This window comes from Hippocampus guttulatus, chromosome 18, assembly GCF_054856545.1.
Source record: "Hippocampus guttulatus isolate MCC_2025c chromosome 18, RoL_Hgut_1.0, whole genome shotgun sequence".
Classification (NCBI taxonomy): Eukaryota; Metazoa; Chordata; class Actinopteri; order Syngnathiformes; family Syngnathidae; genus Hippocampus; species Hippocampus guttulatus.
The window spans coordinates 787,051-914,175 of NC_141278.1; the positions used below are offsets into that span (position 1 = coordinate 787,051).

The 127,125-nt window shown below is 46.4% G+C and overlaps 1 protein-coding gene across 21 annotated transcripts; it reads left to right on the forward strand.

Moving 5' to 3' along the window:
- Positions 1-10,608: 10,608 nt before the first annotated feature.
- adgrb2 (adhesion G protein-coupled receptor B2) lies at positions 10,609-110,435 on the forward strand. Of its 21 annotated transcripts, XR_015103643.1 has the most exons (38): positions 10,614-11,667; positions 37,008-37,917; positions 50,174-50,254; positions 51,339-51,527; positions 54,937-55,101; positions 57,254-57,418; positions 57,770-57,934; positions 59,255-59,356; positions 59,516-59,622; positions 60,444-60,638; positions 60,929-60,997; positions 61,615-61,723; positions 62,395-62,541; positions 64,395-64,482; positions 65,100-65,202; positions 67,945-67,988; positions 75,615-75,741; positions 80,058-80,161; positions 80,307-80,409; positions 81,231-81,381; positions 83,715-83,784; positions 84,759-84,825; positions 86,612-86,697; positions 88,689-88,787; positions 90,276-90,375; positions 90,770-90,841; positions 92,533-92,625; positions 93,452-93,658; positions 94,489-94,528; positions 94,912-94,926; positions 95,950-96,122; positions 96,495-97,184; positions 98,668-98,703; positions 99,811-99,924; positions 101,538-101,619; positions 105,757-105,808; positions 107,132-107,185; positions 109,500-109,542. XR_015103643.1 is itself a non-coding variant. In XM_086136095.1 (37 exons), exons 2-36 carry the CDS (start codon positions 37,023-37,025, stop codon positions 107,167-107,169), a joined length of 5,061 nt encoding a protein of 1,686 aa, XP_085992221.1. In that variant the 5' UTR covers positions 10,614-11,667; positions 37,008-37,022; the 3' UTR covers positions 107,170-107,185; positions 109,500-109,649. The 21 variants fall into 21 exon arrangements, 9 of the variants coding, with proteins under 9 accessions (XP_085992221.1, XP_085992220.1, XP_085992219.1 ...); XR_015103639.1 differs by having other exon boundaries at positions 101,538-105,808; positions 109,500-109,551; XM_086136095.1 differs by lacking the exon at positions 101,538-101,619 and having other exon boundaries at positions 109,500-109,649.
- The last annotated feature ends 16,690 nt before the right edge of the window (positions 110,436-127,125 follow it).

The following is a 127,125-nucleotide window of genomic DNA, read 5'->3' on the forward strand; positions in this document are numbered from 1 at the left end:
AGGGGTGGTGGGGGGGGGGGGGGGCAAGTAGGGCAAGCTTCAATGGCATATTTGCCTTTGCAGTGTACGCCCAGAATTTCACCGCAGGCGCATGACGGTAAAAGCGCGGAGTCAAACCGTTGAACACCGATCAAAAACCAAAACCAAAAAACAAAGACACTGCCGTTGGCATGACGGCCCACTCGGCCTGACTTGAGTGCAGACTCTGCACTTTTTTAATTGTATTTCCGCCACCGCTACCCTCGATCTCCGCGAGTCGACGGACATTGAACGCATTGTCGTGGACAAACGCAAAATAGCCTCTGTGGATTCGGCTTTTGGATTCCCTCGAGTCGCCATCTACTCGGAAGTGGAAAAATGAAACGGCCCGCCGAGAAATCGTACGGCTTGGAAGCCGACAGGTGCCCGAGACGGACCGGCTTTTCAGTTGGACGAAACCGAAGAAGAATCCATTTCCGGGCAGCGGTGAGGTATCACATTGTGCAAATGGGAATTAAAGGCTCCCAATTAAAAAAAACAAACAAAACCAGAACCATTTTCGATCCAAAAACTCTCGGCGGATTACTTCTAATGAATCCCTGTGGGACTAATTTAATCCAAATTAATGGCATGGAAAATGAGAGGTTGGCGAAATAGCAGCGCCGAAAAGTCCACGCAGCCCGGTAAGCGACTCCGAGAGGAAAGCAGCCGAAAACGGAGAAGCCTTCGTGTCCCCGGGTTTGGGAGTCAGCCACGTTTTAAATATTGAGGCCGTGTTTTTTTACATTTGCATTTCATGTTTGCGTTGCTGCTTGTGCTTTTGAGCGCGGCGCGAAAGCCATCCAATGTTGCGGCTGGTGAAGACGAAAGGCGGCAGATCGCTTGCGGATCAAAGCCACACGCTTGTGCCGTCGACAACGTCCAACTACAAAATCAAGCCCGCTGCACAAAGACAAACGGCGCACAGTAATGAGGTGGACTCAAGTCGCATCCGTGCGTACTCGCTTCCTCCTTCGCTCGTCTTTCTTGCTCGACGCGCCTGGAGAGCCAGATCTTCGTTTGAATAACGTGGCCTAATTGCCGCCCGATTCGCTCGGCCGCAAACGGGAGTAAAGTGAGCAGTTAACGAGAGTTAGCGACGGCGAGGTTAGAAATGAACACCCCTTTAATTCAACTCGTTAAGTTGTTGAACAACGTATCTAATCGGAGCCAGCGATTCATGACCGGCTGTCCGCAGGTACGTGTGGATGCTCATCATCAGCATGTTTGGAATATGTTGGGGGGGGGGTCGGGTGGGGGGGGGGGGGGGGGGGCTCGTCAGCCTCGTTGCATAGCCAAAAGGGAGCGGAAGAAAAGAAGGCAGCGATGGGTCACCAGCCGCTTGCGTGAAGGATGATGGATGCTTTCAACAATGTCGGTGACAAACTGAGCTTAATGGAAATGCAATTTCCGATTCACCACGTCAGTGTCGCTATCGTGTTTTACAGCAACAACATTTTGGGGCTCTGAAACAGATGCTGCATGGAAGCCATCGTGTGCCGGAATAAAAGACGCTCTCCCACTAGCATGGCAAATTCCAAGCGGGAAACGGTCACAGACACGTTGCCGGCTTCCACCTCTTCTTATTGTGTTGATTTTCTCAATCCAATCCAATCGTATTGCCTGCGCGTTTCATTTCCCACCGCCTTTGCGCTTACTAATTCGATGTGCGAGCCTGCGCCGCAGCAAGGCAAACAATAACAACGACAACAACAAAAAAGCTGCAGGCCACAGATGCAAAATAATGAACAGGAAACACGTCTGACTGCACCCTGCTGCTTAACTGCTGAAAGACGGCCGTGGAATGGAGTGCTGTGTAAAATCGTGGCTTCGGGGGGGGGTCTTTTTTTTGAGGGGGTATGATTGATTGATTTTTTTTTTAATCAGAAACAAGTTTAGTCATTTGTTCAAGAGTAATATCACGCCGCATTGACCGGCTTCAGACATGAGAAGGCCCACCCCAAGATTACGTGGAAGTTAGTTTTCCCCAGAACCAAATGTCAACAACACAAGGAACGGGATGTCTCTCTCTTTTTCATCATTCGGCATGTCCGCGGATCCACTTTGATAGCGTGTTGTTCCATCAGCACTTTAAAAAGGATCTGCTCTCCTTATCTTGCCTCCAGTCAAACACAAGGCATTCAGCAGCCTGCGCACTGCATGTCCTGTCACTCAGTGTGTGTGTGTGAGAAACGCAGCATCCCTACATCCATCTTGAAAACTGCCTGTGGATGCGCTGTACGAGGTGGCTGACGATAGCCCTGCTGCCATTTTGCTGCTCACGTTGATTGGCGTGCACTATGAGAGGCGTCAAAGCAAGATGCGATTGTGACAGGGGGCCAATGGGGAGGAGGGGAGGGGGGGGGGGGGGGGTCATGCAAATTAAATCTCCACCCAGCGCAGGTGCTTTGCCCACGGTCGCAATTGTTTTGTGACTTCGGGATCAATGCAAACGGTGTTTCGATTTGGTGTTGTTTCCTACGGTCAAACCTCGTTCCAACGTACCTCCAGAGACATAACAAATCTGCACGTCACAACGGTCGGCTGTCGTGACCATTCGTCGACGTGAAAACACGAACGTGTAATGCAGTCTCAACGTGTCAATTACAAAATACGTTTATTAGAAACGTATTTTGTTAGGCCTTCAGTGACGTCACATACATGATCACAATACAGAAAAGGCTCGTCAAGCAGCAGGTCATTCCAGGAGCATTTAAAACCATCAACTATGCATTCGCAATTAAGAGCGGGGACCTAAATTTACAGATATTGTCAAAAATAAAAAGATGATTTAAAATACTGAATAAAATGCCACCCAAATGACGCTGTGTGATCCAAAACAAGTCTGTCCAATAAATTGCGCAATGTCGCAGTTTCATAGAAGACACCAACCAAACAATAACAAAACAAACTATTCTTTGAAAAAGTAAACAGATCATTTGCATTTTGAGAATCGGCTTTACAACAGCAAATAACTGAAGATGTTGAGCAGCTGAGCTCGAACGAACTTTAGTGCACGAAGGTGACTACAATGCGCCATTATAAATTGCAGGTGAGCCGATTTATTTGATACATTTTTGTGTGTTTGTCATTTTATTTCGCGACCATTAATACTAACGAAATAAAATATATAAAATCAAATGCATTTACTCACCAATGTCGTGCCTGTTCACTGAGCTGCAGATCTCCGCGAGTGTCCCCAAACGGTAGTTTGTAAGTGGCCAGCCGTGCACTGATGTTTCCTTGCAGCCTTGGTAAAACAGCTTCAATGGGTAAATCCAGTGTTGCTCCAAACACCAAATCGGTCCGTTGCAAGCAATCGGCATTCCCAGCGGTACAATTTGCGGAGGCTGTGAGCCACGGGTACCGTTCATAATTGCTCGTCTGAAAATGACGGGCAAAGCCTTTTCCTTGCTGGGACAGGCTAGCTAGCGCAGGAGTCGGTCGACCTCTTTGCACAATATCCAGCGTTTCGTGGAAGGTCCGTCTTGCAAATTGTTTGGAAAGTAGTTCTGCAAGCAGATCAACGTCTTCTTCTTCGGCCATTTTGGGTCAAAATGCAGCGACAGCTCCCTCTAGCAGGCGCTCATCCAATCAGCGAACGCGCACGTCCAGTCTCGACGGAAGGCATTCTCGCTGGCCCCATAATAAATAAGTTATTTATCGAGTGGCTTTCAATGTAATTTTAAAATAACATTGAAAGCCACTCGACTAAGTGGAAATAATATGACGTAAAGAATACAGAGAATAATTGTGTTGGCATATTTATGAAAATAAAATAACATGAATTAAATTGATATTATCGTATGAATGTTTAGGCCAGCAGAGAAGGCCTTGCTGGCCCCGAGGGTCCGCCACTGCGTTTGTATAAAGGAAAATAATTTGATCGGACGTGAAACAAACAACCATAGCGTTCCTAATTCATCTCTGAAAACATTCAGTGAGCAACACCATGATTCCTTTCTGGCGAAGTCACCAAAAAAAAACTTGGAATTCTATCTTTTCGTTTGTTTCTTAGCAAGCAGGAACTTGCAAAAACGACACTTGAAGACAAGTTACGGATCCGGATGGAAGAGTGCATCCTGTATTTTGCTTTTCATTTGCCTGCACCTTTATTAACATTGCAAAACTCCTCACATTGTCTTTTATCTCACCGCCAATAATTCACGACGCATAAGGACAATTTTCAGGCATATGGCGCTGATCTAAATGAGGATGGTTCTGCCTTTCTGCTTTCTCATTGCAATTCTATTTTTGTCGAGAGTTATCTGGAGAGTTTGTCCTGAATCTCATTTGATCTCGCAAGCTCATCTCACGCTCCGGCGGGGCGATTGTTGAATAGTATTTAAAAACGGCTCTTTAATTCCCAGCCTTACATCTCATCGGCTCGAATGGGGAGATTCTCTCTTCACACGTCGGAATGGAGCGAATGGAGACATCGTCACCGTCTTTGGGGCGGCTGGCTTAAATTTGGACGTTGTCCGTCCGCCTCAACATTTGGAGCAAATCTGACCTATTTTGTCGACCGTTTATCAAATACGAGATACTCCCAATTGTCATTAAAGAGAAACCTGAACGAATTAGCTTCTGTACTGATGAAAAAAAAAACAAAAAAACGCATCACGAAGGTGCCTTAGTGATTCACAAAAGACGGACAGCAGATCTCCCCCCCCAAAACTCCGAGAGGACCCGCATGCTCATATTTGTCAGACTGAGGTCAAATGAATCAAATGCGGGTGGGAAATGTCCCAAGGTCCCCCTCATCCGCCACGCTGGGACACGAGAGCCCCCGATTGAATCTAATCAGGCCTGTCACCGGATCAATGCAAGTTTATTACCCCCGCAAGGAGCACCGGCGATGAAGCGCTGCCCCCTTGGGAAGTGTCGTTTTACCAGGCTTCGTACAACCTGCTAACGTCCCTTAGAGAGCGCCTGGCATGGGGGATTGCAGCTTTTATAACGCGCAGTAAATATCTTTGTTATTCCTCCGAAATGTGTGATGGATTGGCCAGTGATGCGGTTGTGAAATGGAATTGAAACGTGCGCAATAACAGAACAGCGCCGAGAGGACATTTGGGCTTTGTTGAATGCCAAGTGTCAGGATCAGATGCGCATAGACAAAAAAAAAAAAAAAAAAAGAGGAAGGGTAAACGTTTAGTTGGACGGGTGCAACTGTCTGTTTGCCATCTGTCCCTTCCTTCGAGCAGCAACGTTTGAAGTGCGCTGTACGACAAGCCACAGACTCGACCGCTGCTACTGATGCGCCCGTTGACCAACACAACGGCGGGATTAATTGCCTCAGCAGTCATCTCAACAAGGAAAGCCGACATGAGCAAATTTGGCCAGCCCGCGCGACATTTATACACGTCCTCATTTTCTTGGCCTTAAAACAGATTACCAAACAAAAGAGGTTCCTAACGACTACCGTTCCCGTACTTGACTGTTCCTGCGACTGTCCAATGATGTATGTGGTGAACCTAATACCGTTCTCAGCAACCCAATGTCCCGATTACAAACAATTATTCGTTGTTACTTTCGGTATTCGAGGGGGTGATGGGGCCTCGTAAATCCTCTCTTGAAGTGCTGCCGTTCATCCCGGGGGGGGGGGGGCGTTGCCGCTTGGCCAATGAAGAGCGTAAAATGTGTCGATGATGACCGTCACATCTATGTCACGCTGAGCAAAAAGAGAACGGAAGCGCTCACTGTATGCTGCGGTGGAAAAGGAAAATTCACGGAATCGCATGGCAGAGGGGACGGATGGAGCACCGATAAGTTCCGTCAGGTGATACTCGGGTCGTCGTGGAAAGTAGACGCGATGGACGGCATATTCTGTCCTTCAAACGCAGGGGGGGGGGGGGGGCTCCGAATGAGTCGCGGGTGGGGTCGCAAAGGGAGGTCATGATTCGGACTTGCCGAGAGTAAAGACTCGGTAGTGCGATTTGCATCCGCTGTCAAATAGGTCGCTCTCACCTTGTGGCCAAACGCGCTTTCAAATGTATGCCGATACGGCACACGAACGCAGCCATGGAACGACTACCCGGGACTTGCCCGCGCCGACACTCGTCCGTGTCCGCGGAGACGTAGTGCCGCCTTTGGCCGCCCCATTAACCACGTCGACAAGAGAGAGCAAAGTCGGGGGGGGGGGGGGGGGGGCGGCGGAGTGTCTCTTATCCAAACAATCAATCGCACATTAGCTTGATAGCATAGCCACCTGAGTCAGCTCCCAACCAGAAGGGGAGAAGAAAACCTTTTTTGGAAGCAATTGAATCAAATATGCAAAGTGAAATAAATGCTGTACTCGATCACACTTGCCGCATTGGAGAATATTTGGACGCAGCGTGCGCTGTGAAGCGTCCTGCATTCCTTCCAAGGTTTGCCCTGCGGTGTTATTTTCCTTCTTTTATTCATTTTTGAAAGGGACGCGTCAAGTTCCGGTTAAACCTGCCGCATCCCTTCGACTCGCGCGATATCTCGGTCAGCCAAGAGCGCCGCGCGTGTTTTCTTCATGAATAATCCATCAAACTGCTTTAAGAACCACCGCGGCCCGGCGCAAATTCGTTAAGATGCTTTTAGTCTTCTGCGGGAGAAGCCGTCAAGCCGTCACGCCGGGACACGATGTACCCTTCCTGATATTTGGGACCGCTTCCACAAGGGATTGAGAGGATATACAAGATACTGTCCAACACTCGGACATTCCTTTTCGTTTTAAAGTCGAAGCAATGCAACGGGCGGACTGTCTTCGCACTGCACTTAGTGTCACACTTTCGATCCCGGCAAACGGCTCCTCAAACAGTGGACCGCGACGTCTTTTTTCGAGTGTCGAATTGGAGCGATCCGATGTATATCAGCCCCGTTTGAACGGATTTAAAAAGTGCTCCTCGAAGCAGCAGATAGAGAATGTAAATATTTCATCTTCACTGCAGTCGGCCACGACGTGAAGCCGTGTTTCGACTGCTTTCCGTCTTTAGTTTCCTTGTATGTGCGATCTTATGAGAGCGCTACTTATCTTGCAACATTTGCTCACAGATGTCATCTGTCGAACAAACAACAACGTATTTTATCGTTGTGAATATTTCATCGTTTGGTGGTGGCTGTTGCTTTAACAGTGGGTTGTTGTTTTTTTTTGTTTTTTTTTTGTGCGCGTCAGCAAGCAATAGCTGTGATTCTTTGGAGCTCGACTATTAAAAGACACCAAGTGTGTAAATTATGAATGGAGGCTAAAAACTGAGCCAAAATGGGAGTTGCGCACGCATGCTGCGGTTGTTTTGAGTTTTATGCAGCCAAAACGTACACTGGCACAAGCTTGTGTTTTCATAATTCCCCCAGCATGCCATTTATGCCTTTTATTACAGACGTGTGAGGGGCACACAGGGTTGTGTCATCATATTTGTGCAACAAAATGCTTTGGGGGGCATGGAGGAGGGGGGGGGGGGTGACACATCACTGATGATTTCTGCTACATATTTGTCCGGTTTTGTGTACTCTCTCATATGCAAGCAGACGAGGGAATAGCAGCATTGGCCTTGGCCTTTTACTGTTTGCGGTGCTTATTGGAGCATGCCGTCTATGGCATGACCCAGCTCTCAAAGCAAAGATTCCATTTAGTTAAGAGCCTGTACAAGACCTGTCTTGGGGCTAAAACACAATGTGGCAAATACGGAAGGGGGGGGAAGAAAAACCTAAAGGGACAGTTGGAGAGTCATCGAGGAGCTTCAAATGGAGACAAGGGCGGTTAATTGGTTGTGCGCGAGGGCTGGCTTTTTGAAAGGCGGGTAGAACTTTACCACACCGCCCCTAAAACCTTTTTTTCATTCTTGGGCTGTGTACACGCGCTCAACCAATTCCGTCTGGATTGCTCCGGTAGTGTCGCTTGTTTGGTCAAGCGTGGGCGCCACTATCAGGGCCCTGACGCGCGCCAAACTCAATCTAACCAAACGAGTTTTCTCTATCAAGCACTTCAAAAACAACCACAGCTGAAAGAAGGCGCCGTGCATGAATATTAAAATTCAACGTACAATGTGAGACGTGATATCATTCAACGAGAAAGACACTAAAACAAGGGCGGAATGCAATGCAATGAGTCCATTTGCTTTTGAAAGTCCTGCTCGCCGCACGCCACCATGCTAAGCAATCTCATCTTGATTCAATTGTTGTACTATATGATGGTAATCTTCAGCCTTCCTCCGCCGGCGCAGCCCTCGGAGGGCGATGGGTGTTTTCCGCCGCTATGAAATTGCGAACGCGTCTCCTCGAGGGCGAGCTCAAACGTCATCGCTAGTGTCGGGCTTGGATTTAATTCACGGCCTCCCTCTGCCCACCTGGTGGCGGTGGAGTGCGACGGGGCTTCGTAAATCATCCGGCATTAAAGTTCAATTAGGATCTCGCAGCCGAGTATTCCGTCATTTGATTTTATGTTTCTACGACGATTCATTTTTCACCCTGCCTTTTTTTTTTTTTTTTTTTGGTCAAAAGGATTATTAGTGTTCAACGGTTAATTGCGTTCATCTACGGCAGTGATCGGATCAATATGCGAGGAGCCACGGCCGGCTGATAAATCCATAAAACCGAGCTCGCTTTGCGCGCGTTCACGTGGCCTCCGACGAGTCATGACGGATGGCGCGGCACACCGTGGCCTGCGCTCGGCTTCGGATGCTCTTAAACGCGCGGGGGGGCGGGGGGGGGGGGGAGATCTGGAGGGATGCCGTGGAGGCGGCGAGCAAGATATACGAGCGGTGGGCCGGCCCCGGGTGATGGATCCTCACGAAAAGGGGGGCGAGCGCAACGGCACTGATGGACGCAGGAGACCCGTTCGGCGCGCGGCGCCGGCCGCCGGGGGCGCCCGGCGACGCCGCCATCCGTCTGCGTCAGACAAAGGAAATGATTTTCCTCGAAGATCATCGAAAAGTTCAACCCGGAGCTGAAGATAAGGCGGGGTCGGGTCACGCGGCGACGGAGAAGGATCCCTTCTGAGCGGCGAGCGGGAAAAAACAAATGCGCAAAGTCGAAGCGCCGCCTTGCATGCCAGAGTAAAGGGCAGCGGCGGAGTGGATGGAAAGAGAAGGTGGCAGTAAGAAAGAGCACCATGGAATGGATTGGGGAGCCGCGAGGGAGTTCTGTACCCGCCGGCGCCATCGTAATTGTCACATTTGATCAGGGAGGGAAGTGCGCTTAGCTTCGTGGACCGCTGCTTCTTTTTTACAAAACTCCCACCCTAGCCAGGATCCACTAGACCGCGCATTTGTCTCACGCAAATAGCCGCATACGGCCGGAAATTATACTTGGCGGCCACGGACGCAACTGCACACAAGCGCGGCCGTATGTAAGTTCCGTTTAGTTCAAAAAGCAGAACAACACTGAATTTGAAGTCCAAGTCAACATGTTTATCGTGAAGCTTTTTTTTTTTTCTTCTCCACACCATCTGCAAAGGAAAAAAAAATAATAAAACAAACAAAACACGTTTCTGATGAGCATCTTCGCCTTCCACTTTCACCGCGCTTCCTATAGCGTCCGTACAGGAGGAGGAGGAGGAGGAAGCCCCCCTCCGGCTACGGCAGATGTCGGCTAATCGGGTCAAGGGGCTCCTCCGACTTGCGCCGCTGCATGTGACGTGCGTACGCGTGTTGTAGGCGCGTCGCGGCGCGTGGACAATAAGAACGGCCGACCTAGCTGCTTCCTGAAGCATGCGGGGTCAGCGCTGCTTCCTGCGATATATCGCCCAAGTTATTGCCCGGATGTAGAGGGAGAGATTGCTCTCACGGTTTCATCGATTACTTCCCGTTACTTACTTACTTGATGGAACGCAATTGTTTTATCTTGCGCGTAGTCACGCAAACGTCTGAAAGTCAAATTCCTGAGAGCTATCCGTGGTGCTGATATCACGCCACGCGAGTGCAACAACGCGTTCTTATTTTTCCATCGTACCCAATGGAGTGATTTCCACAGCAACTGCAGGGTAGAGCCAGATTGCCATTCATCATAATGAATTGGCACCCCGTGACCTTTTTTTCGCTGGCGTACACTCGACCTCATTCTTTTTCCAAGTGTTATACAACGGAGTCCGCACACCCAAAGTTCATAGTGGGGGAACCTCGGAACACCTTTGACAATGTGATGATTATTTGTCTGTCTGAGGCGAGTGGAAAAACGGTCACTTTGGAAGCACGCGGCAATTCCGCGGCGCCGTTATGCCGACGAGTTGACGCGCGAGGATGCGAACGAGTCGGCTCTGAAGGATGTTTGCGTTCCGCGGGTGAGATGAGCCACGACACGTGCGAGCGTTATCGAGAAGTCGCTTTGCTTTTTGCAATGGAGCGCGCCGCGCCACCTTCAAGTCTTTCGATTGGCCGTTGATCATGTCGACACAGATTGACGATGGGCAAAAAAAAAAAGGTTTTCTGGTGTTGTCACGAATGCCTGCTTTTACATCTTTGCTTCGCGGAAAGAATTTTGAATCGGAATTTTCAGAGCAGAAGGATGCCTTTTGTAAATCGTGCGGGTAGATATCTTCGATGGACAAACCAGCGCCAAGTACTCCTCCCCATGAGATCGTTTGACGTGTTTTGTTGTGAGCAATATTGCATTTGCTGTAGTCGTGACTTTCATTCCGATGCGCATTCTGAAGCAAATCGGGTGTGAGAATGTGCGACCTCGGGTTTGAATGTAGTTCGAGTTGTGATCGTGAGCGCGTTGAGCAATACGTGCGCATTTTGTTCCATGACTGTGGACGGTCTTCTCAGATGCTGTGATTCAGCATTTTTGTAAAGTGCGCCCGCAGACGTGAAGACTCACGCCGCAAGCGGGGACGAGTTGGAGTGGGCGGCATACGAATGGGGGGGGTCTTCCGCGGACGCGCCTGACGCTTTCCCGGTGGTGGGCAGCGGGGCCGCGCATCTTTCCTCCGCTTGAGAAGCGACTGCAGAGGAGGCAGATGCCGACTGAGATCCGCTGCCTGTGGATTGTCTCTCCGAATAGCACCGCGTACGTTATCGCCCCCCCCCCCCCCCACACCCACCCACCCACCCCGGTATGACTGCGTGGATCAAGTCGAGAGGGGACGCGAAGGGGGGGTCGTTCGAATCTTTTTAGGCTTTTTTGGCGTCAGATCTGGAGGTCCCCTGGACTTGGAATACCGGGCACTGGTCGGAAGGAAAAAAAAAAAAAAAGCTCCTACTTGGCTGCTGCACCTTGTCTCTTTGCTTTGGAATATACACGCACCAAACCATGGAGATTATATGACACGGATTTTCTTTTTTTTTCGAACAACCGACGCAACGACGGTGGCCCCTTTCTCCTCTTTTGTTTTTCTTTCCTTTCCCCTTCCGTGTTGATTTCTTTTTTTTTTTGTGTGTGCTTTCCTTTCGACTCATGATTACTTTATGATTTAGCGCCCCGATTCCTTGTTTTTCGCTTTGTTTCCTTTTCATTTCCTGATCATTATTTATGTTATTCTACTTACGGGATGCCGGCCAAGAACATTAGCGTGGAAAAGATTCCGGAGCTGCATTCGGAATGAATGAATGAATGAATGAGTGATCGTCTGTCTCGCTCTCCGCACCTGAGACGTGCCATGGATGAGAAACTTCATTTGGATCCGCGGAACCGATCGGGGATGAGTCGTTACATCAAATAACTACTTCTGACAACGATCAGGTAAACCCATATCGCACTGACATTTTTAAGGACCCCCCCCCCCCCCAAAAAAAAAAATGTCTCTTGACGCATGCTTCTTCGGGCAAATCGATTGATATTATCCTTGACGTGGTGATGACGATGAGCCTGTAAAGTAACCCCCCCCCCCACCCCACCACCCCACCACCCCCACATTGGACGAGATTCTCAGACCTGGAGCCCGAGTGGGCAGCGATGTGCTGCGAGTTCGAAAAGAGAACAATTCATGCGGATTGCGGTGCATTTTTAAGCACACTGCACGCGAGCGGAGTTGGGCGACCGAATGCCGCAGCCACACTGTGACAAACAGCTCCACTCATCGGCCGCTTCTTTAGGCACACATGAGCTCAAAAGCAAAAAAAGCAAAAAAAGCTTCTATTCTCAGATTCGGCCGACACCGTCGACGACGTGGTCGTTTGGCGTCATTTCGAATGTGGCGGTTGGAGTTTGCAGTCGTGCGCAACTGCACGGGCACGTTTCTAATACTTCAGCTCGCCCCCCCCCCCCGCCCCACGCCTTAAAAAAAAAATAAACACATTAAAAAAAGCAGCATATTAAAAACACCTCCCACCGTCATGCAGTGCAATTATGAACACGAATCACCAAATATGCGCTTGTGTAAACGACATCGCTTTGATTTTCGCAGCGACTGCTGTAGCTACAGTGTCAAATGATGCAGCCGTGCCTAATAAAGTGTCCGGTGCCGCTTCATAGCCACTAACTTTGTGCAGTGACTGCAAGACAAATCCAAGACGCGCGCACGCGCGAGCCTCTGTGAATCACATTAAGAAAAGGGAAATGGAAAACAACATCCAGAACTCGATGCAACGGGCTCGCCTGTCAGAGTGATGAAAAATAAGCACCGTGGCTCTCATCTCCACAGCAGCCGCGCAGAATGCTAAACGGACGCTACAATTTTCGCATGTGGATCGATGGGGTGACGGGCGGGTTAAACCACACCGCGGGAAGGCCCTTGGGAGAAAAGGGATCCCTTCACACGAGTACGGAGGTCTGCTTTGCCTTCAGGCGCCTGGTGTCAGTGCTGCAATTTCGCTGTTGCTGATTCTACTGCTCCTTGCCACCATCTCTGCTGCAATTGTTTTCAAAAACTGATTTTGTTTTGAACGGTTACTGAGACACACACACACACACACACACACACACACGCTTAGATCTCCTGGCAAGCAGGTGTTTCGGTGAGGCTGAAGCTGGATGGTGAGCGGCCACTGCAATTGCCCTTCTCTTATCTCTCTGTCATGCAACAGAGGCTGATTCAAATCATCCCAATGAGCCACTTGAGCGTCTTTTTTTCAGCAAGCCAAGGCCATACCTAAAGAACTATATTTCACTCTCAGATCAGCTGCAGGACGTCATGTGCATGCAACAACAGGTGGTGCTATTACCCTGAAATGAATGCATCAGAAAACTGAAGAAAGTCAGCTCTTGGAAAAAAAAAAAAAAAGTTAATCAACAGCATTGGTTCCTTGCGCCAAGTTGTTTTATTTATACAGCGTGGCCGATAGGAAGTTTCGTTTCCGTTTAGAACAAACAATGTTGGTTAACAGGCACATGGTGTCATTGCACCCCAATCCTGTAGGTGGCAATATTGTGGCTCAAGTGGTTGACCACTGCAAAACAACTGAGTGAAAAGTCGTGCACATTTGCTGTGGGCTAAAGTTAAAGTTCAAGGTTTTGTTATTATTATTATTTTCTTGTATTGTTTGTTGAACCACAAATGTCTACACGGGCATGTAAATTTCAACCACCGAAAGCAACTTACTGCAATTGAGTGGGAAAACAAAGAAGAAGAAGAAAAACCAACAACAATCTTGCCTCTATCCCCACTAGGAGCAAACTTTTATTCAAGATAGAGTGAATGATCTCATTTATTTTTATTTCTTTTGGGCTGCCGCTGAGAACTAATGGAGCCGGCGGGGCCGTGTCCCCTTTTAGCGGTGATGAGCAACCCGGGGATGATGGCTGATGACTGCGAGAGGGCTGATTCTTAACCCCGCTGAGTAGAGGACAAACAGCAGTCAGGGACAATGTTTTCGTCACGCCGTTCAGTCAATGTGAACCCACCATTTCCCATCTGTCGCGTGACGTGATTGGAGTTTTGTGAACATATCCCCGGCCGCCATCTTTTGGTGGCTCCGTTTGGGCCTGCCAGGGATGAGTGAGGCATGGTACTGCATTTGTCAGGTGAGGATTTCAGTTTTGACACTCGGGGTGAGGGGGGGGGGGGGGGCGACGACGACTCCCCCCTTTACATCTCGGCTTCATTTCGATTGCGCTGAAGCAGTGGCGGCCAATTGTCTCGGATGAGCCTCCTTATGTGGATCTGTTTGGCTACGGCTTGGACTTCCTGATCCTCACCAGGGCCACTGTCCAAAATGAGATCCATTGGCATCCAACCGCCGCGCATTCGAGCAGGAGCGATTGCATTTCGTACATAGCGTTGCAGTTTTGCATTTCCAATGCGACTTTTGTATTTAATACGGAGCATTGATTCATTTCACGGGAATACTGCGTAAAAGTCAACTCCCTCATGGTCCTTATAGAAGGATTTGCTAGTTATGTGTGTGGCTAGCTGATTTAAGTGTTCCCGTTGACTTTGTACGACTGAAGCCAACAAGGGGCTGCGGTCGGGATAAGTCAACGCGTGAAGTGATTTTCCTTGCGTTGGGGCACAAAGAAGTGTGCTGCAGCTCTTCTGCGCAAGTGACGTCTACAAGCCGGAAAACCAATCTGAGCAATTGTGATGAACAATGTTGCCGCGAGACAGTAAACACCTTTACTTCGGTATTCAAGTTCACTAATGAATTGCAAATGATTTGTTAACGTTTCAATCCATAACATTGCAGTTAACAGCCAGACTGTAGTGCCTTGTTGTTTTTCATGACGTAGGCTCCCTGAGGCGTTTATGCCCCACCATTTTTATTTTTTTGGGTGTCATTTGTTCCTTTTATCTATTGTTTGATGTTATTGCTATTCTGTTTACTCTTGCCTGTAGTCGCCCCTTTGAGAATCATCTGCAAATGTAAAGTGCCTTATAAATAAAATCTATGACTATTTATATAGCGCACGCTCAACTCAGTGTACTTCGGATAATACTCAACTCAATTGTATTTCTAGAGCACTTTAAAACAACCGCTGCTGTATACAAAGTGCCGTGCATGGAGGAAAAATAATTCCTACAACAACCAACAATAAAACGATACATTATGAACAAAGACAGTAGAAAGCACAAAAACAGTCAAATTAAAAATCAAGTCTGGAGCCCAGTCAAAACGTTTTAAGGCGAGTTTTAAAGATGGGCGGCAAGGGGGCTTGCCGAATGTTCAGCGGAACATCATTCCAAAGGGAGGGACCGGCAACGGAAAGGGCTCGATCCCCCCTGAGCCGGCGCTCAGTTCTCGCTATCTCCAATAGTGTCTGGCCCGCAGGCGTGAAGTAACCGGGCAGGTGCGGAGGAACCCGGAGAGAGTTGGGGCGAGACCATTTAAAGATTTGAAAAAACAAAACAAAAGCAATAATAGGATCTCTCCAATATATTGGGAGCCAGGGAAGGGATGCCAGAGTAGTACTGGTGCGCTCCCTCTTACGGGGACCTGTCAAGACGGGAGCAGCAGTATTCTGGACCAACTGGAGTCGCTTCATGGAGGACCGGCTGAACCCAAGGTCAAGTGCATGACAGTAATCCAGCCGAGATGTGACAAAGGCATGAACTGACTGTTTCAAAGTGCTCTTGAGAAAGGAGAGCCTTGACTTTAGCCGGCTGCCGAAGGTGAAAGAAGCCGGATTTAACAACCGCACCAATTTACCGTTCAGACATTTCAAAGCATTGACGGGAAATTACGGTACAGTCGAATAAGTGCAATTCTCGTACCGACGCGACTGTGTGTCAAATGTGGCAGTTCATTTTGAGGAAAGGGACTGAAATGTTACATACCAAGAGCCGGCGATGCAATGCGCAAGGTGAAATTGGATAAAGTGACAACGTGTTATGACATCGCTATCACAGAATCATCGGCGGGCGCGCTGCAGCTTCAGACGCAAACGGCAGCGTGACGCGTATCAGCCCGAGATGTATGAAAACCACCCAATGCTTTGGCGCTTTTATAAGGCCTGTAAATGAGATACTAATAGCATCTTCAATATCCGCCCGCATGTCACAGGCTAATGCCGGCACTCCCCCCTCCTCGAGGCCCCACCAACACCGCTGTCTCATAGGCACATACGATCATCTGTCCGCCCGTTGCACATCTTATTTTTCAACTCCGTAAATGGGAGCGCACTAAAACAGGAAACATTAAATGCGGCGAACGAGCAAAGTCCCACTGCCGGCGTTGAAGCGGGTGCATGAGCTCATTTCCGAGGGGCTTCTCAATGAGCCAGCGGCGCCGCTAAAGCCCGGCTTGATGAATCATTCGGAAAAAGGGCGGACATCTGTGTCAATCTTCGCGGGGAAAGGCGTCTTCTTTATCCTCAGCGGCGCGCACGGCGCTCGCCCACTTTGTATGCTTGCCACGCTCCATTTGGAGTCACAGATGCCTCTGTCGCCGGGGCGGGACCCGTGCGAGGTGGCCTCGGGCGGCCCTGTCGATATTTGCAGGGGGCGCCTGTTTGGGTTTGCGCTCGTCTATCGGCGTGACCGGGCTCGGGTGAGGCTAAGGCTAAAAATCATCCTCCAGAAGCAAAAGCCAGCCTACGGAACCGCTGTCTATAATTCATGAAGGCCTTTTGGCAACGACCGTGACAGGATACGTTTCATTGGGAGTTGGCCGGAAGCAGGACTGGCAAAGACACAAGTCAATGAATTGTCCAGAAACACATTGGTCATTTACTTCTTTAATTCATCAAAGGCAGAGGTGAATCGTTTTTTTTTTCATTTTTCTTTTTGGTTTGTTTGTTTCCCCCGTAAAACAAAAACAGACGAGCTTTATTTTTTTTTTCGCCCTTTTAGCCAAGTAAGGAATTTTCCAAGGCAGTGACTCTGCAATTTGTCTGTGCTCAGTAATTGTCGCAAGCCAAAGATTTCTGCCTGTCACGCTATATTCATCATAGAAGCCCCCAGGGAGGGATTGGAAAAACAAGAGTTGACGCACTCTATTGATCCAAAAAGTTTGAAACTCTGACTTTATAGTGTCGGTTAATTCAGGCGGGCAGTAGCTTCTGCTGTCGTTTTTTTTTTTTTTTTTTTAATCTTCCTCTTCTATGCCACTCCATTGACAAGCTGTGCTTATTTTGAAATTTGAATTTCAGAAGCACTTCAGTGTTATCATCATTTGCAATCTTCTAATGCCGGGCCAAAGCAACAGATGGCGCGCTAATCCTGAACTGTCATTTTTCGATAGAAGCTCAAAGTCGAACCGTCTACAACGCGATGTGTGTTTGTCTCTGCTTAGTATTTGGGCCTAAAATGTTGCCGTTGTCGACGTGAATAAGACACTAACGCAGTATTATATTGGTTTCGTGTCCCAACATATGGCTTGAAGAGACGCTCAGAACATGATATCCTTTGAGTTTGAGTTGTTGGGCCAACATGAGCTTTGTCACTCAAAAGCAAAGTGCATCCATCTGTGCAACTTACGGTACCTTCACAACAGTCTGATTTCTCTTGCAATGATTTCCATACAACTACGCTTGCATAACATTCTTCTCATACCGTACGAGCATCACCCCATCAACTGAACTCCGCAACGGTTCAATCCCCGGGTCGTTTCCCATTTTGTACGAATTAAGCTCGACAATGAAGCCGAACCGCAGGGATCGGCCGTCGCGACGCTCTCCAACCCTCGTGACGCCCCTGAGGACAATTCCAAGGTCATCTGCTGGTTTACGACACGACCCGCACGTGCGCATGACATACAAAAACTTCATTCTCCTGCTCGGAGAATGGCGCGTCGACCTCCATCGCAAAGGAGAGGGTCGATCTGAATGAAGAGCTCCCACACGGAGGTTACTCGTCACGCCCGGAGGTCGAAAATGTCAAGATAGCATCAACGGCCAGCCGCGTCGTTATCCGCGTTCGCTCTTTGTACTTTATTCGTTTAGCGGCGGTATAGTGGATGAGACCGCGTGCGCCTTTGAGGATCTGGCCATTGTGTTGAGTCGCTCTCCATGTCGTCTGGCTCGTCAAAGCTTCTCGCTGTGCGCTTTTTTTTTTGGAATTATTGAGTGTTAACCTGCTGAAGTGGTCTCGCAACACGCCAGGTATGTATGGTCTGACTGTGTGGAGTTGCCATGGAGACCATTTGCGGCCCCTCCGTGGCACGCACCGTTGAGCTCTGTGTGCAGTTCGATACTATGCCACATGACAATCTCAAATTCACATCCTCCTCTCTTTCAGGAATTTGGCTGTTTCATTGTAATAATAATAATAATCCATAATAAGACATTTCATTGATAAGCGCCTTCCAAAACACTCAAGGACACCTTACAATCCGGAGCTCTCGGTTCCCTTACGCGCGTGGTGGTATTTCACGCAGGCGGCACACCGGGGTCATTTCCAGCAATGTTGGCACGACAGCGAGAAGGTTATTGGTTTGTGGGTGGTGGGCAAGACAAAGGTTAATTGGCAACGCTGAGCCGTAGGCGTGAATGAGCGCCCTTGTCTGGTTCCGTGTCAGCCCCGCCATTGATTTTACGTCCGTCCTACGCGTACCCCATCTTCCCCCCCACCCCCCATGCGTCGGCTGAGATGGATCTGGCCAGACCCTGCCGAGGACAGGCGGAAAGTGGAATGGGCCAACGTCGGAGACAACGGCTCGCAACAGCTCGCGAAGCTAACGAGTGGTCTCTTTTGGGGCGGACTCTGAAGCTGCGCAAGGGACAGCGCATGTTTGCGTGATATTCCTCCCAAAAATATCGGCATCGCCACTATTGGCCGTGACATCGTGTGGCTCCTCTGCTACCTTCACATCAATTACGCAGGAGGATGAAATGGGAGAGCCGCTTTGGCCGACGGGGTAATCAACCTTAGCCCCGGACTTCAGGGATGTATTATTTACCACCCCTCGGGTTCAAAGAGTGAGTAGAGACCTTATAACGTAGCGGCGCATGTGGCACATCGCAATACGGTGCCCGCAGCGTACGTGTTGACGTGAATCGTCAGCGTATTACGACGGGGGCCTGCTCTCATGGGCTTAAAATAACGTGCGACAATTGTAGCAATCTGGCTGAGTGGCAACATTTGCCCAGGGAGAATTTGTTTACAGTAAATGAGGGCTGCAAGAGAATCGAATTGTATTTTGGGGCCCGATTCAAAGCTGAATCTTGGTGACGCCCGCTAAATACTTGGCCCAAAGTGCTCCCAGTTATCCAACAGAGCCTAGTTTGAATTGTTAATCGCTCTCATTTTCTCTGCTCAAATAATGATGAGTCCCCTTTGGGTTCTGCAGAATTCCCATTTGCTCAAAAATGTCTTGTCTGGAACTTCAACAACGTGCGGGATAAATACTGGTGCAGCGCCACAAAACGCCGGGCGTCCCATTTAGATCACGTTTCTTCCATCGATTGTCGGCAAAATGCAAAGCTTGCAGAAAATGATCACATAACTCGTATTTTAGCTTTCAGTCATCCCACGCGTTTTCTTAATTTACAGCAAAGCGCAGTCGACAGCAAGAGTGCAGTACTTCAAATGGCTGAACCTTGACACTGAATATCTCCCGAAAGGTCACCATACAAGTACAATCAAGTCGACATGAGAAACCTCACGTATGCTTAGTGATGGGAAAGAAAAATCCTTCGTCAGTCTTACGTTCAGATTTTAGCGCTTGGGGGTGTGAACGCATTTTTTAATTACCCTCGCGGTTCCGCATCTCTTAGGCGTACCCTCTCCTCTCAACAGGGCATCGGCCCCTCTCTCCCGAAACCAATTTCAGGCGCTGATCCGAAATCTGGCATGCTCGGTAGGGACCCCGAAGAGAAGTGCACCTCATGGAAAAGCGGCCGTGCGCCTTCAAGGAATACACCAGCACCCCCCCCCCCCTCCCCTGCCCTCGTGTAATCAGATGCTGTCAATCTCGCGCTCACAAATGGGACTGTCAGCGTTACTCGAGAACCGGGCTAATGGGAACTATCTTGGTGTTCGCGAACCCTTTCAGCGGGAGAGCAAAATGAACTACCCAAGCAAGGAAATTGTACTGATTAAAATGTATTTTCCAATTCAATCGTTGCGACCGGGGCACTTGAGATTCCTTTTTTTTTCATGGCCATCAAGCACTGAAAAAGTCAAGATTTGAGTCATCATTTGCAAATAAAATGTAGCACATTTTCTCCAAAGTAGATTTGAATCAGATTGATGTGAATCATTTGAGCCGGAGATGAAGGGAGGTGATGGCGGTTCACATTTTTTTGAAGCGTAACATGGGTTGGCAATGTTATTTACGGGAATTATGAAAGGCCATGTAAAGCGAAAAATAAATGTCTTGTAAATGTAACACGCCGCAAGGAAGCGTGTCGGTCACGGCCGCCAAATTTGAGCCATGAAAAAGAACCGCGAGCCGGATGGAGCTTCACGAGTAAAAAAAAAATCAGGCAATTGGGTGCGTCCAGTTGGACATGTTGAATCGTGACAATCTATCACGCGTAGAGCTTCCGCTGGCTGGAATATATCCCGGCGGATCGCCACGGGGGCCGTCCATGCCAGGACCAGAGCCACAAACCGCCGGCTAGCTCCCAAGCTCACATAGGCCGAGTTTCAACATTATTTGTGTCGATCGATCAGCACATTATTGTCCTTGACACATTTTCCCCGATACATGGGTAGCACTAAGCATCAGGCAGGAAGATCAATGTTTGTATATCGGTACTAAAAGATATGTCCATCTTGCTACAAATACCGTACCTAAAAATATCGTCATTTGAACTATTTTAAATCATTCTTATCTCACAAATAACCCTTTTTTTTTTGGTTTCGTTCACTCATTTTGTGTTCTCCGTGTCACCCATTTTTGGCCTTAATTGTGAACGCGAGTAATATCATCAGTCTAAACCCCGCAGAAGTTAAATGAGCCTTAACTTGATCCTCGAAAATCTGCCAAAAAGCAACGCTTCCGCTCCCACCCGAGTGCCGTTTACTCACAAACACGGCGCACTCAGCGACTCACGCCCTCTCATGTTCTATTTCGGGGCGTTAGGCCGCTGAGCAAGGCCGACCGGCTCAAATCCATAGCCGTCTTCCTCTCTCGCGTCCTCGATGCTTTGCACTCATTTGCGACAGCAGTTAGGCATGCTAGGATGATTGCGAAAGCCACGCCTACGACAAGCCACCCCGGCCTGTGAGAAATGGACACGGTGGAAAGACACGGAGGCTGGGGGGGGGGGGGGGGGGGGGAGGGGTTTGATCCACCACACATCATGGCGTGACGCCGGATGGGAGGATCTCGACACACCTCTGGCTCGCTTCAGAAAATCAATTCATGGGTGGATGGATGGATAGACGCGGTGGTTTCTTCACATTTTCCGGAGGTGTCAGCGTCTCACGCTTCCTTCTTTAGGGGCCTCGAAGGAACCAGAGTGAGGCGTCTTGTCGCATACGTGAACAAACAACCGCGAGCAGCTTTGTCTCGTTCACAAGTGTCCCCATATAAGTTGCTTCCGTTTTTGGTTCCCACAGATGCCACATTCGGAGTGTGCAAAATCTCCAATGAAACAGGGGAAAAAAACCCAGACCTTTTTAATCCCGCTCATTGATTATATCTTTCACCCCCGCGGCATCAGGGAAAATCCATTAGTATTCGAAGCAAAATGTGCGGCACGCAGAACGATTTGTGTTTGTGGGATGTCAGATGCCTTTGTTTTCCCTCTTTTGTTTCCCTCCAGCTCGCCGCCCTTGCTTTGGCGGTGGTTTTGAATGCGAGTGCGTCGGCTGCGCTGGCATTAATTTCTGGAAATTGTGACGCGAAGCCACAACGTGTTATTAGCAGAGCCAGTGCCATCCCAAACAACGGAACATGTGCAGTCGACCGGGCCAGCGAGCAACCACACAAAGTACACGCATCTTGTTGCTCTGATATGGTCCGTCACTTCTGTCCCGCTCGGCTTTCATTTGAAATGTCCTAATAATCAATGCGTGCTACTTCTCGTCGAGCAGATCCGCTGCTATGGTTACAGGCTGCCTTTTGAAAATGTGTTCAAGTCATTCATGAGCCGACTCCAGCTGACTTTCCGTTTAATTACCAGAAGCTACGATATGTGATGGCTTAACGACACGAGCGAAGCATGGCATCCAATCAAGGCTCAGCTCTCGATACTGTCGACTGAACTCCGATTGGCACGTTCTCTACCGCCCATTGAGTTTGTCCCCTTTGAAGAAGTGGACGTGAAGAGCTTTTCCGGCCTTCATTCACGGCGACCGTGTCTTATTCTCGCCATACGATACCTAATGAATCATGAAACGTCGGTTGCAGTTCTGATCGGAATTGGATTGATGGGGCCTTTTCTTCCCCTTCTGTTGTCAGCCAATTTCACACTTTTTGTGGATCCCTCTAAGGCTCCAATTAGTCTGCGAAATCCCCACCCCCCACCCCCCCTTTGAAAGTATAAACAGAACTATCCATCTAATATGATGCCTATATACACAGACGCACACAGTCAAACCTTCTGACAACACATCTCGAGGGACATAGCGAATCTGTACGTTATAACGCTAGTTCATGGTAAGCATTTCCAACGAGATGGCCGCCAACTATGATGTCAAAATACAGTCTGAAGAATTATAGATGTAAAAACATGAGCATGTAATACAGAATAACTATGTCAATTACGTGAATACCTAATGAAGAATAAAAATGATGACTTGTGTCGATATTGTTGAATCGGCTGTGAAGAGTCCTTGCAAGTAAGCGTACGAGGTAAAGCCGTGGCACTTTTTTGCAGTTTAACCACTGTAATTAGGAAAAAAATAAAAAATAAACGGAAATATCAGAGGGCCAGCTACAAAAATGTATCTTTGGTCCATGCAGCATTAACACGTAACCAGATGCAAAGTGTTTGTCGGCCATTGCGCGCCGTCATGTCACACCCGCCCAGCTCACATGACAGGCGGCGCTTGTTTGTACTTCAACGGCGACGAATCCAAAAGAGCGCGCTTACCGCGCATTGTTGCTCGGTGCGGGTAATGCGGCCGAGCGAATCTTACTTGAGATAGCAATAGACGCATTTTCATTATTTCTGCCGTCGACACTCCAGCGCATATCAGCAGTGCTGTCAGTTGGCTTGGAGACGTATCGCGCATGTTAAAACAAAAACAAAGATTGCGTTTTTCAGATATGCTCTCTGTTGTCTTGCTCTGTGTGACAAGGCTCGAATTTGGGTCTGGAATGATAGCGGGGCTCTGCAGGAGTGAACATACCAATGCGAGTCAGTGCAACTGTCAAGGGCTTAGAGGGGAAAGGAAGTAGCCCCTCCCATTGCCTGTATGCATTTGTGCCGTTATTCGAGATTAACGTTTTTATGAGCCCTGCTGGAATTAGCGTTAGTGACGGTTTTAGTGACAAATTCCAGTGTCAGCTCTGCCAGTCCCCCCCCCCGCCTACAGAATATGAGATGACTTAATATCACAGCGAGCCACCCCGAGGCGCTGCCTGGCTAGCGAATCACCTCGGTGGGTTTAGTACATTGGTCACATTTGGCCTGCTTGCTATTCAGACTAGTTTTGCGCTTCTTGATGTCGATTTTCTATTCCATTAATACAATTGTCCCTTGATTAGGATGTTAGTATGCACAGGACACATTCTTAGAAAACACACACACACACAAACAACCCAAAGGTGTTTTAGTTGAATTGAGCTGGCTGATTATTTTGGAAGCTTATCAGCTAAAGCGCAAATGTCGAACTCAAGGCCCAGAGTGGCAGACCCGGCCTACCACACAAGTTTGGTTTTTTTCCAATATAAATTCCGGTATTAGAGCGCTTTGGTTTATCTCCAGCAAAGAGCCAAGTTGGAGCGACGTCACGACGAAAAGGGCAATAACTCCCCACACCGAAAATGACTTTGAAACCTGTGAATAAACCATACATATAAAACATAAGGATGAATAATATCGCACACTTCTGCATAGTAATTCCCTCTTAATTTACCGACATACGGTTTTGGTCTACCCTGCTGGAAGTGATCCCATTTGCGTGTTCCGTCTGCACTGCACTCAGCAGTACCGGAGATGAAGTTTGGGAGCGCTAGTTATTTACCGTGCAGAATAGATTTCCGACTCTCCATTTAGAGCCATTAGGCTACATACTTGAGTAATATTTTACCCCACTCCGGTTTTTTAGTTTTTTTTTTCTTTCAGATGATCTAATTAATTACCTTTGTTCATCACGAAGGAGCTAAATGTCAGCAAATCTCGCCGTACTTCTCGTGCCTTCAATCATAGGCTCGGGCAGAGACGATCTCCGTGAGAGTATAATAGCCGATGATGAGGCTGGGGCTTATCGCCACCAATGTACAACAATTTAGCCGTCTATTATAAATATAAATGGAGGGCTACTGCGGGATTAATGCGCAAAGCAGCTCCTGTAATCTTCAGACTACAGAGCTGTGCTTTTAGCGGGGAGGTGGGGGGGAACATGTTTTTTTTTTTTCAAGGAATTCAAAGCCTAAACCCAACCTGAATAACTTGTTTGATCACTGGCCCTGAAAACGAATCACAAAGAATTAACAAGCAAATTGCCAGCCCTTCAAAGGTTTCAAGTCTTGTCAGAAACTAATTTTGCTCAGTTACTGCAACAGACACGGTCTTCGTGTTTTTTGTGGCATTGCCTTAGGAGCAAGCTCGGAAAGGAGCGGCAAACCATGTTTAACACGAGGCCGTTTTTAAATGACACAATTTAGGTTCTATACATTTTGGCCTGTTTCTTTTCTGTAACAATATCAGGTTATGGAAAGGCACTGCGGCTAAAATTGCGTAATTCCATCAAACTGCAGTTCATCATATGTAAGAACACTCAATTGAGTCGAACGCCCAATGGCGAACGCCAACCAAAGCGGTGCTCATTCGTCGCGATGTATGTTGCCTTCCGACAAACACAAATACTGGTAATACCTCAACTCTCAACTCAACGGTATTTCGAGAGCACTTGAAAACAACCGCTGTTCCGTACAAAGTGCTGTACAATGAGCAAAGATTATTCAGACAACAACAGACCATAAAACACATTAAAATCGAAGGCAGTAGAAAGCACAAAAAGAGTCAAATTAAAAATCAAAGGATGAGACACAACCCGTTTAATCACGTGTGCAATTCGCATCAGACGCTACGATTTTGAAGGACCCGCAAGCTAACGTGTGCGAAGCAAAAGCAGTATTTTCATGGATGTCCTCTCAAACATGTCCCCCAGCCTAATTGTTCTGTCAGAACTCCGCTTGGCTGTGTTCCACGTCATTGCCGCTCGCCGTTTGTCATTTAATCAATTGTCCTTTGCTCCAATAAAGCGCACATGACTAAATGGCAAGCCGCCGCCCGAGCAAGTCGGAGCCGAGAATTAAAAGGAGTGCGGATGTAATAGACGGCGCAGTTCGGCGTCTCGGCAAACTCCAACCGCCATCAGAATCTGTGATAAGTGAAATCTTTAGTACCTTCAAAAAGGCGGAGTTGAATTTTCTGAAAATATTTTTCTGTAAAATGTCCTCTATTTGTAGTTCCCTTCACGCAGATGCCGGCAGGCTCGTGCGAATACCAGACGACGGGTTGCGCCGGGTTGGGTCCGCGATTAGGCGCAGAGCAACCCGAGCCCCATTCAAGCTATGTCGGTGGATGTCACTTTACAGCTTGTCCTGACTGAGCAAACGGGGCGGTATGAGCGAGATGAGAGGGTAGATATTTGATTAGCCTCTCAAGTGAGGGATGCGCCATTAATCCCTCCTCTAACTAATCCCCTCGCCTCTTGGAGAATGCTCGCTGCCCACGGGCCCAGAGTCTCCTAAGTCTTTAATGCCGAGCCACCGGTCACACTTTGGGGCTTGGTTTTAATTCATCCAGTCCGCCGCTTACGGCTGTACAATCTTAGCATCCGGCTACGCTTCTCCTTTGAATGCTCGAAAAACCAAAATATTTCCACATTCAGGAGACACCCAATTCTCCCAAACGATGCTGATGAAATTTAAATCTGAGCACATCTAAAGGTGGTATATTAAATCTACTTTGAAACGCTTGGCCGCCTTGTGGCCGCTCCGGTTTGATGTATTGGCGATGCCTCCTAAAATATACAATTTTGGTTGATTTAAATTCCCCTCACTTTTCGCAGTATATGAATATGGAGAAATCTGCTTTCGATGTGAATTTGAGAAAGCCAAACTGCAGCCCTCCGTCAAACGTCTACTCATCACTGACGACGGCGATCAATAATCTATAGCAATCCCATAACATTCGCCTGAATTGTATCTAGGAACAGTACCTTTGGTTGAGGAGAAAATAAAGGCTTTACTTTATTGACCAAAAAAAAAAGGGAGAATTCGAGCGCAGTCCTCCCAGAGTCCTGAGCTCCTTAAACAATAAGAAAACGCAGTCGGAGATACGGTGCGGCACTTGCCTTTTTGTGTCTTTATGGCTGTGAGGAACGAACGCTTTAAAGATTTTTTATTTTTATTTTTTAATGGTGCAATATTACAAGCCCATATGACGGTACAGAGTTTCAGTGGTTTGCATGCATACTCGCGGTCTTCCACAGCCTTTGGTAAAAGTGGCAACAGACTGTGCAACATTTCAGCAGATCATTTTTGTGGACTATCCATCATCATTGTTTGCCAATATGGACGGAACCTGTTGCCGTGCAATAGCTGCACCAAATTCCTTCAAACTTCCAAAAAATACTCAAGTTAAAGCAAACAAACAAAAGCAACTATGACCATCATAGTTTTTTTTTTTTGTTTTGGTACATCGCCAAGATGTGTCCATGAGTGGAATGGTGCCAAGAATGTACAGTATCATAAATACAGCGTGTCGGTCACATTTGCACTTTTTACTCCCACTCGCTCTTGTAATCGGATTCTACATATTCGCCTCCTGCATTAGGAAGTACATTTTGGTGTTCATGGATTGCTTTGGTCTTTTTTTTTTTTTCTCTCGCGCATTAGTCGACAATGAGCGAGAGCAAGCGCTTCTTTGGTTGCCAATAAGCTTAAGGTACTTTTTGCTTACTTTTTTTTTTTTTTGGACTCATTTGAATATCTGCAGCTCTGAATTTATGACCTCACCACTCATCTGGCTCGTAACCAGCATCAAATCGATGATTGTGAGAGTCATTGATCGTTTTGCTAATCACACTCAAATTGTGAGCATTTCTCCATCATTGACGGGCAGATCAGCCGTAATGCGAAATGAATGATACCGCTGAATGTGGCGCATGTGTATCAAGCATATGTCAGTGTTGAAAACTGGGAACAAAGCGATCATGGCTGCCGATGACGAGGGTTAAAGGTGGTTTAAAAATGTCTGTTGTTTTAATGAACACGTAGGCCTACGATGCTACTGTATTTGAACGTCGGTGATGAAAATGATCCTCAAAGCGCTGAGTTTCTAACATATGTCCGACGACTCCTTTTACATTTGGCATGGCCACATTTGCCAGACTGCTTTTTTTTCCATCCCGACTGTGTGGTGGAAATTAAAAAAAAGACCTAGTCTTAAATAAATACAATACAGCTGTTGTGGTCCTTGGATTGCCGGGGGACTGTTTGAATGAACACAAGTGTAACGTCCGCTACAGTGAATGTACGTGGTACTTAAGTGGCTCAGCTTTCAGTGCCTGCAGCCCTCTGCATTGACGCGCAGGCAGTGTGTTTACCTACATTTTAACTGCAACTGATCTGACTATATGGCTGCTCAATGTTGTGCCGGATAGCTACTTCCCATCTCCTCTTCTCAGAGAGGAAAAGTTCACCGTATTCATCTTTTGCGACGTCTTGCTTTGAAGTTTGAAGAGGAGAGACAAAGTATCCGACTTTGCAATAGTTTTTCCGCGGCGCTTTTGAAGAATGAAGAATGCGTTTCAAGTTTTATGGCGTGCAAGCTCAGAGAGGCGAAAAACTCACTCGCTTTCCTTGACCTGTGCGCTAGTGAACGCAAAGTTCTGCTGAGCTTTCACTACCTCAACTCCACTTAACTGTATTTACAGAACACTTTCAAATCACCGCCGCCGTACATGGAGCGGAGAATAATTCAAACAACAAAAAACAACAAAACACAAAATTCACAACAAAGACAGTAGAAAGCACAAAGGCAGTCCAACTCCAGGTCTCATGCCGAGTCAAAAGCCAAAGAATAAAAACGAGTTTTAAAGATGGGGAGCGAGCGAGCTTGCCGAACGTTCATTCCAAAGAGAGGGAGCGTCAACGGAAAGGGCTCCATCCCCCTCTGAGCCTCCGCTTAGTTCTCAGTATCTCGAATAGTGTCTGATCCACAAACCCGAGGCACGGAGCTCAGAGAGGTAAGGTCAAGATTGGAAACCAAATGATAGGATCTGCAAAAGAACTCTACAATGTATCGGGAGCCAGTGAAGGGACGCCAGAACAGCAGTTATGCGCTCCCCCTTACGCGTGCCAGTCAAGAGGCGAGCGGCGGCATTCTGGACCAACTGGAGATGCCTGATGGAGGATTGGCCGACTCCAAAATAAAGCGCATAACAGTAAACCTGTACTTTGTGTCAATCGACACTCTGCTTCAATCCTCCCACCTTTTGGATGAGACAAAAAATAATAATTAACTTTTATGGAATGAGGCAGAAACAAACAATCACTACGATGCCTTTTTATGTGCTTGTATGCATTTGTGTGTGTGTGTGTGAGAGAGAGATATATGCCACACGATCCCAATGCCATGGGAGATTATTGACTTTCGAGTGTAGTCTCTCGGAGGGAAGTCGTATATGATCTTGAGCGTCTGTTTGCCTTCCCGCCGACACGCTCGAATTTTTGCTGCATTAACGTAGCTATTAATGTCACGGCTCGGGGCGGGCGTTGGTGTGGTAAATTTACGGTATGATGTACTTCCATGTGCCTGCAACGTGCGCCTGTTCGTGGATGTGCGGCTGATGCGAGTCGGGGTTGGGGGTTGGGGGCGGGGCAAAGTGAGATTTCGTAACCCCTGGGAAGTTGCAGATTTTAATACACTTGCATGTTTCATCTTTTTTATAAGCACCAAAATATCCAAAGGGCATCCAAACATTTGTGAGGAAGGGGAGTGAATTGCCGCAGTGAGGGATGATGGGAACTAAATATCACTGGCCCTCCAGGGGAGAATTCCGTCCACCTGGGGATGTCAAGGTCTTTCGATTGAGTCAAGATGCTGCTTCGAAAAGCCATTTTCGACGGGTGAAATAGGAGGTGTTCAGAGAGCCTTTTCCAACTGACAAGTCTCACCCAGTGCGGGCCGAGGGGACGAATCAAGATGAAAGGAAGCGGGCCCAAGAGAGGATCGGAAAGGAGCAAAGCAGAGCCAGGGCATGAAATCCACCACGAGCTTCTCGACGACATCGGCGTTTGGAATAGGAAACTGCAGGATGACGAAAGCCAACGCATTTGGGAAGAAAAATCACTCGGTCGGATCAATTCTTTTTTTCTCCATTGAGCAGAAATCGATATTGCCTGGCCAGGTCGCAAAAAATTCGCAATGTGGTGGCAACACAAAAACGCTACAACTGTTGAAAATGGAATGGGGCGCCTTTGGCATCCAGGTTCGTACTCCGCGGCGTGCTCTCCCGAGTGCCACGTTGTTTCTCATCTTTTCCTCGCCTCTCCCTAACCTCCTCATTTATTTTATCGCAGTGCAGTGTGCAAAAATGGTAACTTGGAAGCCGGGGAAAAGGAGGACCTTCCAGCCAGAGACATCAATAGCTTCCTTTTAATTCCGAGAAACTCTCTCCTCCACCCTCTTTCTTCTTTCTCGCCGCGTCTTTTCCCCCGGCTGCTAATAAAGGCAAATTGGCATGAAAGCGGGCGACCTCTCCCCCTCAAAGGCTTTCTCCTTCTTCGGCAGGAGGGGCTTTGCATTTAAACAAAGCTGCGTGCGGATTTAAAATATGTTTATCCAACATCAAGCTCCCTTTTGAACTCACGTTTTTTTCCATTTAATACGATTTCTTGAGATGCGCATCCGCTCTGATAAGAGAGGCCTTTGTATTTGCTTTTCTCAAAGCTTCTTCCTCACACTTTTCTTGAATCTCCAAGGCATATTGAATGTGACGCTTTTTTCCTCTTGAACTCGCCTCATCGTCGACTTGTCTGTCGCTTGTGCCCGACTGCAACTGCGACTGTTCCTTTTGAACGTGCTCAGACAGATTTTTGAACTTGCAACGATCCCGCTTCCCTCCCCGCCCCTGTCGTTCTTGCGTCACCAACTTTCAAGCGGGCCGCTTCAGAAGACCCGCCAGGGCAGGGGAGGAAGGCACCTGTCACTTGCGTTCTCCTGCACTTCACACAAGTCCTGAGCTTTTCTTCTTTAACCACCTGCGTACGCGACGCGCTTTTGCACTTTGCTCTACGTGTTGCGCCAGCGCGCCTCGGGTGTTTGAATTCCGTGGCTGCGTATACGTGCGAGTCGGTCACATCCCTGTGGGAGTATTTACACATTTTGTTTGAGCCGACGATTCTTTTCCGACTTGGTAGCTCCGTTGCACACCGAGGGACCGAGGCGCTAATATAATTCTTTCCGCAATTAAATCAAGTAAGCTAGCGACTAGCGACTGTTCTCCCCCAGGGTGCGTTTGTCCAGGGTCTCCCGGAGTTGTCCGGACTCTTTCACTCTATACTCAGACTGTTCAAAGAGTTATAAATACTCGGTAAGTTGAACGCGGAAAGAGCGGATCCGAACAAAAGCGCCACTTGCTCATTTAATTTGCACGCCACAATCAGTCAGATGGCGAAAGACTCGTCTCTCCTTGCTCAGCGGTTGGCTCAATCTTTTAAGCGGGAGGAGTGCTCCGTGCCGTTGAAATCGACGTGCTAAAAGCTCCGGAATCAGAAATGGACTTTGACCCGCAGAGCGCTTTTCTCAAAATGTGGCTTCACTCTGGATTCTGGACTTTGTGATTCATCTCCCGTTCTCAAGCGGCGAATGACTCGGCCTGCTTTGGGATGTGAACCACCTCGCCTCAACTTTCTCCGCAGCCTATTCGTGAAAGTCCAACGGGAGCGAGCTTTGTTTCGCTCTGCTCCAACGGGAGGCGCGATGTCGTTTGAAGGCTTGCCATCGCAATCAGGATTGGTGTTTGCACGCTGTTGTCCACGGGGGAACCTTTTCACCGCGTCTGTAATTGGATTAGATTTGACGTTGCTGACTTTCTTTCCTCACGCTCTGCTTCGATGGCTCGACTTGGAGAAAGGTCCGCATCCAGCCTTCGTGGCGATTAGCGTTTTGGGAAAAAGCGCCCACAGTCAATTAGTATCTCGTAAGCATTTGTCAATTTTAATTAGTGGAATCTTAATCTTGGGGATTGAATGTGTTATGTACAAGATATGAGAGATTTCAATTGAGAGCGCTGTTTGTGGGTTGTTTTTGTTTTTGTTTTTTTCCACCTTGTGCTCATGTGAACATAAACGGAGTCCAAAAGGAGGAAGGGCGGCTGTAGTCCAGTATATATGCGGCCACCGATTATAATACGGCAGTCCTCTCAGCGAGAGAAGCATGACGGTCAGGCTGGTTGCTTGATACGAAATGTGAGGGGGGGGGGGGGGACTGATGAAAGACAGCTGAAGCAACTCGGGGCACCTTCAATTCAATTCAATTGAGACCGAAGCCTTCAGATACCCCAACCACAAACGCTCCTGTGGCAACTGCTGCTAAGTGCTTAACATTGCCATCATTCCATTCTGCTATGACATCAGTCAATCAATTTGCATGCCATGTGACAAAGTACAAGCCGCTCATCAGCCAAAAGCTCGATTGGAATTTGAAGTACAGAGAGCAGGCGGCACGGCGCGCGACTGCTTAGCGCGTCCGCCGAGTCCGATTCTGGCTTCGGGCCTTCCTGTGTGCAGTTTGCATGTTCTCCCCGCAGCCGCCTGGCTTTTCTCGGGGCACTCCGCTTTCCTACTTGCCTACTGCCGGAAGCCAGCTGGGATAGGCGAAGATGGATGGATGGCACAGAGATGAGCCACAAAAGTATTGGAAGAAAGTTGAATAGATTGATGACATCGATATTCACCTCGACCCAAGTGATGGAAAGGCCAAAGTGCGCGGAAGGGATCTGCTAATGATCCCGGTTCTTAAGCATCACAGAATCCTGATCTTCATCGAGTGGCGCCCGCGCTTTCCACTTCAATCTTTGCATCAGCTCAATAATTCATGTGCTTCTAAAATGATTTCCTTGCGGTTTGATGTTATGCACTCCATCTTAATATCCTTTGCAGTCACCGCGTTTTGTGCAAAAACACCATCTTGGTTTTTGCTTCGCGCTACACAAATTTCCCCCTTCGCAGTCTTGTCACGCATGCTCATCTCCTTCAAAGACAGTAGCAAGCTGACGTTAGCCTTTCGAATTACGATGGACAATATCTATTTGATATAAGCGTCGTTAAGCGGCCGGAGATGGCTTTGCGCTGCATCCATTTTTAATGGCGCGCTTGTGCGGATCAGCGCCTACAGCGTCTTAAACAACCGCAATCGGTCAGGCAACTAATAAAAATGCCAAAGTGCTCATTTTTGAATGTGCAGCTTCAGCCCGGAGCGAAGGCCCGAGGATGCCCCCCCCCCCCCCCCCATCTTTTTCCAGAACAGCCTCTCCCTGGTGTAAAGGCCTTCAATCAATGTCTCCCATTTTATTAATTCCACGAGACTCGAGTGACAACTAAATTGATTCTCTTTTTCATCACTAAAGATGGAAAACGCGCGTTGCCCTCACCTGTTGAGAACCCGGTGCAGGATTATGCAATCTATAGTTGATCGGAAAGGTATGCTGGGCATAAGCTGTCTTTAAAAACGATGCTTCTCACTCTGGCTTTTGAACGGTGTGCCTCTCCAATGCCACTCAAATAACTCCCGCCTGACAGCCATCACGCGGACAGACACAGACACGTGTTGCTGAAATGATGTTGCCTTCAAGGTCTCGGAGCACTTTTTGCTGACCAGGCAGATCTTAATAGGTTCGAGGCATGCGCACGAGACGCTTGTGCGTTTATTGATTCAATATCTGACCCGCCGACGGCACGGATATAAACAGAGTGAGCTGTGAATGAGCCCCACGGATCGGACGGCTCCCTATCTTAGTGACATGTTGCGGTGCCTGCGCTGAGTCGCATCCACTTTCCATCTGTCCTTATTTCTCAAAATGGCGATTTCTGAAAAAAATCAAATAAAAATGCAGATGTACGGTACGTCTACTATGTTCAACCAGCAGAATGCGTCGCCGTCAGAACACGATCCATAGTTTATCCCAAGAGCCTTCAGTCACCTTCAGACTACTGATGTCTGCCTTAAGAAAAACAACCGATCGTTCCAGTCATAACTTGAATCCAACTACGACATCCTCGCGAGCACTCGTCCTCCCATCCTTGCGTGGCTTTAATGCATCAATATTGGACAATACAAGAAGGTAGCTGCAGCGTCAGCTCTCCCTTCTTTCCTCTTGATCCTCAGCCCCAAAAACAAGAAGAGGCAACCGAGACGACGAGGAGAGAATGAAATAAATACCCTGCCTGGCAATGCTCGTAGAAAAGAAAAAAAAAAAAAGGTCCGGCAGCTGGAGAGCGAGAGATGTTACAGAAAGAGAAGCGATTGCGAAATAACTACACGCACACACACACACACACACACACACACACACACACACACACACACATGCATTGATGAAGTTTGATTGCTTCCCAGCTGGACGGATAAAAATCACATCCCGTCTCTGGTTACTTTGGATTAGTGAGCCGCATTAGCTTGTTAGCTACTAATTAGTCAAAACATCAACAAGTCATTCCAGCATTTAAACTCGTGCTTTGCCAGAAAGTAAAAACCGGCAGTGCTGTGGAAATCACTCACCTAACCTGTCCTGTCATGTCTTGTTTTTTATTTTTTTTCTCTTCATACATTCATGTAATGGGCGGCCCGGTAGTCCAGTGGTTAGCACGTCGGCTTCACAGTGCAGAGGTACCGGGTTCGATTCCAGCTCCGGCCTCCCTGTGTGGAGTTTGCATGTTCTCCCCGGGCCTGCGTGGGTTTTCTCCGGGTGCTCCGGTTTCCTCCCACATTCCAAAAACATGTATGGCAGGCTGATTGGGCGCTCTAAATTGTCCCTCGGTGTGAGTGTGGGCGCGGATGGTTGTTTGTCTCTGTGTGCCCTGCGATTGGCTGGCAACCGATTCAGGGTGTCCCCCGCCTACTGCCCGAAGACGGCTGGGATAGGCTCCAGCACCCCCCGCGACCCTAGTGAGGATCAAGCGGTTCGGAAAATGGATGGATGGATGGACATTCATGTAATGGGCGCTTATCCCCCCCACCCCCTCCAGCCCCATTCACGCACTTGACACCGGCAAATGTTGCAGTTTGACATGCAGAGGCTGTCGAACTGCCAAAGAAGCTCACCCCCCCCAACCACTTTTCCTCCCTTCCCTGCAGTTTGTAGTCACATAAAGCACTGAAATTAGCTTTGCATTGTTTTTATTACGATACTGTCCATCACCCTGAAGACAAAATTGCACGATTGATTTGCGTCTCATTCAAGTAAATAACTTACTGCACATTCTACTCACTGCCGCATGGGTGACTGCAGAGTAAACCTTTTTCTCTCTTTCAAGTGGTATTTTTGATACACCTAATTTAGAATCTGGAACAGGTTTAGCTCACTTCAATTTGTCTTTGATCAATCCCTTCTTTGTTCTTAAAGCAGAGTTGCAAGCTATAATTGCCTGATTAAATCCAAGTTTTAAATTCCAAGTTTTCATCTCTGCTATGCTATGCTGGAGCACCGCTACCGACAACGATGAGAATTAGAGTTACATCATGATATGTCAACATTTTATGAACGGGGAGTTGTTTTTCATTTCATTCATTTCAAACAGAGTTATTCTACTGTACAACAAATGCAGATTAAACTAAAATACAGCGAACGACTAAGAAATGGACCGATCGGGAATAATAATTATGCCTTATAATGTAAACACGATCATTTTTAAGTTGTAATATATCCACACGTCATAAAATCAAATGAAGACTATATCTTGTCCGAGACCTATGAAAAGTCCAGTTAACATGACGTGCCAAGCCATGCATAGGTAAACCCAACACAGATTTTACGGATGAAAAGAAGCCAAAAGCGTTAAGTAAATAGTTTTTGGGACAATGAACAATGAATATTCATACATGCAAGAACAGGCCCTAAAGTGCTGTCTTCAGCTCCATTCTGTCCCACTTCACTCTAAAGCAGCACTTTACTGTGGGCACAATAAATATTCATTGGCTTGGATGTCTTCTTCCCCTCTTCCACCTTGACATTAATGTTATCTCGGAGGAGGGCAAAATAAAGAATACCCCTCTTTGGGTCTGGCTCAGCGCTCCGTCTCCTTTTAGCCTTGTCTTCATTGGTTAATACACTCAAAGCGACAAGATGAGTCATCTGATGTTTGTCTTTGCCGTGAAAAACCGTCCAGCGCATAATCAAGACGCGAAAAGACAGTTTCAGCACACTTTGGCACGATGCCAGCCTGTTCGGATTTACAAAAGAGGTGCTGGGCCACGCCGGGAAGGAAAAGTCCTAAGATGAGGATTGAGCTTTTCAAGTTTCTTTGTGGTTTCGTTTTCACAACTTTTTTTCCACATCATCTTCAGTCTCGAGAGTGCAAACATTTGTCTGTCTCCTTGTAAGAACTTCATGGACTATTTATTGGTGCATCGACCAGTCCAGGTTTGAACAAAGATGAAAACCATGTTTTACCATTTGCATCTTGCAGGTGTGGAGCGAGAGGTAGTGGCATTCAACTCAGGTCGCCGTCACTCTGTGGCAGTCGTAGCTTGAATGGGAGCGTGTCACAAATAGCGCCCTGAGCAGCCCCACATATCGCGAAAACTGACGGTGATCATGTGAAGTTTTACACTCAAAAGTGCCACGAGCAAGTTTAACAAGTCGATCAGAGGTTACGGTTTGGTCATAGGGTGTCAAATGTGTATTACGTGAAAAACTCTCATTTGCTCGTCATGAGAAATGCCAATAAACCTGGGGGGGGGGGGGGCGGTGTTGGGGGGTGGTGGGGGGGGGGCTTGGTGCCCTTTCCATATACATTTGATGATAAAATGTTTGAGCGGAACATAATGTAGCCAATACCCAAGCATGTGTCAGGCTTGGCCTTGCAAACGCCACCAAACTCGCTCAGGCATCTTCACACCCTTAACTTTGTCTTGTTGGGGGGGCAAAAAAAGGAAAGGTCAGCATCTGTTGAGTGTTTGAATGGAATGCGATGTGACACACATGCGCATGCAGTCACATCCCACCAAAGCGAAAGTGAATCCCTTCTTTATAATGTCATGGCTGCGTACACGGCGGCCTTGCAAACATTAGCATACATCTCAATGGGGTAACGCGTTGCGGTCGACGTGGGTGAAGAGATTACGTATTTGACTTTTCACAACATACCTACGCTCCGAGTGCACCGATTTGTAAACTCAGGACATTGTTCAAATGTGTCCTTCAGTTACTCAGGGTGAACCCAATCATGGAGAAGCGGAGCCCAGTGAGTCAGCTAGTACGAGGAAAGCAAACAGTCAAAGCACGAGCTACTGATTATTGTCTGCGCTCAGAAATTAGCGCGAGCGTAGCGCTCTGCCTCCCGCAGCACGCGAGGACGGCAAGACGTCCACTTGATCACGATGTTAAAGTTTCTCTTTTTTTAGTTGAAAATGGTTCACCTTGACCACAATCCTGTGTCGCATTGTAGCCAAAGGTCCTATCCTAGTCAGTTCACGCGGTTTCTTGGGGAAATGTAAGCTAGTTGCCATGACTACCACCGTCTTCTTCTTCTTGGCAAATTTCTGCCGGAAGTAAACGAATGAAAGTACGGCAGCCATGGCAATGGTCATTTATTTGTTTTCACAAGTGTTGATATAGATGGGACTCGTCAATTCACCTGCGACCAAAAGTGAGGGAACATTGTACAGTCAGCCAAGGCATGACGAGAGAACACAAACACAGAAAGGCAAGCCATATCGGGTCCAAATACGACATGCTGACTAGGGTAGAAAATTGACCGATGCATGTCTAATGCCCAGATGCTTTTTTTAGATCCCAAGATTTGAACATGTTTGCTCACCCCACGTAAAATGTGCCAAGAGAGCTCTGCCTGGTGGTCTAACGCCCCCCCCCCCCCATCTCTTTCTCTTCTTCTTTTCGTCCTCTCCTGCAGGACGAATGTCATAGGATGAACACTGCTGGTGGGGCGTATCTGTCTGGGCTGTCCTCTCTCCTGGCTACGCTTGGGGCGCTGGCTGCCGTGTCTGCCCTCGCTCTGGCTCCTCTGTCCACCCTGGCCCATGTTGCCTCCGGGGCCGCCGATGTCATCCCCAGCACCGGGGTAGCGGGACCCCTACCCCTCTCGACCGTCTCGACGCCGTGCTCCAGCTTAGTCGCCGGGGTGCTCTATGGCTCTTTCTCCCTAAGGGAGCTTTTTCCCTCCAGGGCCCCGGGGTGTTCCTGGTCCCTGGAAAACCCGGATCCCACCAAGTATTCCCTCTACCTCCGCTTCAACCGCCACCCTTCCGTCTGCCGGACGCACTCCCCCATGCTGCTCTCCCTCGATCACCATTTGGCCAATCAAAGTTGTCCGCTTCACTTAGAGGCGGCCTCGGCTCGGGATCAGGAAGTCGTCCATCTCTGTAGGAGACAATCCGACGCGGATGCTCCTTACTCGTTCCTGCAGTTCGATAAGAACTTTGTCCAACTATGTCTAAGCAGATATCCGTCCGCAGACGAACCTCGGGTATCCAAGGATTTACTGGAGATGAGGCTGGTGGAGGTGTTACTCATCAACAACGAGAACTCAAGTCAGTTCACCTGCGGCGTGCTCTGCCGATGGTTTGAGGAATGCTTACGAACAGGCGAGCAGAAGGGACACGACGTCCCCACACGGGATGGTTGCGGATTGACGCAAACGGGCTGCATATGTCCGAATCACAACATCGTGCCACCTTCCATCCCGCTCGTACCCGAGACGCCTCACGGCTTCCGCAATGGATCGATGGTTCCGGATGACTGCTGCGTGACGGAGCTGCATTCCAACGATGCGATCGCCATTGCGCCAAGAGACGTTCGACAAGGTAAGACGATGTTTTCAGGGGGAAAAAAAACCCCATCCGTTTGCTCTGAACATACAAAACTGCAACTGGGCCGATACCAACATTATGTTCCTTTGTCACAAATACGGCTCATCTAGTCTGACCGCATTTTGCACAGTTTTGAGGATGGAAAACGGCCAATACTGTAAATGTCGGGTTGAATTTCCTCTCAGCCTGTGCACACGGCCATGTTTTTTTTCTAAAGGCAACGTTTGAATTTTGCATAACGGCCTTTAATTAAAATAATCAGCTCCAAGTGGACGCGGCAAGCCTTTCATCAAAAAGATTTGCTAATCAGGATTGCAGCCTTCTGATCTATATTTTAGATCACCCCGGTCCTTCCCTCATGGCCCCGGGGAGCGTCGTTCCGAGCACTTTGGTTTACGCGCTGCGTATAGTTGTGTGCGCATGAATGTTTGCACGTGCGTGACAGTGTGTGCCGAACGGATTTTTGCAACGTTAGGACAAGATGATATTTGACAAGCATGCGCATGGGCACGGTCGTTCATACGTCGGTGCGTCAAACAAGAGGAGCAGAGTCCTTTTATAAACACAGCACAAGGGGATTGACGTGCACGTGTGTAGCGGTGTCGTGTGCGCGCACGCTTCTGGATGTGTTTTCCCAACAGCCATAATTGGTAAGTCCAACAGAATTGGATAATTGCCGAACAGAGTTGTTGTACTGGAGCGAAACAAGAGTTCATTTTAGATGGAACAGTATTAGTCATTGGATGTATTGTCCAAAACACACCTTGCGGATTTTACCTTGCAGAGAGGAAGGTTATTTTCTGCTTTCAGTCAAAAGGATGCTCTTTTTTGTACCTTCCAATAAATTTGGCTGAGTAAGAGGCAAGGTGTACGAGAGGAGAAAATAATGTTTCAACTTGGCCTCATGCACGGTTGCCTTTGAGAGAGCGAAAGTGAAAAAAAAAATCGAAAGGATGGCTCGAGGCTGTGATTGGATGCCAAATGTTAGGGTGATGTCAAGTCAAGCTTGAAAGCCGAGCTTGATTTTTTCTTTTTTTCTTTGTACCTTTAAAGGCACCGATCTCTCATATGTGTTTCAACAACTGGTCTCTCTGTAAGACATCAGCAGTAGCCAGGTGCTATTTTCGACAAAACGTGGTTGAGCTAAGCGCCCTCAGACGACTAACACGGTACTTGACTTTTGCAGCAACGTCGGAAGATGGTAGGCATGAAGCCGGTAACTCGGTGATCACTAATTGGACCGATGGGCTACATTGGGGGAGACTTGCAAAGGGGACAGGTAATGTCAGCTGGACCGTCTGACAGCATGAACTGTCAATTGTACTCATTAGGGATGGGCGAGGACTAGTAGCTGCCTCATTTAAAGGGATCGGACTCTCGTTGAGGAAGCTGAACATCGATACTTAAGGCTCTCTCTCTCTCTCTCTTTCACAAGTATCACACAGTTCATCTTCTGGAACATTATTTCATTCCTGATAATCACAGCCCACACAGATGTGGCATGGGTGTGTGTGCGTTTGTATGTCAGCATAGACGAAACACAATTTTTTTTTTTTTTTTGTGCGTGTGGGTTCACACATAAAAGGACACCCAGGTGTTTTAATACCCGAGTAAGCCTGCCCAACACACACCACTTGCACACCGACGGTGAATAATGGCTGTCCGTATGGCGTGCCTCTATCGATGAACATGAGTAATTGTTTCTCATCCGACACGCTAAAACAAATGAAATGAATGAAGGCAACGCGCGCGTGTCTCTGGCGGGTGACTCAGGCAGCGGGATTAGTATTCTGAGCTCGTGAGCGATGGTTTTCTCTCTGACCGGGACCAGCACTGAGCCTCTTTATGCTCACGGAAAAGGTCCTTCCACACGCTGCGCGCGCACACACTAAGCACCTCTCTGTGCATCGCTACGGTTGTGTCTACAGTTCAGCCTTGGCTGTATTTCATGTGCGGCGCAAGCCAACTTCCTGTTGAAGCAATTACAATGTCATTTGTCAAAAATCGGCCCATTCTTTATTTGGGGCGGCCGCACTGGAGATGCGGGAGTATGCTCAGAATCCAAATGAGGTCATAAAATTAGAAACCTGTGACAGTAAAAGGCAGTGAGAGTTTGACACTGCCGCAAAATGTGTTAGAGCACCTTGTGGTCTGCCTTGAGTGCATACAGGGAACAGGAAAAAAAAGGCGGAAACAAAAGCACAACTTGCCTGGAAGCATCTAGACTTGGAGATGCGTTAGAGTGCCTTGTTGGCCGTGAGTGTGCGCAAAACGCGGGGAGCAACGAGGAAGAGAGGAATAACGTCTGACTTGACAGCGAAGGTGTGTATCGTTCGGCCCGAATGAGAGTGCCTCACGGCATAGAAACCCCCCCACAGTGACACGGTGGCGTGTATTCCAGCTCCAGTCGCCATTAAGTCCATATGTATTCATGACGCAAACATGTGATGGACTTAAGATTGGATTGCCAGTTGACATTTGCGCGAGTGTGGTTCCATACATGGAGCAGATACGCCCACAGTGTTCCAGAACGGAGCGAAGGGCTTGATTTGTCATGATTTGAAATTTGACAAGGTCTGCGGCATCTGAAATTTCCAAGACATTTATTTTTTGGTGGTGTTCCTCAGGCGGATGGTGGCTCACGCGCCAACAAATTTGTTCTGCAAATCAAATGTTTTTGTCACAAGCTTCACGTCGCAGGCAACGCGTACACATCAGGCTGATATTCATGCAAAATGACACACATGCCGCCGGGATTTGAATGGTTGGAATATATATATATATACAGTATATAGATAGATTTTTATTTACTGTCACACAAAGTGCACTCGGACACGCAAACGGACACACGCGCAGTAAGCAGTAAAATGCAGACCCTCTGGGGGATCGCAGCACATCATGGTCACAGGTGCACTATGGGATGCAAGGCTATTTTCTACAGTTAATCGATCACACGAAGTCACTGGAGCTCGACAAGGAGTCAGCGGGCCGGAGTGTGATGGAGAGACGGTGTGTGTGTGTGTGTGTGTGTGCGCGGGCGTATGCGTTTGGGAGAGAGAAAGTGTGCGTTGGGGGTCATCCATCTCCCCTTTTCCATTGCCATTCATTTGCTGTAAAAGCACTCAGAAGCAGCCCGAGCCTCGCGAGATATAGCGCGGCTCCCAAGCTAGTCTGTCATCCACTTCACGAGGCCTCTCCCGAGCCGAGCATGCGTGGGAGCGCTCGGCAGATTAGCTAATTTGGCCCACTGGTGCCTTTATCAGCCATCTCGCATCTTCCCTCGTCGACATGTCACTGCAAATCCCAGACTTGCGCTTTCCGTCTTCGAGGTCCTATCTCGGCTGCTATGCTGCGGCTCACCTTTGGACGTCATACAATTTTCATGAGGGCACAGGCGCGATCAAATTCTGAATCTCATCCCCGCTCCTCAACCATTGCAAATCTCAACTCGACTCGGCTCAACTGGATATGCGGAGCACTTGAAAACAACCGCCGCTGTGTACAAAGTGCCGGACATGGCGCAAAAATAATTCATACAACAAACAATAAATGAAAAGCATATAAAGTGACCTTCCAGTTTAACTTTGGCCCAAAGCCTCAACGCAATTGGACTCTATTGACGCACTGCCAAAAAAAGAAGCATATGCAAGAGTGGATTGAAGGTGCTTTGCGGACGATCGTTGCGCCGGATGTAATTTGGCTGACGACGGGCGAGAGGCGGCCGTACGCTCTGAACTGATCACACACCTATTTGATGAAACGCAATTCCCGACAAATCTCGATTTGGCGTAAACATCCGCAAGCGAAACTGCGACTTTGGTTCCCATAAGTGTCTGCAAATATTCTCTGTCTTCCCCTGCTGCTAACATGAGCGACCATCATGACGTATGACCAATTTTCGAAATGGATCTAACGCTGTTGCCAATCTTCCTCACAGTGCCTCGCCGCGCTCACCCCATACCTACGTTTTAATTCACTTGCGTATCCCGCCGATAGATCGGCCGCCGACAAGCCGTCACCGCGTTCGGTCGGCTCGGTGACTCGCCGTGGGAACTTCAATGATTGTTCGCGTGATGACATGATGGGGCAAAGACCAATTAACATGGAACAAGTCAACGTATGACATGATGACGGTCCTTTGAAATTGCCCGAGAGCATCCGCGCGACGATGAGTAGGCCACCGAGTCCACATGTGAGAAGGTGCCTCGGAATTGTGCTAGACAGTCGACACTGGCAGCAAAAAGGGCCATTTGAGTGAATAATCACGTTGGCGTTCTCAGTATCATTTCTGTTTGCGGTCCCTCCACGGCAGAGACGTTCTCTTTTGTTCTCTTATTCTATTTGCGAAATTACAATCTGATGAATTCAAGTGCAAGTGATTGAGTTGTGCGTTTATGAGCTCAACATTTCATATGAATGCAGTCATTTATCAAGTGCGGCAACTGCCTACGGTTTCCCCCAAATATGTCCTTGACATTCAAGTGTCGTCCTGCGCGTCACCCCCCCCCACCCCCCCTCCGTGAAAAGTCTCCCAGGGAGCTCATTTGTGGCATGACGTGAAGGAGAATCTGTTTGGCACACACGGCCTTGCGTGATAGACAAGGGCTATTTATCCTAATACAGGGAGGCAAAGCGTCACTAAACACACTTGGAAACGCCTGCACGTAGACGCCGCCATGACGGTTTTGTATTCCACAATAAACGCCAGCCATGAAGCGTGAGCGTGAATTGTTTTCCTGCCTTTCTCTCTCCCTTGCTTTCGGTGCGTCCTTGCTCGAAAAGCAGCTTGCAAGCAAGCACGCGGCTGAACTGGGCCGCGTCGATTATTTACACGTCATGTCACCTTGTGCGGCCGCACATATCGCGCATGCCAAAGTAAAAAAGCCTCGGCATCGCACCGGATATATCGGACGCCGACATAAACATGCAGAGAGCATCCCGGGTGCGTTTTTGCGGCAGGGGTAAAGCAGGCTCACGCGTGCCGCGAGACCGCCGCTCATGAAGCCGCCCTCCTCCTCCTCGACAATGACGGCGCAGGGCCGTCCACTCTGCGACAGTCACTGGCGTCCTCGCTCAGTCAAAGTTACTTGAAAACAAGCGACTCCCTTCTCTCGCTGGCTCTTTGCCGCCTCTCGTTCTCGTTTTGTCAGCGCGCATTAGCATCAGCAGCCGGTGTGTGGCAATTAAATATATCCCAGGGCAAAGAAGCCCAATTTGGAAATCATTCCAAGACGAGGAAATCGCATCCCTTGAGTTCAGCGGAAACACATGAGCTGGCTGGCGCGTGGGTGACCGCCTCGGCGGGTGGCTACGCGTCTTCCTCGCCTACCGAAGCTTTCAGACATTTCCGCTCAGCCGTGTCTTCTCGCTTCCACGATACGTCTCCCGCAGTGCTGCGAAAAGCTCCCCGTCCCTCCCTCCTCTATGCCGCTTCCCCAACTTGAGACGAGAGCATCTTGTCAAACTACAAGTCGCCAGAATCTCTAGAAATTGTCTTCAGGTGTCATCACCTGATCGCCGGGTGAACCCAAATTCATCAACCCCTCCATGGGAATGTTGCACGTTAAAATTCAGTCGACGGCTCTTGGAATGTTAGCGCCAACGGTTTTTATCTTTCCAGCCAAACTTCGATCACGGCGTGAGTACGCAGTATTGCGATGCATCAACCATTCAGGCCCTCGACAATAGCAAAATGCGCACGCACGCACACACACACACACACACTGCTCGGAAAATGGATGCAAAGGTTCTTGGAGATGGTATCGATCAATACTCGTCAGCATGTCCTCTACGACAAGCTCTCTGTCCCTGAAAGCACTGCAGCAAGCTTGTCAGAAAGAGAGACGGAGAAAAGAGAGAGCGAGAGAAAGAAATCCGGTGTAGCGGTGAAAGCAGTACAGCGGGGCAAACATCCACAAACAACCAATTTGTGCTCACACTCACACCTCAGGACCATTTAGAGTTTTCCATTGACCTGCCGTGCATGTTTTTTGGAATGTGGGAGGAAAGCGGAGGACCCGCAGAAAACCCACGCAGGCACGGCGTGAACATGCAAACTGCACACTATGGAGGCGGAATCGAACCCTGCACCTCTGCGCTGTGAGGCCGGCATGCCGTATGCTTCTACAAAGACATATTTTTTGCTACCACTCTGGCCTCACAGAGATATTCAATATTTCATCTGTCACCCTGATATTTGACCCAATAGTACGGCAAACAAACCATCGCACAAATTGACAGGTTTTTTTTCCGTTATTCCGGGGTACACGACTGCAATGGCAGATTAGTTGGTGGGAAAATCCTTCAAGAAAAATGATTTGGGTGCTTTATTTATTTATTTCCCCCAATTTAAATCCTTGATGAGATCACGTTGAATATTATCTTTGCTTTTTAAAAACAATTTTCAAACTATTTCGGTTGCTGCTTCTTGCGCAAATGCTACGTAAGATTACGAGCAAGGGCGGAATTGTTGCAAGTGAAGGGCGAGCCTGACGATAATGATGAAGTATCGAGTCACCCGGCGAACGGGAGCCCAAATCTGCCTGGAGCAACTTCCCCTCACGCTGGCAATGAATCAAAAAGGTGGCAAAGCAATGTTTCTCTTCACAGCACTTTAGCAAAGGCATCATTCACAAAGGACGCAGCAAAAGGCGGCCACGGCAGAAAGAGGGGCAAATCTTTGCCGCATGAAAGAAAATATGAACATCAAGAGCGGAAGTGATTAGAAAAGCAGCAATTTATGAGTTGACCTGAGTGACTTGTCAGCGTGTGTTTTGGCGGTGAGCACAACGGCCTTTAACATCGACTTGCCAATAGCAAGACATCCAAGTCGCCCTGTTTTGTTGGGGCCAGTTTTTGGTCTGAACAAATGAAGGGCTTGTTCGTGTATTGCGGGATTTCATCCGCACGTATGTTTTAATATCACACGAGCACACAGTGACAGGCATTTAAGCCTTTGATGGATTCATCGACACGCTCACTAAGGAGTCAATAAATGCTTTCGGGAGTTCCCTGCTGGCTTCGGGATACCTCCCTAGACATATCTGTGTGCGCCTCTGCCTGCGCGCGCGCGCGCGTGCGCCTGAGAGGGAACGTCTAACAGGCCTCATGGGTCAAACTGTCGCCGCAAAGATGGCTAAGCAGTTGGCTGGCCAGCAGGAAATCTATATAAAGTGATGAGGCGCTCGTGCGCGTGCGTGTGCGTGTGCGTGTACGTGCGTCCGCGCCTGAATTATATTGCATTTCCAAACAACCGCGTTATTGAGACAACAGTACGGGCCGTGATTGATGGCAAGAGAAATTATGTTGCCGACGCACTGCAATTGGAAACGGTTGTCACAAATTGTACAATGTTGAAAGGTGCAGCAGGTTGCCCATTAGGAGCCACTTTCTGTTCCTTAAAAAAACATGAAATGTGAAATCAGAGCTATCTAAGTGTACAACGGGTGTTTGACAATAATTGCTGAACACGAGCAACGCCTACCGAGTACTCAGTTGTGCAGCACTAAACTCTTTGACTCAATTTCCTGATATTTTGGACAAGCGAGCGAGCCGCGCTGCACCTAAAAGACACATGTTCCCTTCTGATAATCTGATGGCGCAGGCGCTTTCGAGTGCCGTGTTGTCGCGGCGTAGAAAAGCCTCGAGTCGATCCCATGGGATGACAGCCACCCGAGGCGAAGATATTTTCTCGGTTTAAACATAGTTACAACCACATGACAACCAAATGGCATCTTAACGATGGCCGTTCAATATGCTAGCGCGCATGCACGCTAGTGTACGTTTTAAAAAGGCAGCGGGAGCAAAACGGAGTCTGGTTGTCTTTTTATTGAAGTATTTCCCAATGTACTCGCATGATTTTTTTGATCGATCCTCATCCTCAAATCCATCAAATATTTTTGGGGCCGTGATTCCAGGAGAATGCAGTAACTTTGACTGGCCAGACTATGTTTTCCAATCCAAAAGAGATATGCAGAATGAATCCAATCCAGCAGTTACGTACTCAGCGGCGACTCCTGCGAGTCTCGTTTTCGGGAGCGAGGCCAAACGTCTTCCGAGACAACCAGAGCAGTCCACTTGCGATCGATTCAATGCCCCGAGAAGGAAATGACCTGGATGGATGAGAATATCCACCAGCACCGCTGACGAATAGTACAATACTATCAGTAAAATGGAGAGGTGGGAAGGCATTCGAGGACCAGGGGTCAGTCTCATCCACATGGCGGCTCCATTGTTCAGGCTGAAAGGTCAGGCTGGATTTTAAGCCATCTGCATGAGCCCCGAGGTGATTTTTGGTGGAAATGATAAGACTCGGGAGCTGCTGGATCCAATCGTGATGATTTTTTTTTTTCGCCTTGGGAAGAGCGGAGGGGTTGGAGCCCAGTCACGCTCCTCAACTAGTGAACCACGGTAGTTTAAACGAGCCCCAGTGGTCCTCATTACCCTCTCTCTCCCTCGGCACTCTCATGAGCGCACTCATGACGCCCTCGCAGATAGAAAGGAGAAGCACTCGCATGGACACAGCTGTTGTATCTGGCGATGTGTAAAGCAAAACGCTAGTTTGCCATCGTTTACGAAGGCAGCTGTCCGGTCTTTTATCCGCGTGATAAGGGTTCATTACCGATGAAGCTCAAACAGCCCAAAGGGTGGAAAATGTGAGAGTCCAAAGCGCTCGGAGCCCATCGAAGCTGCGTTGCAGTGCAGCGTTGTCATACTGTCCGCGATGACCACACTGATCACAATCACTCAAGTGGCCCTTTTGGTCCTTCAAGCACATTTCGTACGAGCGCAATATGATTTCGTACCATCTTGAATCTCCAAGCAGTCTTTGGCTTGCGTTGGAGGTGTCGCTGTAGCCATGCACTCGGCTCCTTTGTGGAAAGAAGGGAGGCCCTCAAAGCATGACGAGGTCCATCTTGGGGCTAATCTTGCTTTTCATTCTATTACGCGTTCCATGTCACGCTCTAGCAGACAACGGCAATCGGCGGCGGTGCCGAATGTATGCCTGCTGCGACGCTGCTTGTGTCGATCTTCTTTTCTTTGCTATTGAGCACCAGTTGAAGCATTCGACTGGAATCGTGCTCCGTGATCAGTCAGCCGATGATACGAGGTCACATCTGTCATGAAACATAGGTCGACCGAAAGGTATAAGAGGAGCTACTGTTTTTCCTTCAAGTGTCGCTTAAGCTTGTTTTCCGCCCCTTCCTACCGAGCGCTGAACCAAAATATGGGGAATGTACAGCCAGTACAACTTCTGTGATATGAATTATGCAAAAAAAAAAAAAAAAAAAAAAAAACCCAAGTCTCAGGAGTAGTTTTGGCCTGTAAGCTAAATCGCCATGAATACAAGCAATCAGTTTGTCTGTTTGTGTAGGAATTGTATCACGGATGCATTTTAGTCTGCTGACAGGAGAGGTTACATGCGTTTGTCGAATACTAAAAACGTGGTCACGCACGAATGAGTATATGTGAGCAAAATCGCAAGAGCATGCCCACTGACACGCACAGTCTCGCGGGATCCGTGCCAGACATTTTGCTGCTACGCTTCACGTTTGTGCCGTCGACTGGGCTCAAAACGCACACTGCAACAACATCGGCTGCAACATAAAATGAAAAAAGTGAAAGGATTCAAATCCAAACAGACTCCAAAATAAATGGAGAGCCTCCTCCCACCGGCCGAGAGCGCCCATCGACTGATGTGTTCACCTTCATACCGGACACATGGAGCAGCTTGAGAGTGGGCAACGGTTTACAACCCCTCCCCAAGACTTGCTGTCACTGGCATCTCTTAAATTCCTTCCTAGCGTCCAGATGATCATGTTGCTATGGCAACACCGTCTTGACACACAGGCAAACCTGAGCAGACATTTGGCTTTTTGGTACTTTTGTGTGTGGCTCCATCATGTATTTTCGGGACGATAGCTGAGCCTGCTAGGTGCCAGTCTTAAGATTTTAATGTCGCTCTTCTTTTCATCCCTTTCAGAAGAAAAGTCGAAATCTTCTGTGCACGTGGCAACGTTTGTCCAACCTCGATTTCAACAGTCCATAAGAAAATGCTTGCTGATGACCCGCCACTACTGTCCTACACTGATGCTTGCTGTTTACACATACAGTACATTTGACAATAAAGTTTATCCAATCCAATCCAATCAATATCCTCAACTCCTTTTTAAATAATTAAGGCACTGACAGTGGGTTTATAGGCCAGACTGACATCTACTTTGCCAAGTCAGAAAAAGAGTTGAAGCCTTGAAAACGATCTCATAAGAGAAAGCCAAACAGGTGCAGACAGGGGCAACTAAGAAACCGAGGCGAAATGAAACAAAATCAATTTGGCTGCGGGAAGTGTAGCAAGGCTTGTGAGGATCATTGCGTCCATATGTGATTGCGTATGCGTCAAAGGGAGGCGAGAAAAGTACACAGGCAGCCCGCGGGGTTGAAAAAACTCGATTCGGAATCCATTTTGAAAGCCCACAAATGTCCTTGAGGTCCGCACAGCCGGGGAGAAGCTGTCCTGAACCAATCTCATTCCACTTCTCTTCTCATATCTGTTTTGGAGCCGGCGAGGGGGGGAGGGAGAGTGGGAAGCAAGAGGGGAGTGGATCTATCTGTCCAGTAGCTTATAAAATGTCCATTATTGTGCGCTCCGATCAGTTTGGACCCTCCCAGATGGACTCTGGAATAAATGGACAGCACCAGAGAGCGATAAACCCAGAATGGATGTATGGCTGGGAAGACTGTCCGAAAAAAGAAAGTGGACATCCGTCATGTAAAACTACACTGGAAGCAAAAACGACGGTGTGCAACGCAAGCCAAAAATGACACCGCTGTTGCTTTATATTTTTTATGTCTTGGTGATAAGCAACTCAACATTAGCATTTCAATAACTACTACGAATTTAAAATGTTCCTTTTGGAAATCTGTGCCTCAAAATGGTCCAAAGCATCTTGGTGGGCGGGCACCGAGAGACATACAACGCAGCCAGCTTTCAAAACCGGCTGGATTGATCGTTCGTGAAATGGGTGTCCGTGGCTACTTTGTAATGTTCTCTGACTGTACACCAGGCGGCAGTGTTGCTTTAAAAGTACTGTTGAGATGAAGAAGCGTGTGCTACTGTTTATAGCCTCTTAAGCAGATAAAGTGTTTGGCTACACTCTGGCCTTGTTATTTTGCCTCCCGACACCGCATACTTAACCCGGTTAGGCACGATTGAAGTGACGGACGAACACCCACTTTTGTCCTTCCCTTTTACAAACCATCTCTCTCTTCTGACTACCAATATGAGCAAAAACTAAATCTGCCTATTATTTATTTGGCCAATATTAATGCAACAGCCAGTTGCCAATAACGCTCTCACAAAAACTTTTTCTGAAGTTGTCACGATCAAAGAAAAAAAACAACAACACAATGTTTACAGAGGCCTTGCCAGTCTGCTGCGCCACATCACCCAATCACTGTCACGACGACATTGACTTTGCAGGCTTCACAGTGACAGTTCCCTCACGAGTAAAATCCCAATCGCTGCTACTCTCATCCTTTGCTCCCCTAATGAACATCGCGGTGACACGCAACACAAGTGGCATGTTAACATGTCACGCGGTTCATCAAAACAACGTCTGCGGCAGGCGTCTTCTTATTTATGGCTGTCATCGTCAAATCTGGTGCTTTCACTTAAAACTTTTTTTTTTTCTCAACTGGATCCCAAAACTGAAGCGTTGACAAACAAGCTGCAAACCTGCCGCACAACATCGTTTATTGATGGATTAGTCGAGATTAAACAGTCTGAACATTTCACCATCGTTGCGATCGAAGTAATCGCGGGTATCTCTCTCAATGTGAGGAACTTCAAAGTTTGCCCTACACTTGTCTTGTGATCGCTGATAAATCAACTTGCCGAGGAATGAAAAATCTCTCCTGCAAAGATTTGCAGAGGGCGATAACAGAGTTTGACATGCTGCTTTTGTTTCCACTTCCACTACATCTGAAATCAAAGACAATCATTCAGTTTCGACGAATGTCTGACAAAGAAACCTTGCTTGGGATAAGCTGATCTCAGCTTGATCACACCTCGCCCCCCCCCCCCCTTTCCCCCCCTCCCGCTGAAACTTCAGTTTTCTAAGCCCAGATATTGAGACTCTGCAGATTTAAAATGCACAGACACACAAACATACGGAATTAATTGAGTCACACACATCTCTATATTCGTCAAGAAAGCGAAATACAGCATTGAACAGGTCTTATTTTCTTTCAGACCCATATGACGATGACTTCAAGGTGAAAACGCAAAGACCAAGATCAGCTGACCAGCCAGGTGTGTTTCAGGCACAAACAGGTGCGTAATGTGTGCGTTCACAGCCAGAAGATGAGGAAAATAAAAAAAGATATACATATACAGAGAGCGAGAGAGAGAGAGAGATCCCTATTTCCTAATTTGCCTGGAAAACAATGACCATCACCAATGACATCTGCTGTCATTACAGAAAAAAAAGAATTATTTAACCCTGCATGACATAATCTACTAAATATAAGAACCACCCCCCCCCCCAAAAAAAAAAAAAATCAAGTGTAGATGCGAAGTGTGCCGTGCCTTTTTTTTTTTTTGAACAGATGTGACATTTCTCATTATTCCTGTTGGCACTTTGACCTCCTTTTGAACAGGACGACCTGCGCCGATGAGCATGCGCTCACTCCCGTGCGCACGCATCCGTAGTCACCGGTCCTACTGCGCGGAGCAGAAAGCCCCTTCTGTCAGGGAAAACCCCCGGCTCTCTCTGTCTAGTCCTCTTCTCGTACACTTGCCGCTCCCATTCTTACATTCCTCGAGGCACCGGAGATGAGCTTAAACCCTGACTCACGGCATGTTAATGAAGATGTAATGCGATTAAGGGACATGAAATTAATTTGATTTCCTCCGCTGCCACGTGATGACGCCTCTATCAAAGAACACGGTGCTTGGAAAACAATTCCGAGTGACTTCATCATCTCTTTCTAGGGAAAACCAAGATGGGATTAAACCATTTGTGAAGGATTGTATCAACTATTTGATCACAGTTTAAAAAAAAAAGAAATCCTTGTGTTTGTAGTGACGGTCAAATGATATGTACGTGCATATACACAAACCGTACATCTGGAGACATTGCTGAACCCCTTCAAGGTTCCATCCTTCAATCGCTTGCCGAAGAATTCATGTCAATGAGTCACAGTTCCGTGTTTGATTTGATTGGCATCGGAGTCTTCGCAACACTTAGCATACACCCTTCCATAGGCCCGCTGTGTTACTATTCTCATGATTTTCCCAACCTTATCCAGTCTTTGGAATTTGTAGCCGACCTGAAATTGACAAGGTGCTAAACTTGCTCCAGGAGCTAAAGTCCTTCCCATGAGCGAAGCGCTAGCCTCTGTCTTCGCATCTCCAGGTGACCCTGCAGCGGAGGAATGGTCTCAATGGAGCATGTGCTCTCTGACCTGTGGACACGGCTGGCAAGTGAGGACGCGCTCGTGCGTTTCGTCTCCGTACAGCACGCTGTGCAGCGGCGCCCTGCGAGAGACCCGCATGTGCAACAATACGGCTTCCTGTCCGGGTGAACCCGGGATAATAAGCTCAGGTAAGTTCATGGGCCACCTTTCGTCTTGGGCTTTAACAAAATGCCAGGTTTCATTGTGACTATTTGCTTGGATGTACGACAAGAGGGGGCTTCATCCTGATTGAGTTAGAATTACCCGACCTCCGCCTTCCTCATTATTGGCAGCCCGCAAATAAATGGGCACATCAAGGCAAGTATGGTATCGGAGGATCTCGTGTACCACTTTTTTCACGTTTCAAGAGATCTGCTTTGATTGCCTTATATCAGATCGAAATGTTTGTTTTCGAGTGCTCTGATTGGAATGGAAGGGGAAACCTCGTCAAGTAAGCCCTCTCAACAGCAACGCCATCCTTGCTCTGCTGAGTGACGAGGTCTCGTCCAGAATCGCAGTTTCAAAAGGAGCAATGAAAAATCCAAAACTATCATAACCGCGGTCAGAGCTGGACCAAAAAAATAAAAATAAAAAATCGCATTGTGCGTTTGCATCAATATTTCTTGCCTTATATGGTGTTTGACCTTTGGCTTCATCCGGGTCAATGAGGGGTCGCCACAGTGAGTAACTCGCATGGTATGTTTTTTGTTGTTTAACTATTTTTGCTGACGGTCAGGTACTACACATTGTTCTCAAAATCAGCATTTGCTCTTCTGTCTTTGGTGTCGAATGAAATGGACTTAGTTTGTCCTCCGGAACATAATCACATATAGTAAGGTTAACTGTTGGCTAATTGGTGACTATTTAATCGTGTAATCGACATGATCAACGCTTTATTTCGAAGCATGTGAGGATTCCAGAGCTAAATCGCCACCCAAAGAAACATTTTCCCCTCGCTGTGAAGCGCGTATTCTAATCTGAGTAATCTCATTTTTTAATTCAAATCCGCCAGTGCGATTTGTACGTCGGAGCGCCTCGCTTTTCCGTTCAGTGTCGTGATTAATATTCTCAGCCGCTCCTTTGATGGGACACTGGCTGCCGTGTTGCTCCATACATGATTTCATGATTTGTTGCATTCCGACATGCTTCCGTCGGGGTGGAGGGACACCCCAGGGATGGCCTAAATTGTACCGCGGCAAATTCAGCTTAAATGGGGAATGTGGGGGTGGTAGCAAAGAGACATTCATGTGTTTAATGAGCTTGATGTAATTGACTTTTTAAAATAACCCTTCAATCAAGCGGTAATGTTTCCACTTGGGTTTGTTTGCGCACGTGTGAAGTCTGACAGCGGGGTGACACCATTGCAATGCGATTTTCTGGAGTTTTGTGTTTTTGGACTACAAGTGGTAAATTGTAAGTGTGGTTGAATATGTCCGTGGGCATCTCTGTGCAGATTTTTACGTGCAACATCACAGAGGACTGCGATACGCAGAAAGGCAATGAAGCCGTGAAGGCCATTTTTGCTTGTGTCCCCCCCTAACCCCCTTCATGGTTAAAACTCCCACTTTAAAGTTCTACCCAATCAATTTAGCTAATGGTCTTGTCCTTGTTAAAGCCAACTAGGCATTAAGTGGTTGAGCAAATGTTTTTTTTTTTCTCCCTTCTCAGTTTCATTTGCAGTATAAAATTCAATTGTGATAAATCAGGGTGTACAAACGACGGCCCGGGGGACATTTGTGGCCCGTCATCCATTTTTCAGGGCCTGCGACATGACCAAAAAAAAAGAAGCTGATGAAATGAACCAGACAATACAAACAAGATAAAGTTACCCAGGAGCAATTCTAACGCGTTTCAAAAAGTTGATGAATTTTTAAGTGGCCCTTTCATCTTTCCATTTTTCTGTTTGTGGCCCTCAAACGAAAACGTTTGAGGGCCAACGAAAAAGTTGTAGCTCCGCTTCTGTTGTATTTAGCGACTGCTGATTTGCCATAGATTCGGTGACATTTAAAACACGGACAAAAACAGTGTTGTATGACGCAGTACGGGTCTCTGGGTCAATGCAAAGCTAAACGACGCAGCCCCTCATCATTCACACAATACAGTGAGACCGAGAACAAAGATGCAAAGCTTGGGCTCATGGCGACATGCAAATAGTGAGCACCAGAACATGAATAATGCAGCATGATGTATTTTGACCCCGCATTAAAATGCCGGTAATGATGGCTTATCTTAAGGGTTAATATGATGCCTGTGTCTTATTATGGCCCCGTTGCAGCACATGTTACTGATGACAAATTACAAGCTGATCTCTTCATAATGTATATGTAATTAAAGGAGCATGTTTAATAATTCAAACACATTTCGAAGCGATGTAGAGTTCCCACATTCTAATTACACGTAACCTGGGTCTGATTAGTGCTGTAAGTGAACGCCGTGCCAAGGTGATCACCGTCATACTGTGAAGTTTCATTGAATAAGGTAGCAGAACGCATACTATGGAGAGTTCAAGGATTTGTTTCAATCCCCGCAGATATCGAGAATATGCACAAGCACTGAAAAAAAGCCCACAACAAAACATCCTCATACTGCGTTATTTCAATTTTTGACAATGTACTAGTGCAAACAAGCCACAAAATGCCTCAAAGGGATAACGAGTCCCCTTCAAATTTCGATGTCTGGATTGAATGTCCCGCTATTTACATGCACCTCATGTCTGCACAGTTTTTAATCGCACAATCTTTCTGTGCCTCCAACTCCCGCTCCTCGGAGCCTTCTTTCACAAAGTAGACTTAAATATTTATTGCTATGATTTATTTAGCTTTGTTCAACAAGGCCAACTATCTTCATCCTCAGATTTTCTCTCACCCTTTGTCCAAATGCTGTCGCGTTTCCATCAAATCAGGCATAGATGTCTTTTTTCTTGATTAGACCATTGTGAACATGCATGGTTTGCTGCTGCGGCCTCATCCCAGAATGTTTTGGAAAGGCTACTGAATGACAGCACGCATTCATCTGCATACACTTTAACTATGGACATTGCGCAGGCATCGCTGCATGGTGGAATCGGATCAAGTCGACTCCGCTTCAAGTTAAGCTCAGTGATAAAGCAACACAAGAGGAGTCTTGAGGTCACATTCATTATTGACGAGGATTTTGCGCAACTCCGTCACTCGTTTATTCCACTCGCATTTACCTCAACAGCTAGCATCTATTGCTAAAATTAGATGAGATGCACAAGTCGGAGGGGAACTTTTCAGGGCAAACGTTTCCTTCCTTAATTGGTTGGCGGGGGGGGGGGGGGGGCTGTTGTCGTTAGAGTCTTTGTTGGTAAGTAATAGTCTTAAAGAAATTATGATTCAATCTGCATTACTGCATGGCTGTGCCCATCCCTGGCCTCCATTTCTTTGCCTGTTCTGAAGTGCTCAAGGAATGTGCTCGTGTTCATCAATCTGTCACATTTCTCTCAATCAACGTCTAACGCCGTTAATGCCTCATTCCTCATTCCCATGTTATGTGTGTGTGTTTTTTTCTTTTTTGTGCATTTGTGGGCATTTGCAGTGCATGGACTGTGGCACGAGTGGTCCTCATGGAGTCTGTGCTCTGTGAGTTGTGGGCGGGGCTCCAGGACTCGAACCCGGAAGTGCGTGAACGAAGGTGGGGCCGCCATGCCTTGCGGATGGCCCGAGAGGCAGACCAAACTCTGCAACATAGCAGTGTGTCCTGGTTAGTACCATGTCCATTAACATGTCACCACCTGACCAAGCTGCTCTCCCTGCCTCGTTTAATGCTATGCTTCACGTCTTCGGGGGTTTAGAAAATGAATTAAAGACCCTCCACGCCATTTCCACTTTTATTCATCTGTGATCAGCCGAGAGGCGCCAGCCCATGTGTGCGCATGATCACTCGGGCATCCTATGTGGGACGGCTATGAATGTTGTTTTTTTTTTCCCCCAGTTCGTTACATTGTGTTCATGGTTGGCTCGGTTTGGATTGCGGAGCGGGAGCTTGTGTCGTTGGCAGCTGTACTGTTATTGTCTCCAAGATGACCTATTAGGCCTGCACCTTGTCACTAAAATGTCTGCACGGCCCCTTCGAGTTCTCACGTCAAGGGCACCTCAGGACTACTATTTGGATTGAGACTGGCCATCTGAAACCTCGTTATTAAGCCGCCTTCGCTACAAAATGGGCCCGTTCTTTTGAAATTTTGAAGAAAGAGAAGCTGAACCCTCAACGTAGCTGTGATAGAACAGCTTTATGTTCTCTGCCGACATTTAAGTGTCATCGCTGCTCCGAAGGGTAGAATTCCAAAAATAAGTTGATTTTACATTTTTAGTTACACTTAATGCATTTGCATTATCGGTGCCCTTTAAAGGACATTAATTTTGAAAGCACTGACATTAAAATGGAAAGTGTTTTATGACACGAGAAAAAAAAACAACATTTTTATAACATTCCGCATAAATGTAATAAAGGATGTACAGTATATGGCTTTGGCATCTTGCATCGTTATGACTGGAGCCTGCCACCGAGATTTAATTGGAGTGTTTTTGCAATGTTCTGCCTGCTCGAGCTTTTACTTGACAAATACATGAAGATAAAGCCATAAATTATATTTATTTTGGGTGATCTTAGATAAACGTGTGTAAAGCCTCAATGTGCATTGCAAAGTTAAAAGGTTTTTGAAAGAATGAATACCGGCATTTCAGTGCGCAGACAATGCCGCTTTGAATGATCACTTTTTCTCTGAATACACGCACGTCAAAATAAACGAATTTTCTGCAGAGTACGGAGGTAAATTTGCACTTATCTTAATTGGTCTCTTCCTCTTTAATCTCTTTGAGCAGGATGAGTGGATTAATTTGAAAGTTGTTTTTGCCGGATCAATATACAGTATACAGACATACTCAATCACTGATGACTTCTTTCATCAGATTAACATGTCACATATCATGCTAAAAAAACACAAAAAAAAAGGGTTGTGTCGTTTATGGTTTCGGTTCCTTTTATGTGCACATTCGATTGCATTAGATTAGTCTCGGCTATTAGGTTTAACAAAAGGTGGTCCATGGATTGACCCTTGAGGTACCCCACGTCATGGCTATTCCATCAGATTCAAAACTTGTTGTGGTCCCAAAATAATTCCCTTCCTCCAAGTACAACTTTGGTAAATAAGGGGGGTTTGAGATGAGTCTAGAATTTGCTATCACAATAGTATTTCAGCTATCTTCTGACACTCAAAATTACCCAATGGATTATTAGCTTTCAAGGCCGTGACAAACAATCTCGCTTTGATCGTTGTAATTTTGGAGGGCTGAGTGGGAAGGGATGGGGTAGGGGGGGAGGCTTTTGAGTTACTTTATTTGACAACTCGATTACTCCGGCAATGCTTTTCTAGCACAGCTCAATAGTGAGTGCTTTGATTGCATGATGCACGTCATGGGGCTTTGTTTAAACTCTTTGGTATTCATGGATATTTGACAGGCAGTACTGGATTGGAGCGAAGTATACCTATTTTTAAAATATATCAATTCATGCACAAACACCGGTCAAGACATACAATTGTCATCAACATGCAACACTCTGTATGACCCTCTTGTGAAGAAGAGACATAAAAGGAATAGTTGGCTGTTTCAAAACACATTTAAATATTTAACACAAGCAATGTTGTAAAAATTCTTTTTGCGGGAACCAAAATAACAGCTGCACTCTATTTACTTGTTTGATTAACCTGTTTTGATGCCTTTTTAACTAGAGTTGTTTCATCTTTGCTCCTTTGTCTTTCTTTCCCCTGTTTTGCCCCTTCCCATTCCAATCGAAAATAAAAACCGGATAATGTTCTCCCAATTTCATCACCCGACTTCTATGGCGACGCCAGTGGAGGGCAAGTGGTTGGAGTGGGGCCCGTGGTCAAGATGCAGCGTTTCCTGTAACACGGGCACCCAGCAGAGGCAGAGACGCTGTAGCTCATCCGTGCACGGGTGGGCTGAGTGTAAGGGCCCCTATCAAGAGAGCAGAGAGTGCACCAACCCTTCATGCACCGGTAAGGCGTGCAAATCACGGCTTAGCATTCACCCTCACGGGCTCACCGATGATATTACGCAAGCATGCAACTCGTATGATCTAAAGGTGTGGCGCAGCGCGCTCGGATCGGTGGTCCGCAGCGATTTTCGAGCTGGATGCCAAATTGGCTTGCTTGTCTGTTTCACGGAGGTCCTTGAGGGGAAAGAATAAGAGTGTGAATACGAGTAGTCCTCAAATGGTCTCGTTGTGGCTTCCATTCCCATGCAAACAAATCCTAAAAGCTTTTCAATCACAAATCTTAGAATTAGTACCATTGTCTCCCTCTCGCCCGCCACGTCCTTCCTTTTTCCCCCTATTGCTCTCTATCTAGGCGGGGGTAACTGGGGCAGCTGGAACCACTGGAGCCTTTGCAGCAAGACATGCGACTCGGGATGGCAGCGGCGCTCCAGGATGTGCGAGGGCAACGGGCAACAAGGGTACCCGTGTGAGGGCTCGGCAGAGGAGGTCCGGTCTTGTAACGAAAAGAAGTGCCCCGGTTCGTTGCCCTTTTTGGAATATGAACATTCTTTCGTGCCTTGTCTTGTGCCGAGTCATGACATTCAAACCATTGTGAGGCAGGATGGAAAATGGTTATTTGCACCACGGCGATTTCAGAGATGCAATCATGTCCATGTTCATACCGTCGGTTGACATACTTTGCACAATCCCTTAAGCCTTATTTGCCTATTCCTACTATGTGTGATTTAACTCCGCTCGAGTATCCCCCCCCCCCACCACCTTGCCTTCCTTCCCTCCATTTTGTGTGTGCCACGTTAGGGTGACATGCTCATTGTGTGCAATTTGTGACGTCGTCAGCCCCGCAGAAAACCGCATGCCTAAATAAGTCTACAAACAGAAGCTATGTGTGTGAAGTGTGAGCTCGCCCCCACCACCCCAGAGTGCCACACTGAGAGCTTGCGGTGATATTTCTGAGAGGCTGCAAGTGATGGAGCTCTTAGTGCAGGCTCACCACACCCCTTTTGTTTTCGGAAAAAAACACTTTTAGGCCGTAACGAGTGTGATTGCGGTCAGCAACACAGGGAGGATCATCATATTATCTTCTTCCTCTCTGCTTTTCCTTCATCCCTCTTCATCTTGCCAGCACTCATCTGCCCCCTTGGAATATCTTCACAGCACTCGCTTGCATTTGTTTCATCAGGGTTATGAAAGAGGGGAAGGGAAGAGAAAGCGAGGCGACGCTCAGATGAAGAGGGAACGAGATACTGTACTGGGGGGCAGCGACACTGACGGGGAGCGCTGAACTGTGTCTAAATGCAATTGGGAGCGGCTGCAATTAAACTTTGCTTTAGAAGCGCCTTTTTTTGTGTGAAATAGTCATTCTCACACATGTCTCACGGTTGTGACGTCAAATCTCTCCATCCTGTGTGCGTTCTCTCTTGTCTTCGGGTACTCCGACTTCCTCTAAAAATATTTTTGTAGCTATACTCTGAATAACCTCTAAGGGAGAGTTCCTTGTGTTTCTATATGCGGACAAATCATCGAGTAGTAACCACGCAAACGATAGTATTATGCAGGGTTCTTCAAAAGAAGTGGAAAATGATCATGTTGCGACAGCTATCAACACCTCGGCAGTATGTAGAGGTTGTAAAAGAATCTGCACTGCATTTAAAATCATGCACTCATATTTTTCTTGACAATATGTACTGTGATATCGCATGTTTGTACAACAGTTTCGATCACATATCGTCCCGATAGTGTAGAAGTAGGGTAAAAGCATCAGAATGGACTTTCTCTTGTGAACTCCATCTCACTTAATATCACTCACTTTCCCTCTGTATCCCACTTTCTCTCGCAGCGCCCCACGAGATATGTAAAGACGAGAACCTCCTCACCATTTCGTGGAAAAGAGCCTCGGCCGGAGAAACTGTTTACAACAAGTGTCCAACAAATGCTACTGGTTAGTCAGCCGGCATCATTCGGACTCAAAAGTCTGTCCGCGGTATACTAATGCCGAGCGGGATCACGGCTATGATTGAACATTCGTCCGATTATTCATCCGTCCTAAGAAGAAGACATGGAAAATATTCAGCCAATGTTTGTGGCTGTTTCCTTTTAGGATCTGCTAGTCGTCGTTGTATGCTGGACAATAATGGAGTTGCTTTCTGGGGTCCTCCGAGCTTCGCCAGATGCATCTCAGTTGAATATAGATATTTGCATATATCTGTAAGTTGTCAACACACACACACACTTGTGGCGTGTCATCGTCGGTGTGCATCATAGTGAGCATTGCCTAATTTTATGAATGCCCTCTCACATGAAACATGTCATTTATCAAATGAAGAGACATCTTAACTCAGGAACCATGTCGCGCTCAAAGTCGACTTGCAGTCGCGTCTTTATTCTCGGCTTTCCAGTATCTATAATGAGCTTTTTCCAGCGCCTTGCACCCACACTTATCAATTAATGAACATAGCTAATGAATGTGCTCATCAGACAGAGTTTGCCGGCTCTGTGAACTTCCACCTTTCCTTCTCCTCCATTATGGCACGGGCGATTATAGGGGGCTGCGTTTGGGGTTGCTGGAGCGGGGTTGGTGGGGGTTTGGAGATTGTGAAGTGGAGGACTTGATTGCACTGTTACCTTCTGTCCCAACCTTCGACTAATAGCATGAGTCAATAATTAATTTTCAGTGATTGATGTTATCTTCTCTTCTCTCTCTTGTTTCCGCACACTCTGCATTTCACACATTGCAAAAGTGCGTGCGCACACACACACACACACACACACACACACACACACACACACACAGTCATGCTTTACTTATTCCTCGCTGTTGTGACGAGATCCCGTTTTTTGCCTTGGAGTGCTTCTGGCCTCTTTTCAACTTGCCTATTTTAAGCACAGGCAGGAGATACTGTATTGCCATGTACAGATGTTTGACCATCTCCAAGCACCTTGTTAATGTCTGTTGCATCCGCAGTGTTTCAAAAAAGCCAGGACTGTACACTTCTTCCCCTCACTGTCCGCCTCTCTCTCATCTGAAGTTACGAGAGCATCTCGCGAAGGGTCAGAGGACCCTGGCTGGTGAGGGCATGTCTCAGATCGTAAGAAGTCTCCTGGAGCTCTTGCAGAGGAGGAGCTACCACAGTGGCGACCTTCTCTTTTCCACGGAGATCTTGCGAAATGTGACGGACACCTTCAAAAGAGCAACCTACATCCCAGCTCCTGACGACGTGCAGGTAAGGCAGAAGAAAATCCATGGCGTCAGATATGACATCAGTTCTTGCATTCGTTGTAGAAGGCCTACGGGGGTTTATTGCTTTTTATTTTATTGCATTTTCTTTCCTCCTTTGCCTGACAGACGTTGGAAAGCGCTGTCTTTTACAATATAACATAATTCTGCAATACCACAGCAAGACTTTCAGCGTGGCAGGCGGATGCAAGAAAGTTACTAAATAATGGAACACTTAAACCTTCTTGCAGACTGCAATTTCAATATCTGCTCACAACCTGTTTGTTTTGCTTTTAGAAATTCTTCCAGATAATCAGCCATATGTTGGACATGGAAAACTTAGACAAGTGGGAAGACGTACACCAGGTAAAGCCAATACAATACACCCGTTCACGCAAAAGAACAATATCAACTGGAATAAACATGTTTTTGAGTTTACCCAAATGAGTTCTTATTTGAGGTGAATTTCTAAGAGATCTAAATACCTTGCAAACATGGATGCATACTATTCATTGCAGTTTTTTAACTACTTGTCTGGGCTCTCAAAGATGGCGGACACTTTTTACTCTGCTCCATTCCTGCCCTTATCGACCCTTCTTGTCCATTTGGCTTCCAAGGGAGTTTGGTCGAAACTCTCATTCCAGCCTACCACCGCATATTTCCCCGAAAATCCAAAATCATTGAATTGGTGCCCACTGGGCCACCACACAACGCAATACACAAGCCAATTACCTTGGGCTTTCTCGCAAACCCCTGCTCTTCCAACCCGTCAAGCTTCTCCGTTCTGTCTCCCTCTCTTGGTCATTGTTTTTATGTCTCTCGGACAGCTTGCAACTATTAAATGAATTTCGTCCCCTGTACACGGCCAATGACGAGAAATTTGATTCCATCCATTCCATTACTGCGAGCCTACCAACTTGGAACTCAGTACATTTTAATGCAGCAATATTTACCAGCTTTTAATTCATTTCCTTCATTTGCAGGTCGCCCCTGGCGCTGCGTTGCTGATGAGAATTTTAGAAGATTTTATTCATCTCATTGGTGAAGCCCAAAAGCCTTTCCAGAGTTTTTTAGTGGTTACCAACAACCTGAGTACGTATTGTGGCAACCATTCGCATGAGAAAGTAGGTACAGTCCAACCTCGGTACAACCTCCCTCGAGGGACATAACAAATCCGTACGTTATAACGGTAGTTCGTTGCAACAATTCTCAATAAAATGGCTGCCAACTAACGATGTATAATACAGTATGAACGTTTCTAGATGTAAAAACCTGAACATGTAACACAGTTTAAACATGTCAATTAAAAAATACGTGACTATGAAGAGGACCCCTGGCGATAATTGGGTTTGCGACCCCGCAAACTTAACCCCGAGTCGATCAGGAGTGTTGCGAAGCAATGGAGGGGACTCCCACGCTGTACATTTCGCTTCTCACGGTTCGTCTCAACGAAAGCCTTGTCGCTATTTTGTGAGAAAAATAAGGTCGTTATACAGAAGCTTATGTTATAAAGGTGTTCGTTGTGAGTAAAATCGGCAAATGGAAAATGAATGACGTGAAAGTGGGCCTTTGGAATGTGAACGTTATAGCGGTGAAAACCTAAACGGGGCACGTTGAAACGAGGTTCGACTGTATCCTATTTAATTTTAAACATCAGTTTCATATCATGTTTGGCTTTACGATCGCCACGTCATTAACCGGGAAACATCTGCGCTTTTCACACACTGCTAAATTTGAAGTATTACTGTCCTTTGTTTGAACAGTGATAACCATCCAGCGAGAACCCGTGTCAGCGGTTTCCAGTGATATTAACTTCCCCATGAAGGGCCGGAGGGGGATGAAGGACTGGGCCAGAACAGCAGAGGACAAGCTCTACATCCCCAAGGAGGTCTTTACTGTCCCAAATGAAGGTAGCGAGACACAAAAACGATGACTGTATCAATAGTTCAACGTTTGAGACTGACTACATGTGCTGCTGTGATTAGAATACGACTCAACAACTCAGGTTTATTTGCACGGCCCTTTAAGAACAACCACAGCAGAAACTCACGTGAGATTATGAACAGCTTCCCTAACACACCACCAGGACTTTATGTGTGTCCTTGTATCAGTGTCTCACACCATGTCATATTTCATTTTTACACCCCCGTTCCGCAAAATGTTGCAATCTGAAACAGCGGATTTTATACCCAGCAGAAGTCTTGTAACGGCGAGGCTTCAAAACAGAGCTCAGGCCCACCACTTTGATCAGATTCAGCTATTATCGGCGCCCTTTCAGCAGATTTCGGGGAACCTTTGTCACACTGCCCAAGACGTGTCTGGTAAACGGAAGCAAATCTCACTGTCTGTGAAGGTTGAAACCGGCAAAGTCGAGGATTTCGACAATCTTGTTTGAGGCCAACAGATCGAAAGATGATGGTTAATGGCTTTGGGGCTCGGCACATCCCGAACTGGAGAAGAGGCACTTTTCATTGGCTGACGGATTGTTTACTTCATACTGTATACACGTATTTGTAATCGACATGTTTATACCGGACTACATGTTCATGATTTTACATCTATGAATGTTCATACTGTAGTACACAGCGCAGTCGGCGGCCATTTTATGGGAAATGTTTCCAACGAACAATCGTTATAACGTCCAGATTCGTGATGTCCCTCAACTCAACTCAACTGTATTTCTCGAGCACTTTCAAACAGCCATCGCTGCATACAAAGTGCTGTACATGGAGCAACTAACATATACAACAGTAAAGCAACAAATCGGTAACAAAGACAACCAAGAACAAATCTGAGTCATGCTGAGTCAAATGCCAAAGAATACAAGTGAGTTTTGAGGCGGGTTTTAAAGATGGGCAGCGAGGAGGTTTGCCGAATGTTCAGTGGGAGGTCATTCCAGAGAGACGGACCAGACACAGATTGAATCCACTTTCTGATGTCATCAGAGATACGAGGGAGCAACAGCTAACTATGACAAATTTCCGGGACGAGTTTCATTGAGCCGAGTTTTACGTCATGATCTGAAGCTTTGCTCTGCGACAATCTGGGGCATCTTTGATTTAATACTGGGAGACGACTTTGTCAATCTCTTCTTGTTTGAGTCTAAGCTCATTAAATGTGATCATTCTGCTCAGTTGGGCAATGTAGACCTTTGTTCTTTTGTTTAGAACCTATCCACCCTCTCCGGCTCTCAGGTGGTTTCCCAGAGGGGCATCCAAGTGTCTGAACTTTGACCCATCTCCCCACTCTCCCTCACGCCAGAGACATAATGACATTTAGAGAAGAACACAATTTGTCCTTGGTAGGGCAAACATTTTTTTTTTGGGTGACATAACACTGAAGGGATTGTTGTAACACAAGAGCCTTTGATGGATGAAAAAGCTCCAAAGTGGAAATAACAGCAAGGCACAATGACGACGACTACCAGACAAAACCTTGACTTTCAGTAAATGCCATTGGGGTGCCAGATGGGACTGAGACACGCTTATGGCCTTGTTTGTGTTTTTGCTGTTGTATTTCTTCCGGCATTCCGTACTCATCGCTATAATGCATCTTGTTCAGGGTCAGAGCTGAACTGGAGCCAATCCCAGTTGACTTTGCACGAGAGACGGGGGTATACCCCGGACTGTTCTCCGCCACTCTTTTCGTCTTTTATGCAGACTTGCAGAAGATATTTCAAATGAAATGCACTTAGCCCACGCAATTGCCAAAGTAAAATGAATCAATCTATTAAAAAAAAAAAAAAACTGTTTGTGTGTTGCAGAGGCGGAGCCAGATTCCGAGGCAACCATGTATTATGTCATTGGAGCCATCTTGTACAGGACATTGGGCAATATTTTACCGGCACCAAAGTGAGTGGCGCTCATTAGATTCACTGTTCAAAAGTCCTTCACAGCTTTCAAGCAATCCACACTGAATGTTTTTTTTTAACTCCCGCCCTGAACTTTCTATTTGCTTTGATGCAACTTTTCACTTTGAAAACTTTTCATCGTGTAGCACTCGCCTTGCATTTCTCATTTCTCCCTATCTAATTCCATGCAGCAATTTCTCATCCGTCGTTCCTCGTACCTCGTACCTTGTCTCCCTTGCTTATCTTCCCTCCTTGCGTCTGCAAATGTTTGAGATCTACAAAAACTGCATTTCCCCCGGATGCTTTTTTATCGCAGTGTATAAATGTCCAGTCAAGTTTCGCATAGATGCGTGTCCCGATGTCGACTCTCACATGCGCAGACCCTTCTTCTGGAGAAAACAAAATATCAGCCCGTTGTCATCGTGAGATATGGAGTTTGTGTTGGTCGAGGTTCTTTTTAGTCAGCTCAGTGCTGGATCAGTGACAAACCGTTTGTCCGTTGCACATTCTGTCCAGGAATCTCCGAACACCTTGCGATAGCTTTTCATTCTCTGTCATGTTCTGTATGTCGACACGCCTCTTTCCTGCAATTGCAGTCAAACTAAGTCTCTTTTGTAGCCAACCTGCGGTGATTAACTCCAAGATCCTCACGGTGGCGATACGACCAGAATTGACGCCGAGCGATCCCGTGGTGGTGGTGGAGCTTGCGACTCTTTTCAACGTAAGTCAAATAAGACGCTGCAGCAACTCGTGTTTGATGAGTCAAACGGCGGAGGAAAAGGCTGCGCGCTATCTAAAGTGCTCCGACTGTACGGCCTGAATCAAGGGGGACCTGTTTGACGTTCTGATATTGCAGAGTCCCTCGGTGCCTATTCCGTTTATACTGCATTGAAATGTGTTATGATAAATAACCCGCTACTGCGCTTTTTAGTGGGCACGAGTGCGGGCTGGCAACCTCAATAAGGCGTCGGTTTCATTACACCGCGCCTGGGTGGAAAGGTGGACACTTAATACGAAAAATAAATCAGAAAGTGTGGAGTCATTCATAGATTATGCAGTCTGCACAATACACACACACACACACACACACACAGAATTTTTGAATTGTCAGCCAGGACTTTCTTGATATTTCATTTCTGAATAGACAATTTTTATCGGTCCTTAAGATCCTCAATATTATCATACTGTTGTGCTGTCGGTTGCGTCAGATTTTAAAAATGGAATTGCTTTACGTCAAGTGTTTTATCGGGTTTGGTGTTTTAGTTGACTGTTTACAAAACCCATTGACCACAACAATGGGCACCCCTGGCAGTCCATTCGTGTAAGGCGAGAACTGACTAGGATTTAAAAACAAAACAAAACAACCCTTAACCAAGGAAATAATATTCCGTTTTGATTCAGGATATCAGGGCAGATTTTATTTTTTTATTCTCTCATCATGCTTCTCAATTGTTTTGATCAAATGTAATTGTGTTGTCTGATAGTTTGCTCCACCGTCCTTCAGAGCACACATTAGAATAGCTTCTGCTATTCTAATGGTGTGTTCTCCACGATGAAGAATAGGGTGGGCGGCCATGTTCCTCAGCTGTATTACATTTGGTGTTAACCTTGTCCAAAAGTAGAAACAGCCAGCTGCTGAAGCAATGCCCAGAGAGCAGCTGCCCCAGGCTTCATTCTCAAAGGAGAGGTCACATCCTTTCTAAAAGGTGATCTTACGGTCAGATCATCCGCTGGTTCCCTTCTACCTCAACCTGTGTGTGTGTATGTGTGTGTGTGTGTGTGTGTGCGTTTCAAATGGTAAGTAAGAAGCAGGAGGTCAGACATCAGAGCGTCCTGAGTGTGAACCCCGAGGCGATGTCAAATGTTATAGCCCTCACCTCTTCCTCTTGCCATCCTTCATCCCGCCTTGCTGTAGGGCTCCCCCAGCACAGCAGCCAGGTTAAGTAATTGAACTTTAATCTAGTTTGCTTTCATCAAAATGCATCCTCCAAGTGGAAAGCCTGACTGGCTCCCCCATCCAGTACTTTGCAGCTCATCTGATTAGCGTAAGATGGTCGTCATCAATATTCAGGCAGACAGCAGACCTCACGTGGCTATAAAACTACAAAGGGAATTATTTCTGCTTTTCAGAGCTTCCCCGTGCAGCTGTTTCAATCAAATAAGCGGCGTTTTTGAGGGACATCAAGCAAGCAGATGCAACACATCTGCACTGTGGGAGTATGCTGTTGTCAGTCCAGCCGTGATGCACAGTCAGGCACGACGCGCTCTGATTGATGGCTGAATACTAACGCGCATCTCTGCTCTCCGATACACACCGTGCAATGTCTGATGCCGGTGGTGGCACTTTGCATGCGAGCCAGAGCCTTGTCATCCATCAATCTGGGTCGCCTTGCCTCTCATAAATCTTGCATCATTCCGTCTTGACGAGTCCAGCCTATGTCGATGCCCCCGGAATTCTCTTGTCCATGGAAGATTAGTTGGGAACTTTTTTTATTTATTTTCCCCCCAAAGAAGGTGAGGCGACTTCGCGGCTTACTGACTCTTAAGAGTCAGTCTTCAATGCACCTCCTTGCTCACATACGACCGTGTTGGTATTCAGAAGTCATTCTGCAGAGTCTCACTAGCTGATCGGCTTGTGAAGAGTGCTTTAATACGGTTTGCCAAAAGGGGGAGCCCAAAGGCAAATTGCTCATGCAGACAAAGATTAGTATGCACAGCACACATTTTCCTCTTTAGTGGTGTGAGTGTTGCTTGAGTAAAAGCTGCAACGTTGTTATCTCGTCATGTAGTCAACCACTGATGCTAACCCCAACTGTTTTCATTTCAAAGCCTCACAACAGGTAACTAAGAGGGCCTTGTACCGGAAAATAATCAATACGGAGATTACCAGTGGAACGGGTTGTGATGAGTCAGTTAAAGTTATTGATTGTCTGATGGATACTTAGATGGATTCTTGACAGCTCTGTTGTCTCATTTTCTTTTTAATCGATTGAGTGAGCAGTTCAACATCCATCTTCCAGCTGTCTTACACCCTGAACCGGTTGCCAGCCCATCGCAGGGCACACATACGCGAACAACCATCCACGCTAACAATCACACCTAAGGACAATTAAGAGTGTTCCATGAACCTGCCGCGCACGCTTTTGGAGCGTGGAAGGATACATCAGTACCCGGAAAAAAACCACGCAGGCATGGGGAGAAATATGCAAACTGCACACACGAAGGCCGCAGCCGAAATCGAACCCCGCACCTCTGTACTGAGAAGCCGACGTGCTAACCAGTCAACCGACGCGCCGCTCTCATTTAAAACCTCAACTTAACAAGCTGAGTTGGTCACTGTTCATTTTGGTGGTCCTTCGAATTACCGTTTTAGCATCGGTGTTTGGATGTTTTTTTTCCTCAGGCTACAATCTTCAACGACTGCGATGGCACTAACCGATTATCTTCCCCTCTTGTCTTGCAGGGTACATCCGATGCTCAGTGTGTCGTGTGGGACTACGTCAACCCGTGAGTTAGCCTGAATTATTTTTAATGGGTCCCTGAATGTGCGCACGCCGCAGTGCCGAGTCGATGCTCATCTCGTTTCACGCTGGTGTCCAGCCAGATTCGTTTGATTAATGGACCAAAGCTGGTTTAACGACGTCCCCTGCACTTCCTGTTTGTGTTAATTAAATGACGCAGTGTAAGCAAACACCATCCCTCCCTGTGTGAAGAGTTCAAAAGTAGCTTTGCTCAGATTGCCTCGGCGGACCGGTCTTTTATTGGTGCTTACTCTCGCGTTCACAATTTAATTTACTTGCAAGCTATTCATGTAGCATTTTCTCTACCCTTGTTGATGGTTGGTTGGACTTAAACAAGTCCTGTACCTTGACAAGCATGTGGAAGCCATTTTATCTACTGCCACTCACCCATTGAGTGTAATTCATTTTTTCACTTCAGTGACTGTCATGTAAAATAACAGCCCCCCTTTCCATCTTTTCTCTCATAGATCTTAAAACGTCATGCAATCGTGTTTCTAGCAATATATGGTTAGAGTTGAGGCATTGGTCCTTTTAAATGTAAACATAAATGATACACTGGCAAACTCTGAGGACTTGACACTCAAATTCAACCCCCCTAGATCTGATCTATGTCGGTAATTGCAGATCCGCCACTTCCTTCAGTGTAATGACTCCAACTTCCCACTTATACCATCAATGTCCGCTCTGGACAAATTATTGGATAGCTCGCTGGGTCCTCTCCCACAAAACTAATTTTAAGAGTTAAAGACTGCTTCGCCTCACTCAAAGATGGATCTGATTAAAAGATTAAAACATACTGGGAGAACGAATTTAGTCACTGGTGATTGTTCTTAATTTTGACTGTAGTTTGCTTACGGTCTGTGGTATTCAGAGTTCAAATTGTTAGGTGTGTTTATTTATTTATTTTCGCCCTGAAGGTCCCCATATGTCGGTACCATCTGCTTCATTTTTTGTGCTCACATTACTTCCCTTTCTCCCCAGTTTGCTTCTCTGCAACCTACACTTAACCTCTTCTTTCTTCCTTGTCTTGTTTTTTTTTTTTTTTTTTTTTGGCAAACAAGCAGATGAGTCACTTGTTGGTGTACACTTGACACCTTTTAAAAACACAACGTATACAACGATATCATACGTTTCAATACTCAAGAATACAGTTCGAATATCATCTCCGCTTTCCACGCCGCTCATCTGAAACATGCACAGATGTATCGCGCCGTACTTCAGTAGACACGCCGCATCCCATTTATAGCGAGTATCCAAGCAACGTGCCGCCAGACCAATGACGAAGGCAGAGTTGCAATGCGGCACAGGCAGTGACACAATCTCATTTAAAACAGGAGCCATTAGTTACAGATAAATGTAATGCACACCACAGATGAGTGAATGGAGGACATTGAGCATGTGAGAGGTCAGGGGTCATTTAATCCTATTTCTAAACGGCAGTATTTTTCAGTTTGATCTGGGATCAGCTGTTAAAGACCCGCAGAGCGAGCTTGGCCTCCACCGTCTGTCACTGCCAGGGTGGAATAATGACTGTGCTGCACAACTTGTGGTCATTTCCTCACAATGACACAGTTGACCGCAGGCGTGCTTCCGCACTCACATTCTCCACGTTTAGGGGGAAATCATGTACAGTTTGCATTTGCTAAATGAAAATGAGCATAGAGACCCCCAGCCTCTTATATGATCGTGTCAGATAATATTGGACGGTGCACCAAACGCGTAAATGCAAAGTGGTCGGTTTTGTTCCCTGGCTCCCTCTACAGGTGCAATATGCAATTGACCTTTCTGGTGTGAATACAAGCCACGGCATTAAACCTGATTTGATGAAGTGAAGTCAAAATGTGTCCGTCATGACATTATCAACGTAAATATTATTGGATGGTTTTAGTCTGCAATCACATTTGTACGAAAACGAACATTCACCTGAGCCCCGACACGGGCTTCATATGAGCGGTTACGGACTGATTTGATCTATTCTAGACCATGGATTGCCTACCGGGGTCTCATGGGAAGTTAATTTTTTAATGGCAAATATATTTTCAAAAATCGATCTGTGTTGGTGACATGTAGTCCCAGCCTAAACAATGACATGATTTCCATTGGATGGCAGAAGGTACAATAAATGTGTATCCACCCCGTTGCCATTCAGGAAGCAGAAGAAGTCACGACTTCCTGCTTTGCGTTCAATTAAACAGGCCCGGATTTCACATTAAGTGAATTTGTGCGTAAATTCAGAAGAGATCATTTCATTATTTCAGTCGTCAAACTTTTGCGGCGGGCGGGGAGAATTTCCCGCGATATAAAATGGCTGCCTTGACTGAATAAAGGGTGGGGAACTGATTTTCAAAAGTAGGTGATTCTTATCACATGATCCTTATTACAAAGCCAGGAGACCACCCCCATGCATTTGATGTCATTTTCATGTCCAATCAAGCTAACGGTTACTTTATCCACTGTTTTCCCATCCTACTCTCTCGGCATTAGCAAACACTTCTGGTGGAACACACTTAGCGTATTAGACGTGTATCAGCCAGCGGAGAGGGACGGGACGGGACGGGCTGATGGGGATTGCTCCACTTTCCCATCTGACTGAGCAGAAGGGCTCAGAAGTGTGTCAAACAGCGAATCAGCGCATCAAGAGGGAGTCGGCCAGTAGGGCTTACGCGGGATCTGCCTCCGCAGGGCGTCTCAGATGTTCATGGGCTCATTCCCTCACTTATCAAAACGGACTTTTGTGCTGCATGATCCTACGCTGGCTTCGTTCCTCCAAGCGTGAACAATCACATTCTTGCTGAGGACTGACATTTTTTTTATTAATTTTTTTTTTCCCCTGTTAGCTTTGATGACTTTCAGCAGCTGTGGTTTGTTGGGATTAATTCAAAGTAGCGTATTTACAAGTCTGGGCCGTGACTTCCGTCTGTTGGCGGAAGGCATGGATATACAGGCCTGTTTGCGCCTTTACTTTTCCGGAAATCTGGATAACGCGCTGATGTGAAGACGGTCGTATTGGAGTTCTGTGACTTTGATGAGAATTACGCATTAGTATTGACATTGGAAAAGTGGAAAATATGTTCTCCTCACTTTTGGATTTTGGAAATTTGGGAAGGGTAAGTGATCTCTCCATACATATCGACCAAGCACAACGGTGTCTCTGTATCCCGATGAAAATGTAAAAGGCGGATACGTGGAAGACAGTTTACACGTCCATTATCCTCTTTCATATTGTGCTATTGGATGTGGGCTGAAAGGCCACGCTTGTCTCCAAGTAGCATCTCCGACCTCGCCGGCTGCAGTGAAAATGTGCTTTTCTGCAAAAGCAATTTTTCCAAAAGCTTCACAAAGATTAAACTATAGCACAAATCTTTGCTTTCAAATGATCAGTCATGACTGCGCAATTATTAAATGTTTCCTTTATCCTCCACAAGAGGATTGATAATCCAGTTTCCACATGAATCACTTTCTTTCGAGCCGTATTGCCTGTCCGTGCTAATAAAGACTGCCGTCCGTTGCAATGTCAGGCCATTTATGGCTGTGGAAAACCTGCATCTCTGCTTTCTGGTTCATGCTCTGGTTTGCACGTCAGGAAGAAAGATAATCCCTGAAAAGAAGATTTGTAAATTAGCTCCGGGGCTGCGGAGGTCAACGACAAAGCACGCTGGTCGCAACTGAAGCACGGAGAAACCAGAATTTCGAACGCGGCGATACATTTTTATTTCATGAAGACGATCTGACAAGATCAGGTTTACTAAAGCATTTTCAAATGGCGAAACGACACAATCCATTTGTTACTTAACCTTACGACTAAGCGATTGGCACCATGTACGCATGAGAAACTACGACTATACGGTATATATATCGTGACGCTCTTCCGTCGGCTTCACTTAGTCCAATAAATATTTCACTTTACAACATGGTTAACATTTAGAAACACGGGCTGTTCTGCCCTGTAAATAAACATCCTGGCAAGCTTCAGATAATCTCATGTTCTTCTGCTTCTAAGCTCCAGCAGTCTCTCAGCGAGAGACGACGGAAGAAAAATAAATAAATACCGCACGTTGTCAATATGTGGGTCAAGTACATTCGTGGACGTTCATGAAACATCTTTGGCAGATGTTCTTGCGTAAAAGTGTGCGCTCTACATAATGGATGTTCGGAAGGCCTCGATGCATGGTGCGTCCTATGAACATTTTCTCCAAGTGTTTATTTCCCCATCGCATGTACGAGCGGAAAAGGCAAGTCTACTGTCCATGCCGCGGGACAAAAGGCATTCTGGCACCACATGCGTCTTGAGTTGTCCTGTCTTTTCTTCATCATAATTCTAGAGAACTGATATGATTTATAATGTAGGTTTTGATAAAGGCTCTAAAGGAAACAGACACATAATTTAAAAAAAAAATAATCATAAGGTATCGCCGACACTTGTGTAAAAAAATCGGGGGTTATCACACAATCAGGGGTGGAAGGCTTCGCAGCGGCCAACTTGACATCATCCACAAGTAGAGATCTTGCAGTTACTTAGAAGCGTACTTTGTGCACGCTGATCTCTGCTACGTAAACCGCACGCCTCAAGTATGCTGAATTTAAAGGGGCTAAGGGGAGCAGCTCTGGCTGGTCGGGAATCGATGAGTAATAATTACAATTATTGCAGGCTTCTCGTTCCGTCTCCCCATGTTGATTATTGCCGTCTTGTCTTCCTCTGAACAGGTTGGAACTGGGAAGTAAATTCCACGTGTGTGCGTTTTGTTTTTTGCATACATAGCCAATAAATCTGATTCTGATTACATGTTGATTTTATTCCCTCTTGTTTCCATATATGCATCTATGTAAACGATCCATACTAATATCTTAGTGGGTCATTTCACATCACTTGAGTGTACTTATTTTTTGGATTACTATCCAAGAGGAGAGTTATTTATGACACATTCACTCAATGTCACACGCAGCCCGAAAAGCATTTCAGACAACCTGCAAAATGGACGATTCCTAAAAGGTTATATAACGTGTAAAATGGAAGGCTTGCGTTCAGTCTCATAAATCACTTTTGACAATATTTAGCTTACAGTGTTAAGCGTTAGCACATTAATGACTGTGTTCACGTACAATGATATTGGCACGCATCTGATATTAAAAAGATCCCGGCCAATATTTGCTGACTTTGGTCTAGCCCCCAAAAAAGTGCAGTCTGACTCAGGACTCAGTGAAAGTTGCATTGGATGGGAGCCTTTGGCAACATTATTTTTTCAGCATTTACAAGCGAGGCCCATAAAAGGGTTGCTTTTACGGCAAATTTACTTGCACTGAGATAAATTCCTTTCATCTACAACGTCTTTTTTGAAATTTCATACCATGTTTAACCTTTTTCTTGTGCGATTGGCTTTCATCGTGCTGCCCTTTCAGTCAAGAATCAGCGCCAATTTATTCTGTGTAGACATAAAAGGTCAATTTTTACTGGTTCTCAGAAGGTCGTTTACCAACTTTGGCCTCAACAGCCGCAACGCCGTTGACTCCCAAACAGTGAAAATAACGTTAAATTTGAAAAATCATTCCACAAGCGTATTGTAGTGGAGCTGCTGTTTGCCACTCTGTCCCAATTTGTTGGTTGTTCTGCGACTTTAGTCTGGCGTGTGAAAAAAAATAGCGCTCCAAGAGTTGGATGGATTGCCATGACATTTGGTGCAGACATTTATGGTCCCCAGAGGAAAAAGGATGGTGGGCTCGGTGAGGCGCTGATGTTTTATTTAGCACGGCAATCAGGTGAGAGGTGTTTCACCTAAATTCAAGATTTGAAATATTTCACCAGCCTGATTGTCACACAGACGGGCCTCTTCTTAATAGGTTGTGTCTTTTTAACAGCTCAGCTGAGGCAGATACTGGTCATGTTGAAATGTTTCCCACACGGAAGAATGCAGTTAATAAATAAATAAATCATCCACAAGTGGAGATCTTGCAGTAAGCGTATCTGTGGGGGGCAATGCGGCATGATGATTGCTGTTTTCACTGCTCATATCCTATCATAGAGAATGCAGGTGGCTACTGACAACTCTTGTTGTCTGGTTGAGAAGGAAGAAATTTCATCTGTGCTGTATGTTGCACATACGGCTCATTTGACAATGAAGTTGTACTTGACTTGCTTTTCGGAGAAGCCTTAGCCGTCCCACCATTGTGAAGCTGAAACAAACATTTTGAAAATGTATTTTCAAATATAGTACTAGGATTTGTTGACCAGCTCAAACTGCACACCTAATCCCTGTGTACACTGACAGATAACTGCCAAGACCAATGAACTCAACGCTAACTTCCGTTTTATAAAACAACAGCTGTGAAGATTATCACAATGCAATCAACCTGCTCATATTTGACGTGCGCTGTATTACGACGGTTGCAGTATACATTTGAGATCTGAGGCTTTAAAAATATATATACCGGTACAAGAAGCTGCACACCTACTCCCAATGCAACGATGAGACGGCAGGACTGATTTATTTGAAAATGTAGATTTATAGAATGTAAATAAAAAGCATGCCAACATGCTAAAGTATTTGAAGCAATATATACATCTATTCGGGACCCCATATGCAACTCGATTCTCGTTTGGCAGATTTGACTGTGGAGTTAAAATGGCCACCGTATTCCCCTGCTCTCCTCCCGTCTGTCTTCTGTCTCTTCTACTCGTACGCCCGAAAAACTCTCCGTAGGCTGTCATCCTTGTGACTCGTTTACCTGCCTCGGGTCTTTGAAGTGTCAATGTGCAGATGTGGATGAATAGGGATTTATATTGAAGTCATAACTGTCAGAAGGAGATGACTGTTTGCGGATCCATCCATCCATACTTTTCTTTGCGTGTATACCTTCGTGTGCGCACATACTTGGGGGACTTCATGTTGAGAGAGAGTGACACGCTGAATTTTAGCACCGGCAGCCCAGAACCAAAAAGGATGTTAAGTTTTGAGGCCAAGATGCAAGAACCATACGCTTCTTCTGTTGAGGAGATTCCCATCAATCACTGGCAGCATTTGATTGGACCATGATACCATGTCATCACGAGAGCACATACCGACTCGAGCTATCCAGGATTTGTTGGCTTCATTTTGGTGTCGCGGACGGGACGTGAAGACACGCGCCGTCCGTCTGTTTTTATAGTCTCAGATCTAATTGAACAGATTTGTTTTATCCTCACTTCCCAAAAGTGAATGTGATACAGAGCAGGGAGCTTTGCCCTCGCCGCCGAGAGGAAGAGATTTCCTGAATTAGAAGAGCACGGAAGCAATTGTATTTCGAACAAGAATAAAGATATTGTTCAACCGAATACCTCCCTGACAGTCATGTTTCGCGATGGGAGAGGACCCAAAAAAAATATATAATAATAAAAACAAACACGCAGGGAGGCAGGAGAAAGAGAGTATACTGAACAACAAAGGTAATCTAAACACAAATCGAATTCTGACACTGACAGTTGTTAGGTGGAAGACGATTTATCCCCTGAGACTCTTGGTTCCTCCTTCTCTCCCTCCGAGGTGAACATACACTCGTGTGGCCATGTGATACTCACAATCCCTGTTGATGTCCCCCATGCCATCCCCTGACCCCCCCCCCCATTTCTCCCCACCTCCAGGGAAGCTGGCGTTGAAAACTGGGGCACAGAAGGCTGCCAAACGCTCACATCAACCACTGTCCAAACCAAATGCCTGTGCAGCAGGATATCCACCTACGCTGTGTTAGCGCAGCAAGCTAAAGAGCCGGTGAGTCACCACTGCATAATCTGATGGACTCTCTGGGACTTGGGGGGTGTGGGGGGGGGGGGGGGGGACTAATTAGGCAGCTACTACCAAGGGTCAGGTCAGTGAGCTGTTAGCGTAGTGTACATTTAGATGGCATTCCTGTTAGTTGGATTCCTGCAGCAGACTCCAGGTGCCAGTTTCTTGTCATTATAGTGAGAATTTGATGGATGATGCAGGTGAAGTTTGACTTAAAAAAAAAAAAAAAGATATGCATTATAACAAGCACCTCACCATGCATAAGAAAATGCTTGCAAATTGACTACTGCCACCGTTGTTAAATATTGTCGCAGGAGCAGGTTTCATGCAGCCTTGCAGTTGTCAAGACTGATTTTGTTCTTTTTTTTTTTTTAATCTCAAGCTTAGTAAAGGTCACTTTTTGGTGTGCATGTGATGGATGAGAAGAGGCGTCAAGAGGACAGCCAGTATTTTATTGGGACTGTATGTGTTTTTGCCTGAGGTGCAAAACCTGCTATAAATAGTTCACGTGGCTTGTGGTGTGAGTTTGACATGATTGAAAAAGGCTTTTAAATTGTTTGGGGTGGGGGGGGCATGTTCTTATAGATTGACCCACTCTCTCATTGGGTGCTAATAGACTTTCCAAAGACCTGACAGCACTCTGCTTTACTTCCTCTGGCTGCCAACTACTCTTCCCACTGTCCACCAAGTCCTTTTTATCTAATGCTGCACCTCCCCTTTTATCTAGCAAGTGTCGCGTTTCCATGACCTTTTTTTTCTTTTTAAACCGCCACTATTCACCTGCTTTGTTTTGTCCCCCCCCCCCACCCCCCCAACCCACTTTGTGCAGTTACTTACTTCAACATTCACAAAACGTTCACCGCAGTAAGACTGCACTCCTCGAGACTGGCAAAAGACGCAGCGGTACTTGTGCGTACGTGGCTTTGTGTGTATGTGGGATGGCAATCGGCTGGCAGTTTGCCAGCGTTACCCCTCTTGATGCTTAAAATCGAGCCGGACAGAAACAGATCCATCGAGAGTAACTGCGGGTGTCATGCGGCTTACAAAGGAGAGTGTGTGAAATGGAGCCCATGTACACACGGAAGAGGCGCAAAGGTGTCAATTTGGAGAGAACATGAAAGAAAGTGCAGAGGAAGAAGCCCAGAAACAGTCGAGCGGTTTGCATTTTTGCCGCAGTAATTAATAATGCATCGGTCGCCATGGTAAAGATCTTCAAGCTTGAGTGGAGATCTATCAACATAAAGAACGTTGCCACCATTAAGTTGTTGAAAAAAACAAACAAACACAAAAATATACATATGAATGCATCCCAGATAATCCAAACAACTTGTTGCTTTTAAACATTGTGCAGTTTTCCGCATTTTAGGCACACTAAGTGACTAGCTAACGTATCGTTTTCATGACACCGAATATTGAGTGTTCATTTACTCTCCATATTTTTGTCGAACACATTATTCGGAGGACCTGCCTATGAACCTGTCAGTCAGGATCAGGACATTCGGGACAATCCTGTGCTTCCAATTTTGTGGGAACAGTTCGGGGGACTCTTTTGTGTTTGACAGTGTCTCAAGCAATGTCCAGAAAGCAATCTATCAATGAGTTGGTTCAGGTAGAACTGAAAAAGCTGCTTGGACTCTTCAAACTAGACTCAACCACTATTGTCAAGCAGGCCGCGCGCGTTGCGTCAACTCGGACAAAAGAGCAAAAGCGCGTTGACTTTGGGAACAACCCATTCAAGCCAGTACCAGGAGGCACGGGTTAATGCCTTTGCGTCAATGCCACTCAGTGGGGAGCTGCTGCGATCAGCACTAAGTGCGCTATGTCGCTTTAGGGTGCTTCACGGTAAGCTTTCAATTTCAGCTGAGATTGGATATTCTCTTAAACCAAGCGCCATCGACTCAGTTAATTAGGTAACGCATGACACTTTTCGGGTCCACGCATGCAAACTCAGACAGCCGCTTTTGTGCAGCAGGTGAACACATCATGAATTCAAAAGCCACACACACACGCCGTCCTCCGAATTATCCGTCATTGCAGAGTTCAGTCTTGACGGCTTAGCTCAGGACAATGCGAGTGACAAAGTATAGCTCGCGTTTGAGGTTTAACCTCTATATTTAATTACAAAAAAAAAAAAAAAACAAGTGGGGGGTTGGCTCCGGGGGTGATTGAGAAGCCGTGCTGCCCATCACAGGCCGTTTGGTTGCCAAACCAATGACTGAGTCTGGTTTGGCTCGAGGGACATAGCTGTACTTTATAACGGTAGTTTGTTGTAAACAGTTCCAATAAAATGGCCGCCAACTACCACGTACAATACAGGATGACCATTTGTAAAGCTGTCAGTTATAAATACGAGTACACGGTCTGAAGAAAACATTTCCGTCAGCGCCTCCTCCGGTTCGGGATGTGCCGCACAACCAAAGCCATTTTCGATCATCTTTCAATCTGTTGGCCTCGCACTACGCCATGATTTTGTCGCCATTACGGATGATTGTCGGAATGGTTGACTTTGCCAATTGGCAGTCTCGGTTGAGCTTCTTCTGGAAGACTCCCTTTCGAAGGTACGGGACAATCTCAGCCTTCACAGACAGTCTGATTTGCTGCTGTTTACCAGATGTGTTTTCAGACCATGCGCTCAGGACCGCGCCATTTTTTTTTTTCCCCGTGCAACTTCTATCAGTCTTTCCAATTGGATCAAAATATTCAGTAAAGTGATGAACGGAATAGCCGAGTGGAGTAAAATGTCAGAATAAGTCACAATTGGGAGTGACGGCCCGGTTTGGGAAGAAAGAGGTTTGGGAGAAAAAGGAGGATTGGACACTGTGATCGGCGAGAGTGGGGCAGCAGAGGGATGTTTGTGAGCGACGCTAAGTAGGTTATACTTCCTGCGCTGAAAATATCTGTCTTTTCCATCTCATGGTAATCAGACAGGCTCAGGAGAACTCGGTCATATACAGCAGAGGCATGCATACCTTCTCATCTTATTAGGGGCTCTCTAACGTTGTTTTGTTCTCTCTCTCTCACTCTCTCTCACACACAGGCACGGATATTAAGCAAATAAAAATCCAAGCAAATACCGGGTGCAACTGCAACGATACATTTGCATGACACTGTAGCCCGATTTGTATTTGCTTCTATGTACTGTCGCATCATGAAAATAGACGCATAATCGCATCACCCTCATAACCTAACTAATTAGGAAAACACGGTCAAACAAATTGACACAATGAAGAGCTGAGGGACGATTTGTGGATGTAAGTAGGGTAAATTACACAAGCGAGTAGGGTTTTTTTTTTTTTTTGGTCTCGTCCGTTAGAGGGTAATTTAAGAGTAAATGTATCCCAACCTTGTTGTGTACTTTCATATTCGATCCACTGACCCGGTAAAACATTGACATGTCCCGGCAATTAGCAGCCGCAGCATTAGGGACAGCTACACGTGCCGCGTTATATTTGTTGTCGTCGTGTAGCGGTGCATCGCATCATAATTCCAGATCTTGACATGAGAGCCAGCCATTTGGAGGTCATTCAGTTTACACTGAAGTACAACGCACTCGCAATCCGGTACTTGTGTGGGATACATGGACATCACTTAATTGACCTTTCTCTCAACAGCATCATGAAATAGTCATCCTTCGGGTCTCGGGTCCAACCTTATTCTAAATCTTTGCCGGCGGTACAATATAAATTGAGGGAGTTTTGATTTTGCAACTTTGCCCAATGTGTTTGTGAGCGTATCATGTTGATATTGCAGCCTATTCCGCTCTCCTCTGGAGAAATTGCTTTCCTTTGATGGGCATGTGGGGCGGGGGGGGGGGGGGGGGGCTAACCAAAAAGGATAGCTTTGACGCTCAAGTTTTCTTTCCTTCTATATGTTTCCTCTCTCACTTGCCCTCCAACTCTTCGTGCTGAATTTTCTTGACTCATCTTGAGCAGATATACTCACGGGCATCCAGCCTTTCAATTACACGGTGCACGCAGGCACACACACTGCACCCTTTATTTGCATTAAGACACCTCGCGGTGCGTGTGTGTGCGTGAGTGAGATAAATCTTGATGAAGGAGACGGTGAGTCAGCTGAGGGACTAAACTGTGATTGAGAACTCAAACATGAAGCCCATTTGGGAGGCAGCAAGGTGCATAGTGTCGTAACGGCGCCATTCCTTTCCTGGGAGAGAGGCCAAACACCATAGCGAGAATAGCAAAAGCCAAGCCAACTGGAGCCATGTTTATTGGCCGCTACCATGAACAGGAATGCCCAAACTTTTTCCCCCCTTCACTTTCCTCTCCGATCTGGGTCTTCAGGAAATGGGTCCCACCGGCATGCCCTCGGTGCCCCTGATGGTGGGCTGCGGGGTCTCCTGCTCTGCTCTGCTCATCCTGCTTCTTATCTATGCTGCCTTCTGGAGGTATTTGCATGTTTTGTTTCTTTGTTTGTTTTCTTAATGCGACATTGCGTGCAGACGTGCACGTGCGTGTCGTCACGGCAGAAGTCGATCTATGGAGATACGGTACATCATCGTCTTTTTTTTTTTCTATCCTGTGTGCTGTAAGGTATATCCGCTCCGAGAGGTCCATCATCCTGGTGAATTTCTGCCTTTCCATCCTGGCCTCCAATTTATTGATTTTGGTGGGACAATCACAAACGCTTAGCAAGGTATGGCACAGTGATACGGACACAGAAATATAAACTGTATGCATGGATTCGATTTCCGACACCGCTTGGTCGACATTATAATGAACCCATGACTAGAATGATATACGGGACTTGATATATGAGATTGCAGTATGCAAAGTAATATGATATACAACAAATCGTATTTTCCCCTGTAATATTAGAGTCTCATTAGAGTTCCATAATGCTTTCTGTTCCGCAGCCGTTTAGGGTTAGGTGCGGAACATAAAAGGGAAGGAAATCGCTCTGGGTCCCCAAGGGAGTGATACAAATAAATACATATATATATATATATATATAAAAAAACGCGGTCCGAGGTAACAAGGTAACAGGTTTAATGTAATTAAAAATTAGCCCAAAGGCAAAAAAAGTACAAAAACGCGATTTACACTCCACAAAGGATCTTTCAACTTGGCGCTGTTATTTGTTGGCCAATCAGGAAGGGCCGCTCGTTAGTCTCTAGAGAGATCCTAATCAAGACAGGGGCATTCACTCCCACATACAACACAAGAGTCAACACACACACACACACACACACAAAACAGAACTACATATTTTGCGGGGTACTTTTAATGGCCATCGAAAACTGCCGCATTCCAACATCAAGCCAACCCCTTCCCCCAAATCATTCTTGCGGTCCATAAGACTTGTCTATGAAATCTCCATACGACGTTACGCTTGCCAGTGGGATCTTTTTTGCGTTGCCGCCGTTATTTTTTTCAAAGTTTTCACAAGTGGGTCAACTTTAATTTGTTGAATAGGTTTGTTTATATTCTATACATACACGTTTTCTCTCTCCTAAGGGCCTATGTACCGTGACTGCTGCCTTTCTTCATTTCTTCTTCTTGGCCTCTTTCTGCTGGGTGCTGACGGAAGCTTGGCAGTCCTACCTGGCGGTCATCGGCAAAATGAGGTCACGACTCATTCGCAAGCGCTTTCTGTGCCTCGGCTGGGGTGAGTCTAACCCACGAGAACAACGCTGTGCACAAATGACCACGTGGTTACTTTTGCATTTGACGAGAGCAACTTTGAACTTTTAAAATGCCGTTTTTATTCTTTCGTTCAGAACCTGGATTTCAATGCAAGTGCGTTAAGTGGTAGTGGGGAGCCAGTTTCCAATCCTAACAAACATGGGTGCTTATCGCGGCCACTATTTGAGGATTGGATTTGAGCATCTACGATGTTCTTAGACACGAGAAAATGGACTTTTGATTGGGATCCGTTTGATCCATACGAATGCCGCTTATTAATGCGAAAGACCGCACATATTGAAAAATCCTTCTCCAAAGCGTAGGAACGCAAGTTGGGTTGAATCGTGGATAAGAACCTGAAATAAAAGCCATTTTCCTTTCGGTTTATCAATTCCTCTAAGAAAATGGACCCAGCGTTGCCTCCGCCTGCTGCTGCGCCGTGTTGCTTTTTCCAATTATCGCAGAGGACCTACACTTGACCCAAGAACCAGTCGCTCTCATTTCTTCCACAGCTGACAAACAAGCAACTCAAAGCTGCCACAGGAGACAAAATGAGATTGCTGCCATGAAGTTTCCATTCATGGATGTTTCCTGTGTTCTTAGATTGATGTTTTTCTGCCAGAGAATGGGCTTTCATCTTGCCATTCAATATGCACCGAAAAAGGAGACACGGCGTGAATCTCGACACTGCCCGTCTTCACCAGCCCACTGATTGTTCATTTGATTTGGCTCCACTTAATAGCATTACCGGCGTGCTCGAGTATTCCTCCTCCAAACTTCACGTTAATTGCCTCCACTTTCCTCACATTCGCCATCACGCTTCCCTGTGATGTAAAAGCTCTTCTTTCACTTCCGCACCGAATATACGAGCTCTCATCGGTATGCCAGAGTCAACTGTGAATATCCGCGAGGATGCTTTGATGACTTGGATACAGACTGAGCTGCTGCTCCGTGACGGGAGGCAGCTGATGGAGAACATGGTGACAAAGACATTTGACATAAAAATGGAGCAGATTATTTCCTTGCCATGTGGGGAAATTGTTTCCAGCGTCATGTGTGAAATCTCAATTTGCAGAATTTTTCATTTGTATTAACCCCCCCACTCCACACTCCCCGGCCCCATACACTCAGCCACCTATTATTAGTATTATTATTATTATTAATCGCGCAGGAACTCTTGGGTCAACGTGGACGTAAGCAGGGACGCTTTACGATGACCTCATGACGTACTTGGTTGGCGCTTTGAAACCAAAGACGTTCTTGGTAAGAACTCGTTAAGCGCCAACTAAACACAGCGCCCAACGAGCACCAAGTTTGTTTTGGTGGAAAAGGGCTCTCTTGTTGCCTTCATCGTACTACAGGAATGTTCGAGGACAATCAACAGACGATAAGATCTGCACGCCGACCGGCAAGGTTTTTCACCTGCTCACTTCATTCCACTTCCTATTGATCCATGTGGTCTAATCAGCCACCACGCTGATGGCCTTCCCGGATAAGAAAGGAGGCAGGATGTATACTACAGATGTTTGTATAGTCACATATTGACCGAAAGCTCCAGAAAAGCGTGACAGAATTTTGCAGCGACGCCTCCTATTCATGAAACAGTCAGCCGGAGTAGACGTTATCTGCCGCCAATTTTGCAATGTTTCGCTCAATTATGGGATGGAATTCCATGACGACAGAAACGGGATCCGGGGTTGGCTTTTCAGAGCAATAGGCGCACGACCTATTTATTGGTTGGTGTTTGCTGGGTTCCGATTGTTGTCGAATTGAAAGGTTTCCACGCTGGTTTGTAGACCGGCCAGGCTCCCTGCCGACTGATTTGGGAACGTCTCTTGTTCCAATTGCTTCGGTGGCCATAATCGCAGCATCTTTAAATACGTGGAGATTTTACAATCAAGCTCATGATGGGCCACGGTGTCACTATGGGACACCCACTCTTTTACTTGGTCTCACACAAACCTCGATGGACATATTTCATGCATATGTTTGGAGTACCAAATGCAATATCTTCTCAACTTTGGACGTACGGTGCATGCGTGTCTCAAATGACTTGCAGAAAGTGTTCCTATTTTGTGCAAGTGAATCGCTTGATGTCAGACATGAAAAACAGCAAAGATGGGATGCGAGCCAGGTTATTGATGCACCCATCAATAACCTCAATAACGACCTCTGGCTCAGGGAGCACTACCGACCTACAAATCAAATATGTTGAGAATGTCGCGTAGCTGCCGAAAGCATACGATTGAAAGGGTTCACATTCTTTTTGGAGAATCCAATTCAAACGAGTGGGATTTTTTTCTCTCTGCCTTGCAGGTCTTCCAGCCTTAGTTGTAGCAGTGTCGGTCGGGTTCACCAGAGCCAGAGGCTATGGCACCGCCAGCTAGTGAGTACCGTGTTCTCGCCCCCTGACCAAGGCACCATTACAAACTACATTTTTAATCTCTTGGGTGTATAAATATGCATCTTAAAATAAGCAGGAGGAATAAAAAGAAGCATGCTGTAGGACTGCCAAGTAACAAGCCCAAACTTGTCCATTTTGTTTGAACTGTGGCTGCAATGAGCTTCACCTCCGCCTACTTTGGAGAGGATTAACCTTCTCGGGAGTGGGAGAGAATGAAAAATGTTCCGCGACGCTTCACGCTACTTTAACTCATCGTTTCCAGATGGCATTTTAACCATCAGGAGGTCCAATAAGGAGACATCAAATGAAAGAGCGTCGTAACATTTATTGTGATTGAATGAAAATGGCATTTAGATTAATCCCCCCCACCCACCCCCACGGCGATGCATCTTCATTAGAGTTAGGCTCGCGCAAATAAGCGGTAGGTGGAATCCTCAGACACTGGTTTATGCTAGAACAGAGGCGGTAGACACATCGTCACAGGTAGATCTCGAGCCGCGTTCCCTTTGAGGCGATGCCGCCTCGTACACACGAGCCATCTCGGCGACACAGACGGAAAGATCAGTTCACTGACTGACTGCAATGCAGAGACACTGATCAGATGCAAAGGAGATGTACTGCTTGACTCGACTCAGTCAGAGATTATGTAACTAGCTAGGAGGGAAAAAAAAGAAAAAAACCACTCGGGGGAGTATCAGAGCTATAAATAAATATGTCGACTGGACACGGAGTGGGACCCTTTGACCTGAGCCGCAGCATCTGGTCCAAAATGTAAAACTATGATTATTTTTTTTTCTTTGACAAAAAGAAACAACTTAGGGAAATATGAAGTTTGATATGTTGGGATTTATAACTACTGTGTGTTTCTGCAACTCCACTTGACAACACGAGAGGCTGAGGGTGGAATTTGCATCCTATAGCTCAGTTGTGTCATACGTGTCCCTCTTCTCTTGTAGTTGCTGGCTATCCCTTGAGGGGGGGTTGCTTTATGCCTTTGTTGGACCTGCTGCTGTCATAGTATTGGTGAGTGTTCAATTCTATATAGTTTGAAACATATGGGAAAACAGAAAATCCTAATTTGGACTGGCAAGGGATGACACATGGTCACAGACAGCCACCTACACCATCACACACACACACACACACACACACACACACACACACACACACACACACACACACACACACACACACACACACACACACACACACACACACACACACACACACAAATGGAATTGTATCTCACTTGGCCCACGACTCAGACTTCCACAAAGAAATTAGAACCCACTGTGATTAGTATGGCAGTCAGCATCAGTCAAGATGTACATTTTACCTGGACGTAAACGACGCACGCACAACGTAAACAGGTTTCAAAGTAAAAGTTGTGCTGTCTGAGGCCACGCACGATGCAACATTTTGAAAGTGGGTTTTATTTTCTTCATTCCAAGAATATGTCACAGGCCTAATACGCATTATCCAAAATTTTGAAAGTACTGCATCTTTTATTTTCTTCATTCCAAGCAACTCTTTGCATGCCGCGGGCCGTCAAATGCCCAGGTCTGCCTGATAGTGTCGTGTTTCTGCTTCCCAGTACTAATTAAAATAATAATAGAAAATCTTGATTCGGCTGTGGTTGGTGCCCTCCCAACAAGACGCTGCTGACAGGCAGATGTCAAGCATTGTCTCCTCCCACACGACCCAACTTCTAATTAATAAAGCAGACCTCAGACAAAAAGCAGATCAAGATTAAGCCGGTACTCAGAGCTGGATCCACACATGCCTAACCTGATACCGGTCTTTGCGCAATCTGGTGTGTTGTCAACTGCGAGATTAAAAAAAAAACAAAAAAAAAAAAAAACAGGTTCAATCTGCCCGATGCAAGGCAGGTGTTGCCGGGGGGGGGGGGTAATGTTTGGAGTGGAATTAGAACAGCCAACAGCTGCTCGAAAACTGGGGCATAAAAAAACAAGACACATTTTTGTTTTTCTTGTGGCGATGGGCAAAATGACATGGTGTGGAGTAAAAGTGGGAGTGGACACTGTGGAAAAGTCTCCTTTCCAGGCTCGTGTCCATCACTTTTATGTCACGTGACCAGGGGAAACCGACGCCTCGTTTGGGGCGATGGTGTCGAGCTGAAAAAAGTTGCGTGACCGAGAGAGAAAAAGTTCATATCTAGTCAGTTCAGTTTTTACCTCAAATACAAACTGGAGCTATAAAGAGCTAAAATGAATGAAATGAAACATCATGGAATGGACCGTTGGCTGATCGATGAGAGCCAAAGTCTCATCAGTTCACTTTGCCCGTCACTCCTTCAGTATTATCTTGCAGTGCATACTGTCCATACGTGGACATTGACCGCAAGCGATGTTTGGTCCTCTCACATCAATTCAGGTCCAAGTCAAGAGTGGGACTATTCTCTTTCCAGAGATAACGATGCCTGCTTGATATTTGGCCAAGGAAATGGAAAAGGTTGTTTTTAAAGTGCCAAGGAATGATACCGTAACGTGTTGATGCCGGGTGAAGAAAATGAGTGTCCGATGAATGTGTTGTTGGCAACAACATCGCCGGTGTTAGCAAAAGTATGCAAAAGCTTGAAATATTTCTTGAACGAAAAGAAAGCACGGGAGACATTCAGCCCTTAACTTTGTCATTTCCCGTTCCTAAATCGGCGGTACAATTCAAAAGCAATCTCGGATTCCGCTTCATCTGAAAACACAAAGCCATTGAGATGTGATTGTAGATGAGAGTCCCTGTTGGCAAGCCATTACCGCGATCTTCATCAAACATCCTCCTCTGCCTCCCTCAGGTGAATATGCTCATTGGAATCGTGGTGTTTAACAAGCTCATGTCTCGAGACGGCATCTCCGACAAGTCAAAAAAGCAGCGAGCGGGGTACGTACTTCACACTCAAGCAGTTTAGTCACACAAAGGCATACTCAACCGTGCCCGTGCTTCTTTGGAGACAACGGAGTTTCTGCTGCTTCAAATATATTTTACACTTTGTCTGAATTGCCCGCCCCCCCCCCCCCCAACCCCTGCAAGACGCAAACTACAAAACAACTGTTATTTATGGTGGTTCTTTGAGCTCTGCCGGCATTTTATGATACGTTTGGTGTTTGCCGGTCCATCCGTGCTATTCACGGACACGAAAATGAGCACCGGACAGAATGCTAATTAAATGCTATAAACCGGGATTGTGATCAAGATAACTTGCGGTCACGCCATACAAAAATGGTTCTTGTCCTGACTGGCACCCGCATATTGTTGTGCCCTTTCTTGAGGTGTCCAGGACACAACATGAAGGTCCCCAACTCCATCAAGTCCCGAGTGGCCAAAAACATCCCAGTTTGCAAGGAAAAGTGTTTTTTTTTTTTTTTTTAGTTTCCATCACATCTTAACAAAAAAGACCTCAGGGTCAACCATGGCTAAAACAAAAACAACGGTGGGCTTTTGTGACGCAGTGTTCACAGTGTAGGAAAAAAGAAGGACTCATTTCTACATTTTTATTGAGGAACAAAAGGTTTTTAAGTGTCTCTGCTCCAAAGCGATTTCTCCTCTCGGACACCAGTTTCCCTTGCTTTAGAAAACAGCATTGAAGAATTGCTCTTATTGACAATAAGATGTGTTTGATTTAAAACAGTAAACCATGGCCAAAGGAGAAATAGATTGACCATATTTGGCATCAGAAGACCAAAATATGACCAAACTTGTGAAAATGTTGGTGAAGCAAAGGAAAACTCCAACATTGACACAGGAAATGGCACAGGTACAGGTGTACATCATCGCCATCCAACAAGCCCTCAACGTCCCGATAGTTTGTTTCCTCAAAAACACAACTTGCCACGGCACATCCAAACAAACATCCAAACAAAAAAAATACACTTCCTGTCATGGTCACATGATATATATATATATATTTTTTTTTTTGTTAAAGCGATCAACACACCAATACGGGGTTTCACACCTGCGCACTCGGCACAGTGCTGCCTCACCAGTGTTGTTCGTCCCACCACTACAGTGTCCCTGACAAACAGTGAAATGAACTCTTGAACAGCTAACTGAAGTATTAACTCGGTCAATCGTTCAGAATGGCAGGTTGACCATCCTTTGTCACCAGACTGTACAACAAAGTTGCTGTACACATACACTCCGACTTGTTTTTACGGTTATGTAAAAAAATAAAGAAATAACGGATTCCTAAAAAGAGTCAAACAGATAGGCTACCATTAGTATAATGTGTTTTCTTATGAAGCCACCGGAATGAAAGCAACGGGCTGTGATGGGATCCTAATGTAGCGGAGCCACTGCATGGCTTCATTGTTTTTAACTGGCAAGACACACACAAATCTTTTTCTCAGCCGTAAAACAAGAAATCACAGGAAAGCGCAAAATAAAGCGTGTGAGTTATTTTCTTTTCTTTTTACTGATTAAAATCAAATTTGGAATGAAATTTGATCAAAATGTTTAACGGAATGAATCTCATTTTCATTTAATTGTTGGTTTTCGCCCAAAATGAGAAACGCAGTCGCTGGCAGCAGAATCCGATGATTGGAACATTTCCTGTCTGTGTCATCGTAATCTGTTAATCCTCATGACGCTGCTGTAACATGGCGATGTCTGTCCCTCACTCTCACTCCAAATTAGTACTTGTGTTTTTGTTTTCTGTGCTGCTGCTTTTTAAGATCTGATCTTAATTTGCCTCTGTCTTTCTTCCCCTACCACTCCCGCTCATTGTGATGTCCTTTTTTTTTCATTGTTTTCCTGGCACACCTGTGTACATTGAACATATGGAACATTGGTTTCCACACATCCCCGTCCACCCCCTCCCTTCACTGTCACTTGTGTCTGTTTGTGTGTACGCATGTGCACAATATGCCCCAAAGTGTCCCGGTGGAGGCGCGTAGCCGACTTCTACTGAAATGCTCCAAGTGCGGCGTGATCTCGAGCACCGCTCTCTCCAGCTCGACTGCCAGCAGCGCCATGTTAGTCCATCTTCATCTTGCTCTCTTTTTTTCTGTTTTATTTTTAATTGTAATGACCACAAAGTGATCGTCGCAGCCCCCTATATCCATATTTTGAGGCAGTGTGCCGCAAAATCTAAATGCCACCAATTTAAAAGAAACTGACAATGACAAAAGGCAGTTTAAAAAAGTGATTATTCCCATTTTGGGCAGCAACCGAGAGAAAAAACAAAAAAAGATGGACTTTCACTTTGCGGGGGCTACATGCCGTCTCATTTCTTCAAGTCTCTCTCGCTCTCTCCATTTACACTTTCTCCATTCTTACTCTCGGCGCCATCCTTTTAATCTCCAGCTGTTGGTAATAATACGGGATGACATTTAGACGTGCCTGGCTGAATAAAAAAAATTGTAAAAAATAACGATGAAAGGAACAACACTTGCACTGCAAGTGATCAGATTTAATGAGAATTGTCCTCAGGTGATGCAGAATAAAAGTGACCCATGTCAGGTGATATTTGGGAGTGATTTGCCTTCTAACATGTTTAATGTGCAATATTACTGAGACTTGAGGGCAGCACAATGCCGGGCAAGTTTGTGCAAAGTCTATTGCTGTCAAGCACCCTATTGCATAGTTTAAGCTTTATAGCTTTTGGTATGCCATACCTCATGTGGTAAACCGCCGTCTTGGTTCCGCAGTCTCAGACCGCTCACGCTAAATCAAATGTACTGCAATTCTCTGCATCTAATCACTCTTGTCCTTGGATGACCTGTTTGAGTTTTACCGTATTTTGGAAAACCAGCCTGCCCAGAGCTCAGATGTGTGTTCCGCACGATTGCCTGCTGTGATGTAACCACACTTGGGGTGTACGATAGCGATGGCATTTTAATTTCACTGCTCTAGTTGCAGGATTGTTGTACCTCAACTAGCGTACATGCTATCTCAACTTCAACTTCATTGAGAGAACACTTCAAAAACACAGCAGCGTAGAAAGTGCGTGTGTCTCCGACTAAATGGTATAGTGAGACACATCGTAGACAGAAGCACATTGAGAAATTCAGAACCACAAGAAGAGAGCATCAACGTCTTCTTGCAAATGGTTCTTATTTACGTGTCGTCGAACAGAACATTGCTTTTACCGCATACGCAGGCATAATGCACATACGCAGATACTTTACCCCGCCCGCTGCCTCTACTGCTCAACGGCCGACGTCTCCCTGCGAGGCTCGGCCTGTCTTCTCACAGCCGGGCAGTGCAACACTTAACGGCGCTGAAGCCATGCCATTGTGAAGAGTTGTCATTCTGGTCACAATATACCCAATTGAACATCATTATTCCACTTCACAGTTATAATATTAGGTCTCAGTGTACCAGTCATCCTCAAATGACCCGCTGCTGAACCTTTGACTGATGGGTGTGTGCATGCATGAGGCAGGGAATTGACCTCGCCGGACTGCTTTGAACCCGAGTGCCTGCTCGCTTCCTTCTTTATTCCTCTTTCTCTTCTACAGGGCATCTCTGTGGAGCTCCTGTGTGGTCCTTCCGTTGCTGGCCCTCACTTGGATGTCAGCGGTGTTGGCCATAACCGATCGCCGCTCGACACTTTTCCAGGTGATGTGTCTCGGTCCGCTAACACACGTCTACAAACAAATGCGCGCGAGCCGTGTTCTGGGGGGGGGGGGGGGGGGGGGGGGGCGCATGATAAACGGCAATTTGCCATCTTGCAGTGACAACGGCCATTTTGCTGAATTAGCGACAGTGTCAGAATATCTGCATTTCACAACATGATCAGATTCAGCTCTTTTTCGTACTTCACAGTTTGCGACATAGACACAGCTCTCCGTTGCAATGCAGTTGTCACAATATTGTTAGTAGTCTGTGTATTTATGCTACCAATGTCTCATGAATACAGTAATATGAGCAATGTGCTGGGCGTCCAGTAATCGTGTAGATATTGATGAACTGTGTGTGCAGAAACTAACCGGGTGTCAAATGTTTCCAACAGATCCTCTTTGCCGTCTTCGACTCGGTCCAAGGTTTCGTGATCATCACCGTGCACTGCGCCATGCGCAGAGAGGTGAGTCCCGTTCCCTGCACTTCAACGAGTGGGGTGAATATTCAAAGAGCTCATGCTAATTTCCAGGTCAGGTTGAGGTCGCATCGGAATACAAGCAGATCGGACTTGACGGGGATTAACTGGCTGCTTATGTCCAATGTTGGTGTGCGTCTTCTTCATAATGCCGGATCGCGGTGCAGCATTGTCCATCGGAGCCAAGCCCGCTTTAAGGAGCTTAGCAAGATGTTGTATGGAATAAGACGATAAGTCCCTCACTAATACATCCCCTGTGTGAATTTGCCACAGGCTTTGCAGTGCCCCCTGGGTATGCCGCATTTGAAACTTATTATGCACATATATGTTTCGACGCCATCGAAACGCCCACACGGAGAGCGATTGTCGGATTTTCCAGCGCGCTAACATTGCTACACCTGCGTAACTTCCTGATATCCAGTATCGCCTGCCTGCATATTGTAAGTGAATATTAAAACGTTAAGCTGCATTTAATCAATACAGAAAAGCGGTAGGGATCAGGGTACATGAAATCGAGGCATTAGTCTTTTTGGATGTATGAAAATCTTTCCGCGGCGTCCTCGCAGACACGCGGGACTGCCGTGACGGAGAGGGGGAAGGGGACAAAAAAGGGAATGCGAATTGTGGGAGCGCAGCAGCGGTGGCCAGGGTTTCGCCAACCGCGGCAGGGAATGAAAAGACCACCGCGACACACATGCCCCGCTGAGATGAGCCATCGAGGAGTGAATATTTTTCAAATATGCGGTTTCGGAGTGAGGAGGGTTAGCCGAGGGCACCACGCACAGAGGCTGGGAAAATGACGGATGCTGAGGTTTGTACAGAGAGCGGGGAACGAGATTCAAAAGAGTACTACGGGCTGATGATAGGCGAGAGAGAGAGAGAAAGAGAGAGCAGTGTTTGGAGCAGAAATGGACGTTGTGTGTGTGTGTGACACATACAGGGAGAACGATCGCCTCTGAGTGCATGCATAGAGGGAAGAGACGGATGGAAGGAAACAGTGGAGCCAATAAGCTTGCACATGCAGTATTAATCAGACATGGATGCTGCTCCAATCCAATCCATTTGTAGCGGCGCATACGCTCAGATAAGACCACTCGGTGAGAATGGAGATGTACTCATTCGCTCTTGCGCCACTTGGTATCTGAGTGTGCTTGTTTCCTGCCCTTCGGGGGATTTGACAGTGGCAAAAGATGACAAATGAAGTTGCTCCTGAGATGGAAGGAGAGAGCTAGAGTGAGACAGACTAACAGAGAGAGAGAGAGAGAGACGTATATCGAGGGAGTCTGAAGGGAAAATAAGCCCGGAACTGCCCGTGCGATCCAATTTATTTGATTTAAGCCATTATGAGAACTGGTGCTTCAACAAATAATTGGGATGTGTTGCCAGGATGCTTAATAGAAAAGAAAACTGTGCCTACCTCTAACAAGGTTAAGAACCACTGTGTGGTTTACACTGATACAGTACATTGTGCAAGGTTCAAACAGGAATCCAGAAAGCTCCCACTTGGTCCAAATATAAACCTGATGTGTGTGTGTGTGTGTGTAGACTGCATCTCGTTTCACGAGTTGATGAGAATAAGGCAAATGGCAATGATGACCAAAGAACTTTCCTGACATGTATCCCATTCCCCTTTCTCCACTCCGCCCATCCTCCCCCTTTGTCGCCGCCGCTCACATCAGGTGCAAGATGCGATGCGCTGTGGCATGGGCGGGTGTAAAGACGACAGCGAGAACTCCCCCGACTCCTGCAAGAATGGACAGGTGCAGATCATGGTGAATAGCGATCCATTTCATCCCGCTATGGATTCAGCTCCAATTAACAATTGATCAGGCTGTTCTCTTTGCTATGAGAATTGAGGAAGAGATCTGTTCCTTATTCCATTCCAGCAACGGCATCATCATCACGCCCCAAAATCATCTCCAGTGCATACTCTTTGTATCATATCATCCACTGACTTTGACCGATATATTCCTCTCAGATTGCATCACTGGTTCATCTTTCCGTTAACCTTTTGATTTTTGATTTTTTTTTTTTCTCTGTCAAATCTTTTTGCAACAATGTTGGTGGGTCTCTGAATGCCCCTTTGAGGATTAACCTTGCGGTGCTACTCACTCTGCCTGCTGAGGGAATCTTTTATGGCATTTATCAGCCTCAGTTTCTACAACCTAGCGGAGCATTTCCAGGAAAACGGTGATAAATTCATTTCTTGACAAATGTGCGTTCATCAATCTCCAATTAGGGAAGGAAACGCATGAGTACCCTCTGTTCTCCCGGTTCCCTTTGCTTCATCTGTACGAAACTAAAATATCGTATTCGAAAGAACACTTTGGCAGCGCCACCAGCGGTGACTACGTCTTTGATTCAAAAGTAGCGAGAACCCCCCCCAGTTCCCCCCTGCAATGTTCACAGGAAATCTCATTACAATGTTAATCCCTTGAAATGTCCTGCCTGGCACATTGTCCCCCACGCCACCTTGTCCAAGTTCAATCAAATGTCCTGTTTAAGGAACATTATGTGAAAAGCTAACCACTTGTTAAAGCTGCACAAATTGGGCTTCATCGCCACTTCTGACAACTTTGTGCTCTCCCGCACCATCAGAAGGGTCCAAACGTGGCCCATTACGGCACAGGCCAGTGCGTGAGCCGCCCACAGTTGGTCCTGCCGGGGTGCCAGCAGCAGGCCTGTTCCCACAGTCTGCCGCGCAACGACGGCGGGCTCGACCGCAGACATGTTCTCGGCTATCTGCATGAGCAAAGCGCCGTGCCCAACAATGCCCACAGTTGCAACCACATTGCCGGCCCAACAGTATGTCACAAGTAGAAAAAGACCGTCAAATAGGTAGGAGAGGAACGGTGCAATCTGTAAAAAAAGGCATTTTTAAAAAGAGGGTTCAGGCGCATTTAAATGAATTCATGTTCACATACTGTTCGGGCTAAGATGGGGCAGTATCTTATTGATGTGAAGGTTAAAATGGTTTTTCATTTGAGATCCAAAGTGCCAGCATTGCAAAGTGCAACACCACCCATGCCAATCTCAAATAACGAACACATAAAATGAATTCCTCTGTTGCCGTGCCATTCAGAGATACGAGCGGACTTGATTCATGCAAGCAGTTTTCATGTCGATGTGGACGAAAACGGGCTGAGTGGTTTCCCTCCACCGCTCTTTGCTGCGCTCAGCAAACCGGCTGCAGCTGTGATCCTGTGGACGTCAAATTCATTGTGTGCGCTTCGTTTACACATTGCACCTTTCTTTCAGTTTCACTCGGGCAAACTGTGGCCGTGCGGGAATAAATGGCAGTGAGTGCCATTCCAGGTTCATAAATGAACTCACTAGACAAGCTATTAGGTACTCCTTCACTATCAAATGGCAGACTGTGCAAGATTCGTTTTGGAAAGAACTTTGTAAAGATGATTGTGCTCACTTTTGACTTTTTGTCAGAAGAAACAAACACACAAACAAAAACCAAAACAAACTTTGTAAGACAAAGACTTCCTTGCTAGTGAATGGGTGCACTGAGGCGGCCACTTGAGATCCTCATCGCACATCTGACGCAAGCTGCTCCTCATGTCAATGCGCATATCGTAGCCAGTCACTTTTTTCTTTTCTCTACTCACCTTGCCTCCCTTTCCCAGACCGATTTTGAGAAGGACGTGGACTTGGCATGCCAGACAGGTGAGTCGGCCTTGCTTTGTCATGACCTCTTTTGTTCAACGCAATTAGCGTCGCAGACACGCAAAAAACTGTTGAGCTGGAAGCGTTTGACTTTTGCCAAATGATGACATGACGGATTATGTGCTGCAACGCCCACGAACAAATTACTCTTGCTTATCAATCACACTCCGTCGGCCCAATGTGTGTTGAGAAAGAGAGTGCTTTCATCTGACATTTTAATCGCGCATGAAAATGCCACTCCTCGACACCGCGCTGGTTGGTTCACACTGGGCAAGAGTGTGTGTGTGTGTGTGTGTGTGTGTCTGGATGTTTTCGGATGTATACAATTGTACATTTGAAACATTAACACGGAGTCCCTTTCCCTTCCTCCTACAACCTCGCAGAAAGAGGACACCCATGTAAGTTGCCCACCCGAACTAACCCTGCCTGATCCCCAACGTTGAACTTGAATGAACTCCTCCGGGTTATTCTCAGGGCCTCCACTTTTCAATCCTTTCAAAGCTCGATTGTATAAGCCATGAATTTCTTGCGTGCATAGATCGCGTTTTGTATTTGTCCGCATAGGGGAGGACGTCCGATGGGTAGAATCCACTCTTCGTGATTTAATTGGGTGCATTTTGACAAGAAGAAAGGCGCTTTGTTTCCTGAGCGTTTGGGGCCGGGTGGTTCATGATCATGGGGTCGAGCATGACTTCGTTGGCCTTTTACGATGTGTGTGGAATGATACAATTTAAAAAGAGGCGATGGCCACACAAACGGGGACTACAAATATGGATTTTGTGAATTTAACAGCATTGGTTTGATTTCAGTGCTCTGTGTTGACAGCCTTCTCATAGATTGTTTTTTTTGGGGCGCAAAAACAAACAAACAAAAAAACTTTTAAAAATAACCTGTTTGTGTGTGGAGATAGCCTGGATGTTTTTCTACCACCAGCATGGGGCTAAAACCCCTTTTGTTCTGAATAATATGCATGGCAACTGACCTCCAGCAACTATCGTTGGATGCTTTGTTCCATTTACAGCATTGCAGTAAATTGGCAAAAAGAAAAAATGAGTTGGGCATGAGTCGATGCTCGCTGATACAGCATGCCTGCGTGATCAGAGGCCACGGGATAATAAAGGCATTTGGCTCGATGTCATTTTGGGGATGATGCTCATTCTCTGAGCTGTTAAAAAAAATACAATAAAATGTGGCTCGAGAGCCAATTATTCGCCGGGAAGAGGCTTAAGGTCACAAAAGACAAAACTCCGTATCAGTGAGAGCCACATAAGAGCATCGATGGGAATTGTGAAATGCTTGCGATTGACTTTTCGTGGCTGATACGAGTCGAGCTCACATAAGTCAAATCCCCCGATTCTCCTCCACCCTCTGCCCCTTTGCTCCCCCGATGGGAACCATTTGTACCTACTGCGTCCCTTCAGTCATTTTCAAGGAGGTGAACACCTGCAACGCAGCCACCATCACGGGCACCTTGTCCCGGATATCCCTGGATGATGACGATGATCCCAAACTTACCGCCCATCAGGACGGGGGAGTTGGGGTGAACTTCAGCTCCCTCCCCGGGAACATCCCCCCTCCCAACCTTGTTGTGCAGGTATGGGGATCACATCCTCAAATGTTCTCCCGAAACCAAACGTTAAAAGCCAGTGCAGATAAATATTTGACAATTCGCTTCCATCCTGCGGGAATACTGTTAAGGCTGTCATTCCGGATAAGCTTACTTTTCACAAGACACATCTTTTGGCAAAATATGCCAGATCAGATAGGTTTCTGAAACACCGGCATCACTTAAAAAAAAAGATAGCCGTCAAGGCGGTAAAAGTTTGACTCAAATCAAGTCACACATGGAAGGGAAAATGTGTCTCCCACTTTGGGAAGCCCGGCGGCATGAACACCGGATGAAATATGAACTGCTGCTCCAGGTGGTATTGCATTTAAAAGAATACACTAACTGTACTTCCGCAAGGTTCCGCAGCTTGGAGGGCTCAACGAGCTGAGCGAGTCCTCATCGAAGAAGGAGATGAATGTCGACCAGCAGAGACAACAGGCGCAGCAGCGCTGCGGCGCTCCCATCTACTTGTGCACCGACGGCGGTCTCGGCTGGGCGAGGCCGCCCGGGTCCTCCAGCACATCCCAGGACGGAAGCGCCGGGAGCGGGGGCAGTGGCGGAGAGGGAGACTACATGGTCTTACCTCGACGGACGGTCGCCATCAAACCTCCGGCGCCGTCCTCCCAAGGAGGAGCTCTGGGACTGGGAGGCGAAGACAAGCCTCTCAACATCGCCGCGGAGGACCCCCCGTTCCCTCCTCCCCCGTCTCCCTTGACCCTCCATCCTGCCGAGAGCGAGGCCTACCCGGCTGATTTTGTGCCGTCAAGTGTGGGCGACATGAACATCAACGTGAACCTGAACCGTTCTTACGGGACAATCAAAACGCTGCCCCACGGACACGGCCACCTGATGGCCCCGGGCGGTCTCGTACACCCCCGCGGGGTGCACATGCATCCTCACGGGCATTCACTCCAGCTCAAGCCAGGCCAGAGGCCTTCGGTCAGACAAATTCTGACGGGGGGGACCACGGCGGAGAGAACCAGAACCCTGCCGCGCAACCTGGGCAGCAACAATGCCAATGCGAGCCTGTCGGCGGGATCCCTCGAGGTGGGTACGATTTTCAGAGTTGAAAGAAGAGCTCCCCGGGGAGCCGCAGCTCGTTAACCGTGTTCGGTTTTTCACTTGAGGTTCGAAAATTGTAGGCAGGTGCGGTGTTGAAATGATAATGTTGCATTCACGTGCGGATCACTACTCAAGGTCAATCCGCCAGGTAGATAAAGGTAAGTCAGTAGGTCAAGGAAATGCTTGAAAAGACTTGCAAGGGGATAATGACGGTCAAAGAAATGACCCGTTCAACTATTCTTTCGGCACTGACAGAACAGGATATCGCAGTGTGTGAAGATCATCTCTCTCTCTCATGAGCGGTATATTTACACGACTGAGTTTTCTTTGGTGATACGAGCGAGCTGGTGAGTCAGATTGAGAACATAGCATCACAACATTTGTACCAGCAGCAACGCATCGAGATCATATTGACTCAACGTTGATTTAAAGGAGGAAAAGGACACTTTCCCCGATCAGCGGAGAGGCTTCTTTCAGGGTTGACGATAAAGAGGCCACAAGTTGCACAACCGGCGGGACAGAAAATTGGACTCTGTGATTGTATCCTCTGGAAACATTGTAGGGGGTAGAAGGGGGTCTGTCTCTTGAAAATGACATCATGATGTAACAGGAACACCATGCAACATAGGGTTCAGCTAGCAGTTGAGTTTTAGCTTGGGAACCCGAATTAAAAGCTTAGTGGTTCATCGAGCTAAGGAAACCAGTAGAGCATTCAGACCCTATTTCGCAGTAAGCGCTACCGAAGGAATTTCCCTGCACGTTGCATGATTGCCATCGCTAAGTGCGCTTGATTGCCGGTTTCTTTATTAAAGAAAGAGATGTTGATGTGATTAACTCATTTTAATGTCTTTACTTTTGGGGGTGGGGGGGGGGGGGGGACTTGGCTGCCTTCGCGACCTTTTTGCAGGGGAAACACAGCTTTTAACTCGCTGTGGGTAGAAGCTCAACTCAGTGCCAGATGCAGATTTGGCAGACAACACGTGCTCCGAGTGCGAGACAGAACACGGCGCCACTCAGTGCCGTGGCCGCGGATGAGCTGGAAACATCCGCTCGCTCCACAACGTTTGCAGAATTGTACGGCGGGGAAGGTCTTGAAACCAATTTGAGGTTGAGAAACATTTGGCGTATGTTTGATCGAGCGTTCTTTTCTTGCTGTCATTTCATCGGAAACGCGTTCAAGACCGATGCATGCAGACGATTACGCGGTCGTATCAGTGGCTGTGTAAAACGCCCGCTAATTCTGGGTTATTCCACGTTACTGATCCAATTATGTCGAAATGGACAGAATAATTCGCCCGCGCTTCTTGCGGACTCGAAGAATGTGTCTGCTGTTGGGAAACCAGAACATATTAGCTCTCTTCTTTTTTTAATTTAAGTGACCCTAAGGTGAGGGTCAGAGCTACAGATCAATATTAGCGGGTGGATATTGACGCCTTCTTCTCTCCCCTTCGGCCCGCTCCTCTTGCAGAGGAAAAGAGTACGATACTCTGAGCTGGACTTTGAGGTAAGGTCTTGGACCGCCATCACCTTATACAGTAGCTGCTTGTCTTTGCTTCCGTTTGTGCTTCTGCCAAGGACTTGATTTAGCATACATCGGAGCATCGCATAACCCCCCCCCCCCCCCTCACCCCTGCATGCAAGGCAAATAGCGGGTGCGGAACAGACTTTCGTCATCTGCTGTTTCTCCAACAAATGCCCTTCTTTCTGCCTCACCAAATGAATGCGGTGATAAATTATAACTTGATGGGTCACGCATCCCACTGTCTTGTACAATTAATAAGAGAGATCACGCCGCAATGTCGCTGCGGGGGTTCTGGTTAAAGAAACAGCAAAGTAGAGTGTTCCATGTGTCTGCATAATTACTTATAGTTGAGTTTTGGGGTCACTGCATTTGGTTGACTGGCTGGTGTTTTTGGAACAACATAGTTTGTCTGCGTGGTAGTCACGGTCTCTGTAGGACGACGAGCTTTCCTGGGAATTTCCAGTCTTGTCATTCTTATCCAAAGTATCCATAATGTGTAGAATTCCCTTCCATACTGGGAGGGGTTTTAGTTCGAATGGGATTCTTTGAAAGACTGGACATTCACGTATGTGCACTGGACGTATGTGCCGTCTGACTTGTGGCAAGCTACTAACTGTTGTTTCTGGCAATTGAACTGGATTCACCACTGGCTGTTGCATGACCACAGTTAGCGTTTAGCCCTTTGTTTGTTTGATTTTGCAGTTAGAGTACTGTACATTATTTTCAAGCGGCGCGCTTATGTCGGTCAGAGAACAAGCTGGGAACTGTGCCTATGGAAATGACAGCATCATCCACATGACACAATCACAGCAGTCAATCATATCACCAATTCAAATCAGCCCTCTAATTGCCAAACTCTAAAAAGAGCAAAGAAATAAGGAACCGCATCGGCCAGCGAGCCATCTTCAATCCCTTCAACGAAGATCATCGCTGTCGTTCCCTTCGCTTTGTCCGCACGCGCTCCTCCACCAAACCCCCACCGCAGCCCCATTTTGCCCACCCCACTTTGCTCCCCTTTCCACTTATTTTGTTTACTCTTTGGTTCATTTTTTTTTTTTTTTGGTGTCCCCTTCCTTTCTTCCCTTCCAGAAAGTGATGCACACTCGCAAAAGACACTCTGAGCTGTACCATGAGCTCAACCACTCCTCCAAGTTCCACACCATAGACAGGTATAGCAGGGACCCAGCCATGTCCACGTTCAAGGTAAGACCAACTGCCTCAAATTTAGCTTGGGAGCTTCCCTGCACCAATTCAATAAGCCCTGCAATTTGTCACAGCCGCACGCCCACCCCCCTGCCACGGCAAAGTAAACATCCATGTATACATACGTCAAATATTGAAGTGAACCACCCCAAAAACTGCTAAGACAGCTCACCTCCCGCGTGCAAGTCCATTAGCTGATCACACCATACTGCTAGTGAAGACAACACGTGTTCTTTGGCCAAAGGTGCTTTGGCTCTGTGTCCAATTAGTTCACGTGTCTTTAGAATCCATAGTTCGTGGACTTGGTTTGACCAAGACTGTGTGTGTGTGTGTGTGTGCGTGTGTGTCGTCTCGGGTGGGCGTATAATACTGCAGCGTCTTTGACTCATTAAAAGACCATTAGCAGCAGATGAAAGCCAGTCCCGGCGCACTCGGCGCTAACCTTCAGAGGGGCACTTTCATTAAGATTGCAACACGTGCTCGCACTCTCCTCATCTGCGCAGAGGACGACGGCCAGGGAGACTCGGGCAGCCTCCATGGGTGTGCTTTCCCCGGGCGTTGGCACCACGTGGCTTCACATCCATTTTACATCACTGGTGGAGGAATGGCGCCTGACACAGCTCATATTGGCCACGCCGTGCGTGTGCACGCACGCACACACACACACACACACACACAAACACAGGAACATACACACACAAGGAAACGCCCTGCCTTTTCCTCCTCTGGCAAATTTGTTCAGTATCTTCATGGAGACTGTGACAAGTTCACGTCGGCTACCCGTTTGTTACCTGTATTGTTAATAAAATTGAGAATGAAGGGCAAGACAAATGGCACACTGCCAGCAAGAGCAATATTAGCAGGCGGTCTGCTGCATGCTCATTGGTGTGCAAATAATCGCCGAATGTATCTTCAAATAAAAATGCGGCTGACGATACGTACGGCATCCGAATGCGTTATATGAAAAAGGAAAGTGGGCAGTTCATTTAACTGTGAGTAATGACACGGCTAATGCTATCAGTGTCAGCCTTTTGACAGGACCCAGCTTCAATTTATCTGTGCCGTTGTCAACAACTCACTTTGAGAGTCACCCCCAGACACGGACACGCTGACGATACACTAATTATGGAGATGAAGTGTGTGTGTGTGAGAGAGAGACATTAGCTCGTGTGTACTTGTAGGGATTGGTGCCCCTCTGTTGCCGTGTTCCTTTCTGTTTGGTGTGTTTGTTTGTTTTTGTTTTTTTCCGCAGAGCCCGCCCGGTGTCACCTCCATTTCATCGACAATTACAGCACGAGTAATGGTTTAATAATTTCATATTAACGCTCATAAGCTCTCTGCATTGCTGCGTGACAGGTAATGTCAACGATAATAACGTCGGCGACGTGAGGGGCAGTTGAACACAAAGCAGCGTAAAAGTCGAAACTCATTCTTAAAGTCAGATGCTGGACTTCTCTGTCTCTGCCCTCACAATTCATGACCTATTGCAGGTAACGACGACAAAAGAGAGTAACTCTCCTGACTCTCTGCAGGACTCTCCCCTCTCTACTCCAAAGTGTCGAAAGAGCGCCGTCACCGAGGTCCTAAACACCCTTTAACTTCTTCTAAAACAGGTTCCCCCAACCCCACCGCCAAGGCACAACACAGAACCGACGCTCGTGCGCAGAGCTTCTTTGGTTTACAAAGAAAGTCAACGTAAGCCTCGTGCGCTAGAGCCCCCTCTCAGTTCCCAATAAAGTAGCCCCACTTTTGGTGGGGAACAGTTCACTCGTGTGAATGTCATCGTTTGCCACTGGGTGTGCAAATGTCTGTCCCACTTTCACCAAGCAGTAAGAGTTCAGATGAGTCTGTTAGGGTCCACAATTTGCGACCAATTGCAGTGCCATCCGATGCGATTCCAATTGCAAGTTTTGTCATCTAAAACGAGGTGGCCCGCGGCCCTCCTGAGGCGAAACGGATTAGAAAATGGATGGATGGATGGATGGAGGGTTAATCTGTCATCATGACGGGGTTGCATTTGTATGATGTAAAGCTCTTCACGTCGCTGATGATGAAGTATTGCCGATGCAGCCACACTGGAAAGAGAGGTCAGAATAGCAAAGTATACTGTCGAGCTGAACCGAAACACTTGGTGCAAAGTGGACTGAAATGTCAAAACATTGACGGACAGAATTTGTGACATGGCGCTACAGCTTTGCCCTCCCTCATTATATAAAAGAGAACGAGTTCAATTAAAGCTAACGGTGCTTAAAATGATCAAATCAATGACTGAGCTTTTTTTTTTCAGTCAAGTAAACACGACCAATTGTAATCTGTCATCATTAGTGCAGCACATGTGGAATGGGAAATGTTGCGCAATCTGAGAAGGGTGTGGCTTGGCACTTGTTGAGAGTCCATGTCGACATGTGGCACCCGCAAATCCTCCCCGTTTCTATCAGTGTGTGATAATCAGTGTCCGACTTGAGCTGTGAACATGGCCGTGAGTGGTGGACGGCCGTGCACAGTCCGCCTTCCCAGTCTTGTGTTGTGTGACAAAGACGTGCGTGTCGCAGCATCGTGTGCCCTTGTGAGTTTGTGTCCACATTTGGCATTTGGCCAGTTTGCTACACTTTGATCTACTTTCATCCCAAGCAGACTTTCTTTCCTTTGACGGGATGCTGGATAAGTTACCTTTGAAACAAACAAACAAGAAAAATTATCACAAGCTTGACATGTTGTGCTTCTATTGCTGTCACGTCATTACATGTGGAGTGTCCAACCATGAAGCCATTGCGTCCCTTCCCAAACCCGAATTAAAGCCTTCTAGCCACTAGAATTTTGGAATAAATCCTAAAGACAATGACCCATGCAAACAGATTCATAATCACCTCATAAAGCATGATATCCTCGCTATAAACTCGGCCATTGGCAAGCAAACAGGGCTAAACTGCGCGCCGTGCGTGTGGAGGTGCTGATGAGCCTCTCGGAAATATCACAAAGGCTTGTGGGGTTAAGAAGGCTTGATCCATTTTCCCTCTCCGCTAAGTTTGGATCCGAGTGCTACTTTGTCGAGGAGATGAGTGGATACCAGAAAATGTCCAAGAGACAACGATCGAAATGCGGACCCATCACAGAACCATCACAGATCTTCAATCACACCACTTGTGCGCTACCTAGTTGGTCATGCCGGTGTTTACCAAATTGATAGCTTTGGGCCATGAAGTAATGACTCATCGTGATGCTCAATTAGCACAAATGAAAAGAACCTGTATGAAGGCAGACAGACACTTCATCACAAAGCTCCCCATTAGCCCCAAACGATGAAAATCAATCACGGGCTTTTCTGCTAAGCCCTGATTGCTTGAGTAACCAGTCTTCAATACTTTTTTCTTTAAATCTAAGTGTGGTATATAATTACAATGAAGTCATAACAGAGGTACACATATACACATACATACTGTACATATATGATGCATACATGTACATATACACACACACACACACACACACACACACACACACACACACACACACACATTATGTGGGCTTTTTATGTCGACGATCTGAGGTAATTCAAATTGCATTGCTATAAACATCGTTGATACTTGCAGTAGTGGGAGGGGCGTTATGGCAAGCAGAAATTTCACGGTTTGCAAGAGGCAGTGTGCGTACAGGCACTGGCGCCTGCTCCATTGTTCCGATTTCAAGCCGCTTCTTGGCAGACAAAAGCAGAACGGTCGCCTTTTTCTCTTGGCGGGGTCCAGAGGGGTCATACCACATATTTGCACGTGGTGCTTATGATGTCATACTTGTGCTTGCGGAGGACGGCTGCCACACGCGTGCGCGCGTGTCGGATGTGGAGCAGAGGGAGAGTTTGTGCCACATCATGGGCATGGCGGAGGCATTTTGTGGCGGATACAGTATTGGCCTCCTGTCGCCCGCTGCGTTCTTGATTAAGTGAGGTGTGCTTGGCTCCCCTTTGCAGCAAGACACCGCGTGTCTGCGTTGAATGCAGATGGCACAGACAAGGGAAACTTTTCTCTGCAGTTTCAAACTGCCTGATGATGACGATGATGATGATGTGACCTGGAAGCCCAATGCGGAGGCCCCCTCCAGTGCCGACATGTATGGTGGCATGGATCTTAAAGAGAGGAGGCTGCATCATAAAAAGAAGAGGGCCGACTCAGGGTGGTGGTTTTATGAATTGATAGTTAACCGTGACAACTGTAATTGATGGTTTTTGGCAAGTGGAGGGACGTTTAGAGAAGGTAATGTGTGTACTTTGGTGATGTCTCATACATTGAAGATAGATCATTTGTACTGGCAGCCTTTTTTTTCCCCTGTTGATTGAAGGTGGCCAATTTGCTTGCACTTAAAACCCGGGAGGTCCCGAAAATCGATTTGATGGAGTTAAGCAAAAGGGCCTTTTATATTCCGACAGTAAAACAAGCCTGCCTGCTTGTCTGCACACCCACCCGCCACCACCCTTAATCTAATTCCCCTCTGTTTGTCCTCACAGCTTGACGTCATGTCTCTCTCCGCCTCCCTCGTTTCCCTCTTCTTTACCCATTTGAGGCTTAAATTGATGAATTTTCCCCCCGTCAGCTTGCTTCTAATTACAATGTAACTCCTCTACAACGAAACCTACATGGGCGAAAATACCCCTAATGTGAAAAAAATCTTCATGCATTAACACCATTTGCATTCTGACACTGGAAGAGAGGGTAAAAGTGATCAAAATGAAAGACGGAGGAAGCAAAATAAAATACATTATCCAAGAAATTGATGGAAGTGAGCGTGAATGCTGATTGTAAATTTCGCAATTTCTTTCCCTTTTTTTTCTTTCTACACTCAACTCACTGTATTTATAGAGCACTTTCAAACAGCCATCGCTGCATACAAAGTGCTGTACATGGAGCAACTAACATATACAACAGTATACTGACTATATGAAGTGTCAAATAAGTGTGTGCTCATACTTATGCACTATTGGAATAAAAATAAAGACTACACATACGTTTGTGTGTGCGCATGTGTGTGTGGGTGTGTGGGTGTACATCTGAGGTCAAATTTGCTACAGGGAAAAACCCTTTGTTGTGAAAATTTGCTTGCTGCAAACATGATTTCGTTGTAGAGGAGTTTCACTGTAATATCATCCTGCTCTAGCTTTGGTTGGGTACTCGCAACAGTTTCCCAAGGAAATTGAGCATCGGGCAGACCTGCTTTGTGTCGCGGTGGCTTTGAAATCAAGCAAGCTTCGCCCCGGCTTCATGCGCCGAGCGGCGTAATGCCGTTTCGGCTCACTTGGGCCAATTAAAGAAAGGCGTAAAAAGCTGATTCACTAGCGAGGGGACTGTTTTCAGTGCGGCGGCGCTGGCCCTGGATCACATGGCTTCTCATTACAGCCCAGACAGCGCGCGTCTGATTGCTCGTTTGTTTGCAATGTGTTGTACTAATGGAATTTATTCGCCCTACATTCTCCTAATTTGGCTCCTTTGAAGGGCCTGGTTGTTTGTAGAACCCATTTCATTCCAACTCAAGGCCAAATGATGCTACTCATGCTTTTGCTGACTAAGATAACAACTCAGAAAGGGGAGACCTTTTAAAAAATAAACTTTTTTTAAAATAAATAAATAATACTTTCTGGTATCCACTCAGTTTGCTTGTGCATTTTTAAATGTTATTTGTTTTCTTCCATGTGTCACGCCATTTACTTTTTTTTCTTGTGAGCCTAATACTCCATATGTATTTTAATTTGCTATATTGATTGTTCTTTTGTCCCCCCCCCCCCCTGTTTCATGTGCTTTGTTGGCTGATGGGGGGGTCTTTGTGTTGCTTATTGTCACGTCTCAGTTTGAGTGTAGCCAGACAGGCTGCAGATCCATGGGCAACCAAGTCAACAAAGGTAAAGTTGTACCCACTCACCCTCTCACTCCTCTCATAGCCCTTTTCCACCCCAGAAAACTTGGTGCTCGTTCGGCGCCAGGGCCACTGCTGTGCTTAGTTGGTGCTGAACAAGTTCTGCATTATTTTCCTTGCCTTGCTTGCTTTGTGCCACTTGTAGTTTCCTCTCAAAAAAATAGCCTGTTACTTCTGGTGCTTTTAGTTCTGTCTTTGTCGTACATGTTATTATTATCATTTTTTAAAATTGTATTCAAAGAAGCGTAGGCCAATTACCAGTTTGACGGTTCACGGTGGTTTTAAAAAGGTCAAGGTTTCAGTAACCGCGAATACCGTCTGTCACCAATAATGAGCTCTTTTCTTGTTTGAGGGGACTTTGACGCACAGCACAAACTGATTGGCTCCTTGCAGAGTTGAGCAAACAAGCCTTCTTTTTGAAATGAATAACCTCCAATTAACTTTTTTTGGTTCTCCTTCTCGGTGAGCAGAGAAGGGAGGGGTGAGCAGTTATTCACGGACAATGAGTGGGGCCGAAGGAGGTTGGACGAAAGTGGTGGCAGTTACAGACACCTGCATGGACGCCTTTTGACTAATAATGTTAATTGTCCTGAAATATAAAAAAAATGTTTTTGAAAAAAACAAAATCCGCGGTGCCAGCGCGTAATTGTTAGCCCCAAGGACAACATGAGGAGCCCACTAAAAATAGCCCGCTAGTGACACTGTGACTCGGTAAGAAGAATTAGAAGAGACGATTGTTAACATCTTTGATTGATTTATCAGGTTTACACATTTCTTAATAGACCACACATTCTATATCTTGTTTACAACTAAAATAGATTGTGTTCAATGAGGAGGAAAAATGCATTTTTTTTTATTTACCCCACTATTGCAAAAAGTATGCATTTTAATGCTGTAATTTTAATACCGTGACCATACCGTCAGAAACCATTGTTGTATCGAGATTCACCAAAAGTTTAGGTTCTCTAAACTAATGCCATCTTCCACGCTTTATTTTTAAAGTTGGACAACAAGTCCAAGATTGCGCGTTAGGTCATTTCAATGATCATTGATCATTTGGACGCTGACGAGGGCTTTTGAGTGACGGGCAGAGAGAGAAAGAGTGGGAGAGAAGCGATGATGTCAACAAAGCAAAAGCGACCCGTTCACCCGCCAGTGGCAAGAGCAATGCTGTTTGTGTAAAAGCAGAGTTGCGAGTGACTTTGATTTCCTCCTTTTCTCTCATTTCTCCCTTGTTTTTCTCTCTCTCTGTCTGTCTGTGTCTCTGGTCGCCGCTTCGTGCATGCCTCCTCCCTTTTCACTGCCGCAGAGGGAAAAGCGATGGAGCATTTCGTCTGCTGGAGGTGAAAAGAACTCATCCAGTGTAAGTAGAGGGGTTTCTGGCAGAGATCTAGATGGGAGGGGGGGGGGGGGGTTGAACAGGATGAGCTGGCGCTTTTGGGCATGGAGGAACAGAGGCCCGCGTAGATGGCGACAGGCAATGGATAGACATGCAGAAGCAACACAATCGCGTTAGCCTGCTCTCCCGGGGATCGCGCCGGGGCTTAACTGCTGCATTACGCACACTCCCGCGTTACAAAATGCTCCTTCGTCAGCAGTTAGCATGCAAATTGGCTCCCCGATTACGCTTTTTGTATTCATCTTTTTGCCAACTGTCAGAATGTGACGCAGCAAGAATGATAATCAGGCAGATATTGCTCCCTGGAGCTCCGGCAATGATCATCGTACTTCCGGGCGGGCACTCTGTACGACTGCAGATCTCTTGAGTTGTATTTTGTGAGTCCCTAGTGACCGGATAGATTTGGGATTAAGTGTGCGGATTACACCAATGGCCGGATGAAAGGAATTTTGGAGGTGTAAGGATGCTCAAGAAACGACTTTGGCTATGGAAGAAAACCAGAAAAGCCCGTTTGCATTGTCCCATTTTGAAGAATTGTCCACAGCCCCATATTATCTTCCCTTGCATGGTCCGCCCTCACAAGTAATCCATCTCATTTGCTTCTATTTTACATTTTTAGCAAGAAGCATCTTTGCGACTCACCCCCCCCCCCCCCCCAAGTCGCCACAGCATGAATCTGCAAATCATTATCTCCACAAGCAGAAGAATGGCATTTGAATAATAATCCTTAGTGGTGCTTAATTCTGCCTATACAGTAGTTAATCCCCCAACATGCATTTTACATGTGCGGGGGGTGGGGTTGGGGGCACATCTGAGGACCACATGCAGCGATCACAGACCGCCAGCCCGCAGGGTTTCATCCCATGATTAGTCCATGTGAAGTGGAGCCGACTGTTTCGGAGTAGGAGGCAATGCAGCTTTGCTACTCGGTCGCGAAATATATCAACATGGATGGATGCCTCTTCACAACAACTCCGCATCCTGCCGGTTTGCCACGTTTGATTGCCGAAAATGAAAGTATCTCATTTTGAAGGGTACAAAAGACTGAGCGTCTGGTTTGTTTGCAGCATGGGTTGGCACGGTCGACCATGTTTGAAGCGGCAACATACCGGCTTCCAAAAGTTGCTGGGGCCAAGTTTGAAATCGACAAAACCTATTGATTTAATCTTTTTGAAAACACGATGACAACTCCAGGGACATGCAGCGTTCTGACCTCCACTAAGTCTGACAAGAGGAACATTTTGCTACCTGTCAGCCACTCTTGTGATCAACAAATGGCAATGAAAATATAAGCTCAACATCACACATTTTCCAAGGGGTAATCACAATGCGGTGTGATGCGATCTGTCATATCCTGTAGGGCAGGTTATGTCCAAAGTAAGACCCCGGGAGCCATTTGCGGGCCGCCATCCATTTTTTAGTGGCCCGCGGCATATATTCAAAGTGACATTTGAAGCGGCCCACAGGCAAGTGAGATACAGGGCCCTTGGCCACACTAAAATCTTTCGGACCAAAAAAAAAAAAAAAGCAATCTGCCTCATGACCGTGAACATCAAGCTGCCGCGCGACACTTTTCCAAAGTCACTCGAAGATGTTCACACAATAGCATTGCTTGCTTGACTGATTTCAGCGCGTTTAAATCGTTAAAGTGGAGGAATGCTTGGAGTGGCCCTTGCATCCTTGCATTTTAATGAATGCGGCCCTCAAACGAAAAACTTTGGGCGCCCCTGCTGTCGGGCTTCTACAAATATTTTGATTACTTCATGAAGGTGAAGTCCAAGCATCTCATGGAGCCACTAGGACGGACCATAATATCACCGAGAGACACGTTTGAAAGGTATCGGATGAAAGTGCCTTGTTTGTATTTACAAAATCAGTTCATAGTTGTTTTTAAATGACAAAAAAAAAATAAAAAATATTTGTTGCTCACACAGTTTCAAAGGCGGCTGGATAGCTGCCTGCTTCATTTTCTTTTCCAAGTAAATGTGACGGAACAGATGGTTTGTTTAAAAAAAAAAAAAAAACGTTAGATCAACTTAATGCTCCTGTTCCCTCCTTATCGGTCCACTTTTGAGCGTTGTCACTGCTTTAAACAACACAGATAAAAGTGCTGTAGAATGCAGCGAAAAAACAAGAAGCAGCTTCCGTAAGACAAGATTTCCTCCGCAGGGAGTACACTGATCCATCTGCTTCTTTTTTTTTTTAATTTTTTTATTTGGAATGTTACCTTACATGGCTTGTTTGTTTTTTGTTTTTTTGTCCTCTCCATCTCCGTCAGGACAAGTCAACCCCCGAGGACAGAAGCTCGTGGGACAGTTTTAAGACCATGACCCCTGAGCTGACCATCATGCCAGGGGAGCAGAAAGACCGCATGGAGCTACACAATAAGAACTGGGACTCATCCTCGGCAAACACCCCGGACTCTTCCGAGGGTGACTTCCAGACCGAAGTGTGACCGCGCTCCCGTTGGCCACGCGCACACATCAAGACACCGAGCTTCAGAAGACATTTACTCCAACGCACACGTAAAAAAAATACACACACACACACACACACACACAAACATGTTCTGCACCGTGCTCTGTTGGATTCCGGGCTCACTTTGTTTACCGCTGCAGTGGTGGCCAGACATGAAGAGAAGACTGTTCTAATCTATATTTTCACAGAGACGATTCAAAAGACAGAACAGAAACTTTGACATGTCTGTGACCGGAGACCATTTTGGACTAAGAAACTATGAAAATGTATTTCAGAGAAGATGTTTATTGCCGACAACAGGAACAAACAAAAAAAAAAAAAAAAAAGGAAAAAGTTGTTGGTTTTCAGTGGAGAGAAAACTAAATGAAGACTTTCTGCACCGCTCAGCTCTTTTTGTAGCGAGGGGAGAGGGGAAATCTCACACGGTCGGAAACTCCCCCAACCCGCAGCAACTCTGCTCTCATTTATTTCCTTTGCCCCTCTAATGAATGATAAACATTCTTGTTCTCAGTATTTTCTCTTTTTTTTTTTTTTTTGGGTGTGTCTATTTTTGTTTTATTTTTGGATAACTTGGTGGGCGGGGGCACAAAACAAGCTGCTCACAAATACATGCCAACCTCTTATTCAGGTCCCAGTTCAAAAATCCCACCTCGACACCCCACACGCATCCTCTGTGTTAACGTTGCATTCCACGTTTTTGTATTTTCTATGGCTTGATTAAAGAAATGTCCTCCCATATGGTTTGAAACTTTTAATGAACACACAAAAAAAAAAAAAAACTATGATTGAGGTCATTGGATGGCCCCCTCGAAACGAGGGTGGAGGGGATGGTGGAAAAGGAGATGTCGAAGTTGGAAGGGATGAATACAATGATGGTGTAACAGAATGTCATCTCAAGCTCATTTTCCCTCTCCACTTTCTGTTTTACTCCTACCGGTCCCAACTCATCATCCTCTCTCCTGTGAAACATAACGTTTCCTTCGCTCTTGTCATGGTTAAATTCCATCTCACTGACACGTTCCCTTCTTTCAACTTTCTCTATTGCCTTTTCCTCTTTCACTTTCTGCCTCTTTTCAGCCAAGAACATCCAGAACTCAACGTCTTCGAACCCATCCATATCCATTTTCTCTCTGTCATTTTCGCACTTAGTTCTAAGATTATCCTGCAGGTGCACTAATGTTTGTGTGTTCAGCCGGCCAGCGAAATTATATTTTTTTTATCCACAAATTTAGATGTTTTATCTTTGAAGGACATTGGCTCTCTACGAATTTCCAGTCCGTACATGTTAACTTCATTTTAGGATTCATTTTATCCGCGGTCTTACCATTTAGTACCTCCATTTTGCAAATTTGAGAGTCAGCGGTTTACCTAGGGTAACTAGGCTGACTTTTCCCTTGAACAGGGTGACAATTTCTCCGACGGAGGTAATTTCCAACCTTCTACCACCAAAGTGGCGGGAAATTCTTGCATCTGCTTCCTCAGACAGTTGCCACAATAAATGTCCTGTTCTAATGAGGTAGCAAACCTCCACTCACACATTTACACAGTCACTCATTAAGCGCATTTTATTCGATTACCTTCAACCCTCCTGGCTCTTCCGACAGTTTCTACGAGACACGCGTTTCGTGCGCTCACCTCTGACAACGAGGCCACGTCAGCAGAAGATCCAAAGGGAAATTTGCATTTTCGGGCTTGAGGCAGAGCTGGTCAGCCCACCGATGGTCGAGAGTGCAGCTCCTTTAACCTTCTCAGCCAGGCGCTCCAGAGGCAACTCTTCCGTTTTCTCCTCCTCGAGAGATCCAGCCCCAAGTCGACAATGCTTAAGGTGACATTCCTCCGAACTTCGCCGAGGGCCTACGACCCAGGATTGGTGTCGAAACAGATTTCTTTCAGCTGCATGGAGACAAACAGAAAAGAACATCCGAGCAGGTGAAGCGGGTTCAACCTTCACATGAGGAAAAAATAAATCAATACATTTTACATTATTAAATAAAAACAAGACACGAGCCTTGCATGCTTCTTGTTCCCATGACAACTTCAACACGTGAGAAACCACAGTGTAATTGGAAGACATCAATGTCAACGTTTTTTTTGTTTTTGTTTTTCCTCCACATGGTCTGAGCATTTCGTACGCGAGTGTCCACTGCCTCAAGGTCATCTGTGGATGATTTGCAGTGTACTCACAATTCCCTGCATGTTCCCGCACTCATTTGCTTTTTGAGATACAGAGTCTGACCGCATCCTAAGCGACGGAAGATGATTCATTTTTGGGCGTTGTGTTGCGTTGATGCACAATGGAGGATGTTAGCAATCGAAGGTCGAAGAGCAATTCCAACAATGACCCGTTTTGACTGACAGCGGCAATATGTGAAATGATTTTTCAACGTAAAACATTTTGAATCTTGTTTACAGCTTTTCTGTCAGCATGAGAGATGGAGAACGCCAATGCCTGTGACTGGAATGGAGCAGAATACATATTAGGAGATCCTTTGAGCTTACAAAACAATGCATCAATGGCAAAGCGACGTTTAAATATCTCATCCATCTATCCTAATTCACTCCGCTCTAGAGTCTCGAATTTTTGGCTGCCGATATTTCCGTTTGAAATCCAGTGTTATTTGAAGAGCCAGGCCGGTCCTCTAAGGATTCATTCCCACGATAGCATGAGATGTCAGTCCCCACCAAATGCATCAGCTGTCCCTCATCCAAGCGCTGGCCAAGCTAATCAGCTAAATGTCATCGTCCGTATCATACAAACAGGGAAACCGCCATGTGATATTTGCCTTCCGGAGTGTCCGAAAAGAGGTAAAGGCCTCATTGATGTTCCTTTTGGCTCCACCAAGCTCTCTCAACAAAGCACTCGTCACCTATCATGGCAACCTACTTCCCGTCAGGATGAATCGCCTCTCCAAAGCGCCGAAGGGCTTCTCGAAATGCTGGCATAATTTAGTGGTAGGCTTCGGCTAATGTAGTCCACTACAGGCTCTCTCGCATGCCAAGTGACCCAGAAATACCCGGGACTTGGTCGTTCCTTTACAGATATTTAGCCTTCTAATGTTTGACCAGAAAAAAACAAAACAAAACCTTGAGAGAACTAAGTGGAGGTGACAAGACAAGGATGCACACGTGGCTTCAAACCTTCGGGGTATTTTGTTAAGAGGGAAGCATGTTGGAGATAAAACTGGAAGTGTCAAGAAGGTGAGGATACCACCCACATGTACTGCGGATGCTTGCGATAAAACAACCGAGCAGGTCTTTTCAAATGGCAACTGTCTGGTTGGCTTCGGGGCCATCGCTTCCATGAAAATCAAAAGCTGTCCATTTGGTTTTTTAGGTTTAATTTAGATCACGGCTAACATTAGCCACAAAAGCGCCGAGTAGGATGCACATCCTGGTCGTAAACACTTTGTCTAGATCGTGGAAAAACATATCGATTGGGGGAAAGTTGATGACCGATGGATATTTTGAGTGCTGAATCGCTGCAGGTAAGAAGGTATTATTCTTGGACATAAATGGCAAATGGAAAGAGGTGGTTTGCATGTTTTTCTGCAGTGGACTATTGTATGTAGCTTGCTAGCTAGAATAATTGATCACCCCCCCCCCCCCCCATCCCCCCATCATCTTCCTCTTCTCACTGATGACGCGGAAAGCCTTGAAGTGTGGCCCCGGATCAAAAGGAGAATGTGTCCAGGGACCCCATTTCACTCCTGAGAGAATGGAAATATTATTTCATCCCACTCAAAGAACCTCTGCGTGCCAACTCAAGACAGCCTATGGCAAGACAGGAATAGATTGCTTCATCTCCTTTTCCCGTCTTCCTTTCAAGCATCCTTACTCACGAATCACATCAACTGGGAAAATAGTTTGAGATCGCAATGCGGTGCAATGTGTTTCCCTGAACAAATTAATGTATGCACTTCTTCTCTTCCAGTTTACGGAAACGTTTCTTGTTCATGTATTGTTTGTTATTACCACCGCACTGCATAAATCGCCCTGCACTCCAGTATGTGCTTGATGTGATCCCTTGTGCGATGTTTTAAAAGGCAATGCTGGGGACAAATTTCATGAATATGCATGACAAAAGAAAATATTGGGAATCGGGACACAAATGATCCTTCCCTCCCGAGTGTGTCATTGTCATAAAGATCTAGGAGGTTTGCTATTAGGGGAACCTATGCAAGGTTTTGACCAATTCGGAGGATAGTAAGCCTTTACTTTAACCAGGGGACATATTTTGATATAGTTTATGGATTTAATAGCCTAGCTACTGCAAAACAGCATGAAAATAATCACCTTATAAAGCGCAATTCTGCCCGATATAACGTAGGCTGCCTTTGAGATGACTTCAAATGGCTCTTTCATTTCAAGCATTCTGAATGCAAAGTAACAGTTCAACGTTTAAAAACAATGGGAAAGAAACCCAAATCGGATCAACAAACATTGTCGCAATTTGACACGGATAAGGACCCAAGTGCAGAGAATCAGGGCGGCATGTCGGAATTTAATCTCAAGCGGAAAAAAAAGAAAAAAAACAGCACAAAACAAACAAAGACCAAGGAAATCCAAAAATACCAAAATAACAAAGCCCAAAAGCAAAAATCTAAGCTGCAAACAAACACTGTGATAAGACCCAACATGACAGGACTTCACTCGGAGCGGGACGGCAAACGAACAGAACTACAGAAACCAGGAAGCTGAAATCCATGTGCTATTGTAGTGTGTTATTTTCTGTCCCTACATTGAAAATAACACATTTACGCGCATATACGTCCATACATCTGGCGTGCACCTTTTCACAAGCAGAGTTCAACAACGATGGCAAAACTCCGAGATGCAGTACAGCGGCAAACCTTTAGAGCCAGGGAAAAAAACAACCCAAAAAAAAAAAAAGAAGAAGACTGCTTATATTCCAGCCTATTAATGCATAAGCTGTCCCCAAGGTCACAAAGCTATAAACGCTTGTGAATGTTACGAGGCTCTAAAACCTCAGAACGCAAGTGAAGGAGGTTGAGGAGTCAAAACCCCATCCTCGCGGGTGGCTGTTTTGTTTTTCTTTCAACCCTAATTTATACATTTATATTCTTGCCTTTTCATTCAAAAAAGAAAAAAGTTATTACCGTATGGCTGACTTATTTGTTCTCCAAGCCTTTTTTTCCCTTTGCATCTAAGGGAAGGGCACATCTTGCAAATGGGATTGTCATGTGGAGTGCTGCCTAGTCATTTACATTGAGGAGAACCCTGGGGCCAAGTGGTGAGCAGCCACGCAGAAGGGGAAAGTGAGGGGGGGTGTTGGGGAATATATTTGGCCACGGAAGTCTAGATGGTCGCAAGACCAAGATGGAGCCATGGATGAAATGGCTCGACAAGGGGAAGGAACAGCGGCAGTGAGGGGTTATTGAGGCTTGATGTCATTTATTAAAATTCACAGTCATTCTCAACTAGCTTAATTGACGAGAAAAAAAAAAAGATTATTAGTATGATATGGATGCACCTGAAATGTGTTAAGTACAAAGCTGGCAGCAGTGACAACGTCGATGTGGGCGTCAGCCAAGCTAAGCAAGCGGTATGGGCCATGATTAGAGACTCCCAAGATAGCCAAGCGGGGAACAAGGATGAGAGTCACAATTAGAGGAAATAGCACAACGAGAACAACCGTGAAAAGAACGGGCAGAGACGGAAACAAAGGAAAGTCTCTTTCAAAAAAAGAAAAAAAAAAGAAACTTGTAATCAGTACTCCCTCACTAGCCGGATGAACAGCAAGCAAGGCAGATTGTTCCTGTTCGTTGTGAAGCACCGATATACCCGGAGCAGGGAAAAGTCTCCTCAGCACCTAAAGCTCCCGGCGAAAGAGATTCAACTGTGGAAAGGCTATCGACGGACAAGTTATGAATTTTGGGGGATTCAGGTTTCCCAGCCGCTGTACGACTTGAGACACCCTTATTGAGGGCAAGACAGCTTCCAATTTTCCTCTAATTGAAAACCGAAGTCTTCCCTCACTGGGCTTGCAGCACAAGAAAAGCACCAGGCGGCGGGAAAGATCAAACGAAGCACAAAGTCAGACAGGAATTGCAACCAATCTGCCCGATTGGGAAACTTAACAGCTGGCTAGAAGATGGGGACTATTTTCCCACTAGAAGGTCAGTTCCACTTGAACCAAACATGCGCAGGCTTTTTTTCTGGTCAAGCAGCAACCACAAAGTACAATTTCTTTGTGATAATCCCACAGTGCCTCCAAGCAAGGGAGTAAACAGGACATAAGGATGCATTTTAGCTGCGGGTGGTGGTGTGGGGATTTAATACAATTGAGGGACCTACTCAAGGCCTGTCGCGGCGCTCAGTGATGATTTTTGTCAGTGGGGCACTGCTTTACTCTCAATACAGTGTGCCGTGGTGGAAATGTTTTGCGAGAGGGGCCTTTCCGTTCCATACGGTACAGTTCGATTTTGAGTCAGTGACTGGTCGCATGTGACATTTCATTCTATCCAGAGGGCGTAAGGTCGATCTACGTGCGCTACAAGAAGAAAGTAGCAGCTGATATTATCTTGGACCCGATACCTTGCAATGTATTTCAGAAAAGCCAGAGATGGGCTTTCCGTTCCTGGGAGCCAACGGCCCATCCGTCCGAGATGGACAAAGGATGGAGGATGAAACGGGTTTTTTTTCAAAAAGGACGGTTTAAAAATTGTCCCTAACCGGGCTAAGTATGTGGTGTTGGGAGGCAAGCTAACAAAGCCACAGTGGAGCCTATAACACTGCGTTTTCTTAACAGACTATTTCATCTCAGCAGTATTTCAGCTCATCAACCGCGGCCGAAACCATCTCTTTGATTTCTGATCGGCCCGATCGTCTTGCGCCGCACGTTCTTTTTATTTTCTCAGCCACTCGCTCCCATTCAGCCTCTTGTTTCAAAGCGCCCCGGTTAATTGTTTTCGCCCATCGTGCGTGAGCTTGGCATTACGGCTTTCACTCATGACAGCGTATTGGGGGACATGCGGAGAGATGAATTGTGATCATGACAGGAGGTGATCAAGAAGAAAAGATGAAAGGGCAGAAGGAAGGAGAGGTCGAGCCGTTGGGGGGGAATGTGGCTGATGAATCTCGGGATGTGGCTCAAATGAGGCACGTCCAACCTTTTCCCATTTCGGGCCGATGTCGATTGTTTCGCTGTCCCATCTGGATTTTATGCATGCCTGCAGAGCGCCGAGCCCTACTCGGCATAAATTCAATTGGCATTTCCTTCATGAATTCCCCATGAGCATGGCGTTAAAAAAAATCCGTGACGTTTGTTCAGTAGTTCGGGTCCTCGTTCATATAATATGCCTGTGTTGCCAGGAAACCTACCCAACCTTTGTTTGGCGATAGCACAGTCGTCCCCCATCAATACCTCAAATTAGGTCATATATTTCGGAAGAGTGATTTTCACCCCTGCGGCGGAGTTACAGAGACATGCAATGAAAATGTTGCGGCAGCCTGCAAACACCCCGACAGCCTGTGATTTAAACTTGTCTTTGACTTTGCCTGGTCTGTCCTCGGGCTCAAGCCGCTGACACGGCGGGCCGTGAGGCCGACTCATCACTCGGCGCCGCCGTGACTCCAGAGCGTGTTTACCGACAACAGGTGAGCTCACTCGGTCTCTAAATCCTTGGTGTCGCGCAGGGACACGCGGAGCCTTGTCCCGCCGGAGCTAAGTGTTGATCAATGCAACGAGCCGGCGTGGGAGGACGGAGGGAGGGGAGCCAAAAGAGAGAGAAAGGCCACTGCCATCGCTCTTCCGCGATGCTGAGGATCTGGATCCGCCGGGGCTCCCGGGCTAAATTAAAACAACCGGCGTCTCATTGATTCTAACGCTGACAGGGACCATACATCACCTCATACGCAGCCTGGGAGAGGGGATAAGAAAGGAGGGAGTGGAAGAAGAAGGGGAGGCGGAGCGGTAAGGAGAAAGGAAAAGAACGACAAAATAATACAGTGAGACAAAGTAATATCAGGAGAAAAGGAGGAAGGAAGACTTATTGAAAAAAGGACGGGGAATAAACTCCGTCAAGCGTGGCTAGCGGGAAAGACAGGTTGGTAGGAAATGATGGTGGAAGGAGAAAATTCCAAGCTCTTTATGTGAGAGAAAAAAAAGCTCGGATTTCAGAGGAACAGAACGCAAAAGACATTGGGAAGCAAAGCCAACTCACAGTTCTCGATTTGCTGGCTGTTTGGATCGTACCATTTTCGATTCGGTGCTTTCAACCCTGATCTGTTTTGATCTGTTGTTTTGGCTCAGCAAATAAAATGTTACATGAGCCCCCGTAAAAAAGACATCCACCCGCTTCTTCACAAATTTGCATGTGCCTTCCAGGCAGGTGATGTGCTGTGTATTTTCTTTTGGAATATCAACATCACCCAAAAACTTCACACTTAATTCACACGATATTTGCCAGGCTTCTTTGAAATCTCGCAGCATTTAAATTGAGCGCTAAATGAACTGATTTCAACGGTCTATGCCTGTTGCGATCTGATCTCCCTCAGTCTACCGGCTATCAGTATCCTGTTTTGTCTTTCGACGAATCTAGTCGAGCCAAAGTACCAGCAATGACGTATACTTTTCACTATGTAGCCACGGATTAAAAGAGAGAGATTGTTCACTGACGCAGCTGTTGCTGCGTGAAATCTCAATGGCCCCAAAATGCTGCCTTAGACAGCATTAGCTAAATGGTGCCATTAGAGCACTTCCTTTTCCCAGTTGCCAAAAACACTTACTACCCCTGAAAGAAACTGAGCCAGTCGAGACAATGTTGCCTAAAATCTGTTGGTTTTCACAATCACTACAGTAAAATCGATGCCGCAATTTAGACTAAATAATCCATGCCACGTGTTAACGCCGTTCCGAAATGTTTATTTACAGGTAGCCAAGCGTCGCTCGCTGACATTTGCCTGAAGCAAAACAGTTTCTGTGTTAGCTGGCTTTTTCATAATCCGCTTCAAATAATGGTCGTCACAAAATTAAGATTCTCTGTGGAGCCACTACAGGCCTGCAGGACTGAATATTGTGCTCCACCCTCCCGGTTCTGTGACATTGTGGTTGGTGCAAGCCAAGTCAAGTCACATTTATTTCTCAAGACCGAAAATCACAAACAGACTCAAAGGGCTTCACATGCACACAGTTGCTAAGTATTCACAACATCCCCTGAACCTAACCCTTAGGAGGGCAAGGAAAACTTCCAAAAAAAAAAAAAAACATCTGCGGAAAAATGAGAAACCTTGAGGAGGGGCCGCAGATGGGAGAATCCCCCTTCCAGAATGACCAAGCCGCAATGGATGCCCGGTCGGTGGGCAACATTTGACACAATATTGTCCTATACAATGCTAGAATGACAGAAAAGTCCATTTAACAAGATGGGAGATGCCTTCGGAGAGAGGTGGTTGCCACTAAATGGGGGGGGGGGGGGGGCAAACCAGGGAACAAAAGTGAATCCAAAATCTTGTGCTCGCTATAAACATGGCTTATTGTTTGTTGCCTTGCTTCTTTAATTCATTAAACAGCCTGTCATGAGTTTGTGGGACACTTGCAACGATGAATGCATTTGTTGACAGCCACTTAAGGCAAAATTCCAGCAATTCTAAGTGCAGCCTTTAACCTTTACCCCTGTGGCATTTTCTGCTTTGCCGGAAATGGAAACCTGCCATTTGGGCATCAGCATGTAAGCCATTCCACGGCGCTACGATGGTGCTCTGCGGTGAAACAACAGCAACCCAACCACTCCATTTCCACCTGTCCCCGCTTTTTTTCTGAGAGACAAGCAGTATGGTAATCAGCGGAATGAATATTTTCTGTGTGTGTGTGTTTGTGTGTGTGTGAGCGCATGCGTGTGTCCAGCTGCTCTCCCGGCCACTGTGGCCATTAATGAGGAGTACCAAGCAGCCGAGCATGACACACACCAGCTGGATGTGTGCATACCTCCGCTGAGAGAGTTGTGTTGTGCCGATGAGACAGGAAGAGAAATTTAGAAAGGAAGGGAAGCGCTTTTTTTACAATACATATGGCGAGGTCCATCCAACTTGCCCTGAAGAACTGCGAAGGCGGGTCCGTGATTGCTTATCTCAAGCACTTTTGCATCACGTACAATGAAAGAATGCTTGCCTCCGAGGCTACCCCAGCATTTTTACTTTCCTTTTTTTTTCTCTACTGTAAAAATGAATCACAGTAAACAAGCCACAAACCACCAACACAAAACATATCTTTTTGATTTGAGTGTTCATGCCTTCGTCACATCCCGGCTGGATTACTAGAATGCACTTTACTTTGGAGTCAGCCAATCCTCCACCAAGCATATCCAGTTGCTCCAGAATGCTGCTGCTCCCGTCTCTTGATTGGTACTCATCGGAGGGAGCGCATAACTCCTACTCTGTTATCCCCTTAACAGGTTCCTTCAAGGTTCGGCAAGCCTCCCTAGCTGGCCGTCTTTAAAACTCGTGTCCCTAAACGTAGCATTATTGCAGTAGCCGCACAATTTTAAAGGCATAACTTGCTGCCTGTCTTGCACATCATATGCGGTGAATCGTTTGCTTCTTTCAAACAACATTTTGCATGCATGGGTGACAAATAGCAATGTTTGGATGTCTCCATGTCGTAGGGCATCTTCATGTTCGAGTCTATAATACGTGTTTGAAAATTCATATGAACAACACTTGATTCATCGAATGAATTCATTGCAACAGTGGAAGAAAAAGCTTTGCCATTACAATAATTCGAAATATTATTTCATTTACAGGCCTGAAAACTATTCATTGAACAACTTGTCCCAATTATTATAGTTGCAGACTGCAGTCGTGTAGAACGGCATCGCAGACGTGAGAGCTGCTTCAAATATTTTTGCGGCAACAATTGCCAGAGGTGGATTAACCAGGTCTGGAGGGGCAAAACCCTGCCGCATTTTGACTTTAGTCTGCTGATGCAAACCAAATCAGTTCTGGTGAATTAGGCTGAAGTCAATGAAGAGGAGTCACATAGGCTGGCTGTGGTGGACAAAGAGTCTTAGCAAAGTGGCTATTGTGAAGCAACTGTTGGTTTGAGGATGACGGCACTCGCTCTGCAGCTATTCAGAGCCCCCGTCCCACCCATTACCTATTTACAACAGCTTTTAAAAGTCCCCCGCTGTTCCTTTTCAGTTACTCTATCAACGAAGAGCACGAGGCTCTGATATTGCACGAGCTGCATCCATTGTCCAACCTGGAACTGCTATCTATTCAAAAACGCATCAATGGACCCTTCTATTGTGCGGCTAACGGCACATGAGATGGCCATGCGGGTGAAAATGATGGTCGGTGGAGTGAAGGAGGACCTGGAAAAGAGAGATGGAGGAGATGAGAATAACAATGAAAGATTTATGACAGGCGTTGGGAGCAAGGCGCTGCTTTATTAGTCTATTATCAACCAAATCGGCCCCACTGAGATGTGGCTCAGATCTACTCTCGCATCTGAATCCCAGCCCGACCTTTGCAGATCGATGCTCACTGCCATCACCGTTCACAGTCTGATTCGGCCATACCTGAAACGCTCTTTTCGCTATCTACTCATCTTCTCTTCATGCGATATTTTGTCCAGCGTATGCTGTCCATCTGAAAAAAAATGTGCACTTTCTCTCTCCCTCACCCGTTTATCAGCCTGCTCTCTGAAAACCTTAGGGGCTCTTCATCTATGGCCATTCAAGCCCTGCCTCCACCCGCTCCAGCCCTTGCAGAAGCAGGAAAGGCACCCGAGGTGGACCGAGTTAATGCTCTGGCGGTTTGAGATATGCTTGTGACATTTCACCGTGGCATCTGTTTTATCGCAGCTGATTTAAAGAATGGAAGGGACGGCGGAATGAAGGGATGGTGACGGAGGATATGCTACTCATGGAGATATGCTGGAGATTGTGGAGGGAAGAAAAAAAAAGAACCCGTTTGTTGTTGCATGGAAGGCTCTGAATGGAAGCATATGGCCAGGACGCCCCCAAGTGGCGGGCTAATGAACAATTAGAGCAGAGACAGACTGCAGCAATGCCAATCAGAGAAAGGAAAACAGCATTTGTTATCGCAGCTCATTGGAATGAGTTAGAAATGCGTGAGGATCTTAAAAGTGGAGTCATCTATATTCGGCTTGGCTCAAACATGACCTTTGCGAGGATTCATAAAAACCTCATAGAAATAATAAAAAAAGAGGGCATGAGAATGTTGGCTGAAGAGGCAATTATAGGAGAAATGAGCTGGAGAATGTGGCGTGAGGGAAAGTAGCGAGTGACAGAGCGAGAAGACAAAGGCAGAGCCGTGATACAAATGCAACATAGACATGCGGTACACACAGAAGAGACGGAGGGGGGGGGGGGGGGGGGGGTCATTGATTGGGGTGCTATGGATGACTTTTCTAAGGGCCCATTTTTGGTCTACGAGATGAGAGGACCTAAAAGCTGTTGGCTACGGTAAAACAAAATCTCAGATGAGCAAGCTTTCAATAAGCAGCACTGCAAAACATAACGAGGCACGGAAATGATTCGGAAGAGGAGGTAAGATCTCCACTGGCACTTTCTCTCGAGCTTTATTTGATATGAATTCAATAAGCAGCGGCTGGGCTTGTGTGCTCGGGTGTAATTACCTGGCGGAATGGCGTGGCATCGGGAGCTTTGCCGCCGCCGCCTAAACACGCCGCCTAAACGCTCCCCCTGCTCGCTTGCAGGTCAGCTCTGATCTCATGTGAAAATGTCAATTACCAACTTACAGCCCGTCAGGGAGAAATGGAGGCCACGAGGCGCGCTTGGGTCGTGAATGTTTTGAAATGGCAAGTTACCTTACGGCTAACCCCGACACGAACCAACGTGAAAAGATCATGACGGAATAGTAATGCTTTGTAGATCCCTTTGGAAAGATTTCTACGACACGAGTGGGAGTAGAACGCCAGTCCTTATAGTTAGTTGTAGGTTGTATTTCATGTTGCCCACAATCACTCGAACTGTTTGCAAAAGTTGATACTTCAATACGATTTTTGTTTCCCCAAAGATCATTTTTTTCTCATACAATGTGACAAATACAAGGGATTTTTTTTTTTCATTTCAAATGGCCCCCTTTAATAAAACATGCATCTACTTTTTCTGAAACAAAGACAAATGGTCGTATAGTCACGGCATTTTTCTTTTCCTTATCTAGCATACGAGTTCTTTGTGTATTGCTTTGAAGGTCTACTGTAAGGATTCTTGCTGTCTTCTTGTTCCCCCTGGTTATCTTTTATCTCGCAACGAGTAAAAATAAATAAATAACAAAATACCTCACGGGTCCCACTAGTTGTAAGTTGAAGAATGAACAAGACAACACATTACAGGCTTTACACATTTTTGTGGTAATTGCTTTCCGACAGCGGCTCTTCCAGAAACCCTGATCAAAGCCAAAGAATTCCACATTCCTTTTTCACTTTCACATCTGAACCCAATAGTCTTGAGAAGAGATTTCTGTGGGGGGTATACAAAGTGAACCATTTTCTAAAACTGCTTTCACAAGACCCCAGTGAACAATACTACAGATACTATATATATACATATCGCAATGCTACATTACATATATATACATATCGAGATGCGCATGTGTGCAGCCTATCCGTTCGTTTTCTTTACCGCTCATCCTCACAAGTGCTGCGGGTGAGCTGGGGCTAATCCCGGCCGACTTTCAATGCGAGGCGCGATACATCCTGAAAAGGTTGACCGCCAAGCGCGGATATATGCACATTTATTGAATCAGTTCAGCTGCTTAGTGTCTACATTTTTTTTGACCACATAGCGTTCCACTGCAATTTAGTCCAAAGGAATGTGCGCTCCTTGTATTCATGACCCTCAGTCTACCTTCATTCTTCTTCATCGAGGTTCACCAGGTCGCCTCGACACGTCACAGCGACTGAAATACAAGTCCGCCTCGATTTGGGCTTTTAATTCGCTGGGGACAGAATTGTGATGATTGAAATATATTTATGGTAATGCGTCTTTCCTTCCCGCTCACTTCCGTGCGCCTCAAACATGATTGGTACTCGCATGTTATTTGAGCAGACAGTGAAATAGCAGCATACAACAAGGCGACCTATACGCGTGGCGGATTTGCGATGCCGTCGTAACGCCCGCTTCCATCTGGCCAAGCATCCATCACCAAACGCCCCTTCAGGCTCCACATCGAGCCATTCATCCCGCCAATGTTTCCTTCCCTCGCCTCTTCTGCAAGCCCTCCCCTCCGGTGCGTGCCGGTGGGAGTGGTCTGCCCTTGATCTGCTCTCACAACAAACAGGCTGGTAAACATCATGAAACATTTAGAGGAGGCAGAGCAACCTTCTCTCTAATTCACACTGGCAAGCCGGGGATGCAAAACAGCGGCTGCTTCCAAAGCTCGCACCGACAGAAAGATAAGGTATACGGTGTACGGGCATTTTATGGTGAAAAATCTTTCAATGAATTGTTTTGGGTTCTACCCCTGAGTTTGAACTACATTTGTAGGAACAGGTTGTTCCAGCGTGACTGTGCACAAAACACGGTCTCTGGTTCAGTGTTGCCAGATCCCCAGTTTGGAAACTAGCTGTCCCAAAGGTCACTAAATGACGCCGCCACCCAATTTGCATAACTGACCATGTGCATGCTGTAATCGACGATCTAGGTTAGGAATAATAATTCCTGTAATGCACTTTACTCTGGAGTCAGCCAATCCTCCATGAAGCGTCTCCAGTTGGTCCAAAATGCTGCCGCTCGCCTTTTGACTGATACTCGTAAGACGGAGCACATGACCCCTGCACTGGCACCCCTTCACTGGCTCCCTATACTGTATATCTCTCTTTGGAATGACCTCCCGCTGAACGTTAGGCAAGCCTCCCTCGTTGCCCATCTTTAAAGCTCGTCTAAAAACTCATTTTTATTCTTTGGCTTTGTATACAGCGGTGGATATTTTAAAGTGCTCTAGAAATTCAGTTGAGCCAAGTAGTAACGCCTTAACACTGTGTAAAAGACTGAAATATTGTTGAGCAGAGCTCAGGTCAGACCGTTCTCTTTCCTGCGTACGTTATGAGTCCTTGCAGAGTTGTAAGGATATCGAGATGATATTTATCGTTTGCTAAGGTATTCACATAAGGTGAGGGTTTGAGTCTTTGGAAAGTCATAGACACGCTTTAGTCATGAAAATGCCTTTTTGGAAAATGGCCATCTCATTTGTGCTGTGTAGATTCCAGAATTCTCTCAAAATGCCCTCCTGACTGTGCATGGGACAAATGCAGCAAATTACTGCTCCGAAAGGCAGTGTTTATATCGCCTTATATAACTCCGCAGAGATGTCCTTTGCGGCGAAAGACTTGCTGACAACGTGGCTGCAAAGTCCAAGTGCAAATCTCTAAGGTTTTGTGGTCACTTAGCTGTGGCCTCCAACGAACGGCGAGTAACACAGTGCCCCTTCATGAGCCTAATGTAAACCAGTTATTGATTTCATTTAACCCCCCCCTCCCCACACACACACACACACACAGACAGCATCAATTGCAAGCGGTGCTTGCGCATGCATCCCTGTAGCAAGAGAGTGCGATTAGCCTAAAGATGCATTTGGGGATATAGACCAAGACGAAATGACTCTAGGAAGCACGCTGATTTAGTTTCCAATCAATATGGTCGTAAAATTCATACCTAGTCCACGTTGGTATGTTTTAGCTCAAAAGGCCGCGCCAAGCTGTGAAGCCCCCCTTTCCTCCAATCTTATTTACCGGCTGGTTATTAGATGACTGCTGTGAGTGGGTTAATGACAAACGGCGAGCGGTGACTTTCCACTGCGGCGATGCAGATCTCCGATTTTTGTTCTTGAGAATGCGTCTGCAGTGCAATGTTGAGTTGTATTCATGTCTGTTGGTGCTTTACGTACTAAGGGAAATGGCTACAGAGACACTTGAGGACATTTAGGTGCCTTTTCTATATTGCACTTATAAAGCTCCTTGTCAAAATGATCTGTTAAAGTGATTTTCTTATTTTGTGGGTAGGCCACCGGCGCATACTTTTCATGATGTAAAGTAAGTCAAAGGTCAAATTCATATCAGAGGCTGGTAAGCACGGTCAGAATATTCATTTTACCCCCCCCCCCCCACCCCCAACCCAGCCCTCAAAACTTCCCTCGACCGTTTTATTTGTCACAACTTGCTGCGGTTGCTGTGACGTTGACAAAAGGCTGGACCCAAGTAAAGGGAACCCCAAATTAGAAATGGCCCAACAGAGGAGACTGAAAGGTCGCAGGGCATTACGTATCAAAAAACTGACGAGACAGCAAGAAACACTTGGACACAAAGTGTTGGAGGGAGCTGATTGGTTAACGCGTGGGACCGGGATGACGAGAACAGGTGGGGAAAAAAACCTAACAAGAAGGAGAAAAAGCCCTTGGTGGAAACAAGCCATGACATGAAGCAAAACTGTATAATGTTTTAGGATTCCAAATATGCAGGCTCAGAGAAATCCCAGTTGCAAAGACCTTAAATCGCTGGTCATAAGGTGCCAGGAAGAACAATGCGTGAAAACCAAAAGCGCTTGCAAAGGCAAGGATCAATAGAACGCCGAGAATACTCAAACGAAATGTCCGAAAGTCCAATAACACGAAGACAAAAAGCAATACTAAAACACGTATAAAGAAGGCTCGATGAACAATTTTGGAACAACTTCATCGGAGACTGAGGTCTGAATCATCTTGCGGGAACGGTGTCATTTAACAGCTGTCATTCAAAAAGCGGTCATCATATGCTGCCCACTGAGCTTCTCGTCAGTTTAAACTATTATCTTGCGGCGGGTTCGATTTCAAAAAATCCTGTTAGAAATGGAATGAAATGAAAAGCAAAAGGGAAAAAAAAAAGAGCCGTGTAGAAACTGACATCAGTTTGAAGAATATTATGGGGTTGGTTTCAATGTCAAATGGGTTAGTATGGTCGTGTAATACAGTCGAAACTCTTTTCAACGTAACCCGTTGACAATATTTGCAGCCCTATAACATTCACCTTTCAAAGTCCCGATTTCAACTTTGAATGGACCCCCCCCCCCCACCCCAAATAAATATAGTCCCAAATACATCCCACCATAGAGCAATTAATACATCTCACTGGAAGGTTATGAAAAAAGATTTTTGAGGGCGGCTGAGCAGTATCAACAGCTTTACGCATACAAGAAGACGGCGGAAAGAGAAAACATGGGGGTGGGCAAAAACTACACCAATGCTTTCTGGTCTTGAAATGGAAAAACACTGCTACTGTATTTCCATTCCGTCTTTTGCATCTTTTGTCGACTTACTCCTATCCAGTCAGCTTATTCCATTCACCCTCCCACGTTCTCTTTCAAATGTTTCTTGTGGTTGGAAAGAATGAGGGGAGGGAGACATTAACGCTGTGTTTGGGAATATGTGTCAGTTGGCAAAATAGGGTC

What these genes read in the sequence shown, in the direction of transcription:
- adgrb2 (XM_086136089.1), top strand. Translation starts at nt 37,023, where the DNA reads ATGAACACTGCTGGTGGGGCGTATCTGTCTGGGCTGTCCTCTCTCCTG. An exon ending in TGTGTTTCAGGCACAAACAG is followed by an intron (nt 50,255 to 51,338) that starts GTGCGTAATGTG and finishes TCGCATCTCCAG; the next exon opens with GTGACCCTGCAGCGGAGGAA. An exon ending in ACTCTGAGCTGGACTTTGAG is followed by an intron (nt 98,704 to 99,810) that starts GTAAGGTCTTGG and finishes CTTCCCTTCCAG; the next exon opens with AAAGTGATGCACACTCGCAA.